The following is a 144179-nucleotide window of genomic DNA, read 5'->3' as shown; positions in this document are numbered from 1 at the left end:
TACAACTTATAATGATTTATTAAAACACATTTAGAATATTTGGACATTTTTTTATTGAAAGAGATAAAATATAATTGTGAGTTAGCTACTGAAGAAAATCATGTTATAAATTATATTGCATCAAATGGTTTAACTTTGAAGTAAGCAACCACATCCCATTTAGAGGGTTGGCATCCAGGGAAATTGGATTCAATATTTTTACATTTTCAATTCAATATATGCAATTTGTCATAGATAAAAAAAAAATGTAAATTTCAGAAAATGAAGAAATATATTAGTAATGTGCAATAGAATAATTAGAGGGCTAAAGTAGATAATCATCATCAATCTTTAGAGAAACCTCGCCTTTCTTCTAATAAATTCTTTAGGAATTATCCATTCCTAAATAAACCTAAAGAAGTTTGAAGATAAAGCTGAGACTTCACAAGAGAGAGAGTCCATACAATACAAAGTACAACCCCCCCCCCAGTAGAAAAGCAAATTACAAATAAATTAATTGTAAAATATTGAAAAAGACCTCAATACCAGACATCAACAGGTTAGTGGTGTTTTTTCTTTTATTGAGTAATGGATTAAACTTTTCCCCAACATCAAGATTTAAAGGCTTTCATGAGATTATAGCATTTTATGTGTCCATTTCTTTAGAGAAAGAGAGATTATTTGTGTCAATCAACCACCATGTACAATGCCTAGAAATGTACTCGTTGGATTCTCAGTTTACAAAGACCAACTTTCTAATCTCTGCTCATCATGTGACATTTAGGAAACTATCAGAAAATGTGATGTGCACAGTGAGACTTGAATATGGTGCAAAAAAATAACACAATCCTGAAACTTTGCGTATATTTAAATATTATTAAAAAGAAACAACAATCATAAACTTATATAAACAAATTGTTGTATTTTATATTCAAAACAACAAGAAGCAATTATGTACTTAACATTTTTTTTATTTATAGTTTATTTTGATACTTAATCTTATTTTCGTTAGTCTCACTAAATGTGCGATACAAGCAGAATTCTCATCCTCACCAAAAAAGTTAAATTGATGTGTACAAACATGAACTGAAGCTTTGCAATAATTATCCTTTTATTTATGTCCAAAAGAGAATTTCTGAACTAGTAAAATGTCTGTTCCCCTTGCGTGGAATGCCACAAGCAATATGGTGGTATTACAACGGCACTTTTGAAGCTTTCAGCGCTGCGTCTAATCGCTCCAAATTTAATTAATTTATTTCTATAAGTAAAATAGGGAGGAGGTTCCATGATGGCTTTAATCACATAACAGCAGCATTTTGGACAAGTGTCCAGAGCGCTCTCTTTAATTGTTTCAACAGCTCATAACCCAGTCGTGAGATTTAGTAACGCAGCAATAAAAATGTTATAAAAATTAGGCACAAGCGTATCTGAAGCTTGAAAAACATAAGTGTGAATAACACCCACGTGACACTACTCTTAGGGTTCGACTGTAAGTGAAAATAATAATTCCTAAAACAAATTGCTAAAACATCAAATAGGCTCTATAGTAAATCTATACTTATTCTTACATATAATACACAGAATACTAAAGTGGACTAAAATGGTCATCATGATTTTGTAGTACTATTGTACCATTTTAATGGAGAAATACAGTATCAGTTTTCAAACCTTGATCCCGCATATAAATAAGATGTGTATCCTACTTTACTAACCAAGGTCACTGCTGTGTTTTTGCTCAGTAAAACTTTTTATACTGATAAGTCTTTAGATATTATTTAGTTCTATTTAGAACTCTTTCTCTGTTTAGATAGAAAGTCCTGCTTTGGGAGTTCAGAACGCAGAGATTATGAAGAAAATTTCCTTTTAGCCTAATGTCTGTTTTAAATGCACGCACGTTGCAGGAAGACTAACTACCAATAAAACAACATTAACCATTTTATTAGTAGATTAGTTATGGTCAGCACATGTCCTTAAATATAGAAATCTAAAAATATCTAGCATTAGACATAAGAGAAATTGGTTCATAATTGATGAATAAATTATAAACTGGTAAACAGACATGAAGGGTCCTCATTTCCTGCAAATACCTAAACTGACAACTATGCTTCAAATATCACTGACATGCAGATAAAATCATGTGAACCAACTTAGGAACCAACTCACTACTTAGGATGTTAATTGTGACAAGAAGGTTTGTTTGTAAACTACACCTAAATATCGCATTAAAGGGTGGACAGAGAGCAGCAAGGACAATATTATAAAGCACAACAAACAGAAACGGAATATGTCCAAAAGCTGCCTGACCTGCATTGTTCAGGGACCAGGTGCATGGCATTATACATGCATTATACAAAAAAAAATGAATATAAATAAATAATGAATCTTCTGTTTGTATTTATGCGATGCAGTTATATTGTCATGTGCAGACATGTTTCCTTTCTACAAACCATAGCAACAAAACATATGTGTAAAATAATTGTGTAATGACAATACCTTAGCCACATTCTTTCTCTTCAGTCCATTCTTTCCATCTTTTCATTTCTGAAAGACTTTTATATGATGATCATTGTATAATGATAATTATTGCAAGAGTCAGACTTATTTAAAGTCAAATGTATTTTGTTAACTGCCCATAATAAAGTATTTCCCCAGTGTGCATAAAAGTAAGAAAGAGTCTCAGGTGACCCCAATCAGCAGCAGAACAGTACACACTCCTTTGTGACCAGACGACTTTCACAATTTCCCTATCTGCTGCTTAAACTCTGAATATTTTAACTTCTTTCTGTACTAAGGAGAATGACACATTGCTGTTTGTTAAATGGGTTTAAACTTCAGCCTTTGCGGTGCTGCACCATTTATGGTCTGTTATTTCCCAACTACACTACATCATTGTATCGAAAGGTGGTTACGGCCCCAATAATAAAGATTATGCCCACTCAGGATATCCTTTCATCTAACAAAGAGGACATACGCTATAATGTCTAAGACCCAGTATAATGTACATTTCCTGTGATGCACTAATGTATGAATATTTTTCCTGGTCTTAGTTGCACAATTTTGTGGATGTTGAGGAAGATTTCCAGGGCTAAAGAGGGAGAGAGGGTAGTATTTCAGTATTGGGTTCAATTTGGGAATTAACAGGACCTTTCCTTTCTCTGGTATTATTGTTCCCTAGGTTTAACTTGCATTTTTCTCAACATCAACTGTCCCTTTACATCCTCCTAAGATTGACTACTCATAGGAGCCAATTGTGCCAGGATGTAGATGGGGAAATAGGTGGTCCCATCCGCTAGGGCCAATCCATCCTAGATTAGACTAGGAAACTTTATTCTTCCACTGGGAACTTGACCCCAACACTCAGTTGTCCCAGTGGTTGTGAGAACTTGGGATTTTTGAATCTACAGGGGAACACACCACAAAATGTATGGATGTGATACAAAGAGAAATTGTCCCACAGGAATATGCTGAGGTGTTTGACAATGTAGGTAAATATGCTGATGGTGCAGCTGTACTGGAGGTTAGTGGTAACACCAGATAGGTGTTAAGTCATCTCTAGCCTGAGCCTGAGCCTATCTGTGTTCTGTTAAAGATTCTAGTTGGAAATTCCAGCAATCAGTGGACTGCTGAGTGTTGGAGGCAGACCAGTGATTTCTAAGACTGCTGATACTGACAGAGGTGAGGTAAGAAGGGGGTTATAAGAAACCCCTGGTGGGGGAGTCAAGGTTTTTGATTCATAACTGGCTTCCAACTACCATAGTCACTTGTAGTACTCAATACATACCATTATAATTGTGTTATTTTCAGTGGTAGTCAGCATATCGATGTTGACTACCCCGACAAGACTCACCCTGTTGTGAGTATTCCGAAGAAGCTGGTTCCCGACCCTGCCCGATGACGATTCCTCTTCACCCCGACAGCAGTCAACGACGATGAAGCAAGAAGGCAGCTGCAGCAGATGACGTCATTGAGCATGCTGACGGCGTTATCACTGCTGTTAAGGCGGTGAGGTAAGTATGCACCCATGTACAATGTAGTTTAGAAAGGATTATACATTGTACATGGGTGCATACATGTACATCAATATGCCGTACCACATCTGTTATTTTTTTATTTATTTTTTAAAATATATTTTTAATCAATTTTTGTCAAAGAGAAACTTTACAGCATATGCTATGATAATGCAACTCATAACAGTTTTAACATCAAGAGCTTATAATACAGGTAGGGTATAGAACTCGGAACCACTACAGAAGAAATGGTCCTCAAGTGTAGTCACATATGGGTAGACGTGAAAAAAAAGTATAATAGTTATGAGATATCCGGAGTACCATAACCACATCCGTTATTTTATGTTGAATTTGTGAGGTTCATGGTCAGTGTGTCATCATCATATTTGCCTTCTGTTCTTACAATTCTGCATTCATACCAGCCTATAGGATTATGTGGACAAGTGGTTTGTTGACAGTGCAAATTACTGGTTGATTTGGTTGCTATCTAAATGCATTTACAGACTCTTCATGCTTGGAATTTAAAGAACATGCATTATTAGGAAAATATAAATAAAAAAATAGTTTTTGAGTGCTGACTGAAACTTCTTTTTACATCAGAGCTGCTCAGTTCTTTTTGACTGAAAGTAATTTGACACTGTACTCTTAATTTCTTTAGCATACTATCACCATTGTGATAAATGCTTAGAATTGCTAAACACTTCCATTATGTATGTGATCTGTCAGACTATTGGTCAGAGCCAATGCATATTAGAGGGAGAAGCTCATAGCAATAGGTGCAAAAACACAATAGCATTCATGAAAGTCATGGTAACACAGAAGAACGAAACCATTTCTCAATTTCTAGATAAATATTACCTCAAAAATAGGAATCAGAGGAAAAAAATGTGATTTCTCTAAAAAGGCCAAAAATCAATAAGATCTGTCTGCTGTTTTCAACCCATGCATCTTATAAAGAACTTATATGATAGAGAAGCCTCACACATTGGTGTAGGAACACTCAGACTCTAGAGCTAAATGGAGACTACATTTGATAACATTGCTAAAATATGTGAATTAAGAAATAGTTCTGCAAGTCCTCCCTAAGCAACAGAACTTGTAGATTAGAAGTTTAAAATAATCATGATTCAGACTTCTCCAATGCGCTTTTCTTGTAGAAGGATATTTTTAAGCACAACTAATTGAAAGTAAGGATCACAGAAAGTAGACAGACACTTTACTTATAGATTTCAAACCAGAGGACCCATCCTACATGTCAGAATTTTTATTATCCCACACCCACCGCCCCAGGACTGTGGGAAGAGCCCTAGTGCTTTTCAACATAGGATTGGTGAAACATGGGGAGGGGAAGCCCATATTAGTTTGTGGACCCGATCTCCCTGGAGGATCCATCCCCATGCTTACCAATCTGAGGTTGGTTTGACATTATGGCATGGGGACCCCACCCCTACTATTGTGCCACCAGCCTGCCTGGCAAAGCCTAGTTATGAAGAAAACACGGATCAGAATAATGGACTTTTATAGCTTTGGTACCGCTCCTGAACTACCATTGGACTTTGATTTAAATGGTGCCTCTAAGTACAGGACTTTTGGGTGCTACTAGTGCCCACGTTAACCAGTGGTTCCATGTGGTTTAACACTGTACATGTGTTTTAAAGTTGTATCACAAATGTTGCTATATATTCTGAATATACAGTATGCCAATGTTCTGATATATTTCAAGGTTATTATTAAAACAGTTATGTACTTGACAATATGTATTTAATACTTGGCAAGTTAAGTCACATGTTGTAGTTTAAATGGTAAAATGTGCCGTTTACAATCTGCAAGTAAATATATTTACAGCGCATTGACTTTCCATGAGGAAGGCACCACTATATTAAATTATATCCTGTGCGTATTTATGCTAATTTTTGAACAAATTCTTAAAAGTGGGCAGCTGGAGTGTTCAATCTGGGATAAATGAGAACAATAGGTCCGGGTTAAACAACTAGCACATTTTCATAGTTATCCAAGAAGGTCTTTATATACTAGTACCCTGATTGATTTCCTAGGCACCTTCTCCACAGGGAGCCATTGGTCCCCAAAGAAAATGGTGAGGACGTTCAGGGTTAAGTGTTGTCATTTACTCACCTATCACAAGCTGGCTACAGCACCTAATCCACCCACCACAAGCTCCTGTGGGAATATTGAAGGAGATATAACCTATGTTTTTAACTGTTTGAGAGAGCAGTGGATTAGTGAGTAGCATTTGCTCTTCCGCCACATGTCTGTATTACCATCTATGAAATAAACTGTGTGATAAATCTGACTAGGTGACTTCAAAGAACCCAGTAAGACATGCGGTCCTCACATTAATGCTGGTATCTCCAACTTTAAGGTGGATCCCATGCTTTTTGTCCCACCAATTTTGCAAGTGTCAGCCTTCTATAGCAGCAGAGGGCTGGAAAAGATTTGCATGGGGGGCAGGCTGTCCTTCTATTTATTTATTTTTTTGTTTAATTATTAGCCTTACGGGAGCTGTCCCAACAGAGCAGTGAATAAATTAAGTGATGTCAATGAAGGTGAGGGACATTTAAAATGTATTCTAAAATAAATGTGTTATATTCAAATAAACACCCTCTATTGATTCTCAATGTAAAATTTGAAGATCAATGTGATTTAACCCTTAAAAAGCTGGTGCGTATTGGTGTAGCATATAGCGTCAAGCTGGTGATCATGTTAGTTGCAAGTGGTGATGTGAGAGAAACACTGATGGGAAGATAGGGTGACATGTGGAAGAAAAGCTGGTAAACACATCTGGTGGCATATGAGACAAAGCTGGTGAGTATATGGTTTGGCAAGTAAGATAAAATCTGTTGGAAATAAAGGGTGACATGTGAGAGAAAAGCTGGTGTGCATATGGGGTGTCATCTGAGAGAAAATCTGTCAGTCATTTAGGGTGGCATGTGAGAGAAATGCTGGTGGACATATGGGGTGATGTGAGAGAAAAGCTGGTATGCTGGTGTGACATGTGATAGAAAAACTGATGGGCATATAGGGTGGAATTTCAGAGCTAAGCTGGTGGGCATATTGCCTAGCATGTGAGATAATAACTTGTGTGTGTATATAGAGTGGCAAGTGAGATAATATTTGTCGGGGCATGAAGGGTGGAATGTATAAGAAAAGCTGGTGGGCATATGGGGAGGCATCTAAGAGAAAATCTGGTATTCATTTCTGGTGGCTGCTGTGTATATGTGTTGGCATGGGTGAAAAAAGCTATTGGGCAGAGGGTGACATGTGAAAGAAAAGCTGGTGCAGAGGGGGTGACATGTGAAAGCAAAGATGGTGCACAAGGGGTAACATGAGAAGAGCTCATGGGCAGGGGGTGACGTGTGAGAAAAGTAGATGTGCAGGGAGTGTCATGCGTGAAATGGTGATGATGATGATGATGCATGAGAAAAGGTGGTGCGCTGTCACACATCGCTCAGTTAACCATTCATTCTGGTCTCTGTTCATACCTGTTCCCTTGATTTTCACTGCCTGCATTCACTTGCTGGTCTGAACTGAGCATGTGCACACCTGGTCTTTTCAAAACTTTCTGCATTCACTTGATTGGCTAATTGCCTGTCAACCTCTATTTCAAGCACTGGCCTCCCTACTAAGGTGCCAAATCTTCAGGTCTCCTTACCTGTTAGGACGTCTCCTCCTCTGGCTCCTGTTTATTGCTTCTACCTCATTATTCGTTGGATTCAGCAACCACACTGCAGATCGCTGCGCATCACCTCTGAACCTGCTCCAGGGCTTCCAACTCATCAGGACCTTAGCGCTTCACCATCCTGTTGTCTGTTACTCTCCTGTGTACTTCTGTATCACCTCCACAGTCAAGACGTTGCTGCCATTCTGCAGATCGTTGCGTATCACCTCTGATCCTGCTCCAGGGCTTCCAGCTCATCAGGACCTCAGCGCTTCATCATCTTGCAGCCTTGCTCTTTTGTGCATACCTGACTCACCTTCTTCGCAGTCTAGACACTGCTGTCTCTCTACAGACCGCTGTGCCTCTCCTGCGATCCTACTCGAGGACCATCCTGTTTACCAGAACCTTGGTGCAGCAGCACCCCATAGACTATTGCTCTCTCTTGTTATCTAGAAATACCACTTTCCTGTTGGAGCCCCCTCAGCGCTCTGATATATCGACATTGCCAACTTTATCTCCTAACCATCTAGTCTCGCTCATCGCCCACCTAGAGGACCATGACCTGCGGTGGCATCTAATAAAATCTCTGGTGGACAGAGGGGTATGTGTGAGAACATTTGGTATGCCAGGCATCATATGTGTGTGAAACGCTAGTGCGCAGTGGGTGAAAGTGTGAAAAAAGACATTAACTTGACATTAACTTGAAATAGAGGGTAATGGCTTTAGAGGAAGTCTGAGGAAAAATTACTTTTTCATTATGGTAGTGGATAGGTGAATAGGCAGCCAACAGAGTAGTTGCTCTACTGTCTCTTTCTAGGTCACTGTGGCCCTAAACTATGATAAAGTTAAACTAAGCAAATGTAATAGTACAGTATGTGTGTATTCCAGTGATCACACAAACATGTGACAGCAAACTCACTGCATGATAGTGCTGTATCTGCAGCTAACCACAGGATGTGATGGAAAACCATATTTGTATTGCGCAAGGAACACATCCATTAAGGTTTCTGACTTTATCGTCCTAATTTCATTGCTTTTTGGAGATTGAGTGGTAGAGTTTTAATCGTTTTCTTACATTTTAGACGGTTTTGCTATATCTCTTCAATCGCAGTTGCACAGACAAAACAACAGAAACCATTGCACGTGCATTGCCCATCAATTAACACGATCCTGTATATAATCCATTTAAGACACACACACAAAAAAAATTGTCACTAAATAAGCTGCAATGCACATGTGGCAAAACCTGGACAAATCTAGATATTATATAAACATGGCGCGTGCACAGAAAAGAGATAGAACACATTTTCCACCCATCAAACATCAATAACATGTACATTTTTGCAGTTTTTCCTGTACATTTTTTAAATATTTTGGATATCAGAGAGAATGCTGATTTATAATTTCCTAATAGAATTTGCTTATTTATGTTTTGAATTCAGGACACCATATTTATTGTAGTTTGCCCTTTAAATAATATAGAGATTTTTGTCAGGTTGTACCGTTCATGTGCAGTAATGTTTTGTGACACCTTATTTATGTCTTATGTGGATTTTAATCAATATTGCTTTTTTGGATGGCTAGTAGCAAGTATAACTTTAACATACTTTATTTAAGAACATGGGGCCTGATTCATTAAGGATCTTAAATTAAGAAAATTCTTATTTCAGTCTCCTGGACAAAACCATGTTACAATGCAAGAGGTGCAAATGAGTTTTCTGTTTTGCACATCAGTTAAATACTGCCTGTTTTTTCATGTAGCACTCGTTTCTCTCCCGCCCGTATGGAATCGAAATCGAGGCAAAACTTCATTGTGACGTATTCGTATTTCAGCGCTCGGTTCTCGCGAGATTAGAAAAGCATAAACACCCGCCTCCACAGCAATCCATCGCCATTTGACAGAGGGAGAGAGCAGGGTTAGGTCACAGGCTGTATTAGAGCAGGGACAGAGCAATAATTGTACACCTTACTCTTTGTATTATTATTTCAATTCTAATCTATTCAATTCAATTATTATTATTAGCAATTGTTAGAGCAGGAAGAGAGGTGAATGGAAGAGGCTTTTTTTTTTCAATATTTAGCACAACAAGTGCTTTGGGGTGTCCCATATTCCCCAGTGTGAAACACTAATTTTTCTGGCTGTCAAAAGTGATATTTATCAGCAGTATCTATACAATATTTTGCACTACAAGTGCTTTGGAGTGTCCCATATTCCCCAGTGTGAAACACTAATTTTTCTGTCTGTCAAAAGTCATATTTAGCAGTAGTATCTATCTATACAACATTTTGCACTACAAGTGCTTTGGAGTGTCCCATATTCCCCAGTGTGAAACACTAATTTTTCTGGCTGTCAAAAGTCATATTTAGCAGCAGTATCTATCTATACAATATTTTGCATTGCAAGTGCTTTGGGCTCATTAAAATGGAATCAAAGCAGTCCACATATGAACAGAATCAGCAAGAAGGTGCTGGCACCAGTCCTGATGGTGGTGTTCCCAGTACGTCATCTGGTAAAGCCTATGTAAAAGTACATAGGCTTTTTAATTTAGGGAAAAAAACACACACCAAAATTTTTTTTACCGTATTGAAGCGAAAAAGAAGTGTAACTGAGGAAAAGTTAACTGCCAATAAAAAAAAAATTGCCAACATGCCATTCTACACACACAGTGGCAAAGAAAGAATGAGGCCTTCGCCTTTCTCTATTAGTGGCAGATCAAAAAATGTTACTGAGCCGTCTTCTTGTACGGTCACTCGTGACAAAGCAAGACCAAGTAATTTGGAGTCTAAAAGTGGTGCACAACTACTGTTATGCGTGAAAGCCGAGTTGCAAGAAAAGAGTAAGGCATTAGAGGATAATGTATGCTCTGAATCAGAAATTACACCAATCCCTGTGGAGAGTCCATCCAACAGTGGTATGTGTAATCGTGACCATTTTGATAGTGTACCCATAAAGAGGGCCCTTTCAGCATTCTGATGATGTGTGCCTGAACAGCCTGAGTGTAGCCGGTGATACACAAGTTGAGGATGACACTTTGGAATTAGAAGAGGATGGGGGGGAGATTTGGGTAGCCGACAACGGCGCTGATGATGATGCGGTTGATTGTGTAAGTCCTGCACCAGAGGCAGCAGTGTGGCACCAGGGCAGGTGAGGTTCTGGCACCAATTTGCACTTTACAAACACAAGCAGGGATGACGCAGGTGGCAGACCACAACAGTTTAACATCTGGGCTGGTTTGAAGGATTTTTCAAAAAAATGTGTGACCTTGCCCATAACTCCATCCAATCCGAGTATTAACATGCAAAGGATGGTGGAGGATTATTTTCAAGCTGTAATTATTATGGAAATGTCAGACAGTCCCTTTCCTTACTGGGAAGAAAAGCAGGCCATTTGGAAACCCATGTACAAACTTGCTTTGCAATACCTAAGCTGCCCACCCTCCAGTGTGTACTCTGAACGAGTATTCAGCACAGCCGGGAACCCAGTCAGTAATCGACGTAGGAGGTTACTTCCAAACAATGTGGAGAAAATGTGTCAGGATTTCCCAGGTATGACTACGGAGAGAGCGTAAGTGGTTAAAGTGGCTTTATTAAGAACACAAATAACAATCCACCACGGATTGTGGCACAGATATACCGAAATGGAAAGACAGAGCAACAGTTCAATGGGATCAACAATATAGAAGACTTAACAGAACTTGGTAATGCAGACTGGAGATGACAACTTGGTAATGCAGACTGGAGATGACAACTTGGTAATGCAGACTGGAGATGACAACTTGGTAATGCAGACTGGAGATGACAACTTGGTAATGCAGACTGGAGCTGACAACTTGGTAATGCAGACTGGAACAAACAACTTGGTAATGCAGACTGGAACAAACAACTTGGTAATGCAGACTGGAACAAAGCACATGGAAATGCTCACAGGAGTGACCTGATGATCTGGCCCAGACTGTTTGAAGCAGGCAGGATTATATGGCCTCATGCAGGTGATACAACTCCCAGTGATCAAGAAAAATAACCAAAGTAGCACAGTGGCCCCTTTGGTGGGCAGTGGTATTACAAGTAGAATGCATAACAAATCCAATAGTCACTGCAGACAGCAGCTGCAGAATGCAAATCGTGACAAAATGATGTTTATAAAAATGAACTACATCTTCCACGAGGAAGACCTTCACCATCAAAGACATCCAAGCACTGACTGTTCTCTAATGGCGGATTCAAGCGGCGATCAATTGATAGTCTGTGATGATGACGTACACACTGATGAGGGTGAGGATTAAGCTGAAGATGATGACGATAACATGTTTTTAAAACCTTCTATAAAAGTGTAGGGTGCAATCTACCCCCAAATAGGAAAGGGACTTGGGGCATTTCTATATCACGTACCGTCTTGAAAGGCTGCTGTTTTGGCAATTTCTCATTACTTATCCAAGAAACCGGTGGAGCACTAAATTTGGTTATTTTATGCCCAAAAACATTGATTTTTAAACAAAATTGCAAAACAAAACCAAACAAAACCAAAACCAAAACCAAAACACGCAAGGGCGGTTTGGCAAAACCAATGCACAACACTAATCCAGATCCAAAACCAAAACCAAAACACGGGGGTCAGTGAGCATGTTATATAAAATAAAATGACTCTTATAAGTATAATCATTAAAAATATGTATTCAAAAAATGTTTTTCTTACATTGAATACATAAATAAATTTGCTTTCAGAGCACACTGTTAATACAATGCGTTTTTCAAGTCTAATTAATTTCTTTATTCAAGCCTATCAGTCCTCCTCCAAACTCCCTTGTCCCGGCTTTCACCCCCAGTTAGTACCACCCTATTTGTGTCTCCCCCTTTTCTTTAGGATGTAAGCTCTCAGAAGTAGGGCCCTCTTTCCTTGTGTGCTCCTTCTACTATTCCATCACCCCCTGTACCTCTTGGCCTGCTTCCCTAGCCCTATTTTCTTAAGCTTCAGCCTACTTCTTGCTGATTTCTACCATCACTTTCACTCATTGTCCCAGAAATAATTTGATTTGCATTATCATGTTACCTGTGTGTATATATTTTTGTTCTTCATGTTTTGTTCTTTCTGTATCGTGTTGTGTCATGGCTCACTGTTTTCTGTATATGTCATGTACGGCGCTGCGGACCCATTGTGGCGTCTTATAAATTAAACATAATAATAAATAATAATAGTTAATTCAAGTTGAATACAAGTTCTGTGCTATCTAATGTCATGCATACGTTTAGTTTTTAAATTAAATACTACGCCGTGTCAATCATCACTATCAGTCAGCACTTACACCTGCTCTGTAGCGGATTCAAATGATACGGCTGAAACCAGGCATTCTTACGAGAAACATAGGACTTCAATCTGCCACATCTGCGTCGGAACAATCTTATTGCACATTACCTATGTTAGTCCAGCCCTTCACTCTCCCTTTCCATCTCTCAAGTCTTAAGTGTCATTTATGTTCAGACATGAATTGCATGCAGTTACGTTCATTGGTGCAATGTGCATTTCTGAGCATTTGCAGAACTATTTCACGCAAGAAACACTACACAAATGGGTTTACGTCGGAACATGAATCAGGCACAATGTGTCTAAGCACTGGCTGTACAGAGATTTGGGCAGAAATCACAGTCACTGTAAGAAAGACAAAAGTACCAATGGTTTGAAATTTTTTTATACATCCAAGATATCATAAAACCACTTTGCATAACAATTTTATTCCTCAGTGTGTGAAAATACAAATGCAGGTATCTACTGAGCTACTGTATATGCAACATTACAACTACCTGTTAGTATAAATGCAACTTTATTCAATGAAATATCCCAATCAGGTGACTGTTCATGGTATGACAATCACACCAGTGCTTCTAGGCACCATTTAGTAAGCACCGGAGCCCTGTTTGTGTAAAAGAGATAAACAAATGTAATTATATATTTATACAGGTGTACAATATATTAAAGCTGCCCCCAGCTTTTATATAGTATACAGCTTTGGAAAGAAAGTAACTGCATAGGAATTTGTATTTGCAATTCTGCAAATACATCTGATATGATCTGATATTGCTGATGTACATTTTAATCCTGTCAAGTTATGCTTATCTTTGGTATGATGAGCTTGAATTATTATTACTTTTTATTTATAAAGTGACACAAAGCTCTGCAGCATCCTACATGAAATTGCCAGTAGTATACAATACACAGACTGTAAGGATCCATAACACTTTACATAATACATCAAAAACAGCATAATGCAAAGAACAGACATCTAGGGGTAAATGTATCAATATGTGGGTTCTTCAACACCCGCGTGTTCAGCCTCTTCCGCGATTAAATTTCAAGCGGCGCTGCATTGTAAAGGGTTAACTTCCCAAAATGACGTCACTTGGAGCCCCCCCCCGTCACGCCCACCTCCTCTGCAGGCTCCCGGATTTCACCAACAGAAAGTTGGTAAGTATGTATTTAACAAATCACTCACAGATAACTTATCATTGCAGTTATTTAGGGTTCAGTAAGTTAGAGTTTTGATAATGTTTAATGTGAAATAGGCCTGGGCTCAAGAACACAGGGCCAGGGAAGCTGGCGCAGAGGTACAGAGGGTGAATTATTAGTAGAAGAATAATATGTGGAAAGATCCCTGATCATGGCAGCTTACATCCTAAAGGGAAGGATAAGACACATTTCAAGCTTGAAAAAACCAGAGGGGTCAAAATGCATTACTTTGACAGTATCCTGTGGTATATTGAGCCATGTGTGACCTTTCTGTAACATCTTAGAGCAAACAAGGAATCCTGGGACATTGACAGAAGATAATACGTCCCTTCAATTTTTTTTTTTTTTTTACCAAAGGACATCTGGTAAGGGAATTTGCCTAACCCTGGAAGGGAACTATTGTTTTTTTAGTGTTTTTGCTGTTATGTTATGTGTCTTATGTGAGTAATTTTTTTAATGAAATATTGGATATTTTAAAGAATAATGTACCAGGAGCTGTTTTCTTTCCATGTTGGTAAACTTTGCTTCCTCTATTATGATATATCCGTAAGAGTGGGTGTAAGAAAAACAGACGGTATATACTTCAAAGCAATTTACATGACAAGTTAAAGATATAAGTTTAGTAAGTACAAGCACTGGAGGGGGCAAACTAGCAGCAACATCTGATATGTAGTGGAGAGTATCTTGGAATCTGTCATCTTCACCTTCTTTTCATTATTAATTCTATGTGTGATGGTGAACAAGTGATTAGTTTTACTTTACTCAGCTATATTTTGCTCATTTGTGTTTGTTTATTTCCTATACTCATTCTAGGAGAAATTAAAGAGTTTCATGGAAGAAGCTATCATCATCATCATCATCATCATCAACATTTATTTATATAGCGCCAGCAGATTCCGTAGCGCTTTACAATTGGGAACAAACATTAATAAGACAATACTGGGTATAGATACAGACAGAGAGGTAAGAGAACCCTGCTCGCAAGCTTACAATCTATGAGACAATGGGAGTTAGAAACACAAGGGCATGTGCTACATCATATTGCACAATGGACCAGCCAGACTACAAAGGTAAAAGTATTGAGTGGGCTGTGTGTGGCAATGTTGGCCAGAGGGTTGTTGTCTTGTGTTAGCTGTGTAGAGGGTGGTAATAGGGTAATCTAAGGAATTAAGATGGTGGTTGTGGAATATCATAACCTTGTCTGAAGAGGTGGGTTTTCAGTGAACACTTGAAGGTTTGGAGACTAGAGGAAAGTCTTACTGTGCGAGGGAGGGAATTCCACAAAGTGGGTGCAGCCCAAAAAAAATCCTGTAACCGAGAATGGGAGGATGTGATGAGAGTGGAAGAGAGACGTAGATCTTGTGCAGAACGGAGGTGTCGAGTAGGGAGATATTTTGAGACAAGTGAGGAAATGTATGTTGGTGCAATTTTGTTGATGGCCTTATATGTCAATAGAAGAATTTTATATTGGATTCGTTGAAAAACAGGCAGCCAATGTAGAGACTGACAGAGTGGCTATGAAGAATTTCACAGAAGAAGTGGTGACTCTTACAGTTAGAGTTTTAGACTGCGTGCTCCAATTCACATATAAACGATTTTGCATTAGTTTATTTTGTTCTTAGTGGGGTTATACTGCGTATATTTGGGAGGTGGTACTTTTGTTCACTTGAGAATTGTTTAATATTATATAATTCTTAATTTCATGCGTGAATATTACATCTTTTTGTGCTGTTGGTGAAATAATTTTACTGTCCATGGTGCAGAAGGCTTGGCCAATATTTTCTGAACTGCTTCTTTAACTTCATTATTTCTCAAGCTGTATATCAAAGGATTTAACACAGGTGTCAAAACACCATAAATAAGAGAAATATACTTCAGGCTGGATGAAAAACATTTTGATTGTCCCATATACATGGTCATAATTGTCCCAAAAAACATAAAAACCACAATCAGGTGGGAAGCACATGTTGAAAAAGCTTTAGACCTTCCACCTGCTGAGTGGATTTTCAATATTGATCTAATGATACAAATATAAGACACTACAATAAAAACAAGAGGAGCCATTAGTGTAAATAAACTAACAACAAATATAGCTGTTTTATGATAGGTGACATCACCACATTCTAGCTCTAGAAGAGCCAACACCTCACAGACAAAGTGGTCCAAAATGTTTTCTCTACAGAACACAAGAGGTTTTATGGTGGGAATAGCAGATAAAATAAAACTTCCTGGCCACATAATGACTGTAATGATTTTACATGTCTTCCAATTCATATATATGGTATAATGTAAAGGGAAGCGTATTGCAATATAACGGTCATATGCCATCACTGCCAGTAGTAGACACTCAGTACTTCCTAGAGACAGACCAATCTTCATCTGTACCAGACACCCAATGATGGAAACTCTCCTTCTCTTAGCAAATACATCTAGCAACATTTTTGGAAGAGAACTAGATGAGAAAAACAAATCCAGGAAGGATAAATTGCAGAGAAAATAGTACATAGGTGTGTGCAGCTTAGGACTGATGATAATAATACAGATCAGAAGACTATTCCCTGTAATGGTCAGTGCATACATTAATAAGAACATAACAAAAAGCAATATTCTTGTCTGTAAGTCCTGAGAAAATCCAATCAGGATGAATTCTGTAAACATGGTCTGGTTTCCAAAATCCATGTTATAATTTACATTTGTAAGTTGCGTGTATGTAAAACATAGAATAGAACTTGTGTTTCTTTATGAAAAGGTATTCATGTGTTGTGTCAGTCTAACATGATGTAATAATTGATCCATACAATCGGCATACTCAAACTGTGAGTTATCCAAGAAGCTTCAGTGAAACTAACAATCTCAACTGGGTACTTTAGAGTTTATACATTATAGAATGTATTTCCTGCAATGATGTAGGTTTATTGTATATCAACCAGAAGATAACCTTTTATTCATTCAAGAATGATTTTAGACAAGGTGATATAAGATTGGTTAACTAGTAGAGAAAATCTCACAGGTCACACATCATATTCTATGGTCCTCAACTCACTATAATTTCACTAATCTTCATTACACCTTTACACTGAGATATGAGACCCGTACTGTTATGCCCAAGCACACAAAAATTCAACCATTACAAAAATAAATGCCTTGACAAAGACCCAAGTTGCACAGGGTTGAAAAGTGTTGGGTGGAGACCCGGAACAACAAGTGCCCAGATGTTATCACTGATTTACTGGTGACTGAGCTGCAGTCGTTTCATTTCTAGAGGCGCTTTGCACTTGGACATTTGGTACGGGTACTATTGTTAACAAGTGTGGGGAATCATATGCAAAATTAGTTCTTATCGTCTTTTTACTGCCATTAAATTATGTATGAAGGTAATGCACCAGATGGGTTGTTCTGTTGCTTCTTTTCATGACCATGTACACGGATTGGAGTCGGAAGGGGAGCGTGCCTTATACATGAGAAGGATATTAGGATTTTTTCCTGACAAGTGTGTGTTAGAGCTTCTTCATGTAAGCATATACCCAAAGGAGCAGAATTGAAGGCAGAACCACGGGTGCTTAACTGAAATTGGCTGTTTTCAACATCATTTATTTGAGAATTACTTAACATCATATAGTGGTGGTGGACTTTATACTCATTTGATGCTAAATGTAATTATGCCATTTGCGATTTGTGTTTTTTATGGGTTTAGAATCGGGTGGTGGGGGCTCTCGTTGGTGAGCTTACCTTGGACGTCTGTGCTTGACAGGGGTTTGTTAGGGATTAGTGCTGCCGTTACGGATTCTTCGGATGTTCCGTTTGCCGATCTCGTTGTTTGTCTTTTTGTTTTTGCCGTGGCGCAGCCTTTGGAGAGAGAAGAGGGAAGAGGAGAGAAAAGAAGAGAGAGATGGGGGGGAGAGAGAGAGGGGAGGGTGTGGGGGGGGCAGATATGGCGTGTGGAGAACACAGAATGGGCTGGTACAGTCAATATACTTTTGGGGCTTGAAGTGGTTTATAGCTCTTTTGCCGGTGTAAGTCTAAAGCTCTTTGCTCTGTTTACAGCCCTATTTGCACTGTATATTGTGGGGGTTAGGTACCTCCTGTGAGGGGTGTGGCTAATGATATGACTGGGGGGGGTTTAAGGAGCTCTTATATGGCTAGAGCTGATTATATAGGCAGTATGTATTGTGATGGCCTCTATTTTATGTGCTGTGATGCGTTGTAAAGTGTTTGAATAGGGCGCTAAAATGGACTATGTGTGGTGGTCAGTGGGGGTGGGGGGTGGTAATGTATAATGTGCGGGTGTGTAGCTTTTGCTTTTTGCTTGGAAAGCTCTTATAAGAGCAGTTTGATCGTTGTCAGGCGGTCTCTCTGTCCTGGAGTGCGGGCGCTGCAGTCAGAGGGTTTTTTGTAGCGTGTCCCGAGCGGTATTGTAGCTGTAGTAAAACGGGGATGCTGGTTCGCCTGTGTTTTTTATGGGTTCATGCATTCCACATGATGTGATTGAGAGAGAATATCCCTTCAGGAACTAAGGGTCATCTGCATAATCCTCTGAATAGATAAAAAAACGGGAGCACCACTTTGATTTTGGCATTACAAAAATAAAGTTAATGAACAAAAGCTTATAACAAAACGTTTCTGTGTTAACAAATAACACTTCTTTTTTTGCATTATTGCTAAACCATAACTATATATCCTATGTCAGTATACCAAATGCTTTCTTGTCACAATCTTGTCAATGTAGGTGTTTTTGTTACAGCAGGTTGTTAAACTTATTTTATCGGATTGTACTTATAGTGCACAGGCTACAATTATCTATGAGAGTAATTATGTCCACACCTACACTTAACTCTTACTGTCCACATGTCACACCCTTCTCTGTCTTCTTATACATTGTTGTGTTTCCCACTTCCCCCGTATCTACGTGAGATTCTAAGTAGGAATACACCAACCCGATGACAATTGAAGAAGCAAAAATTGAGAATGGAAAAATTGCAGAAAAAATAGTATATAGACGTGTGTTTTTCTGAGGACGGATGATAAAAACACATAACAAAATGGTCAGTGCATAAATTAGGAGTTCTTGTAACAAAAGGTTACTGCAATTTTTTTTATCAGATAGTACTGATAGTGCACAGGATATGGTCACTGGTGTTTAAGCTCTTTATCATATTTTCACCTCACATTCCCATTTCCACAAAACTTCAGTTATTCTGTGTTTGTAATTCACATGGGATTATGATTATAAGTTTATGCAATTGTCTTTTGCATTGTAAAGATGTTCCTGGAGAAGAGTGCCCCCACCATCGCTGTGCCCCTGCGGAGCAGGTAAGTAGCCTAAGCATTAGGTCGGGCACAAGGCCCGTGGCCACGGTCGGGCACAAGGCCCGTGGGGATGTGTATTAGGGGCACAAGGCCCAGGAGTTGGGCATTAGGCCCCTACTAGGTACTGGGCAAGTAGCACATAAAGTGTTTAAAGGGCACAAGGCCCTGTTAGTTAGATAGATAGGGTGTGCTCAGAGCCCCAGGTGCATAAGGGCACAAGGCCCTTAGTTAGGTAGTGGCCTAGAGGCCATAGGGCCTGGCAGGGGGCTGATAGCCCATAGACGGAGTAGGGCACAAGGCCCTAGTAGATAGCTAGGGAGGCCACAAGGCCTAAGTAGGCAGGGGCTAGTGCCCCTAGGTAGCAGGGCACAAGGCCCTAGTTAGTGGGCTCAGAGCCCTGAGTTTGAGAGGGGGCTAAGGCCCATAGCCAGAGCACAAGGCTCTGTATGTAGCTGGACAGAGGCCCATGGTGTGTAGGGCATAAGGCCCTGGTGGTGTATCAGAGGTGTGAGAGCCTTGTGAGTGTAGGGCATGGTCCTGTGTGAGCACACTAACGTTAGGAGGTACAGTAGAGCGGAGGCTCCTGTTGGTGCTGTAGCAACCTGCTGGCTGGCTAGCAGCTGTGTGCTCTGGTGAGTAGCGTGCAAAGTACTGTATTACTGTATTTATTCTGTCTGTGCGGCAAATATTGGCTGGATTACTGTATTTTTGAGTGTGCTGCATAATTGTTTCCAGGGGCAAGACGTCAGGCCCCCATTAAAGGTAGGCTCTTGTTTCCTGTGTTGTTCTGTACTAACCCGTACTGTGGGGACAAGTGTAGTTACCAACCTACACATAGTCAGGGAAGAACACACATAGTTTTCCCATCCCTTAGGTCCCTGGGGTCACGCTGGTATCCAGAGGGGGTGACTGAGTGAGTCAGTGGCAGTGCAGCACAGCTCAACGCAGTTCCAGGGGCGGCCCGTGGTTCTGGTCTAGGGTCCCCAAGCCTGAATTCCGTGCAGGTCTCCTGGCGGTTCCAGGTGTAAGGACACGTGTTCGACACCTGAGTACAGGCAGTCGGGCGGTTCAGTTTCTATCGGCTGTTCCGTGCGGCAGTCGGCCCGCGGGTTAGTGTGCTGTTCCAGTGAGCCTCAGTCGGGCCTGTGCAGCCGGTCCTTAGGGTTTGTGGGTGACCCCATAGTAATGAGACAGTCTCCTTGGTTAGACCTGGGTGAGGGGGTTAGGAACCGCCCTCCGCTTTAGTCCGTGAACACTGGCTGGTGTTCCCCGTAGTGGTTAATGAGCAGTTCCGTTAGTGCACCACACCTAGTTAGTCATAGTTGTTTGATTTAGTTGCGTTGCCAACCATTAGAGTGTTGTTAGGGTCGGGTCGCTGTTGTAGTTAGTTTAGCGTTGTGGATGCACATCTTAGTCTCACTGAGAGTGCAGAGGGAGGCTGTGTGTTCCTTGTCATCCGCAGGTGTCGGGGAGGTGCAGCAGAGCAGGACCGGAAGCGGGAGTGTCCCGGTGAGTATCACGCTCGATTCCCCCTTTCGGTTGGGCCCTCACCGAGTGGTGTGCGAGGTACTTGAGGTGGGACCGTTCCTGGTCTCAAGTGCCTGTAGTCCCCCGTGCCTTGGCGAGAGCAAAGTGAGGAGGTGGCAAGTGAGCTTGGACTGAGAGTGTCCTTGTTCATTGCCGTGTTCTCGGACAGCCCTTTCCTGGTAGGCACGGCCATAATCTCTGTCTCTTTCTTAGAGGGACGTGGTTGGAGATGACAAGGGTTGCGGCTGCTGATCTCCTGGAATCGAATCGCAGCTGGGAGAATGGAAGCGGACTGGAGGTTACCATCGTTTACAAGGTAAGTTCTTCTGTGTTGCATCTGTCCTGTTCCCCGCAGGCGCTACAGCATCATAGATTGTTCTAATGTCCTTCGATATGACATCATGCCTAATACAATCCTTGCTGTCTGCTACCACAAAGCCGGTCTTCTTGTCTGAATGTTGTTGGGAGCAAAATAAATCTGTGTTGTTTTTAGGTCAGAAAATGTATACAGCAAAATCGAGGGACATAGATTGTAAAGTTCAAATTTCAAAATGAATAATTACCTATGGAAGTAAATTATGTCCACACCTACTCTTAGGTGTCACTGTCCACATTTCAAACCCCTAGAGCTTCTCTGTCTCCTTATACATTGTTGTGTTTCCCACTTCCCCCGTATCTACGTGAGGTAGGAATACACCAATCCGCATACAACTGCAGTAGCAAAAATTGAAAAAGGATAAATTGCAAAGAAAATAGTATATAGACGTGTGTGTTTCTGAGGACTTTTATAACAACAAATATCAAAATGGTCAGTGGATAAATTAGTAAGAAAAAAAAAAGAAATCTGCAACTTTAAGAAAATTCAGTCAAGATGAATTAATTCAAGAATGTTTGGTTAATAAATTGCATGTTACAAATGTTTATACTAAAAGCAATAGGTGTGTTACTATTTTAAAAACAGTTTAGTGGCATCACTGCCCAATTTTATGGTATTAATAATTATATTTTTATTTATTATAATTTATTTTAATAGACCATTAATTGGGAGACAACAAAACTTATGGGCAAAAAGTGCAAACTGAGTTAAACATTATTAAAACAACTTATAATGAGAATAATTTATTAAAACACATATAGATTATTTGAACATTTATTATTAAAGGAGTCCAAATATAATTTTGAGTTAGTTGCTGTAGAAAATTATATTATAAATTATATGGCACCAAATGGGTTAACTTTGGAAAAAGCAATTACGTCCGATTTAGAGTCAGGTCATCTAACAGATTCCCATCCCTAACTCAATTATTGAACTAGCAGAATGGCTGTTCCCCTTGTGTAGATTGCCATAAGTGATAGGGTGGTATTACAATGGCACTTTTTAAACTTACAGCGCTGCGTCTAATCGCTCCAAACTGAATTATTTATACTATTTCTATGAGTAAAACAGAGAGGAGGTCACATGAGATCTTTAATTAATTGACATCAGCATTTTGAACAAGTGTCCAGAGCACTCTCTTAAATTGCTTCAACAGCTCATAAAAAGCCATGAGGTTTAATAATGCTGCAAAAAAATGTTATAAAAATTAGGCATAAGCGTATCTGAAGCTTGAAAAGTGTGAAAAGCACCCATGTGACCAGTTAGGGTCGGACTGTAAGTGAAAATAATAATTTCTAAAACAAATTGCTAAAACGTCATATAGGCTCTATTTTAAAAAAATATTCTTATTCTTAAATATAATCCACGGAATACTAAAATGGATTATAATTGTCACCATGAATTTTGTAGTACTATTGTACCATTTTAGTCCATTTTGTATTCCGTGGATTATCATCATCATCATCAACATTTGTTTATATAGCACCAGCAAATTCTGTAGAGCTTTACAATTGGGAACAAACATTAATAAAACAATATTGGGTAATACATACAGACAGAGAGGTAAGAGAACCCTGCTCGAAAGCTTACAATCTATGGGACAATGAGAGTTTGAACACAAGGGCATGTGCTACATCATATTGCACATTGGGTCAGCTAGAATGCAAAGGTAAAAGTATTGAGTGGGCTGTGTGATCAGTCACACAGTAATGTTGGTCAGAGGGTTGTTGTCTTGTGTTAGCTATTTAGTGGGTGGTAATAGCATAACTTATGGAGATTAAGAGGGTGGTAGAGGAATATCATAAGCTTGTCTGAAGAGACGGGTTTTTAGAGAACTCTTGAAGGTTTGAAGACTAGAGAAAAGTCTTATTGTGTGAGGCAGGGAATTCCATGAAGTGGGTACAGCGCGAAAAAAGTCCTCTGCATAGAGATGATACTGAAATCCATAGGAGCTTATTAGTTTTATTAGAAGTGGTGTAGATAGACAATAACAGAGGCCCTAGGACTGAGCCTTGTGGTACTCCAACCAATAAAGGAGGCGGAGCAGAGGTGGATCCAGAGAAATTAACACTGAAACAGCGACTAGATAGGTAGGATGTGAACCAGGATAGGACAGTGCCTTCAAGAATCTAGCGATTGTAGCGTTTGTAGGAGGAGAGAGTGGTCAACAGAGTCAAATGCAGCAGAAATATCCAGGAGAATTAGAAAAGAGTAATGGCCTTCAGTTTTTGCTGTGATCAAATCATTGACAACCTTTTTCAGCGCAGTCTCAGTATGTTGTTTGCTGTAAAAAAGTGTGTTAGGCAAGTGTAGGTAATTCTCTTGAGAGAGAGTTTGGGTTAAAATTTTGTTTTTCAAAATAGGAGTAATCACTACATGCTTGAATAGTGATGGAAAAATACCAGTAGAGAGAGAGAGAGAGAGAAATCACCGATTTTAGTTAGAGGGGAATGAGCACAGGAGACAGGGGCCTACCAATTTGTGAGGGTATTGGATCAAGAGGACAGGAGGTAGAGTAGGAAAATAAGAAGAGAGTAGAAACTTCCTCTTCATTTGTGGGATCAAATGAGGAGAAAGTGTCAAAGGGTGCTACACAGTAATAGTAATTGAGCTGATAGACTGTAGAGTGAGATGATACCATTTCAATTCTGATATTATCTATTTTGTCCTTGCAATAGGAAGCAAGATCCTGGGCACTGATGGTAGTCGGAGGGTTTGGTTTGGGAGGATTGAGAAGAGATTTAAATGTGTTAAAAAGGCGTTTGGGGTTAGAAGCCTGAGCATAGATCAGAGATTGGAAGTATGTTTGTTTTGCAGTGTCCAAAGCATTTATATAGGAGTGGTAGATAGCAGTATATGTGATAAAATCATTAGAGGTACAAGATTTCCGCCAGTTACGTTCTGCATTGCAAGAAAGTTTTCAGAGAGTTTGGGTTACTTTAGTGGGCCATGGTTGGCATCGAAGACGATGTGGAGTATGTATAGTTGCTGGAGCCACTTGATTAAGGGCAGTTGGTAGGGTATGGTGAAAATGAGGTACTGCCCTATCAGGGGAGGAAATGTAGAAATTGGGGAGAGAAGGTGTTGAAGAGAGGTGGAAAACTGTTGAAAATTAATAGAATTAATATTCCTGTGGGTGTGAGGAGGCTTGGAAGAGTTTGTCACTGGGAAGGGTAAAGAAGTGGGTGTGAGCGAGTAGCTAATAAGGTGATGATCCAAGAGGGGGAAAGGAGTGTTAAGGAAATGAGAAACTGGGCAGCACAGTGGCTAAGTGGTTAGCACGTCTGCCTCACTGGGGTTATGAATTTAATTCCCGCCCATGGCCTTATATGTGTGTAATTTGTATGTTCTCACTGTGTTTGCGTGGGTTTCCTCCAGGTGCTCCGGTTTCCTTCCACACTCCAAAAAAAGTAGGTGAATTGGCTGCTATCAAAATTGACCCTATTCTCTCTCTCTCTGTCTGTGTGTGTGTGTATGTTATGGAAATTAGACTGTAAGCTCCAATGGGGCAGGGACTGATGTGAAAGAGTTTTCTGTACAGCTCTGCGGAACTAGTGGCGCTTTATAAATAAATGGTGATGATGATGATGATGATAGTCTATAGAAAACAAGATAAAGACTGTGGCCATCCTGATGAGTAGAGGATTCAATCCACTTTGAGAGGTCAAGTGAGGAGGTTAGAGAGAGTAGTTTGGAAGCAGCATTGGAACGTGGATTAGAATTAGGGATGTTGAAATCACCCTTGATGATGGTGGGGATGTCAGAGGATAAGAAAGTGAGGGAGTCATGCAGAGCAGGGTTCAAGAAATTGTTGGTGTGTTCCAGGGGGCGATAGATGACAGCAACACGCATAGGGAATGGGTTAAAAATCCTAAAAGTATGTACTTCAAAAAATGTGAACATGAGTGATGGGACATTTGGTGGAACTGTGAATGTGCACTGTGGGGAGAGAAGTAGTCAAACCCCCCCTCCTTGTCTGCCTCTCGGTCTGGGGGTGTGGGTGAAATGGAGACCACCATGTAAAAAGGACTGCAGGTGAGGCAGTGTCTGATTGTGTGAGCCATGTTTCTGTTATTGCCAGAAGGTTGAGGTTGTTTGACAGGAAGAGGTCGTGTACGAAGATAAGTTTGTTACAAGCAGAGCGTGCATTCCGAAGCGTGCACATTTAAAGGACTTTGGAAGAGAGGGGAGGCAGGTGATGCTTTTGAGGTTTACTGGATTGCTGTAGTGTTCAGATATATGTGTGTGTGTGGGAGAAGTGAGGGGGACCTGGATTAGGTTAAATAATTCTTAACACAGTTCTGACACTGGTGCAAATAAGGTTGAACTAATTATCATTAGAAATAAAAATGCACATTCTTAATACAGTTCTGACACTGGTGCAAATAAGGTTGAACTAATTATCATTAGAAATAAAAATGCACTTTCTTAATACAGTTCTGACACTGGTACAAATAAATTTGAAGTAATTACCTGTTGTTGAAAGAGAGAAAGCAGAGATTACTCGCTTCTTATAGCCTGGTATAGAGGTAACTGATAACTAATAAGAAGTCCGGTATAACTCCAAATTATGCTATTTAATTTTTTTACACTTAGAACTATACACACAGCTATGAAGCCATCACATTATATGTAAGAATAAGTATATTTTTAATGGAGAAATACTGTATCAGTTTTCAAACCTTGGTTCTGAGTATATATAAGATGTGTTTTCTACTTTTCTAACCAAGGTCACTTCTGTGTTTTTACTCAGTAGCGTTTTCTCTACTAATAAGTATTTAGATATTATTTAGTTATTTTTATAACTCTTTCTCTGTTTCATAAGAAAGTCCTGCTTTGGGAGCTCAGAACATAAAGATTATGAATAAAATCTCCTTTTAGCCTAATGTCTGTTTTATATGTAAGCCACATTGCAGTAGGCAAACTACCAATAAAACATTGGCATAAACCATTTTACTAGAATAGTTGCTGTCGGCTCTTGTACTTAAATATACAAATCTAAGTATACCTAGCCATAGACATAAGAGAAATTGGTTCAAACTTGATGAATACATTATAAACTTGTAAGCAAACTTCAAGGGTCCTCATTTCCTGCGGGTACCTAAACTGACATCTATGCTTCAAATATCACTGACATGCAGGTAAAATGATGTGCACTAACCTCACTGTTTAGGAGGTTAAATGTGACAAGAAGGTTTGTTTGTAAACTACACCTAAATGCCCCATTTTAGGCTGGACATAAAGCAGTCTGGGCAATATCATTTAAAAACAGAAAAGAAATGGCCAATGGTCTGTCTGACCTGCATTGTTTAGGAGACTAGGCCCATGGTAATATAAATGCATATATAAATATATATGATATAAATAATCAATGAATTTGTATTTATGTGATGCAGTTATATTGCCATAGACAGACATGTTTCCTTTCTACAAACAATAGAAAACAAATGTGTGTAAAATAATTATGTAATGACAATACCTTAGCCACGTTCTTTCTCTTCAGTCCATTCTTTCTATCTTTTCATTTCTGAAAGACTTTTATATGATAATCATTGAATAATGATAATAATTGCAAGAGTCAGACTTATTTATAGTCAAATGCATTTTGCTAACTGCCCATAATAAAGTATTTCCCCAGTGTGCATAAAACAAAGGAAAAGTCCCAGGTGATCCCATTGAGCAACAAAACAGTATTCACTCCTTGGTGACCAGACAACCTTCAAAATTTTGCTATGTGCTGTTTAAACTGATAATATATTTTAACTGTTTTGTGTATTAATGTTAATGCAATATTGGTGTTTGTAAAGGATACTGATTTAAGTGGGTTTAAACTTCAGCCATTGTGGTGCTGCCCATTTCTTGTCTGTTATTAATAAAGATTATGCCCACTCAGAATACCCTTCCATCTAATACAGAGGACATACCCTATGATGCCTAATGCCCATGTTGGTAGCCCCAGTATAATGTACTTTTCCAGTGATGCACTAATGTTTGAGTATTTTCCTGGTCTTAGTTGCACAATTTTCTTGATGTTGAAGAAGATTACAGGGCTAAAGAGGGATATAGGGCATAACTGCAGTATTGGGGAATTAACAAGACCTTTCCTTTCTCTGGTACTTTTGTTCCCTTGGTTTACCTTGCATTTTTTCCCAACACCAACTATCCCTTCAAATCCTCTTAAGATTGACTACTCATAGGAGTCAATTGTAGCAGGATGTAGAGGGAGAGATAGGTGGTCCCATCCACTAGGGCCAATCAACTCTAGATTAAACTAGGCAATGGTATTCTTCCACTCGGAACTTGAGTTTAACACCCAGATGTCCCAGTGCTTGTGAGAACCTGAGATTTTGAATCTACAGGAGAACACACCAGAAAATGTATGAATGTGAAACAAAAAGAAGTTGTCCAACATGAATACAATGAGGTCTTTGACACTGTAGGCAAAATGGTGAGGGTACAGCTGAGTACACAAAGTGTGGGGGTTTGGTGACGTACAACTGAGTAGACAGAGTTTGTAGGCACTGTGTAGCGTGTACTAAGGTACATGAAGGTCTTGGCACTGGTTGGAAGGCGCTCAGTGAGGACCCAGGTTGCATACCAGTGTAGTTGGTTCCCTCTGTGAAAGCAGCAGTGTACTTAGCTGGTATAAGGACCGAAAACCTAGCAGATGCGGTTATGGGTGTGCTGCTGTCCGGAAACTGGATAGTCGAAGAAACATGAAGAGCTGCTGTACTTCCAGGTAGTCCTGGAGCTGGAGTATCGATGTTGGACATTGATACTCAGGCACTGAGGAGTGTACTGAGCAGGTTTATTTAGTGGCTGCTTGATTGATGATTCCCCACATATATCATCTGTACCGGAGGTTAGTGGTAACACCAGAGAGGTGTTATGTCATCTCTAGCATGGTGGCTAAATGGTTAGCACTTCTCAGCACTGGGGTCTTGAGTTCCATTCCAGACAATGGCCTTATCTGTGAGGAGTTTGTATGTTCTCCCTGCATTTTCTTTGTTTTCCCCCGGGTGCTCCGGTTTCCTCCCACACTCCTAAAAAAAACATACTGGTAGGTTAATTGGCTGCTAACAAATTGTCCCTAGTCTGTCTGTGTGTTAGGGAATTTAGACTGTAAGCTCCAATGGGGCAGGGACTGATGTCTGTGATTTATCTGTACAGCGCTGAAGAATTAGTGGCGCTATATAAATGATGATGATGATGAGGTTGAAGTTGAGCCCAACTAGGTTCTGTTAAAAATTTTAGTTGGGAAGTCCAGCAATCAGTGGACTGCTGAGTGTTGGAGGTAGATCAGTGATGTCTAGGACTGCTGATACTGACAGAGGTGAGATAAGAAGGAGGCTATAAGAGACCCATGGTGGGGGAGGCAAGGTTTGTGGATTCAGAACTGGCTTCCACCTACTATAGTCCCTTGTAGTCCTCTGTAGATATCATTACAATAGTGTTATTTTATGTCGGATTTGTGAGGTTCATGGTCAGTGTGTCATCATCATATCTGCCTTCTAGTCTTACAATTCTGTATTAACACAAGGTCAAGTGCTTTCTTGAGTGTGCAAATTACTGTTGGGTTTGGTTATCTAAATGCAATTTCAGACTGTTCGTGCTTGGAATTTAAAGAACATACTTTATTAAACAAAAAAATGTGAATGCTGTCTGCGAGTATTTTTTATATTAGCGCTGTTCAGTCCTTTTTGATGGAAATTAACTTATCACTGTACTCTTAATTTCTTTTAGCATACTATTACCATTGTGATAAATGTTAGAATTGCTAAACACTTCCATTATGTCTGTGAGCTGTCAGACTACTGATCAGAGCCAATGCATATTAGGGATGGCAGCTCGTAGTAAAAAATGCACAAACACACAGTAGCATTCATGAAACTCATCATAACAGAGAAGATAGAAACCATTTCTCACTTGCTAGATAAAGATTACCTCAAAAATAGGAATCGTAGGAAAAACTTGTGATTTTTTGGCATCTCTAAAAAGAACAAAATCAAAACTTTACCCAAGATCTGTCTGCTGTTTTCAACCTGTGCATCTTTTAAAAAACTTATATGATAGAGAGGCGTCACCCAGTAGTGCAGGAACACTCAGACTTTAGAGCTAAATGGAGACTACATTTGATAACATTGCTAAATTATATGTATCAAGAAATAGTTCTGCAAGTCCATCCTAAGCAACAAAACTTGCACATTAGGGAGTTAAAATAATCATAATTCAGGACTTCTCCAATACAATATACTTGCTTAAGGATATTTTTAAGCACAACTAAGTGACATTAAGGATCACAGAGAATGGACAGACATTTCATTTTACATTTCCTACCAGAGGACCCATCCTACACTTCTAAATTACTATTACCCCACATCCACCATCCCAGGAGTGTGGGAAGAGCCCAAGTACTTCTCAGCATGTGGCTGGTGAAACCTAGAAGGGGGGCATTTTCTTTGCGGACTCGATCTCCCTAGGTATTCCAGCCCCGTGCAGACCACCCTGTGGTTGGTTTAACATTATGGCACAGAAACCCCATGCTGCAGGTTTCTCTGCCAAAGGGCCACCAGCCACTGCTTACAAAGCCTGGTTGTAAGGGAACCAAGGATCAGGTTAATGGACTTTTATACTCCTGGTACAGCTCCTCCACTACCATTGGACTTTGATTTAAATGGTGCCTCTAAGCACAGGAATTTTGCACGCTACTAGTGGCAACGTTATCCAGTGGTTCAATGTGGTTTTATTATGTACATGTGTTTTATAGTTGTATCACGAATGTTGCTATATATTGCGAATATACAGTATGCCAATGTTGTGATATATTTCAATGTGATTATTAACACAGTTATGTACTTGACAATATGTATTTAATACTTGGCTAGTATAAGTCACATGTTGTAGATTAAATGGTAAAATATGTTGTTTACAATACGAATTGACTTTCTATGAGAAAGGCACCATTGTATTAATATTGCATACTGTGAATATTTATATTAATTGTTCTACAAGTTGACAAGTTATTCTTAAAAGTGGTCAGGTGGTGTGTTTAATCAGGGGTAAAAGAGAACAATAGGTCTGGGTTAAACAACTAGCATGTGCAGATATTATCAATCTTATCATGGTTAGCCAAGAAAGACATTGCATACTAGTACCCTCGATTAGATTCTGAGGCATTTTCTCCACAGTCAGTCAAAGGTCCCCAACCATGATAGGAGGAGGACCCTCAGGGTTAAGTCTTATCATTTTCCCACCTATCATAAGCTGACTACCACCCCTAATCCACCCGTCACTAGCACCACCACTGCGGGAATATTGAAGTGGGTATAACCTGTGTTTTTGACTGTTTGGGAGAGTAGTGAATTAGTGCATAGTAACTGTGCTTCCTTCACATCTGTATGCTGTGTTCATGAAGCAGTGACTAGCAACTGCACTTCCATCACATGTGTATGCTGTACGTGCAATAATCGCTTCTGTCCAGTGATTGTATATCCACATGTCTGTATTACTATCTACAAAATAAACTGCATGCAAAGTCTGTCTAGGTGATTTCAAAGAACCCACTAGGACATGCGGTCCTCACGCTAATGCTGTTATCTGTAAATTTAGGGGGGACACCATGCTTTTTGTCCCACCAATTTTGCAAGTGCCAGCCTAGGATAGCAACAGAGGGCTGGTTCTGATTTGTGATGGGGGCATGCAGTTTTTATTTTCATTATTTATTAAATTATTGGCCTTATGGGAGCCGCCCCCAGCAGAGCAGTAAATAAATTAAGTGATGTCACTGAAGGTGCGGGACATTTAAAATGGATTCTAATGCAAGTGTGTTGTATGCAAATGGACACCCACTGTTGATATTCAATGTAATATTAGTGACTCGATGTGATTTAAACCTTGCATGTGTGCAAAGCTGGTGCATATTAGTGTACCATATCAGAGAATATCTGGTGGTCATATGTTAGTTGCAGGGGGTAATGTGAGAGAAAAGCTGCTGGGCAGATTGGGTGACCTGGGGATGCAAAGCTGGTGAGCACATCTGGTGGCATGTGAGTAAACACTGGTGAGTTTATGGGGTATCAATGAGAAAAAAAACTATTGGAAATAAGGGTGACATGTTAGAGAAAAGCTGGTGTGCATATGGGGTGTCATCTGTGAGAAAATCTGGTAAGCATTTAAGGTAGCTTGTGAGAGAAAAACTGGTGGGCATATGGGGTATCATATGGAGGAAAAACTAGTGTACATATTGGGTGATAAGTGAGAGAAAATCTGTTGGGCATAAAGGTGGCATCTGTGTGAAAATCTGATGGCATTCGAGAGAAAATCTGGTAAGAATTTATGGTGGTTGGTGTGTATAAGTGGTGATATATGAAATAAAATCTGGTGCACAAGGGATAATGTGAGAAGAGCTGGTGTGCAGGGGGTGATGTGTGAGAAAAGCTTGTGTGCAGGGGAGTCATGTTTGAGAGAAGCTGGGGTACATGGGATGTCGTGTGACAAAAAGTGGCGCACCCCCTGTGCCTTTGTCAGGTGTGCTAAAAATTCATGTGCAGGGGCTGAAATGTGATAGAAAAGCTGGTGCGCAAGGGATGACGTAAGAAGAGCTGGTGTGCAGGGGGTGATATGTGTGAGAAAAGCTGGTGGACAGGGGGTGACATGTGTGAGAAAAGGTGGTGTGTAAGGGGTGTGATATGAGAGAAAATCTGGTGCGCAGGGTTTAACGTGTGAGAAAAGCTGGTGAGCAGGTTGATATTTGTGAGAAAATCTTATGCGCAGGGGTGACCTGTGAGAGTAAAATGTGGGCACAGAGCGTAACATGCATTAGGAAAGAGGGAGTGCAGGGTTGATATGTGAGACAAATGCTGGTGCTGCTGTAGTGTGTACCAAGCTTAAGACATTTTACACCCTAGGTGGTCAGTACGTTAGTTCATATATTTAGAATATGTCTTGATATCTGAGATTGTAATAAACCTAGTTTGAGTAAAATCTTTCCATCAATAATTTATATGGCTTTAGGGTTTCTTAGGCTGTATGGGAAAATGTTTTAATATACTTGAGGTTATTAGTGTTCTTTAGTTAGCCTATGGCATCCTTATAAGCCCTATTAAGTAGTAGTATTACTTTTCTAGTTACAGTATGTTAGTATCTTATTAGCCGCTCACTGTTGCAATTATTCAAATTTTTTATTATTTATTCTACTTCTTTATACCTGTAAGGGAAACTATGAATGCACTATCACTCATTCGTATATGTCATCAATTGGGATGATATAATAACTGTATAACAGTGCTTTATATGCCTTTAATATTTTTAGCCAACTTTTACTAATGTTTGTTTTTGTCAATGTAGTTCTCTTATTTTCATATTTACTAGCAATCTGTTAGTGTCACTGTTTATTATTTCATAGTGACTATGTTTGCTAGTTTTTTAATTCTGGCACAACAATATCTCTTAAAATTCTCTATGTTAATCATCTTTCAGTAATTAAATATATGTCTTATTTAGATTATTACTGTTACACAATTTATTTGTCTCCTAATCATTCCAGATTGGCAATGCTGATCAGTTGCTTATTAATATTGTGCTTTTTTAATTTTTAGCTTTCCCATTCACAGGTCCACTAGTATTATTTAGACATATGTTCTTTTATCTCTATGACATTTCCCTGAGTTTTTCCAAGATTAACTCATCATATTCCTCATATTTATGTCCAGTTAGAGATCGTAATCCTATATATATATTATTCTGTGCCATTTTCTTATGTTTTTTATGCATATTAAAATATCATGTGTATCTGTACTTACATAGGATTTATCCATTATTTATGACTATTAGTGCTAATTTTCCTTGATAAAGTATCTCAATTATTTGCATTATGTTTTTAGTGTTATGAATGAATTATGAATTATCATGTTTTTTATAAAACAAATTCAGTATTTATGTTGATTCCCGTAATGCCCTCAAATTCTATCTTTCCCTCAAACTGCTATATTTAAAAATCATTGTATATTCACTGTAAGAACCTTCTTCATCATCATCATCATCAGTTCCAGCAAATTCTGTAGTGCTTTACAATTAGATAATCATATCTTTCACTGTGTGAGTGATAAAATAAATTATATTATATTTACAACTAACTATTCATTATTAATACACATTATATTTAAAATCTTTATAACATTTATTGTTTATTATATAATTTTCTTTATGTCATATTTTATTATTTTTTTCTTATTAATAACCATGTGTAAGTGTGTTAAGTCATACATGTGGAGAACGATCAGTACATTAGTAACTATTGTTTCTAAAATGGGATGATAACTAAACTTCACTAACCCATATATATATATATATATATATATATATATATACACACACTAACACACATACACTAGATGTGGTTTTATACTTTGACAGGGCACTTCTGCCATATACTGTCTAATGTTTTATATATATATATATATATATATATATATATATATATATATATATATATATTCCTCAAACAGAGCTTCCAGAGCGCTGTATCCTGATTTGATTAGATTGAGATGCTTTAGCAGTCTTTTTATACAGCAGCCTGAGCCCATTTTTGTAGGATTATTTTATGGAATAAATTAGATTTATTCTAAAAAAAATAATTAAATCAATTTAGGCTTAGTTCATAACTAAAACTATTTCTGTATTTCACACAAAGATGGATCCATTCTTTGACTGAATTTCCAGCTGTTTGGAGTCGATTGTATTATAATGGCAGACTGCCAAATAATATGGATCATTCCTGAAGTGAAGGATGTCAATGTGGAAGTTTTAATCTCATTGTCATCCATCAGTGAAATTAATAGGACTACAGTATCAGATGGAGAAGCTATTTGAGCACAGGTTCTTCCTTCCACACCTTTCTCTATGTGTTTCTCTATTTCTCTAAATCTTCCTGTATTTCCTTAGTTGGTAAGAACAGAATAATTGAGTGAGGAGATATAGAACGTATATTTAAATTTTTTTGAACTTGGACTAATAAAAGATTTTAATAATAAAAGTTTTTCGTGCAAATGTTTGTAAATAAAATAGTATCTATTATTTCTTGGTGTCAAAATAACTGTCATGGCGCTGGCAGCTCCCAGGAAAATAAAACTTTCCTGGGGTAGCTATCAGAGACACATCACATCTGGCCAAGCCGCTTAGTCCTGAGGGAACTGATCTTGAGGTACAAGCTGAAGTCAAAGTATTGTAGAAGGTAGAACAGTGATGGAGGAAGCCAATGTCAAAGGTTTGGAGAATGCAGACTTCTGATGTACACTCAAACAAAATAGTTCTTCCAAGCACAAGCAGAGAATGCCAAAACAAAACTTTATCCTGAAAAAGTTTGGTAGAACTAAGAGACTTCTAAAAGTTACAAACAGGTGAAATATTTTTTTCTGTTTGTCTTCACCTTTTCACTAAAGAGCTGATTGCAAAATAAAGAATACTGTGCAGTAGTCCATGTGAGGTGACTATCTAGATTTATGTTCTTAGCAGAGTGCTGAGGAAATGAGAGTAGGTGTTTGTAACTGTCATTGTGAACTGTTTCTGACAGCTGTCATCTCGAGCTACTGTTGTGATTCCTCACAATACCAGGATGTTAGAACCTAAACTCACAGTATAATCCCAGTACCTAGGGGTTGATGGATCACATTGACAATAAGAGTAGAAAGAAGCAATGGTAGCTTTATTACAGAATAATTATAAACTATAAAACAACAGCAACTTTGTACAAAAACAAGGATTGGCCAGAACAAAACACCAAGTTCAAAAAGCTCCCACAGCATCCCAGAGTCGCAAAAAAGATATGATAGAATAACTTAATTGGATCAAGCTGAAGTCTCAGGCCAAGCTCTAGTTGAAAATGTACTACTGAGGCAATTGCAGGGGTAACGCGACAATGGTACACCACTGCACTGAGTGTGTACCATTTTTTGGGCCAAGCTCTTAGCTAATAATTATGCTGGACCAGTCTATGCAGTTGAGGCAGTTTCCAGGACAACCATTAAATCAATATGATTTGTAAGTGGTACTGAAGTGTTTTTAAGATCTTACAAAAATGTAGTAAGGTGTTGTGCCAAGCTGCAACAGGACTCCAGGCCAAGCTGTTCTGCACCAGTGGTCCTGATACAGTTACTATACGAACTCCAATATTGTTACACCAGCATGGTGAGAGTGTTTTGGCTTTGGTCAGGCTGTTGTTGTAGTTCCAAGTACCAGATTATATAGGCTTCGGTCAAGATGTCTCTGAAGACAGTGCTGCTAAGGCAGTTGCCGGAGCAACTCTGCTTTCATCTCTCACAGATCTTTCTTATCTTGCTTCCATGCCACATTGTTGACAGTGTCCATGCCAAGCTGTAGCAAACCCCTACCAAACTATAAGTAGAATATGGCTGGACTGTAACGATTTCCTGCTAAGCTGGTTTTACGCTTTCGATTCTCAATGATCTTCCAGTAGGTTCACCAGGCAGACAGATACAAGGGTGCAAGTATTATATTACTAAAGTTATCCTACAGCAAAATAATCATCATCCTATGTTACTCATGTACATTTTTTCATGCCAAAGAACATCATATTTATCCCTCATATGAAGACCTTTCATGGCAAGTTCCATGCTAATGGCTGAAGTTGGAATTCCTTCTAAAACTAAGCAATTGCTCCTTGAATTGCAACACTGATTACTAACTTACCAGTAGCGCTGTCTGTTTATTTAATTAAAATATCATATGGACATATGACAAAAAAACATACGACACATTTAACATATGACAAAAGAGAAGATCAATTACAAACATACGCATTGGGTAATCCCATTTTCAGACATTTCCTGATATCCAAATACCGGATGTCATACATCCCCCGTGCTGGAACGCACGCTGTATCTTCCACCTCACATTTGATCCACGGAGCCGTTTTCTTCTACACCTACAATCCCTACACATCAATCGGGCACATCTAGAGTGCACACGGTGAGCTGTATTAGCTAACTCATGCTACATATTGGTTGAAGCAATAGATACAGTTATTTACATATCGATCTATTAGGTTCATTAGGGCACCTGTTCCTTTGAGTTTAGTGTGCATAAGAGATTTATTAATGTGTTTTTTTGTGTTGCATGTTGCTATTTTTTAACATTATTATTATTATTATTAATTTTTATTTATAGGGCGCCACAAAGTATCCGTAGCGCCGTACAAGGACAAACAATGGCACAGTAAAAGGTGAAACAGCACAGTACAAGTAACAGTAAGTACTATAACTCTGGGGGCTCAGGCACAGCATGAAAGAGAGGGAGGGGAAAAGTGAGTATAGGCAGGTAACTATGGCCCAAGAGGGTGGGCACGGATGACAGGTTAAGATTCACTGAGGGGAGCGGAGAGAAGCGAGAGGAGATAGAGGGCAGAGGGACTAAGAGGAGGTGAGCTGAGTAGCTGGATAGCGCAGTTAAAAGTGATGGAAACAGGAGGTAGGAGAGCCCTGCTCAAAGGAGCGAACAATCTAAAGGGAGGGGAAGACTGACAGACACATGGATGAGATGGAGAGACGGGAGAAACGGAGACGGAGTCGAGGAAGGGGGAGAAGGGAAGAAGGGATGAGAAAGAGAGGTAGCCGACCGGTGGGAGTTTAGGCAGTTAATATGCTTTGGTATGGAGCTACACTGGTCATATACGATATCATGCTGAGTTGATTAGTTCTGGATAAGTCAATATTGTATAAATTTGTTTTTCTGAATGTTTATATTTATATTCTATTAAATAAGTTTTACTTGTAATGCTTTTAAATAAATAACTTTTTTTTTTAGCTTTAACATTTAGTGACTTTCTGAATCAATATTAGCACAGCCAGCTTTAGGCTAGTTAGTTGTTATAAAGCATCACTGCACACCTCACTTAATCCTGTATCTTCACTTACTTCGAGATACTGTGGAATTTAGGGCAAATATATTCTTCACATTAAGATCAACACCTCGAAACTTCGAAACATCAAAAACTTTTGAAACATCAAAACTTCGCCCGCGCTGCCCCTCTCCACTGGAACAAGCTCCCTCCCTCCATCAGAACTTCCCCTAATCTGTCCAGCTTCAAACGGGCCCTAAAAACCCACCTTTTTCTTAAAGCCTTTCTGTCTCCCACTTAACTTCCTACCTTATCTTCTGCCTCTGTCCCCCTACTCTCCCTCTCTTCCCTGCGTCTCTCTGTCTGTCCACCCCTCCCCTTAGATTTTACGCTCCTCTGAGCAGGGCCATCTCTCCTCCTGTTTCCACCACTTCTAACTCTGCTCTCCAGCTACTTAGCCCTCCTCCTCGAGAGTCCTCCATCCCACGTCCACTCTCGCTCCCTCCTCCCCCCTGAGGGTCTCCCTGTCTTCCGCGCCCTCCTTCTTGGGCCCCGTTGTTTGCGGATCCTCCCTCCCCCTTCCCCGCCCTCTCTAGCTGTGCATTGAGCGTACTGAGTTGCTGTGTTTACTGTACTGTGCTGTCTCCCATTGTATTGTGATTTTGTTTGTCTCTGTACGGCGCTGCGGATGCCTTGTGGCGCCTTATAAATAAATATTAATAATAATAATAATAATAATAACCTCAAGTATTGTTTTGGATATCACTTCTTAAAGATTCAATGAACAAGGTTTCCTTGAGACAAATACAATATATTAAGTTTGTTCCCATTCAAGACATTTGATCTACTACTGTGGACTTCTCATTTACAACTAACAGGACAAATACATCTACTATTGTGGATCCTCCTTTTTTCAGTCCAAATGTACACACAAAGAACAATTCATTTAGAACCACTTTGCTATCCATCGTATGCAACTCCATCCATCATAAAAGACTTGCACAGGACTTCCTGAAGGTCATTTCCATGCAGACTGCTCTGGATAATACGGTACCTTTTGATTCACGATCAAATTGGGTTTATTTGAAACAATTAGTACTATTATTAACGTATATTTGTACATATATTATATATCTTCCCTGATTTATGCTTTTTATCTTGATCTTAGTTGGTTTTAGAGTTACATATAGTGTATTATCTACCGGGCATTATTTGTGTAAATATGTCAATCGGTATTTGATCATCACTAATACACCCATTATCCATATATCCGGACCAATTATCAATTCACCCTTGGTCATTTAGTAGTCCTCTATATACTGAGATTTGAATACTATCAACATCTTTTTTACTGTTGAATCATATGGTATGAGCACAGATATTGTGCCAAACCTATACAGTTGTTATCAAGGAGGGAAACATAGCTAATTTCTGCAGCTTTACTAGTTAAGGTGGAATATGACATTTTTGAGTGCAGTGCAGCCAAATAAGTCAACTCCCACTTATTGAAATTAATTAATAATGAAATATTAAAATACAGAAAGAATCAGTGAAAGTTAAGTATATATATTGTGTTTAAAATATTGTATTCAAACAACAAATAGAAACTCCTTTGGTTAGTAAGACACCATTTTAATCCCTACTGTCTATTATACATTGTAAAGTTATGTTGTATCTTTAGGGATATCTCAGAGCTCTTCATAGTTTTGATAATTTTATTGCTGTGCAAAAAGATTAGTTCTTTTTATTAAATATTTATACCATCTAAAATAATAAGAAGTAATCTTGTTAACAACAATAAAATGGTCAAAAATATGAACCATGACTCAAATGTATTTATTCATGATGTATTATTTCCCCCATGTACATGACAATAAAATAAGTCCCAGGTGATTGCAAAGAGCAGCAGAACAGTATTCAGACATTTATTACCAGGCATTTCACAATTTTGCTAAGTGCTGGTTAAACTGAGAATATATTTTTAACTACTTTGAGTATCATGGTAAATGTTATATTGCATTTGTGTGAAGAATAGGACATTAAGTGTGAGACTTTGTAGTGTTGCAGTATTTCTTGTCCAGTTTCTTCCCAGATACAGGTCATTATTGTGATAAAACTGGGAACCATTAATAAAGGTTAAGCTCCACTCTGAATACCCTATCTTCTGATATAGGGGACATCCACTATGATTTCTAATGCCCATGTGGGTAGTCCCAGTATAATGCACACTGCCTGTTCTGTAATACACTAATGTATGACTATTATGTCTAGTCTTAGTGACACAAATGTCTGGATCTGTGGATGTGGAATATTCTTTTTCGGGCTAAAGAGAGAAGAAGGGCCAAATAAGGGCCATTTTTCAGTACAAGGTTAAGTTGGGGAATTAACAGGACCAATATTTCTCTGGTACTATCTATCTACTGTAGCCTTAAGGGTACCTGCATTGTTTCCCAAGGCCAAAAGAGTCGATCTTAGCAGGATGCCAAGTGGGGAGCGCTTGTATCTACTTGGGCCAGGTATCATCTCCCTAGGGTACTAGAACCAACATCCAGAAGGCCCAAATGTGAAATAAAAAGGGATTATATTAACACCTAGCTGGGGGAAGCAAGATTTTTTTATTTTAGAAGGTGCTCCCTACTACCATAGTCCTGTTTACTCATTAGTAGTCTCAACTCCTGGCTATCGTTACAAGTGTTTTACTTTATGTTGGATTTGTGAGGTTTCTTCTCACTGTGCCTGTGTCACTTTTGCCTGAAGGGTCGATAAGAAAAGAACATGAAGATTTTTCTTCTTGTTGCTTTGTTGAACGTTCAAATTACTGTTAGATTTTGCTTGTTATACAAATGCATTTAGCATTGTAACACGGTAGACAGAAACCTTTCAACAACTACTGGAGAATGATTACCTACCACCCATGAGCCCCAGTGCTATCAGCAGGAGGTATTATCCTAGAGGTGGGTTGCATTTTGTAGTGGGCCTTCTACTCTTGAAGTCCCACTATGACTGCCTGCTGTCGGTTTCCCTGTTATATTGGGACCAGGTCAGCTTGTAATATCCTGATGTTGGTTGCTACTTTTGTAATGAGACCTCACTCTATTCATCCCCCTGCATTAGCCGCAAATATGATGCAAGCAGCTCAACATACACTAATAGGAATGCAACTTTACAGCCTGGAGTTTACGTGCACATTTGGGCTGCAAAATTGCTTTCAAATCTAAATGAGTCCCACAATTGAAGCTTTTGCCTACAAGAAGTAATGTGTCCATACACTCGTGTCTGCAGCTGTATCTTTAATTCCAGTGCATAAATGCATTTATTGCAAAAATACGTCTTTCATCATCATAATGAATTCAGAAACTTACATCAGGCAAAGATATAACTCCTAAAAGGTGTTTCTGAAGGATAAATGTAAGTGAAAGCCATCTCTAAGGGACGTGATTGATTTTCCATGTACAAGTATATGCAACTATAAAATCCCTCAATGCATAATATGGATGCAAATTGTGCAAATGCACAGTGCAACAAATATAATGCAATTCACACTTTTCCATAGTGCAAATGGGCTTACGTCCAAATCTAAACCAAGCACATAGTGCCTAAGTTTGAGTTAGGACAAACCAATGCAAGTTATAATGCAAGGGGTACAAATTGACTTATTTTTTTGAACGCAAGGAAAATACTGGCTGTTTCTTCATGTAGCACACAAATACTTGATAGCTTTATTTTTACACTGAATTTAAAGCTGATCTATGATGTGCCGTTTCCCAACTATAAATCTGTCACTACATTTTAAATTTACCTCCCCCTCTAATACAATATGGTTTTGCCAAGGTGCTAAATTTGCTCAGTTTCTTTGCTTTGCTCTTAACTCAAAATCAGGATGATAGAGATGTCTACAGAAAGTAGTTGTTTTCAAACTTAAACTAAGGTAAGGTCAGGGTAACCAGCACTAAGTAGGATTTATCAAACAAATAAATTTGAAGCAACCATAGAAAATAAAAATGATTTACTTAGATTTCAGTTTAAAAACAGCTCCCAGTCATAGCCTAGGTATAGTCCATTCTCTGTTACATCACTTCTGGACGGGATTCCAATATTCTTCTGTGTGTGAGAAGAGGGCCAATAGAGAAATTAGTGAATGTGATGTTATATTACTGGGTACTAAGCTTGTTCCACAGTCCACATCTGAATTTCTGATGAACAATGGACTTTGCAGTGATTTTTATTACCCTGTTTTTCCTCCACATACCCAAACACTTGCAATTTTTGTACTAATCAGGCATGAATATCACAATTGTCTTACCTTAATTTTTTAGCATTTTTTTTTTTACCAAATGAGAAGGGCACCAGGCATTAAACAAAATAAAGGTTAAGCCTGCTTGACATCCCCTCTACCCTATACTTTTATTGCATGTTGTGTCAGATATTTTCATGTTACGTTATGCTAAAAGAACAACTGTCATTCATGCTTATCAGAGCATCTAGCAGACTGGAGGCATCAGATGGTATATGACATTTACAGGACTTCCTCCACTAAGCCATATTGTGCTGAAAATGTCGATAGACACTTCTTATATTGTTTCAAACAATAGCTTGAATGACAAAGACCATGCCGACGGTCTGATGCTCTCTAAAACTTAACAAACTCTCCTTAAATTCTAACAATTGGTACTAACTTAATAATAACACTGTATGTTTACTCAGTCAAAACAACATATGTAAATCCTTATGATATGACAAAAATACAGAGAAAATAAAGGTAAAATTAATAATAATAATAATAATAATAATAATAATAATAATAATAATAATACAACAGTCACAAATAATAATTTACAAACCTTATTAGCTTGTCGTTCATTTCTTTAGCTGACAACAAATTTGCTCTGTAAAATATTTACATTTCTGCTATAAAATGGCCTAAGGATGTTCCAGTCATGTTGACAGAAATTGTTTGTAGTTCATAAATTATTTATTTATTTTCCTACCTTGAGGGTTAATTTTTCATGCTATATGTGAATATAAAAATTTTTCTTTCTGTAGGTGATATATTTATAATGTGTGCGATTTTGAATCTTTTTTCAATACTTTCTGAACTGCTTCTTTGACTTCATTATTTCTCAAGCTGTAAATCAAAGGATTTAGCACAGGTGTCATAACACCATAGATAAGAGAAATATACTTCAGTTTGAATGAAAAATTATTTGTTTGCCCCATATACATGGTCATACTGGTCCCATAAAACATAAACACCACAATAAGGTGGGAAGCACATGTTGAAAAAGCTTTAGATCTTCCATCTGCTGAGTTAATTTTTAATATAGATAAAATAATACAAACATAAGACATCACAATGAAAATAAACGGAGCTAATAGTGTAAACAAACTTCCGACAAATAAAGCAGTTTTATGATAGCTGACGTCACCACACGCCAGCTCTAGAAGAGCCAATATCTCACAGACAAAGTGGTCCAATATATTTATTCTACAGAACACAAGAGGCTTGAAGTTGGGAATAGTTGATGAAATTAAATTTCCTGACCACATAATGACTGTAATGGTTTTACATGTCCTCCAATTCATATATATGGTATAATGTAAAGGGAAACATATTGCAATATAACGATCATATGCCATCACTGCCAGTAGTATACACTCAGTACCTCCAAGAAACAGACTAGTGTTCATCTGTGCCAGACACCCAACGATTGAAATTCTCCTTGTCTTAGAAAATACATCCAGTAGCATTTTTGGAAGAGAGCTCGATGAGTAGAGCAAATCAAGGAAGGATAAATTGCAGAGGAAGTAGTACATAGGTGTGTGCAGCTGAGGACTGATGATAATAATGCAGATTAGAAGACTGTTCCCTATAATGGTCAGTAAATAAATTAGTAAGAACATAACAAACAGTACTATCCTAGTCTGCAAACCCTGAGAGAATCCAGTCAAGAACAATTCTCTGAACAAAGTTTGATTTTCAAGGTCCAGGTTATAATTTACATTTTCCCACATACCTGTAGAACACACAGTAAACGTTGTTTTACTTGATTAATACTTTTGAAAATATAATTTCAGCGCACTTTAATTTAAGTAGAAATATAAGCTGCCATTTTGACGTTGATTTTTTTTATTTAATGTCACTCATATTTTATTGCTGTTTAGCAAAAAAAAATAACAATTGATTGATACAATTTAAAGTTATTGGTTTGGAAACCACAATGAAATTAATAAACATTACAGGGGACTTCAGGTGATCACTCGCTACAGGTCTGGTGTCAGTGCGGATTACTAGTGATGATAGTCGCGTATGCATTTTATGTACAGTAAATAAATACATTAATAACACCCTAATAAATGTATTTTATGGGGGAAAAAGAAAAATACTTTTTTTCATTATTTTATCTTGTGAGTATGTTGTATCTTAATGAGTATATTAATAACAGGTGACATTTACTTTGTGTTATTTTGGAAGTTTATATTCCACATATGTATTGTATGTATCCTGCAGTGTACTGTCTGTTAGAGCAGAGTGGTCCTTGACCTGTATTCATCTACAGATATATATGTTGACATCCACTCCTTGTTGAATACGGACATACGTATGCCCAATTTCTGTTTCTTTTTTTAAAAAAATGCACAATTCATTCATATTGTGTGCCAAAATGAATCAGGTCCCCAGATTGCATTGTTCTGAATAAGCTACACACAAATTCAACCATTACAAAAGCATAGTCAATGAACAAGAACTTATAACACTTCTACCTAGTCAGTTCCTTTTTGCATTATACTGTAGCTCCAGCATGATTATTAATCCTCTGACAGTTTACCATTTTTTTTCTTGTCATTCATTTGGCAACATTCTTGGTATAAAAGTTTACTAAACTCTATAGGCCTAAGTCATTAAGGGACATATCTCTGTTTTTTTTGTGTATCGTATGCAATTTCCTTCTGCGTATGCCCAGAATTAGAACAATAAAACGTCAATTAAAGCAAAAACCGGTGCGCATGCCAACGTAAGTGACAGTTACGCTGGCCTACGATTTTGAACTGGGTGGGGAAGGGGCGTGTGCCCGTACTCGATGCACAATGTGGCCGTGCCAGACTCAAGTGAATGCAGCCGCGTCGGAATGAAGCTCTGCATGTGTGAAAGTTTATTTTTATCTGCTGTATCTCTTGCACCAGCAAAGGGTCTAGTCTAAGTCCTGGGTCAGTATTGTATGCATGCTATAACATGTGCTTGCCATCAGGAGCAACTGTAAAAATGCATCTTATGTACAGCAGACATTAAGGACAGCCTAACCCTAATGTTTTTCAATGGGAAAAATATATATATAAAAAAAATCTTTTTTTTTATAGAGTTTCCATTTCTAATCATAAATGACTATATTATTGACAGGTAACATTAATTGATTTTTTTTTCTGTGCTTTCTTTTGAAATTTCATATTCCACATATGTATTGTATGCATCCTGCAGTGTCTTGTCTAGTAGAACAGAGTGAACCTACACCCATAGTCAACACCACATGTATCTTGAGATCCGCACCTTGCTGACTCCGGGAGTATGCAGAGTATGCAGAGCCGATTCACGTGCCGTTGCGAACAACTGCACGATGCTCTTAGTATGCGTGCAGTAATGTCTTAGGCCCTAAATGTCAGAGTGCTTATAATGCATATGTAACCGTCACTGGTCACTGTAAGCCTGTAGATCTTTATCATATTTTAACCTCATTTACTCATTTCCATATAACAATTTCTCTGTGTTTATAATTTACATGTGATTGTGAGTTCTTGTGATTTAATTTTGAATCATAGGCCATTTATTACCATTCAATGCAGTTCTATTAATGATGTAGTATATTGGCCTGATGGTCACTAGAGTTCTAAGAGCAAGGAAACAGAAAAACAGAAAAATCTGGATATCCCAAAGATAATGCCTAATACAAACCTTGCTTTCCACTACCACAAAACTTGTCAGCTTTTCTAAATATTGCATGAAGCACATACCAAGTGTCTTGTTTTTAGATCAAAAAATGTTTTGCAGCAAAATTAAGGAGCAACATTCACTGATTATCATATTCAAGGTTAGTAATTGTTTGCTAATTATGGCCACAACAACTATTAGCTGTCACTTACACATTTCACAATCCTGAAGGTTCTCTATCTGTTTCTTTAGCTGATCCCTCATACTCTGTTGTGTTTACTCACTTACCACATATTTAAGTGAAGTTCTAAATAGGATAACACAAATAAGCTGACAATTGTAGCAGCACAAATTGAGAAAGGAAAAATTGCAAAGAAAATATTACATCTGTGAACTGATAAAAAAAGACGTTTAAAGTTAATAAATTCAAAAACCCTTCTCCTTGTAACAGAATATTACATATTTTTTATAATCACTGAACATTATTCCAGCACAGGGTGTGCTCCCAGGAGAACTTTTTAGTTCTCCTTGCTTTAGTTCTTCTAACTATATTTATATCCATAAAAGAGTTATCCTTAAATTGAGGCTATCAAGGACAGATAATTTAAAAACTCAATCTTTACACTTACATATAAAATTTAACCAAAATACTTGTTAAAATTCAATGAAAATATGAAAAAAGATAAATTATGATAAAGTCATGAAAGTAAATGAATGATTTATAATTCCTCACAGTGTCATGGACATGGCAGCCACAGTCACATGACACATGATGTAAGTGAGCAGAGGGGCTTTGGAACGCCCCACTTAGCTCTGTCCGCTCAATGCAAAATTCTTCCCCTCCTCCTCCCTGTCTGCCTTCCCATGACATGATGATCAGATGCATAGTTAAAAGCTACTCAACTTGCAATTTTTTTTATTTTTTTTTACGAATACATTTTTTTATTGGTTTTTAAAGTTTTTCAAAAGGGGTACAGAAGAAAAAAAAGAAGGAAAGGGTACATAAAGGGGATGGAACACAAACACAATGCACTTGAAAACATACAGAATCAAAATCAAATGTATCTGACTATTCGTTGTATACATTAGGCTTGACTAATACCTTACACACCAACAAACAAAGGTTCATTCACCAGCGTCATTAGACGGCGAGGGTAGAGAACGTGATGTATTTCCCTCCCCATCTGTCACATAATTGTGCCAGGCTCTCCACTTAATCAGCGGGGACGATGTTGACGTGGAATGTGGGACACCCAGGGTTTCCATTTCGAAATTGAAATTGATTTTGGAGATCACCTTGGCCAGGGTAGGGGGGAGAGGCTGCTTCCAAGCCTGAGCTATAGCTGCTTTGGTTGCTATCAATATATGGCCTGTCACGTATCTATCCCAACTGGGAAGAGTAGGGGGATAGTATTGCAATAAAGCTAACTCTGGTGTGGGGAGGACCGAGTGACAAAGGACTGAGCTTATCAATTGAAAGGCCTTATTCCATATAGAAAAAGAAATTGAGAGCGCAAAAACTGTAAACCAATAGTAATATTGATAGGTAATTTATTTTGTATTTAACTACACAGAAATATAAAAAATATATAAAATGAATAAAACATTGGTTCGTATCAAATATAACAACAGACTGACATCAATTGCAATCAGCATTCATATTGAGTCAAAAACACATATGGAGTATTCATAATTGGATTCGTAGCAGGTGAAGTAATTGATTAGATGGTTAATACACATGCAGATATATACCCATAAAAAGGCAAAGCTACAAATGCAGAGTATTGATCAAAATATATTGAGCTTAGTCTCGGAAGGTGTTTGTATATAAACACAAAGGCAGGAGAGATAAATCCTCAATTTGCAGTAACTGCGATCCAGCAATTTATTGAAGTATCACAAATATACCACGGATTGTTCAAATAAGCACAGCTTGTGCGCACCTCCTTTATATTATACAGATGTAATCTCTCTGTGAGAGAAGAGGAATAAAAAGTCTTGAGTACTTATCGTGTTATCAGATGGACGGATCACTCAAAGGTGTATCTCCGACATTAGTTGGATAAATGTGTTTGTCCTTCCAGGTCACAAAAAAGCTCATTCACCCCGGGGTAAAGTAATCGCTCTGCTGTAACAATCACCGGCTAGAAGCCAATAGATGGCTGACGCGTTTCTCGGCACACTGGCCGTTTCATCATATTCATTTTATATATTTTTTATATTTGTGTGTATTTAAATACAAAATAAATTACCTATCAATATTACTATTGGTTTACAGTTTTTGCGCTCTCAATTTCTTTTTCTATGTATGTTACCTTGATATCCAGGTCCCAGAGCCTGTATTGGAGAGCTGCAACTGGCCATAGTTATATATGACTTATTATTAGCTAGTTATATAGGTTTTTTAGAGCGCCCACTGTTTACTTATATTATTCCATATAGGCCTTACTACAGGGCATGACCAAAATATATGGAAAATATCACCACGCTCAGAACAATTACGCCAACATAGTGGAGATATGGAAGGCCAGATTTTATGAAGTTTGTCTGGGGTAACATACATTCTATTCAATAATTTTACCAGCATCTCAGTATGGTTAAGGCACTTGGAAATTTTAAAGGAGTTGGCGAAAATATGTTCCCAGTCTTTTTCTGACAAATCTAACTGAAGGTCTGATTCCCATTGGATCTGAGGTTTAGACTTAGGAGCGATATCCAGACTCAATAAGGTTTTATACCAGAGGGTAATACTGGCTCTACTACTACCTTTAGTTAATGGGGAGTAATACCTGGCTAAGGGGGGGCCTATTGCCAGAATACTCAATGGTAGGGAAGTTAATAGATATCTGATTTGGAGGTATTTCTAAAAGTCGCCTTTGGGTCAACTTGCTATTTAAAGAAAAAATTAATATCTTATGCAGGATTGCTGCTTTATTCCTGCAATACATATTCTAACTGATTTTTTTTTACTATTAAATAGCTCCCTAATATAATGGTGGTAGATTGTTGGTAATTAGTTTCTTATCTTTCACATAGTATCTCATGTATGTTCTCCAATGTTGCCACCTCTGCATAATCACTGTTTAAATAGCAATCACTATTTATTGCAAATAAACTTTCCAAAACAGTTTACTGAAATAGTTTCCTAATTCCAGTGTAATCTCTTCCACAATAGTAGATGAAAGTTCAAAATGTTCTGTACTAAAGACAACTTTGTAACATGTAATTTAATCTCTTCACTTGCAAGCAGCCATCTCACTCTAATTAGGCTGATCACTGAGAGCTAGTTGTCAAACCTCCATACCTCTGATAAAACCACCAAATACTGAAATTGGGTGGAGAAACGCGTCAGGGAGATCTGACATTCTGACTGACAGATTATTTCCCATGCAGCCCTGTGGTTTAAATAGCAGGCTCATTACTGGACTACAGTTTCTTTATATGGCTTTCTGGAGTAATACTAGTAGTTTGTATGATCTAGATGATCAGCATTACAGTTTGTTGTGTAGTCTGTGCTATTATTGCCCTAATTTGAAGGATTTTGCTTAGAGCTAAAAGCACCTTCTAGGATCGTCTTTTCATCAACATTGGATTGTCTAATAACTGTTGGAACATCTTATAGCCGCTTAAACACCATGAATTTGATTATACAAAGATGTGGACTATCTAATCATAACTAATTTTCTTGTGGCCGATTGATATATGTTCTAGTGGATTATTTCCCAACATGAGGCCTTATTACATTAATACACCTATGTTACAAATTTATGATTGGTGCAATATGTTGTATTAAATAGGGCAATCCAAAATGCAGGTCACCTTGAAGCGGGAGATGGATATCCACAGTTTGATCAAAATGTGCACAAAGAACCTCATGTTTATTGTAGTTGTTATATTACAGAGTTTATATTACTGCAGAGTTTAACATATATCTGTCTTTAATTATGTATAAATATTTACTTAGTGCTTAAAGAGTGTGCCTGCATTTTGGATTGTGTATTGTACTTTCAGTCACAGCAGTTTAGCACCTTTAATATATTTGGAAATTAGGGTGTGTGGACCATTCCCCCTTGAAATTTTGTATTGATTGGAATGGCAAATTATTCTTAAGTCAGATATATTCAGTGATTCATTTTAATTTATTTGAATGCATTTATATTATTTGTGTGCAGCGCTTCCTTTCTATTATCTATTGTTTATTAGTGCCAAATCATGGCACCAAATAGAACAATGTTGATTTCCCACCTTAATCATTCAGAGACTCCAGAGATGTTTCCCTTCAATGTGTACTGGATGCTAAATAGGGAAGTATGTGTATCTCCCAAAAAGAACTGTATGTTGGTGAACATAAACAGTATTATGGTGCCTGGTAATATGTCAATGGGCTAGATTTACTAAGCTGCGGGTTTGAAAAAGTGGGGATGTTGCCTATAGCAACCAATCAGATTCTAGCTGTCATTTTGTAGAAAGCCCTAAATAAATGTAAGATACAATCTGATTGGTTGCCATAGGCAACATCCCCACTTTTTCAAACCCGCAGCTTAGTAAATCTAGCCCAATGTGTTTAAAACCACCTCGGTGTGTTTCCAAATGCAAACCTTTTTAATGTAATATTCTTTACTTTAAAAAGAACCTCTCCTAATCTCTGCTGACCATGTGATGTTCGGAAATTAATCAGAAAATATTATTTTCAAAGTGACCCATGCAATTGTGACTTCGGCATTGAAAATCTTAATTTTTGGAAAAGTCTATTTAAGACTTAATTTATGACTTTGAAAAGAACATATCTCAAATGTAATTCAAGAAAGGCAAATAACAGAATCCTGAAAGCGGTATATTTAAATATAAAATATTACAATTGTAATCTCCAAAGCATTGTGTTTAAGTTTCAATAAAATAAGAAGCAGACACATACTTAAAAATATATATTTTTAATTGTAAGTTGTGCTTTTATACCTTATTCTGCATAGGTTCTCAGAACATTTGCTTTACAAGTAGAATCTTCATTATCACCAAAATATAAAAATTGATGTCTGTAAACATGAATTTAAAAGTTTGTTTTGGTGACTGCATTATTACAACAATTATCCTTTTATCCACCTCCAAAAGTAATTTTTCTTTTTTAAACATATATAGAATGTCTGTTCAGCACCTTTTCCATTGTGTAGAATGACACAGGCATTAGCATGGTGTCACATGGACTTTTTAAAGGATAGCATCTAGTCGCACCAGATTGAAATAATTTTTATGAGCAAAACGTCTAGGATGTCACATGAGCATTGTAATCACTGAGCGGTTTTTAAAGTGCTGAAAGCAACATTTTGGTTAAGTGTCCAGAACACTTGATGAAAACTCCTATCAATTGAAATTCATTATATTTGAGCAGACTGTCACACAGAGTATTGTACTAGCTAATAATAATCTGCGAGATTTAATATGCGCAAATAGAAACACTTTAAAAATTAGATATCATCATATCTTAAGCTGGAAAACGTTATTTGAAAAAAGCGCCCTTGTGACTCTATCTGTAGGGTGAGACCAGCAATGAAAATAACAAGTTTTGTAACAAATTGTTAACATGTCATATAGGGATTATTTTATTTAAATGTTATTTGCAGCATATCCTCTCTCTCTCTCTCTAATATATATATATATATATATAAAGAGAGAGAGAGTCAGGATATCCTGAGGCTGGGTATGAGCGACTTATATATCCAACTTTACTAACTGAATTTTGTTTCTCAATAAAACTTTATTAGTTTTTTTTTTTTTATTATTTTCATTTTTCTATTTCAGAAGTTTGTCTTGTTTTTTTGAAATTCGTAACAAGTCTGTTTTATATGCATTGCAGGAAGACTAACTACCAATAAAACAGCAAAAACCATTTTACTGATAGAATAGTTGCTGTCAGTGCTTGTCCTTAAATATACAAATCTAAATATATCTAGCAATAGACATAAGAGAAATTGGTTCATACTCGATGGATACATTATAAACTTGTAACCAGACATCAATTGTCCACATTTCCTCCCAGTCCCTACACTCACAGCTACGCTCTGAATATCACTGTCATGCAGGTAAACCCAAGTGCACTCAGCTCATTGCTTAGGAGGTTAAAATCTGACAACAAGGTTTGTTTGTAAACTACATATAAATACCCCATTATAGGCTGGACGGACAGCAGCAATATCATTAATAAACAAAGTAGAGAATAAATATATCCACACTCTGCCTGACCTGCATTATTTAAGGGACCAGGTACCTGCCAATATAAATGCATCTGAATACACATAGACAACAACTGTTTCACCTGTATGTTTACGCAATACTAATATAAATGTACAGACAGTACCTTAAGCATGCTTTTTCTCTTCAGTCCATTCTTCCTTTGACTTCTAAAAGACTTTTATAAGTGATTTTAGATGGAATGAAATACTCTGAAGAGATTAATCATTGCAAGACTCAGAGTTATTCTTAGTCAAATTTATTAACTATGTATTATTTCCCCCATGTACATGACATTAAGCAAAGGTCCCCAGATGACACAGAGGAGCAACAGATCATTATTCAGTCATTTGTTACCAGAAAACATTTCACAATTTTGCTAGATGCTGATTAAACTGAGAATAACTTTTAAACTACTTTTGTACCCAAGTAAATGTTATATCACATTTGTGCGAAGAACAGAGATTATGATTGAGCCTTTTTGGTGCTGCACCGTTCCATGTTTAGTTGTCTCCCAGCTATATTACTTCATTGTAACAAAAGAATGGTAATAGGACCATTAATAAAGGTTAATCTACACTCGGGATAACTTTCTTCTGATATAGGGGACATCCACTATGATTTCTAATGCCCATGTGGGTAGTCCCAGTATAATGCACATTGCCTGTTCTGTGATGCACTAATGTATGACTACTGTGACGGTCTAAGGGACACAATTGTCCGGATATGAGGATGGGGAAGATGGTTTCTGATGGTTTTCTTATTCAAGGAGAGACTCTCCTTAAAAAAGACCTACCATTTATTTGACGTTTTGTGGGTATAAAATGTTATGAAGGAGAATAGCTGCATCTTTTAATAGAGCGTCCGTAGAAACTGCTATACTACTTTCGCACCAGGTAATATTTGGAAAGCAAAGAATTGATGAACTTCCTCACAGAACCTTAAATATATAAGAAAATTTGTTTTGTGAAGAAACCTGCTCATTTGGTAATAATGTTATATAATTGGTAATTTCCCTTTTAATATCAATAACACATGATACAGGGGGTGCTAGCCCAAGAGAAAAAATTAAAGTCACAATATGAAAAGAAATAAAGATTTCTTATAGTGGGGACACTTCACATTAGTATTTGATTCATTGTTTATTAAATCCAGAATTCTTTATTTCAATAATTATAATAATCATTCAACTCCCACATATTGAAATTAATTAATGATGAAACAATAAAATTCAGAAAGAATCAGTGAAAGTTAAGAAAGAAGAATGTATTGTGTTTAAAATATTGTATTCAAACAACAGATAGAAACTCCTTTGGTTACTATGAGACAAGAATATGAACATTTTTCTTTTTGTTGCTTTGTTGAACGTTCCAATTACTGTTGGACCTTGTTTGCTATATGGATGCATTTAACAAACACTTAATGGACAGTTGTTCAGTTTTATTAAAATATTCTATTAAGTTTTTAAGTGCATTTTGGATAACTGTTCATTCAGCTCTACTTCTAGTTGTTTGACAATTCCCTAGATTTGCTACAACCCCCATTAAGTTTCTGCTGTTTCAGACTACTGGTTATAACTAGAGATGCTCAGGCTCGGTTCCTGAACACACCTGAACTTAACATATCCAAGTACTGAGCCGAGTCGGTACTTTCGTGCTTTTTCAGAATCGAAAACGAGGCAAAACGTCATTGTTACGTTGTTGGATCTCAATAGTTTTTAAATCTATAAATACCGCGTTCAGCGGCGATTTGAAAGAGGGACACAGAAGGGGTAGCACAGTCTTTAGAGCAGTTGGGCAGCAACATAGATATAATTGAAAGAGGAGGGGGTAGCAGTGTTCAACAAAGTCTACAGTGACATTCAGGAGAGCTCCATTGCTAATTCTCATTGATGAAAAATAAAAATACTAGTGCTGGCAGGCATGGTATAATTCTGCAGTCACCTTCTACTGTGTTATATAGCTAACACACAAAGAGGAGAACTCCATTGCTTCATTGCTAAGAGTCATTGCTGAAATACAAATACTAGGGCAGGTAGTCTTTTCTTTGAATTTGCAGTCAAATTGTACGGTGTTATAGAGGTTACATACAAAGAGGAGAGCTCCATTGCTCCATTGCTAAGAGTCATTGCTGAAATACAAATACTAGGGCAGGTAGTCTTTTCTTCTGAATTTGCAGTCAAATTGTACTGTGTTATAGAAGTTACATACAAAGAGGAGAGCTCCATTGCAAAATTGCTAATTGTTATTGCTGAAATAGAAATTATAGGGCTGGCAGGCTTGATCTTAATTTGCAGCTACATTTTACTGTGCCATAGCTCACTCAGAAACAGGAGAGGTGGCAAGGTTCAGTCCTGAAACAGAAATTGTAATAATAGGGCTGTCAGTGTTCTTAAAAGTCTCCAGTGATATTCTACTGTGCCATAGCTCATACAGAAGCAGAAGGGGTGACATTGTTGTTGTCACTTTCCAGTCTCAGTCATGATGATACTAATCCCTCTACCTCATGTGCTAAAGCCTATGTTCAAGTGCATAGTGGTTTTAAGTCAGGGAAACAAAAAAGTAAATAAAAAGCTTGTAGCTTTTTCAAGAAAATAAACCCTCTCTAATAAAGCTGAAAGGTTACTGTAGAAAAACATAAAATTGCCAAGATGCCATTCTACCCAAAATATCACCAAGCTTACCAGCATTAGGGAGATTTTTCTCTTAGCTAGATTTCAGCACCTGCAATCTACACTGTCATCATATTTACCCTCATTATTGTGAACATCTTCCTCAAACAATACTAATTCATCCCCGCCAGAATCCACCATAACAGAAGTCTGGATACTTTGATGTACTTGCCGATAAAGGCCTCATGGAAATTGTAGTTCATTTTATGGCAGAGCTGTCACGATTTTTGGGCAATTCTTTTACACCAGCGTAAATGTCAAAATGTTGTGCTGATTCATTTGCATCACCACTGGGTGTCCTGGGAAAGCTTAGTTTTTTCCTAGAAGCAGTTGGCAGAGAAACTGAAGGAGGAGATGAGGTGTCATGTACCACTTGAGCTGTCAGCCTACTGACCAGGCGCTCATTGCATCTCTTGTGACCTGGGACAGTGGGAAATAAAGACATAGGGCCTGATTCAGTAAGGATCTTAATTTAAGAAACTTCTTATTTCAGTCTCCTGGACAAAACCATGTTACAATGCAAGGGGTGCAAATTAGTATTCTGTTTTGAACATAAGTTAAATACTGACCATTTTTTCATGTAGCACACAAATACAGCTCCATGTAGCTCCACTCTGAGCCACACTCACTCCTCTTGTTTCAGCTGTGCCCTCTTCCCTTTAGAATTAGAATGTAAGCTCTCTAATGAGCAGGGTCCTCCATACCCTTTGTTTTCATGTCTCCATTCATTTTGTCTGCCTTGTCTGTTCTTGTTTTACATATGTCTTGTTTTATGTATGTCCTTGTCTTCCCTACTGTACGGTGCTGTGGAGTACTGTGGTGCCTTACAAATCTATGATAATAATAATAATAATAATAATAATAATAATAATAATAATATGCCTCTTAGTGAAGCAGATGATACACAGCCTCAGAAAAATGTGACGTACTTGGGTACATGCTGCTGCTGGTGAAGGCGAATCACCAACTCAGTTGGCTGTCACAGTCATATAAACTTTAGTTTGCCCAGTTCCTCTTGTCCACATATCTGTGGTTAAGTGTACAGTGGGTAGAATGGCATTTTGTAGCCCAATAATTACAATTTTATGAAACTTCTGGTAGAGGTGAGGAATAGTTTTTCAAGTAAAATAGTTTGTCATAGAATTTGGTAATGGGGACACAAGACCTCAAGTAATTGTCTAACAGCAGCTGCAATAATAGTGGATATTGGATGCAGATCTAATACTAGCATAGTCGCCATGGCGTCTGTGATCCGCTTTGCGACTGGGTGACAGCTTTCAATCTTGCTAAGGATTGTTTAACAGTCAATTGTTGTAAACTACTAGTAGTCTTCTTCTTAATCTGCTTCTGGGTTGAAGATCCACCCCCAGCAGCAGGAGCAGCAGCAGTGGGCCTAAAGCACAAGAATTCTTCTGAGGAGTCCTGGATAGGGGAGGTGTCATCTCACATTAGCAACTTGGATGTAGGACCAACTCCAATCACGTGTGAGGATATTGATGATGAAGGTGTTGGGCATGTAGATTGCAGGTTCTCGGATCTAGCTGAGAGAAGGGAGGTAGCTGATGCTGGACTGCTTGTTGTTATTTTTAAGCATAAGTTTCTGATTTTCACAAAAGCTTTCCATGAACGAGCTTCAAATGACGTAACATGAATGAGGTTCCATTTCCAAGCTGGATAAGGTCTCTACCTCTACTGACTGTGGCTTTACAATGCTACAAATGGCTAGACAACTGTTGTCAGGATTTGGGTAAAAACAATTCAACACATAAGAGGTGGATTTTTGGTCTTATGCCCAGGCATAACAATGGCCTTTTTCTTATCACTGGCAAGAACTGCTGCAGTCTTTGTTTGAAAGTGTATGAAAATAATATTGTGACCTGTGAGGTGGTCACAATTGACTGCAACTGACTTGAAATTAGTGTTATTGAGGTTAATAATAATGTAGGAACAAAAAAAGAGCAAAATTATGTGATTTTAGCATATTTTAGCAATTTTTCTAAAAAATACAGATCCAAAACCAAAACACACGAGGGCGGTTTTACCAAAACACGAAGCTAATCCAGATCCAAAACCAAAACCACTATACGGGGGTCAGTAAGCATCTCTAGTTATAACCAATGCATGCTGAGCTGGAAGCTCAAATTAATAGCTGCAAAAACACAGTGGCATCCATGGAGGCATGGTAATGACAGTAAACAGAAACCTTTCAACAACTACTGGGTAATGATTACCCACCACCAATGAACCCCAACGCTAATAGCAGGGGGCTGGTTTATCCTAGGGGTGGCTTGCATTTTGTAGTGGGCCTTATTCTCCTGAAGTCTCACTATGACAGGTGGACTGCATGCTGTTATTTTCCTTGTTATATTGGGACCAGATCAGCTTGTAATATCCTGATGCTGGTTGCTACTTTTGTGAGGAGACCTCACTCTATTCCTCCCCCTGCATCAGTAGATGATACGAACAGCTTAACATACACCAATAAGAATGCAACTTTGCAGCATGTACTTTATTTTTGGGCCACAAACTTGCTTTCAAATCTAAATGAGTCCCACAATTGCAGCTTTAGTTTCTATACACACTTGTCTGCAGCTGTGAGCTCCCTCTATCTTTAAAAATGGTGCATAAATGCATTTATTGCAAAAATACGGCTAAGTTAAAATCGGAAGACATCTCTAAGGGTCATGATTTACTTTCCATGTGCAACAATATGCAACTATAAAATCCCTCAATACAAAATACAGATGCAAAATGTGCAAATGAGCAGTGCAACAAACTTTATGCAAATCACACTTTTACATGGCGCAAATGGGCTTACGTCCAACTCTAAACCAAGCACATTGTATTTACACAGGAAGAGTTTATCTAGACGTTTCATCCTCATAATGTTTCATATAAAAGAGAGGCCTATAATCCCATGGCTGAGATGTCTACAGAAATAGTTTTCATACTATTCTAATACCTGTTGCATTTACAGTAACGTGTTCATTTTCACCTCTAACAGCATTAATTAATCATCACGATGCAATTAACCTTTCGATTTAAAGACAAAATATCTATCACATTGGCCAAGTGTTACAAAATTTAATTTTACAAATGTGCGAGGTACATAGTTTGAATATCCATAATCATACTACCCACAATGCTCCATAAATTAGGATTTTCATTATTTGGTGTCTGGTGTTCCTAACCCCCAAACCTTTTTTCCTTAACTGATTCTGTTCAGTACTACTAGCAATATTTCCATGCTAATGTGTGGCTTATGGAATTGTGTGTTTTTATTACAGGGTTAATTCTACCTATTATACATAACCCTTGTCTGCCCAGGGGCAACCAGACATATACCTGGTGTTCATGCAGGAAATTTGCTCCAATAGGCATTTTGCATCCTGTTAAATTTGTACTTTTTTTTTACAAATTTACTTTGATCTCCCCACCTTTCATAAAATTCCACTGAGCATACAATTTGAGACCCCCAATATAGTTCTCATTTCACTACTGTTCACATATGCACTGTCCTTCCTCCCTGGTGGTTGCCTCTATATAATAAGGGATGAATTCATCTCCTCTTTGGTGATGATGCCTTGTACTCCTGGTGTACTCCACATGCAACAGTGTATCTGGTTAATACTGCTGACATAGGTTTAAATCTGTTGATGGAACAACTTGCTCTCCCACTGGTAGTCAGCATTGAGGTCCATCAACGAATATAAGATACATCAGATAAACTGTAGAAAGAAATATACAGAGGGTGAACAGGACTTAGTATTATAACTACTTCAGCAGACTGCTTCTTGTGATATTATTTCTCATGTCTTCATACATTTACCCATTACCCCATTCCTCCCATTTCATAGACCTCTCTTATACTCCACTTGACATACTGCTATAGATAGCTAGCCTGCCTAGTATTTCTCCTTTGATAATGTGTGTAGCTGATTCGTGAGTTGTAGTGTTTATTTTAGCTTTCCATTCTGATTCATTTTGGCCCTACTACTCCTGCTGTCATTTTTCCAGTAAGGCTGTGATAATTTCACACATTAGAGGACAGTGTATACCCAAAATAGCGGTTTTCCATTGGGGTATAGTTCTTCTGTGCCTGGGTCAGTTGCTTGTACCAGAATTCATATTGGAGTTGCCTGAAATAACTTATTTTCTCCATAATCTCCAGGAAAATACATTATTCATTTCAGAGATACCTAATTAAAATGAATTTCCCAATCCTTGATACAGAAGAATTGCATTTTGTCTGCAATAAAAGCTGCTTACTGTTCCCTATGTAAACACAGTCTTTTTGCTTGTGATATTGTAAATAGAGTATGGGATTAGGCCAAAATGGGGGAACATGCTCCCAAAATTTCCATGATCCTCAGAAATTTCTCAATCTCTTTCTTGTTTTGGGTTTGACAATCCATAGATTATTTTATATCTCTTGCTCAGGGATAAATTATGAAGGCCGTGCCCACATCACTCCCAGTAATTTTACCTCCTAAGTAACTATTGTGGTATATTGTTTTGTAGTAGTGTAGAGACCCTCCTCTCCTTCTGTTCTCCACCACCTTAACTATGCTCTCCAGCTCCTTGTCTCTTCCGTGAGGTCCTTCTGCCCCTCTTCCCCACTCGCTTCCCCGATGGGGGCCCTCACCTTTCATCTAGCTGTACCTTGAGCTTCTGAGTTACGGTGCTTCTTGCTAACTGTACCGTGCTGTCTCACCCTGTACTGTATTTCTGTCTGTCCCTGTACGGAGCTACGGATACCTAGTGGCGCCTTATAAATAAAAATTAATAATAATCTAATATATAAATGTCTAGTGGCGTCTGTGTGTGTGTGGAAAAAATAAAACCGAGCTGCAGCGCCACCTGCTGGGCAGAGTTATACACTGACCTACTAAATTCTTAGTGTGTGTGGGGAAAAAAATTCAAAAAGGGCTGAAATTTGGTAGGGCTCAAACTTATTTTTGTGAGGTAATTTTACCTCATGAACACACATGTGTAGAGGCGTGCGTTAGTGTGTGTGTGTGTGTGTGTGTGTGGAAAAAACTATTTTCTCAGAAAGGGCTCATCCAATTGACCTGAAATTTGGTATACTGACATTATTTGACAAAAAAATTAGAATAGTCAAGTCAGTTAACTTCCATCATCCCCCCTTTCCCCCGTGGGAGGGGTAGTAAAGGCTAAATTTACGAGTTGAGGGGTCAAACTCATTTTCGTGAGGTAAAATTACCTCATGAACACACATTAAAAAGGCCGCTTGCGTCGGGAAGTAACGCTCTTCCCCTGAGGAGGCCTGGGCTAGGCCCAAATGCATGACAAGAACCTTTTTAAGACCTTTAAGTAGCTTGATTTGACTAGAATGAATGAGTATCATGCACGGGTTAACTTGTAATTAATAATAGTAAATATCTATTTCTATCATTTAAATAATGTAGTTTAGTAATTGATATAAAGATAACTGGTAAGAATTCATTGTGTAAATTGTAATTTTTTTTTTAGTAGTGTCTCTCCTTGTGTGGCTAGCCAGCGTGAAGTTGGTATAGTTGGGCCAGATAAATCCAGTATCTTCACAACATTCAAGCCTAATATGTTTTCTAGAAGGGTGAAGATTTCAATATTAGTCTGGAAGATGGGCCACCTGCTATAAACAATGGATCACTCAGGAGTATTTTGCGTGTGTAATACGTCTACTCAACACTTCCACTAGAATATTTTGTCACTGGTGACAGAATGGGTTCTCATGAAGCAATGTACTCTTGGCTCCTGAGTCCATCGGACATATTATATAGTTGGGATATGGTTTTGTGTTGCCAACTCACACACCATACAGTGACTTTTACATATGGCCATCTATCCCAAGAATATATTGTAAATATATTTTTAAGTAATTTTAAGACTGTCTCATAGTTAAATTTGAAATAATCTTTTTCAGTTTGTGTATCTCCTGAATTATAGAGTGTAATTTAGACCCACATCCTCAGCATTCTCTCCTTTCAGTGTGGTTGCTTGTTCGTGACTGTAGGTTCAGTAAACCTGATGGCTCAAAAACTGAAACTTGCATGGTTTCAGGACTCTTATACGGTAGGCTGCTTGATATGTAGGTTAAGCCTATAATTGTATCTACTTTTGCTGTATTCTGTGGCCACTAGGCCACTGTGCAGGGCAGCACAGTGGCCTAGTGGTTAGCACTTCTGCCTCACAGCACTGGGGTCATGAGTTTGATTCCTGACCATGGCCTTATCTGTGTGGAGTTTGTATGTTCTGCCTGTGTTTGTGTGGGTTTCCTCCTGGTGCTCCAGTTTCCTCCCACACTCCAAAAACATACTGGTAGGTTAATTGGCTGCTATCAAAATTGACCCTAGTCTCTCCCTGTCTGTCTCCCTCTCTGTCTGTTTGTCTCCCTCTCTGTCTGTCTGTATCTCTCTCTGTCTGTCTGTCTGTCTGTCTTCCTCTCTGTCTGTCTGTGTGTGAGTGTCTATATTAGGGAATTTAGACTGTAAGCTCCAATGGGGCAGGGACTGATGTGAGTGAGTTCTCTGTACAGCGCTGCGGAATTAGTGGCGCTATATAAATTGATGATGATGATGATGTATTCGCTCCTGCTGCTACTTATCCTGATAGGCTGGTATTGTGTTGCTCACTTATGCTATGGGATACCAACGTCATGATGTGAAAGCATATAACTGGTTGCTGATTGCCAGCTGTCACATCATACACAGTATAAAGGTGATTAAGTAGATATTATAATGCTAGCAATGATTTATAAAATGTCAGATTCTGGGCAGCATAGTGTTTAGCATCGTTGCCTCACATCAATGTGGTTATAAGTTTTAAGCTTAAATTCTATCAGGGCCTGTGTGGAGTTTGTATGTTCTCGCTGTGTTAGAATGGGTTTCCTCTTGGTGCTTCGGTGTTCTCCCACAGTCCAAAAACACATTGTGTGTGGTGGGGAAATAGATTATAAGATCCACTGGGGCAGTGACTGATGTAAATGATTACAATTATTCTCTATAAAATAACTGATAATAAAAATAAAATTCTAATTCTGGTGTAAATGTTCTGACCATGCAATATGAAACAAACAAGTCTTTGTTAGTAAGTTATTACCTTTAACACTTTTTAGCTACTGTCACTGTCAAACCCACTGTGTTTACCCATCTTCATACTTGGAATCTATTCTAGGGGACCGGGAGGAAGCCTGTGTTCTGTTTAATCTGATTGCTACAATGCAATCTAATCTGAACAGCAAGTGAGAAGGTATTTCTTAGTCTTATGTAGCCATGTGCAATCTGGACAGAGGGGCACTTGCCCCCCAATCCAGTCCCATTCTGAGCTATCTTGGGCTGGTTCACTGGGCCCCCTGAATTTTTTTCCAATTAAAATAGGCTGCTTGCTTGAGTTTTGCCCCCTTCCCCCTCCCAGGCTAAAATTTGCCAGCCGTCCCTTGTAACTGCATGATTTAATAGATGGGTCCAATCCATTTACTCATATCACTACAGCATAATTTAGAATTCTCTTGCAGGAGGGGGAAGGTTTTCTGATCTTGTATAGTTTTACCAGGTAGTCCACAGCCTGCTAAAAGACTATAACACCATTGACAGTCCTGAGGAAGAGGAAGATAAATGATTATTGTCTATTCTCCCCCTTGCCCCCCCCCCCCCCCATTTGTCTGTTTTTTCAATAAAGCTTTGGACTTGTGTCTTTGAAACTCTTGTGTTGTTTAAGTGAAGCATGGTTAGTGCAGTACTTGATGTATAGTGTAGGATGTCATATTTTGTTCCTTGTGTCTTGTATTGTACTAAAAAGTATAAATGATTATCTTTCACGATGTATTGTGCTTTCAGCTGCACTGCAACGCAGTAAACTTGAATGTAATATATTGTATGTTTTTTGTACCTTTATACAAATAAATATAGTTCCATCAGGCACTGCTTTAATTTGATAGTTTACTGTACTGTGAATAGAAATTTGTGATCTGTTTACTCCTCTCAATGAGAGCATGAGAACATGACGCATACTTACAGATCTACAAAGCAACTATATTTTTTAAATAATTAACTATTGAAATATTTTACTTAACATCCCACACTGTACCGAATCTTTATCATGAGTTTGCTATTTCCATTCATGTCTTTCACATGTTGTATAGAAATGACATTCATTTGTATTACAGCGGACACACAGACACTGCTGTTGTAATTCAAATTTCTGAATCAGCATGGAGATTGAGCAAAGAGTATCCCATCCATTCTGCAGCCCTCAAGTTGAATCTTGCTTTACTTCAACATCTTTAAATTGAGGAAACTAGGGCTCGATGCTTCTGCATCCACCAGAGAGATTCCAATGATCTTTCATGTCTGCAGTTGTGAAGTACATAAAACATTATTAGGATGCAATCCTAACATTAGACAAGAAATGGCAGAAGCGCTCTATCAAAGAGTAAAACGAAATCTGGGGGTAAATATATCAAGCTGAGAGTTTTCCGGCGGGTTTGAAAAGTGCATGATAACTAGAATCTGATCTGATTTTCACACCCACCAGAAAACTCTCAGCTTGATACATTTATCCCCTAGTGTTTGAGTATATACATCTAAATAAATATATATATATATATATATATATATATATATATATATATATATATATATATATATACAAGGTTAATACAACAGGATAATGTACATTATACGTAAGGTTCTGCAAAGTTCGGTTATCTAGTTTCTCTGTCTTAATTTATCTTCTTACCTTGGGACCGCAAACTTTAATTATCTCTTTTCACCAAAAGCAAGAAATAAGATAAGGAAATGATTGCTATTTCAAGGTTATGTCTAATTTACAAATACAGAGATACTGAAATTGTGCGGTACCAAGGTACAGAGATTGCATTAACCCAAATTATGATCAGAGACAATGTACAGAATTATCAACTATGCCAACAGTTAAAACTTTGCCTATCATACCTGCTGCTGGAGAAGGCAATATTTACTGTAAAACAACTGCTGCACATGAATGGCAATATAAATTCCTACTGAAAGGTGGAGGAAAAGGGCTATATTTTGCAACTGTAGTGGGTACTTACTCAGAAGTAATGCTAGTTCAACAGAGCTGTTATATATAAGAAACTATATAAATATATTGCTAATACAAGAGTATAATGTACATTATGCCTAAGTGTGAGGATACCGGGTTTAACGTAACCTTCTGCACCGCACAGAGCTGGCCTAACCGGTACCTATGCAAGGTTCAAAAACACCCAGGCAAATATCCGAAATAAAGCAAATAAGGTTATTTAACAAAATGGTAGCACCTAACAGCTATAAACACATTTAAATAATAACTTGCAACAAATTACATTACAGTCTGGCACAGACAACACACAGGGTATAATGAAAACACCTCACCAGTATCCTTGTCACTCTCAGGGACTGCTATCTATCAATCCAAGCTTATCCCCCTTTCTCCATCAAGGCTACCAGCAAAGGTAGTGGTTTTCAGTCATAGTCACTCTGTTTTCGGTGGACACACAGCTCCCTAAGACCTGGAAAGGTATTTCAGGGCAATGGCAGTACTCCAGGGACTGATTGTCCCTTTCCTGGCAGGTGCAGAGATCTATATCTCAATGCCAGCCTGACTTCAGCTATCACTTGGTAGTGAATGCCAATTTGCTGTCCTCTAGAGCTCTCTTTTAAGCCCAAAAATTACCTCATCGGCAATTCCAGGACCTGCCTGGTTAGTCTTTTTCTGTGTTTACCTTTTCACAGGTAAACATAAAGACAAAGGGATAGCAGATGAGTCACTCCTGTTCTGTGGCTATACAGCAGAGTTGGTTTAAACAGGAGAGATCATCATCCAGACACATTTACATTTAAATACACAATGAAGTCCTTTGTAGTTAAACTTAGAGCTCACAGCTAAACAAAGACAAGAGACCCCCTGGTGTGTTGCACATTCATACAGGACTGGTGGACAATGATCCTTCTGCCTAGACTCAAACAATGGATCAGTCTGCAAGATAACAACACGTGCTGGCAGACATTTTAGCTACTTTCAAAATAGAATATAGAAGTCTAAATATGACTGAGAAATATGGGGAACCAGAGGGCTAGAAAAAGTATATGTTTTTATAGTCAGTAGTTTGTGAGAAACGAGGTGCAGACAGGTTGAGGCGATATTAATACCTCGTTTCCCCACACTAAGAATCTGAAAATATGCAATTATCTAGTCTCTCTGTCTTACTTTGCGACCGCAAACTTTCATTATCTCTTTAATTCTAAATTAGACTTAACCTTCTGGGGTACCTCTTTGGTAAGTTGGCTCTCAATTTAAAAACACATATGTATGGCCCAAATATATGGGACTCTCATTGTTTAGAGTAGGACCATCCTATTAGCAAAAGCGCCTTGGCGTGGCAGGATGGCTTAAACATACATTTGCAAATGTGTGCAACAAAGACTTTTGCATTTTTATCTACAGTAGAAATGGCAGATCTGTTGCTGGCTATAGCAGTGTGCTGGGGGAAAAAATGTTGTGTGTATGTTCCTTGCAGGATAACCCCACCCTTTCAAGCACCTGATATGGCCTATAAATTGATTTGAGCAGCTTCCACTTTTGTATTTGTCTGAGAGGCATGTTAGTGTCAGTAGCTGAGAGGGGGTACTGGCACTGAATTGCTGTTTGGAGGCTTCTGGGGTACCTCTTTGGTAAGTTGGCTCTCAATTTAAAAACACATATGTATGGCCCAAATATATGGGACTCTCATTGTTTAGAGTAGGACCATCCTATTAGCAAAAGCGCCTTGGCGTGGCAGGATGGCTTAAACATACATTTGCAAATGTGTGCAACAAAGACTTTTGCATTTTTATCTACAGTAGAAATGGCAGATCTGTTGCTGGCTATAGCAGTGTGCTGGGGGAAAAAATGTTGTGTGTATGTTCCTTGCAGGATAACCCCACCCTTTCAAGCACCTGATATGGCCTATAAATTGATTTGAGCAGCTTCCACTTTTGTATTTGTCTGAGAGGCATGTTAGTGTCAGTAGCTGAGAGGGGGTACTGGCACTGAATTGCTGTTTGGAGGCTTCTGGGGTACCTCTTTGGTAAGTTGGCTCTCAATTTAAAAACACATATGTATGGCCCAAATGTATGGGACTCTCATTGTTTAGAGTAGGACCATCCTATTAGCAAAAGCGCCTTGGCGTGGCAGGATGGCTTAAACATACATTTGCAAATGTGTGCAACAAAGACTTTTGCATTTTTATCTACAGTAGAAATGGCAGATCTGTTGCTGGCTATAGCAGTGTGCTGGGGGAAAAAATGTTGTGTGTATGTTCCTTGCAGGATAACCCCACCCTTTCAAGCACCTGATATGGCCTATAAATTGATTTGAGCAGCTTCCACTTTTGTATTAACCTTGAACTAGCAATGATTCTCTTACCTTATTTCTTACATTTCATAAAGCTACAATAAAATTACTGTATAAAAACTGTATATTAAAACATTGTCAATTGTCACATAAGTCTTATGTTCCATATAAATCTAATGTCATTTTAATAACAAATTACAATATATCTTTATTATTTTTGTCACATGTCACCTTTTCATGTATAACATTTGTGAGAAAGATAAGAAAATATAATAAATACAAATAAAACTTTCATCAGTAAAGATTACATATCTGTTCTTTCAACAAAATATTAATTTGCTCAAAAACACCAGCATTTTTGCCCATTGTCACAGGTTCTGTCCTGTAAAATTAGTGTCTCTATGAGTTAGAATTTCCAAATGCATCCTATGGATTTTTAGTAATTCTAAGGTAGTCTCTTGCCTAGGGCCGCTGCTAGGGTCCACGGCGCCCTAGGCATTTTTAAAAAAGCGGTGCCCCCCCCCGCAAAAAACCCTCACCACCGCCGCCTCTCTGCTTCGTCCCCTCCCCTCCACTCACTGACACTAGTAAGTGGAGGGGAGGAGACGGAGCAGAGAGGCGGCGGTGGTGACAAAATAGCCTCTTCCCCCCTCCCCGGGCATCTGAATGCTGTGCGGCGGCCGTGACAGGTATGGTCAGCGGTCGCCGCACAGTTTTAAAGTATTTTAGAATTCTGTGGCGCCCTCCAGGCGCCCTCCAGAGCCTCCCGGGCCTGCTCTTGCCTTAAATGAACATCAGGTTGAGCTGGAATCACTTCTGAATAAGTACCCACTACAGTTGCAAAATATAGCCTTTTTCCTCCACTTTTCAGTAGGAATTTATATTGCCATTCCTGAGCAGCTGTTGTCTTACAGTAAATATGGCCTTGTCCAGCAGCAGGTATGGTAGGGGAAGTTTCAACTGTTGGCATAGTTGATAATTCTTAACATTGTCTCTGATCATAATTTGGGTTAATGTAATCTCGTTACTTCTAGCTTCCTGAAAGGTAGTCTCAGCTCCTCTGTAGCCTAATACCCAACATTCTATCATCATCACTTCCACATCTGCTCTCTGTTTACCTTAGTCACTTCATCTGATGAATTGTTAAGCAAGTTGCTGGTTTGTACATTAACATGTCCTAAACGGATATTCTGGTTATGGGCAGTAGACCATTTCTCCGCCCACATATCAGTTCTTCCCCAAATGGGTTTGTTATTAATTGTCCAGTTTTCATATTTCCTAGGGCAAAAACTCAGATACAAGCAGTAATAGTGTTTTTTTGTGCCATTCTGGTACATGCACCTATTAAATCCCGTCTGACCCATTCAGCAATTGGTCAGTTCTCACAGTTAATACTTTCCTTTGGTTTTGCTTGTGAATTGCTTTAGGCTGACTGGCTGAGAAGGCAGTGTTATGTTATGTACTCTGGGCTCCATTTTTCATTACCATTCACAATAGGCTTTTCTAGGGAAATAAAGAAAGCTTTTATTCCAAATATAAAAAATAATATAATTTTTTTGTCTTTTGTTTGCTTATTTTGATTCACTAACTAGTATATCTGCGGTGATTATGTTACCCTTTCCCATTGCTATATGTGCTTGTAGCTTGTATGACGCCCGCCCCCCCCTCTTAAGCCTTCAACATATACGGTAGGTATTTATTTGCATTAGACATATTTATTTCAGTTACAGTATCTTTTTTTTTTATAAAGTATTTTAATTTATTTTTTAATTTATTTTAATGACAGATAACACATACATTTTATATCTAACTAACTAAACCTAATTCAACTGACTAAGACATAATGAGGAGAACTTGCTTATGCAACAGGACATAAAAGCTATAAGCAGTCAAAGTCACCTAGTTTGAAAAGATAAAATTTCATACATATAGATAAATGCAACAGATTTGTAACTTAATAGTAATCAGCATGGTGACATCGCAGAAAGGCATTACAGTGCTCCACAGTCTCTCTGTCTCTCTGTCCCTCACTCTCTCTCTCCTTGCTGCTCCTAGCAGCTTGCCCAACTCTCAGCTAGCGTGGTGGGGCTCTGAGTATAAGTCTCCCCACTCCTGTGGCAGCACCAATTTACCCAGAACTGGAAAAGTATCTCCCAATATAGTGAGGTAATGACAATTCCCAAGGTTTAGCAGCAGCCGGGGTCTGCAAGTAGAGATCAGAAACGTTACTCCAGTCAGCCTTGCACCTTCTAGCAAAATCTTGCGTCTTTCCTTTTTGAACATTGGTGGGTGCTGGACCAGGGGGTTAGAGTGGGAATGGAGATGAGATGTCCTTCCACAGTGGCTCCCCTGCTGTTTCCTTGCCAAAATGTCTGTGCCAATCCTGTGGAAGACAATGGATAATAAATTGCCTTCCACACCTCCAAATCTTGGATATTACCCAGTCCCTCTTGGAATTAACCTCTTGCATGCTTTTGTGATGTCAGGGCTTCCAGCTGTTCAGCACTTCCTGTCCCTTCTTTCTCTCTCCCCCAACTGTCAGCAAAAAGTTCTTACTCTGGCCGCTGGGCCAAATTTAAGAACTGGGCCTATGTTGACAGTTCATTGAACCCTGTTGGTTGTCTGACCACTGGGAGATGTTATCCTGGCAGTGTGGCCCATTCCCGTCACAAAGGGTGGGGTATGAGTGTGCGAACATCTGAATTCCGACAAGAGTTAGAACATCATGCAAATTGCGACTGATGTAATTGGAGACATAGAGGAAATTAGATGTGTTGAAAAACTGACAGAGAAGAGTTCAGAGAAAGAAACATACCGCAGTGAGATTTACATCACTTGTAAGGGCGACAGTTACATTGATGCTATTAAGGGGGCAATGCGAGGACCCGTCGGCTGTATAATGTGCAACCCTTCCTAAAAAATATTATACAGCCGCCGGTTCCCTGCATTACCCCCTAATAGCATCAATGTAAGCGTTGCCCCAGAAAGTTACCGCTATATCCTTAGCTCCGACACCACATGCAGCCCTCCTTCATTTATACCCTGGACAATTGCCCAAACATTAAAGATATATTTGAGGTCATGTCTTTGTGACCACTAGAGCGGAAATTACACAACTTTGGAAACAGCCGTTCCCCCCTACCCTTCACAAAATTATTATGAAGATTCATTTTAGTTTTCAAATAGAGACATTAGATGCTCCTTATTCAATGTCACCGTCCTCCCCAATTGTTAAGTGGGTGTCTTGGCACGAATTCACAACTGATGGTGAATTTTCTAGATTAATCAACCCCATAAAAACTCACAACCTTATCAGTCTGGCCCTGCCAGATCTACTCCCAAACCCGAGCAAATGATTAATATAGTGTTTATTTTCCCACACTGTTGGATTATTGTTGATCTTTGCTAATATGGTGTATAGTTTGATATACAATGTTGTGTCTGCTTCCCACTATCCCACTATTATAATATTCGCTATAATGACTACGACAGGTCACAAAGCTATCATCATAAAACATACAGTGCTGGCAGTCAAAAGGCTAAATTACTAGAAATAGTTATATTAATGTCACAATACCTTTGATTCAGTGTGGCAAAAAATGACGGTACTTCTAGACACCAATTAGACAAACACCAGGGGGTAAATGTATCAATATGCGGGTTCTTCAACACCCGCGTGTTCAGCCTCTTCCGCGATTAAATTTCAAGCGGCGCTGCATTGTAAAGGGAAGTTAACCCTTTACAATGCAGCGCCGCTTGAAATTTAATCGCGGAAGAGGCTGAACACGCGGGTGTTGAAGAACCCGCATATTGATACATTTACCCCAGATCTATATTTATGTTAAGCAGAAAAGCTTCATCTGTAGATTTAACAATCTACGTGCGTATTTGAGGCTTACCCGGGTTGTCAGTGGAAAATGTAGGTGCACAGAATGTAAAAGCTGCCAACGGGCATCTTTAGAAAGTCAGTGGCTACATTGAAATGTATGTTTACAATTGTACACATGAAATAATAAAAGCAATAAAAACTATTAATAATAACAGTTTCTCCCTCCGAATGTTTAATAAAGTATTAGTTACTATCTCTTAAATATATTTGCTACCTTATATCACTACCTTAATTTGAAGCTGCAATTATAATGTTGCAAATATTTAATCCACTACAGCTATCCAATATCTTCTATAACTTAAATAGTCATCATCTGATATTATTGTAAACAATAGCTTGAATGACAAAGATCATGCTGACGGCTGAATGCTCTCTAATACTTAGCCAGCTCTCCTGAAATTGTAACACTTGATACTAACTGTTTACTAAGTCAAAACAACATATGTAATTACTTAATATATGAAATAAAATAAAATTAAATTAAAACAAAAATAAAGGGAAAATAAAGGTAAACATAATAATAATAAATAATAATAATAATAATAATAATAATAATAATGCTACAATCCCAAATAATAATTTACAAAAACCTTTATTGGCTTGTCGTTTATTTTTTGAGTTGACAACAGATTTACTCTTCCAAATATTTACATTCCTGCCATGAAATGGACTGAGGATGATGCAGTCATGTTGATGGAAATTGTTTGCAGTTCATAAATAATTGACTTATATTCCAACCTTGAGGAAGAATTCATCTTGCTGTTATGTGAATATTACATTGTTTTTGTTGGTGATATAATTATAATGTGTGTGATTTTGAATACTTGGCCAATACTTTCTGAAATGCTTCTTTAACCTCATTATTTCTCAAGCTGTAAATCAAAGGATTTAAGACAGGTGTCATAACACCATAAATAAGAGAAATATACTTAAGGTTGGATGAAAAATGTTTTGTTTGCCCCATATACATGGTCATACTTGTCCCATAAAACATAAACACCACGATAAGGTGGGAAGCACATGTTGAAAAAGCTTTAGATCTTCCATCTGCTGAGTGGATTTTTAATATTGATAAAATAATACAAACATAAGACACCATAATGAAAACAATTGGAGCTAACAGAGTAAATAAACTTCCGACAACTATAGTTGTTTTATGAAAGGTGACATCACCACACGCCAGCTCTCGAAGAGCCAATATCTCACAGACAAAGTGATCTAATATGTTTTCTCTGCAGAACACAAGAGGTTTTAAGGAGGGAGTAGATGCTATAATGAAACTTCCTGACCACATAATGACTGTAATGATTTTACATGTCTTCCTATTCATATATATGGTGTAATGTAATGGGAAGCATATTGCAATATAACGATCATATGCCATCACTGCCAGTAGTATACACTCAGTACCTCCAAGATAAAGACCAGTGTTCATCTGTGCCAGACACCCAATTCTGGAAATCCTCCTCCTTTTAGAAAATACATCTAGCAACATTTTTGGAAGAGAGCTTGAGGAGTAAAGCAAATCAAGGAAGGATAAATTACAGAGAAAGTAGTACATAGGTGTGTGCATCTGAGGACTGAGGATAATAATACATATCAGTAAACCATTCCCTAAAATGGTCAGTGAATATATTAGTAAGAACATAACAAACAGTAATATTCGAGCCTGCAAACCCTGAGAAAATTCAGTTAGGATGAATTCTTTGAACAAAGTTTGATTTCCAAGGTCCATGTTATATTTTACATTTGGAAGCCCATATACCTATAAAACACACAGTAGAAGTTGTCTTACTTAAGTAAAACTTTTCAAAATATAATATGAATGGCTAAAAAAAGCAAATGAAAAAAATATATCTTATATCTTTACTTAAATTGAAGTCATTCATATGTTGTGCCAGTTTAATACAAAAAGAAGCCAAAAAACCCTAAATTGTATCAATCAATTGTTAAATTTTGGAATGGAAGCCACAGTGAAATTTACAAACTTTATATGTGACATAAAATTGCTTAACTAATACAGAAAATATCATAGGTTATGCACCATATAATATGGTCTTCAAACCACTGTAATTTCAGTAATCATTTAATGCACCTTTATATTGAGAAATGAGACCAGGGGACTGATTTAGTAAGACATGTAAATACCGATACGTGTCATATGTTGCGCAACATTGCTCTTTGAATGCCCAGAAACAAATCATACACCAGAGAACGCAGCAACATCTTCCCGTGCAAAGGACCCTTACTACAGCCTATGATTTAATGGACGGAATGGGGAGGGGACTGGGCATATGCACATAGTTAATGTACAGTAATGACATACCAAGCTCGGGAGCACACAAGCATCGTTTGATTCAAGCATTGGGCATCTCAAAGGTATGTGTTTTTCAGTCGTATCACTTACACCATTCACAAGTCTGGTGCAAGTGCTGATTACTAGTGATGACGGTTGTGTATACAGCTATAACATGTGTTTGTAACCAGGAGCAACTTGAAAAATGAATTTTATGTACAGTAGACATACATCATAATAAAGGTATTTTATGGAGGAAAAAAGTAAAAATATTTTTAATATTTTTTTTGTTTTGTTATTAATATATATATTAATAACAGTTGACATTAATTCAATAGTTTTTTTTTTCTGTGCTCTCTTTTGGGACTTTATATTCCACATATGTATTGGACGTATTCTGAAGTTTATTGTCTGTTAGAGCAGAGTGGACCTAGATCCATATTCATCAACAGACGTACCTTTACATTAACGCCTTATTGAAAACGAACATGCCCATGCCCAACATCAATGCATTATTAAAAAAAATAAAACAATGGGCCTGAATCATTAAGGAAATTTACCTAGTCTATGTCAACATATAAAACTTCTTTTTGCTTCATTGCTCAACCATGATTATTAATCCTCCGCTAGTTTTTTTTCTTGTCATGAGTGTGGCAAGATTCTTGGTATAATAGGTTAGTAAACTCTATGGGCCTGTGTCATTGAGGAGAGAAAGGCAAAAAAGGAAAAAATGGATTACATTTGATTCTGGACAAACCATGTTGCAATGCAAGGGCTGCAAATTAGTTTATTATTTTGCACATAAGATAATTTTTTTTCATGCAGCACACAAATACTTGATAGCTTTATTTTTACACTGAAATTTAAAGTTGATCTAGGACATATCCTACCCCAACTATAAATCTTTCCCCACGTTTTAAATTTACCTCCCCCTCCAATGCAACATGGATTTGCCAAGCTGCAAAGTTACTCAATTTGTTTTGCTTGGCTTTCCTCAATGACTTAGGCCCTGTATATCAGTGCATAGTGCATAGTTCCCAAATTTTCTCAGTTCGAAGCACCCTTAGAGTCTCCATAATTTTTCCATGGCACCCCTAAGCCAAAATAATTACTGTGTAGTCACATTTTTTAAGTAGTTGGGTCAAAATAATGTAAGATGTATTTAGACCCATTCACCATCACATTGTGCCCCTTCATCATACCACTGCGCCCCTTCACCATATTACAATGTGCCCATTCATCAAATCACTGTGTCCCGTCCCCTTCACTATATATATATAGTGATATATATATATATATATATATATATATATATATATATATATATATATAGTGATATATATATATATATATATCACCATCTCACACTCTGTTCCCCTTCATCATCTCACTCTCTGTCCCCCTTCACTAAATCACTCTGTGTCCCCCTCACTAATTCACTGTGTCCCCTTCACTATATCAATCTGTGTTTCCCTTCATCAAATCACTGTATCTCCTTCACGATATCACTCTGTGCCCCCCCCAATGCTATTCCCTCTCCGTTCCTTTACTTACCTTCTTTCCTATCTTTCTTTTGTGTTCCTTCTTGATGTTCCTCTCTGCTGCTGCTCCTCACTGACACTGTCGGACATAATGATGTCACGGTGGACAGTCAGTGAGTACAGTAAGAAAGATGATCTGGCTTTGGATTAGTAAGTTTTTTTTTTCTTGCAAGGGCTGCCGCAGCCCCCCTGTGACAGCGCCGTGGCCCCACATGGAGCCGCCAAGTGCAAACGTTTGGAACCGCTGGCATAGTGCTTATAGTGTATAAGTAACCGTAACTGGTGACTGTTAGACTGTAGAGGGGCCTGAGTCATTAAGGAGAGCAAAGCATAAAAAAGGAGTAACATTTGCACCTGGGCAAAACCATGTTGCATTGGAGGGGAGGTACAAATTTGAAATGTGGGGACATATTTATAGTTGAGGTAGAACATGTCCTAGATCAACTTTAAATTTCAGTGTAATTATAAAGCTAGCAAGTATTTGTGTGCTAGATGAAAAAACTGCCAGTATTTAACTTATGTGCAAAATAATAAACTCATTTACACCCCTTGAATTGCAACATGGTTTGTCCCAGAGAACATTTACTCCTTTTTTGCCCTAATGACTCAGGCCCTAGATCTTTATCATATTATCACCTAATTTGCTCATTTACAGGTAACAAGAGTTTCTCTGTTTGTAGTTTACATGTGATTGTGAGATCTTGTGATTTGATTTTGCATCATAGGCCATTAATTACCATTCAATACATTTCTATTAATGATATAGTATATTGGTCTGATGGTCACTAGAGTGAGCTTGTCCTATTCTGAGTGCAAGGAAACAGAAAAACAGAAATATCTGGATATCCCAAAGATGCAAACCTAATGCAAACCCTGCTTTCCACTGCCACAAAACTTATCATCTTTTCAATATATAGTATGATGCAAAGACTTATGTGTCTTGTTTTTAGACAAGAAAATATGTTGCAGCAAAATAAAGGAACAAGGGTACCATATTTGAGGTTAGTAATTGTTTATTAATTATGTCCACAATAACTATGAGCTGCAACACATTTCACACTCGTGGAGTTTCTGTCTCTTTAGCTGATCCCTCATACCTTGTTATGTTTATTCACTTACCCCATATCTAAGTGAAGTTCTAAGCAGGATACCACAGATCAGCTGACAATTGTAGTAGCACAAATTGAGAAAGGGAAAATTGTAAAGAAAAGAAAACATAGATGTGTTGATCTGGGAATTGGTGAAAAAAGATGTTCAAAGTTCATAAATTCAAAAACTCTTCTCCCTGTAACAGAATATTACATATTCTTTATAATCACCAAACATTATTCCAGCACAGGGTGTGCTCCCAGGAGAACTAAAAAACAAAAGTTATATCCAGAAAAGAGTTGTCCTTAAAATGAGCCTCTCAAGGACAGATAATTTAAAAATCCAATATTTTCACTTACATATTAAATTTAACCAAAATCCTTGTTAAATTCCAATGGAAATATGAAAAAAGATAAATTGTGATAAAGTGATGAAAGTAAATTAATGATTTATAATTTCTCACAGTGTCATGGACATGGCAGCCACAGTCACATGACATATGATGTAAGTGAGCAGCTCTGTCTGCACTGCCTAATGCAAAATCCTCCCCCTCCCTGTCTGCTTTCCTCTGTAATGATTAGATGCATGGTTAAAAGATACTCAACTTGCTATTTAAAAATAAATAAATATATATCTTATGTAGAATTGCTGCATTAATCCTTCAATATATATTACAACTGATTTGTTTTTATTATCAAGTAGTTCCCTAATATAATGGTGATAGATTGTTAATCATTAGTTTCTTATCATTCCCATTATGTATGTTCTCCAATGTTGTCACCTCTGCATAATCACTGTTTAGATAGTAAGATTACCATTTATTGCAAATAAAGTTACCAAAAACAGTTTACTGAAATTATTTCCTAATTCCAGTTTAATCTCTTCCACAATAGTAGATGAAAGCTCAAATCATTCTGTACTAAAGACAATTTTGTAACATGTAAATCTATCTCTTTGCTTGCAAGCAGCCATCTCACTCTAATTAGGCTGATCACTGACAACTGGTTGTCAAACCTCCATACCTCTGATAAAACTGAGAAATACTGACAATTGGGTAGAGAAACGCGTCAGTCCGCTGTGGTTCTGACTGACAGATTATTGCCCATGCTTCACACCTACATCAATAGTTTCAGTTTTTTAAATAGCAGGCTCATTACTGGACTACAGACAGTTTTTTGACTTTCCGAGTATTACTAATATTTTGTATGATCTAGATGATCAGCATTGCAGTTTGTTGTGCTGTGCTATTATTGCCCTAATATGGAGGGTTCTGTTTAGAGCTAAAAGCACCTTCTAAGATTGTCTCTTCATCAGCATTGAGTTGTCTAATCACTGTTTGAACATCTTATAGCCGGCTAATAAACCGTAAATTTGTGATTATACAAAGGTGTGGACTTCTAATCGATAACTAATTTTCTTGTGGTCGATTGATATCTGATCTAGAGGATTATTTCCCAACGTGAGGCCTTATTACTTCGATAAACCTATGTTACAAATTTATGCTTGGTGCAATATGTTGTATTAATTAGGACATTCCAAAATGCAGTTTCCCTGGAATGGTCTCGCTGATATACCACTCCATTCTATCACCCCATGAAGTGTCTTTGGAGTGGTTTGAGTCAGCTTGGAAAACGGAAATCCAATGCACTTATGACCAGGAGGAATGGTCCCGGCTCAGACGGCCGATCTCTACTCTGTCCATAAATACTTCAATAAGAAAGAACGCATACAATATATATGCAAGGTGGTACTTGGTAACCAGCAAGCTACCCAAAATTTACATTGGTACATCAGATCTTTGCTGGAGGGCTTGTGGAAGTGTGGGGACTTTCTTCTACATATGGTGGCAGTGTCCCCTGATAAACAACCTTTAGCTCCAGGTATCTGTGCTTCTTACCCACATCCTTAATTTTTAGTTCACCCCTGACCCTATGGTCATGTTACTCTGCTCCTCAATCAAAAACCCTCTCTAAACATAGCAATATATTGGTACAACATGTTTTTGCTGCCACCTGCATGCAGATAGCCAGAGATTGGAAATCCTCCCGCCCACCTGACCTCCATGCTGTCATTTCTCGGGTTTGGTATATAGCATCTATGGAGCATCTAGCAAGCCTCCTTCAAAACTGAGTAACTAAATTCCACAAGGTTTGGGACCCTTGGTATGCTTACAACCAGAACCCACTTCCAAGCACCCAGTAGATTCCTTATCTCACACCTTTTAACTTGATGCTGAAGGGGGGTGGTGCAGATCTCGCCACTCTTCTGCCTGATTCTAACCTCTTCACCTCTCTTTTCTCTTATTTTACCCCATTGCGTGCACCCAGCTTCCCCATTTCTCTTTCTTTTAATCCCTTTTGTTTGTCTTCCCATACAATGGAAAATTCCAACAACTTATATCTTTCTAAGAAATCCTTTAATGGAACCTATAGGGTACCTTGGTTCAATTACAACATCTACTAGCTGGAACGTGCAAATTTTGATTATTAATATCTTTTTCGCTTCTGCCTGTACTCTTATAGTTGTATACTTGATCAGTTGATACTCTGTTACAATATTTATATAAAACCAGAGTGCAGTGTATAGTTAATCCCTTTTACTTTTTTGTACCTTCATTTTTACTGTTGTTGTGGAAAATAAAAAACGATTTAAAAATTCAGGCCACCTTGAAGTGGTGGATGAACACCCACAGTTTGATCAAAATGTGCACTAAGAACCTCATGTTTAATTCTAGTTGTTTTATTACAGAGTTTATATTACTGCAGTTTAGCATATATCTGTCTTTAATTATGTATATTTATGGTCGTACCTCTTAGTGCATCTGCATTTTGGATTGTGTATTGTGCAGTGTAGCACCTTCAATATATTTGAAAATTAGGGTGAGAGAACCATCCCATTTGAAATTTTGTATTAATTAAGACAGTGATTAATTTTTAAATCAGATATGTTCAGTGATTAACTCATTTTAATACATTTATATTATCTGTTTACAGCACTTCCTTCCTATTTTATACTATTTATTAGTGCCATATCATGGAACCTAATAGAACAATGTTGATTTCCCAACTTGATCATTCAGAGACTCCAGAGTATGTGGAAATTCAATAAAGAACTGTATGTTGGTGAACATAAACAGTATTATGGTACCGGGTAAAATGTCAATGTGTTTAAAACTAGGGATGTGCACGGGCGACTTTTGAGGTCTCGTGTTTTGTGTTTTGGATCCGGATTTTCTCGATGTTTTGGGTTCAGATTTGTTTCGCAAAACACCTGCCAAAAGGTTTTGGTCCGGATTTAAGGTTTTGGATTCGGATTTTTTTTGAAAAAAACATAAAAAGTTAAAAAATCAAGTTTTTGGGCTTATTTTCACTCCTACGCTATTATTGACCTCAATAACAATAAATAACAAGCATTTCCACTAATTTACCGTGTATTCTGAACACCTCACAATATAGTTATTAGTCCAAAACGTTGCAACGAGGTATCTTTCTGGACTGCGCAGTGGAGTGGTCCCCACAATATAATAAGAAAACCATCAACTGGTCTTAATCGCATCAAAACATGTACCTGGACTGCGTAGAGGAGTGGGTCACCACAATATAAATTAAAAACTATGAACTTGTATGATTCGCACCAATAATGTACCTGGACTGCGTAGAGGAGTGGGTCACCACAATATAAATTAAAAACCCTGAACTTGTATGATTCACACCAATAAATGTACCTGGACTGCGTAGAGGAGTGGGTCACCACAATATATATAATAAGAAAACCATCAACTGGTATGAATCGCACCGAATAATGTACCTGGACTGCGTAGAGGAGTGGGTCACCACAATATAAATTAAAAACCCTGAACTTGTATGATTCGCACCAATAATGTACCTGGACTGCGTAGAGGAGTGGGTCACCACAATATAAATTAAAAACCCTGAACTTGTATGATTCGCACCAATAATGTACCTGGACTGCGTAGAGGAGTGGGTCACCACAATATAAATTAAAAACCCTGAACTTGTATGATTCGCACCAATAATGTACCTGGACTGCGTAGAGGAGTGGGTCACCACAATATAAATTAAAAACCCTGAACTTGTATGATTCGCACCAATAATGTACCTGGACTGCGTAGAGGAGTGGGTCACCACAATATATATAATAAGAAAACCATCAACTGGTATGAATCTCACCGAATAATGTACCTGGACTGCGTAGAGGAGTGGGTCACCACAATATAAATTAAAAACCCTGAACTTGTATGATTCGCACCAATAATGTACCTGGACTGCGTAGAGGAGTGGGTCACCACAATATAAATTAAAAACCCTGAACTTGTATGATTCGCACCAATAATGTACCTGGACTGCGTAGAGGAGTGGGTCACCACAATATATATAATAAGAAAACCATCAACTGGTATGAATCTCACCGAATAATGTACCTGGACTGCGTAGAGGAGTGGGTCACCACAATATAAATTAAAAACCCTGAACTTGTATGATTCGCACCAATAATGTACCTGGACTGCGTAGAGGAGTGGGTCACCACAATATAAATTAAAAACCCTGAACTTGTATGATTCGCACCAATAATGTACCTGGACTGCGTAGAGGAGTGGGTCACCATAATATAAATTAAAACCCTGAACTTGTATGATTCGCACCAATAATGTACCTGGACTGCATAGAGGAGTGGGTCACCACAATATATATAATAAGAAAACCATCAACTGGTATGAATCTCACCGAATAATGTACCTGGACTGCGTAGAGGAGTGGGTCACCACAATATTATTAAAAAACCCTACACAGGTCTGAATTCCACCCAAAAAGTTTATGGACTGCGTAGTGTAGTGTTCCCCACAATATTATTTAAAATTTTTGCAGCAACAGTCAACGTTGTTTAATATCTGATACACCTCTATCTGGACTGCATAGTGGAGTGGCCCCGGTACCCAATTTGGTACCGGGGCCACAATACCTCCTCCAACCATGGTACAGACCATTCGTCATTGAGATCCCATCAAGTATGTTAAAGACAGACAGGGTCAAAGTGTTATTGGTTGACTTTGTAAACCAAAAAACTGTCCCTGTTGCACATAGTCGTGCAATGAAGACTGACTTTTTCATTTAAAGGCACCATCTTTCAAGTGTAGTGTTTGTAAGTCATATTATACTTTTGGTAATATTGTTTTTTTTTGTTCCTCTTTATGGTAACTACTAATAGAATTAAAGTATTAAATAGAATTAAAGTATTAAATAGAGTGGTATAGAGTGGTAGTGTGGTATAGAGTGGTCCCCACAATATAATAATAAAACCCTCAACTGGTCTGAATTCCACCAAACAAGTATCTGGACTGCGTAGTGGGGTGGCCCCGGTACCCAATTTGATATCGGGGCCACAATACCTCCTCCAATTTCCAAGTGTAGTGTTTATAACATCTTAACACTACACTAATTCTAGCACGTCAAAACCTCTTGTTTTAAATAATGACAGGGCATTTAACTTTTGATTTAATTTATTGAATTTGTTGGCATTTTCTTTTACTTTTTGAACATGGCAAACGACTGTTGAATGGTCACATAATGCCAAAAAAAAAGTTGCAAGATGGAATTGTCCTTGGGCCCTCCCACCTACCCTTATGTTGTTGAAATAGGACATGCACACTTTAACAAACCAATCATTTCAGCGACAGGGCCTACCAAACAACTGTGGCTGAAATGATTGGTTTGTTTGGGCCCCCACACCAATAAAACAATTCATCTCTCCCTGTACAAACTAAACAGGCTCTACTGAGGAAAGATGTCGTCCTCATCCTCAACCTCTGATTCCTCTCCCCCTACAGTGTGTACTTCCTCCTCATCACACATTATCAATTCGTCCCCGCTGGACTCCACAACCACAGTCCCTCTGTACTGTCTGGAGGGCAGTGCTGTACTTCATTGAGGAATTGATTATTCATTTTTATAAACATCATTTTTTCAATGTTGTGAGGAAGCAACCTCCTTCGCCGCTCACTGACCAGGTTCCCCGCTGCACTAAAAACTCTTTCCGAGTACACACTGGAGGGGGGACAACTCAGTTAAAAAATAGAGCCAGTTTGTACAGGGGCTTCCAAACTGCCTTTTGGAGTTCTACCACGTCACTACCTCTAGTTAATTTAGATTGCAAGGCTTGTAAATATAAATACTTTGAAGATAAAAAAAAGCAGGCTGCACAGACTGTGGAGCTAGAAAGTGAAATTAAATGGACCACGTTACTTTGGTGGCTATCTATGCCCCCCCGCCCTACACTTGTAGTTGAATATAAATAAAGCAGCCTGCATAGACTGTAGAACTAAAAATTCAAATATACAAAGAAATGGACAAAGGCAGTTTGGTATCTGTCTGCATCAGATCCCCTTTCCACTAGGAGTAAAACAGAAAACTTTTCAGCCATTATATAATCTAGAATATAAATAGAAATTGAGAAAGGCAATTTGGTATCTGTCTGCATCATAATCATCAACATCCTCCTCAGCGCCAGCTACATCAATATCCTCCTCCCAGTGTACAACATTCACACCTTCATTAGTCAAATCTGTAACTGGACTGTGGGTGATCCTTCCAGCATATGCAGAGGGCGTGCTGCAAATGCTGGATGGAGTCACCTCTTCCCGTACAGTGATGGGAGGGTTCACAACCAACAACACCCTTTGACTCGCCTTGGGGATTTGTGATGTCATCTGTTTAGAAGGCAGAGTTCTTTGCTGTTTTGTTGTTGTTGCTGACAGCATAACTCTCTTAAATTTTTTGTAGGGGGGGGGAGGAGGGCTTAGATCCTTGGGTGAAGCTGGACCACTAGTCATGAACACGGGCCAGGGCCTAAGCCGTTCCTTGCCACTACGTGTCGTAAATGGCATATTGCCAACTTTACGTTTCTCCTCAGATGATTTTAAGTTTCTCTTTTTGCTATTTTTTGAGAACTTGGGCTTTTTGGATTTTACATGCCCTGTACTAGGAGATTGGGCATCGGGCTTGCCAGACGACGTTGATGGCATTTCATCGTCTATGTCATGACTAGTGGCAGCAGCTTCAGCATTAGGAGGAAGTGGGTCTTGATCTTTCCCTACTTTATCCTCCAAATTTTGGTTTTCCATTATATGTAGCACAAGAGAGCGTACCCCAAAGCCACACACACTCGGCAAAGCCTTTAAAAATTATATGCGGCACAGGAGAGTACCACTGGACTTATACTGCTGAATCAGTGAACTTTGTAATAGCAGTACCACTGGACTTATACACTGCTGAATCAGTGAACTTTGTAATAGCAGTACCACTGGACTTATACACTGCTGAATCAGGGAACTGTGTAATAGCAGTACCACTGGACTTCTACACTGCTGAATCAGTGAACTTTGTAATAGCCGTACCACTGAACTTATACACTGCTGAATCAGTGAACTTTGTAATAGCAGTACCACTTAACTTTTACTGCTGAATGTGTAAACTTGGTAATATTGCAGTACCAATGGGCTTATATACTGCTGGATTGGCTTTGCAAATTTGGTTATAATTATTTTATTTATTTATTTTTTATTTAAATTTTTTTATAACTTTTTTTTTATTTTTTAAAAACTTGGGAATAATGGGGAAATAACTATGCCCTTAGAAGCACAGAGCACAGGACACAGCACCACTGGACTGAACAGGACACAGCGCAGGACCCAGCAGCACTACTGAACTCAGCAGGACAGAGCACAGGACACAGCACCACTGGACTGATACTGCAGAATGTGTGAACTTTGTAATATTGCAGAACCACTGGACTTTTACTGCTGAATGTGTGAACTTGGTAATATTGCAGTACCAATGGGCTTATACTGCAGGATTGGTTGTGCAAATTTTGTTGTAATTAAAAAAAAATGTAATTAGTTTTTTGTATTTTTTTTAAATAACTTTTTTTTATTTTTTTAAACACTTTGGAATATTGGGGAAATAACTATGCCCTTAGAAGCACAGAGCACAGGACACAGCACCACTGGACTGAACAGGACACAGCACAGGACCCAGCAGCACCACTGACCTCAGAAGGACAGAGCACAGGACACAGCACCACTGGACTGAGCACAGCACAGCACAGCACAGCACAGAACTTAACTGAACAGCACAGAACTTAACTGAACAGCACGAGATATAGCAGGACAGAGGACCACCTAACACACCCTCCCTCTACCCTAATCAATGCCCGAGTGAAGATGGCGGCGACTAGCGGGGAATTTATAGGATCCGAGTATCGCGAGATCCGACAACGGGATTATGAGTCAGAGCCTCACTTTCAGATTTGAATTTGGCGCCAATACCCGGATCTGTCTCGGATCCGACTCGGATCGGCAACGTTCGGGTGGGCTCGGATTTCATAAATCCGAGTGCGCTCATCTCTATTTAAAACCACCTAGGCTTGTTTCTAAATGCAAACCTTTTTCATGAGATATTCTTTTCTTTAAAAAAGACCCTCTCCTAATCTCTGCAGATGACGTGATTTTTGGAAATCAGTCAGAAAATATAATTTTCAAAGTGACCCATGCAATTGTGACTTCGGCATTGAAAATCTTCAATTTTGGCAAAGTCTCTTTAACACTTAAATTATGACTTTGAAAAGAACAAATCTCCATCTTACAAATGTAAATCGAAACCAGAAAATAAGAGAATCCTGGAACCAGTATATTTAAATATAAAATATTATAAATGTAATCTCCAAAGCATTGTGTTTAATTTTCAATAAAATAAGAAGCAAATACGTACTTAGAAAAATATATTTTTAATTGTAAGTTTTGATTTTGTACCTTATTCTGCATAGGTTCTCAGAACATTTGCTATAAAAGTAAAATCTTCATTATCACCAAAAAATAAAAATTGATGTCTATAACCATGAATTTAGAAGTTTGTTTTGGTGACTGCATTATTACAACAATTATCCTTTTATTCACCCCCAAAAGTAATCTTCCTTTTTTAAACTTAGATAGAATGTCAGCTTGCAAGCAGGGCCCTCTTACCTCTCTGTCAGTATGCATTACCCAGTATTGTTTTATTAATGTGTTTTGCCAATTGCAAAGCGCTACGGAATTTTCTGGCGCTATATAAATAAATGTTAATGATGGTGATGAATGTTTGTTCAGCACCATTTCCGTTGTATAGAATGACACAGGCATTAGAGTGATGTCACATTGACGTTTTAAAAGATAGCGTCTAGTCGCTCCTGATTGAAATAAATAATTTTTTTTGAGCAACAAAGGGAGGATGTCACATGAGCACCTTAATCGTTGAGAGTTTTTTAAAATGCTGAAAGCAGCATTTTGGATAAGTGTCCAGAACCCTTGATGAAAACTCATATCAATTGAAATTTATTATATTTGAGCAGACTGTCACACAGAGTATTGTACTTGCTAATAATAGTCTGAGAGATTTAATATGCGGCAATAGAAACACTTTAAAAATTAGGCATCATCAAATCTTATGCTGGAAAATGTTAATGTGAAAAGTGCCCGTGTGACACTACTACCCGCCAATGAAAATTAGAAGTTTTGTTACAAATTGTTAACATGCCATAGAGTCATTATTATATTTAAATGTGATTTTCAGCATAACTCTCTCTCTCTCTATAGAGTATATAGAGTCAGGATATTTTTAGTGGATGAATACTGAATCACTTTTAAAACCCTGAGGCTATGAATGAACGACTTATTTATCCAACTTTACTAACTGAATTATTTTTCTCAATAAAACTTTATTAGAAATTTTTTTTAATTTTTCTATTTCAGAAGTTTGTCTAGTGTTTGGAAATCTGTAAAATGTGGACTATTAAGATATTTCCCTTTTACATTTATGTCTTTTTTATATGCAAACAATTGCAGGAAGACTAACTACCAATAAAACAGCAAAAAACATTGTATTAATTCTATAGTTGCTGTCAGCGCTTGTCCTTAAATGTACAAATCTAAATATATCTTGCAATAGACATTCGAGAAATTGGTTAATAGCCTGATGAAAACATTTTACTTGTAACCAGACATCAATGGTCCCCATATCCTTCCAGTTCCTACACTCTATTCTCTGAATATCACTGTCATGCTGATAAACCCATGTGCACTCAGCTGACTGCTTAGGAGGCTAAAATGTGACAACATGGTTGGTTTGTAAACTACATATAAATTCCCTTTATAGGATGGGCGGACAGCAGCAATATCATTAATAAACAAAATAGAGAAGAAATATATCCACACTCTGCCTGACCTGCATTGTTTAAGGGACCAGATGCCTGGCAATATAAATGCATCTGAATACACATAGACAACAACTGATTCACCTGTATGTTTATGCAATACTAATATAAATGTACAGACAATACCTTAAGCATGCTCTATCTCTTCTTCTCTTCAGTCCATTCTTCCTTTCCTTTGATTTCTAAAAGACTTTTATAAGTGATTTTAGATGGAATGAAATACTCTGAAGAGATTAATCATTGCAAGACCCAGAGTTATTTTTAGTCACATACATTTATTAACTATGTATTATTTCCCCCTTGTAGATGACATTTAGCAAAGGTCCCCAGATGACACAGAGGAGCAACAGATCATTATTCAGCCATTTGTTACCAGAAAACATTTCACAATTTCACTAGTTGCTAGTTAAACTGAGAATATATTTGTAACTACTTTTTGTACCAATGTAAGTGTTATATCACATTTGTGTGAAGAACAGAGATTACGGCTGAGCCTTTGTGGTACTGCACTGTTCCATGTCTAGTTTTTTCCCAGCTATATTACTTCATTGTGACAAAAGATTGGTACTAGGAACCATTAATAAAGTTTAAGCTCCACTCGGGATAACTTTCTTCTGATATGGGACATCCACTATGAGTTCTAATGCCCATGTGGGTAGTCCCAGTATAATGCAGATTGCCTGTTCTGTGATGCCCTAATGTATGACTACTATGATGATCTTAGCGACACAATTGTCCGGATATGAGGATATGGAAGATGGTTTCCGGGGCTAAAGAGGGAAGAAGGGCCATTTTCCAGTAGCAGTTTAAGTTGGGGAATTAACAGGATCCATCCTTTCTCCAGTACTAACTGACTACTGTTCCCTAATTGTTCCGTGCATAGTTTCTCATAGGAGCCAACCTTAGCAAGATACCAAACGGGGAGCAAAAGGGTTCCATCCACTCAGCCAATCCACCCTAGATAAGCGGAGACAATGGCATTCTTTCCCTGAGGAACTAAACACCAACACCATGAAGGACCATTGGGTGAGGTAAGAAGGGGGTATAAGAGCTTCAAGCTGGGGAAGGAAAGGTTGTTGCTTTAAAAGTGGCTATCTATGACCATAGTCCCATTTAGTCCTCTGTGGTGTCAACCTCTGGGTATCATTGGAAGCGTATTATTTTATGTGTGATTTGTGAGGTTCATGCTCACTGTGACTGCATCACATTTTCCTCATGTTCTTTCACTGTTGCATTCACACGAGCCTGAAGAATTGCTGAGACAAGTTAACACTGCCACTCTCGAGAATAACTTGTCTCTTCTTATGGTTTGCTCAATTTTCAATCTACTGTAGGATTTTGGTTGCAATCTGGATGAATGTACAGATCCGTCATGTACAGAATTTGATGCACAGGTGTTCGGTTTTATTTACATATTTTAATGAGTTTTTGATTGCTTTATGTGAGAAATGTTCATCCTACTGTTGCTCAGTTTTATTTGACAGTTTTGAATTTAGAGCTGTACTTCTCAGTTCTTTAGCATAGTATTACGGTTGTTTTATAAATCTCCTCCATTGAGTCTGTGTAGTTTTAGACAACCGGCTAGAAACAATGCATGATTGAGCTGGAGACTTATACTAATAGACTTATTCTAAATACAGTAAAAATACAGATGCTTCCATAAAGCATGGTGATGCAGAAGGCCTAAAACCATTCAGCAATTACTGTGCGAGTGTACACCTGTATTCAACAAGGGATGTTTCTTCAGATCCACTTGCAGTTAAATACACACGTGAGTAACCCTGAATTACATTTGTTTCTAAAAAAAACTCACAATCCGTTCAATTCGCATGCCTTAGTGAATCAGGCCCACAGATTCCAGAGCAGAATTAGTACCACTTTTGCTAACATTTTGTGGCTAAAGAAGAATTTCTGTAAACTTAACATGAGCAACTTTAAAATAATCATCCTACAGGACTTCTCCAATGCACTTTCATCGACGATCCTACTGGCCCTTAGGCATCTTTATCAGTACAACTAAGTGAAACTAGCAGTAATGATGTATGAACAGACACATCTTCTATATTGTCCCAGACCAGCCTCCTCACATGCGCATTTCCTACCAGAGAACACATATGAGTTTGCTAAGATAACAACTGTTCATTTGCATGTAATCAGTACCAGGGTAATGCCACTCATGTCAATCATTCCTTGTGTTTTGGATACAAAGTGGGAATTACCCCTCACAGGCACCTGACAGCTTTATTTGTTATTCCCTGATGGCATTGGGTAAGGATATCCCCAAATGTAACACCACCAAATATATATAAATATATATGGGTTAGACATAATAGTTCATTCAGTACTGCTATGCTGTGATGTTGCAGATATATGTGGGTGTATGTACCTGTATTCATTTATTTGAGGGGACATTGACCTGTTTACACACCAACACTGTGGGGAACTTGGTCACAGTGAGGACACAACAAAGAGTTCCCCACAAAACTTGTCAATACTAGTCAAAGCAGACACGCTTGCTGATGTACCTGGCATCAAAATCTGGCATGTCCCTGTGAGAGACTATTGTCAGAACAAAAGTGTGTGTTTTCCTAATGTGGAGGGGACAGTGTGTACCACTGGATGTCAGTGGAACAGTAGCGTTCGAACACATGTGTGCCGGTAGTGAAGGAGATTGCAGCTTTCCCACCCTTTTACACATGTGTGGAACATGTCTCAAATCTTACCTTTCACTAAAGATGTAAAAAAGATGCATGTGTATCTCAATGAGAAATAGCAAGCGCACCAAAGCAATTTATCCACCGAGCCTACGCTTAACAACTGGGCATTGCTTGCAAATGTCACCATGGCACAGGTGATCTTGTTCAGTTGAAGAAGGAAAGGTGAAGTTTTCGAGATGTTGTTGACTACCTTCTCTTCAAGAGAGACTTCGAATCTCTACGAAGATGTTGCCCTAGTGCTTTTTGAGCTTGCGAAAAATCTCTGCTCGCACTTAACATAGATTGAAATCCAGGGAAAATTAGGGAGAAAAGTTCCAATCCTACTGACACCAACAATGCAAAGTGGAACAAAACTTATTGCAAAGAAGCCTGAAGAATGTGGAGTGGCTACCTCAAATATCTATATGTTTGCCAGACCTGTTGTGTTCTCATATTTCAGAGGGTCAGATTGCATATGCCTGCTTGCCTGGGAGTGTAGGGCTAAATATCCCTATTCTATTTTTTTTTTAGGCTTTTTACCCTTCTCATCAACCCATATATGGCAACAACCAGCAATCCTTCTTCATATATATGCTGGTATATTTCATCTATAATCTTTTCAATACCTAAATTATACCTCCACGTGTGTCTATTAAGTATTTAGGTATTGTGCCATGATCACCTACTCCTTCTCAAATATATTATCATAGAAAATTTGCATAGTTGATTTTCTCATTTAAGCCTATTGGCATCATAATATCCAGCATAGTAATTCAGTGGTAAGATCACTCCCTCTAATTCCTAAGGAATATTTTTCCATGTCAAAGGTCACAATATCTGTTATATAACCTCCGTGTTTGCTTTTAAAGTGTCTGGCAACTGTTATTTCCATTAATTTTCAGGATCTAGGGCACATAAGAAAATAATTATGATGAGATCAGAATTTGAATTTCCAAAAGTAGATGAACCCAAAGTACCAACATTCTATATGTTGCCAAAGGTACACAACAATGAGAAGACACCACCAGGAAGGTCCATCATATCAGGTATTGGGGGATTAATGGAACAGGCAAGTGTGTTTATTGATTGAAATGACACAAAAAAGAATCTACGAGTTAAAGCGTTTTAATTATTTGCAAAAAACGTATGCTTTCATAAAATTATTTCATTATTACACCTAAAGGGACTGATAGTGCCTCCAACACAGAACCCTTATGCTTTTCTTTTTTTTGCATAGGAGAAATGTACTTACATTAAAGGAAAAAATTATAAACTTACATCTATGCTACGAATATCACTGTGATGCACATGAAATCATGTGCACTTACCTCATTGCTTAGGAGGCTAACATGTGACAACAAGGTTAGTTTGTAAACTATACCTAAATATTCCATTATAGGCTGGATGGACAGCAGTCAGGACAATATCATTAATAAACAAAATAGATGCCTGCACTCTAGCTGGGCTGCACTCTTTAGAGGACCATGTGTATGGCAATAGAAATGCATATTTGAAAATATATGAATACAAATAGGCAATAACAGTTCTATCTATATTTATATGAGGCACTAAATTTTCCATGCAACTGGTCATAGAAACAAAGAATTTGACAGCAGATAAGAATCACTTGGCCCATCTAGTCTGCCCAGTTTTTAACCTATGGTAACCTAAAACACTATTTTATCCTTAGTTCTTTGTAAGGATATCCTCATATCTGAGGATGTTTAAATTGCTCTACTCTATTAGCCTCAACCACCTCTGATGGGAGGCTAATCCAAATTTCCACTACCCTTTCTGTGAAGTAGTTTTTCCTCAAATTTCCTCTGAACCTACTACCCTCCAGTGTCAGTACATGTCCTCGTGTTCTAAAATGTATCTTCCTTTGAAGAATGTTTCCCTCCTGTATCTTATTAAACCTGTTCTCTTCTCTGCTCCAAACTATACATATTAAGGTAATTTAGTTTTTCCAGGTAAGTTTTGTGCTGTAGGCCATGGACCACTTTTGTTGCCCTTCTTTGTACAATGTCTAATGTATTTATATCCTTCTGGAGATATGTCTTCCAGAATTGAGCAAAGTATGATGAGGCCGTACCAATGACCTATACAGTGGTATTATTAATTCTTTCTTTTTGCTACTGATTCTTCTCCCTATGCAATCAAGCATCTGACTTGCCTTTCTCATTGCTTTGTTACATTGTTAACCTGACTTTAAGTCATCTGAAATAGTGAAACCTAGATCCCTTTCCTCCTCAGTAGTTCCCATTATACTATATTTAGGCTTTGGGTTTTTGAGACCCAAGTGCATGATTTTGCATTTTTTGGTATTAAACTGTAGTTGCCACTGTCTTGACCATTCCTTTAGTCTACCTAGATCATCAAACATTTATTTTAGCCCTCCTGGTGTGTCTACCCTCTTACATATGTTTGTGCTATCTGCAAAAAGGCATACTTTCCCTTCAATACCATTTGCAATGTCTACAATAAATATATCAAAAGCACTGATCCAAGTACAGGTTCTTGGGGTACTCCAATGGTAACCTTTCCCTCTAGTGAATGTACTCCATTTACTATAACTCTCTGTTTTCTACCCTGCAACCAATATCTTATTCATTCAACCATCTTTGAATCCAGTCTCAAGCTTTCAAGTTTATTTAGCAGTCTGTGATGTGGGACAGTGACAGAAGCCTTACTAAAACCTAGATAAGCTACATCTACGGCCCCCCCTTGATCTATTACTTTAATTACCCAGTCAAAAAAGTCAATAAGATTTATTTGACGTGATCTCCCCCCAGTAAATCCTGCTGTTTGGGTTCCTGTAAGTTACTGGACTTGAGATATTTTACAACTCTTAATTTTAAGAGTGTTTCTATCAATTTCCTACCACTGGTGTAAGGCTCACTGGTCTGTAATTGCTTGCCTCTTCCTTGCTTCCACATTTGTACAGTGGGACAACATTCACTCTTTTCCAGTCCTCTGGAATTACTCCTGTAGCTAGTGACTTATTGAATAAATCTGTTAATGGTGTTTACCAGCACCCCATTTAAGCTCTTTTGCTATCCTTGGATGTATCCCATCTGGCCCCATTGGTTTATCCACTTTTAGCTTTGAGAGCTCTGTTTGGACCTTCTCCTCTGTAAATGTACTTGTATCTATCTCATTTTTAGGAATATACTTGCAACTTAACTGTGGTCCCTTCACCTCTTTTTCTGTAGTGAATACTGAGAAAAAATAATTATTAAGATGATCTGCTATTATCTTGTCTCCCTTAACAAGACCCTCACTCTCTGTCTTTAGTCTTATTATTCCTCGTTTTGTTTTTCTTCTTTCACTTACATACCTAAAAAAAAGTATTACCCCTTTACCTACTGAATGGACCATTTTCACTTCAGCTTGTGTCTTTGCACATCTGACTACCTTCTTAGCCTCCTTCTGTCTAGCAAGATACACCTCTTTTTCTTCACTATTTTGAGTCTGCTTATATTCCCTAAAAGCCATCTTTGTTTTCTTTCACAATACTTGCTACTTCTTTTGCAAAGCACACTGGCTTGATTTTCCTTGTGCTTTTCTTAACCTTTTTGATACCATGCTTTAATTATTGCACTTTTTAATTTTTTCCAGCACTCCTTTCAAGTTCTTCTACTCTGCCAAAGAGTCATTTACACATTTTCCTATCTCTACAAAGTCTAAAATCTAACACCTTTTTTTTGTGCGGTATGAGTCGGTCTCTGTCTTTATACTAAACCATACTGCTTGATGATCACTGGATCCTAGATTCTCACCCACATTTACATCAGATATTCTGTCACCATTTGTAAGAATTAAGTCTATTGCGTCTTTGCGAGTGGGATCTCTCACCATTTGCATGAGGGATGCTCTCTGCAATGAGTTCAGAATGACCCTACTTCTAGTGGAACTTGCAAAAGACCCCCTCCCAGTTCACATCATGTAGTTTAAAGTTTCCCATGATTATTACCTCTTCTTACCTTTATTGATGTCCTGCAATAAATTCCTGTCCAGTTCTTCTTCCTGACCTGGTGGGCTATAGATCACCCCTGTATAAGGAATAGCCTTGTCCCCCATTTCTATGGTCTCCCAAAGAGATTTATGCTTTTTTTTCACATACATTTCTTCCCCTCCTCCGATTCTTTCCACTCTGTCCTTTCTAAATAAAATATATCCTAGTATAGCTAGTCCCCAATCAGGTGTAATAGCCGCAAGATCCAGATCATCCCTTGTCATTAAAGCATTTAGTTCTGGAATTGTATTTCCTAAGCTTCTAGCATTAGCACACATAAGAGTTTTGTTTGCACATCTTCTGTTCCTAACTTCTATATTTATCTCTCTCTCTCTATGTTTAGTTTATTTTGATCTGCATTGTGTTCTGTTGCTTTGGATATGTTTTCTATACTATTAACCTGCTGAAAGGATACATCTTGGTTTGGGGAGCAGATTGTTTTATTCCTGTTTAGTTCACTGCCCCCCTCTGGTAGTTTAAATAGTTCCTGATGAAGCTTTCAAACTGTTCACTTAGTATTCTGGTTCCCTTTGAAGATGGGTGCAGGCCGTCACTTTTGTATAGACCCCTATATTGCCAGATGGCATGATTTTAGCTACACATTAAATTTTCTTATACAGTGAGTTCTATCTTCACCTCTGTGCACTGGTAATACTGCTGAAAACGTTACTGTGGCTGCCACCTGTTTTAGAGCAGTCCCTAACATTCTAAATTCATCTTTTACTACCATGACTTCAGCATTATCCAGATCGTTTGTCCCTAGGTGGACAATAACATCCACCACCCCATCTGTTCTTGCTGCTTTCACAATTCTTCACATGATATCTTTATTCCTTGGAGCTGTGGCTCCAGGTAAGCACCATACTTGCTTCTCTACTTCAGTAGCTTTTCCCAGATGTATGCCTCTTATATTGGAATCCCTCAAGAGAAGTGCAGTCCTTTTTGGAGATTTTATTTTCCTGTTCCTATAGCTAGTAGAAGTATCCATATCCTCATGATCTGTGTTACCTATATTATCTGTACATTCCAGCCCTGCAAGAGCAGAATATGAGTTTTGCAATGGCACAGTTTGTGTAATGTGTCTGTGTCCCTCTGGATATTTTCAACTTTCAGAGCTTACAGTAGTCCAGGCAGAAGGTCTTCTGGGGACTCTCTAAGGCAGTGGTGGTCTCAAGGATACAGACATCCTACATACCTTAGCCTGCAGATTGGCTATTGCCTCCCGCAACAAAGAAAATTGCCTACAGATCGGACAGTAGTTGTGTTTCCCGCAAAACAAATTCATTACAACTTCTGCACTAGTCCAAACATTGTATCACATGCTAAATGTAGCGTCAATATTCATGCACCTGTTTCTGTATTCTAACTCACATTTCACTTAAGTTTGCAAGCTGTTTCACTTTAAGATGCAAGCTTCTACAATGAGCAAGCTCCAATTAGTTTTTTGCCTATTAATATAGAATCTCAGACATCTGATTACAATAGATCCAGACCCTCCTCCTAGTTTCTCTTCACACCTAGTTTTGAACACCTAGAAAGAATGCACAGCACAGAAACAACACAAAAAGATTCAAACTGAGATACATATACAGTAGATAGATAGGATATTGTGGTCCGTCTTAAAATAAAAGGCGTACATAGGACACTGGTGTTATCTTTTGCCCACTTTGTAAACTACATCAAACTTTCTAATAAATTTCTGATGCTCTGATACCATCTTGCGGTCACTCCACATAATGCACCATCTCTAATTTTCATCTAGGAAGGCAACACCACCTTGTGTCCATTCTGCATTGTATTCAACCTTCTACCAGAAATATAATGCCATCTTGTGACTAATATATATATATTACGTTTTCTGTTTCAAAATAACATCTGCCATTGGAGACCAACTTATATACTGCGGTGATCAGAATCCAATCTCAGAGTGTTGTGGACATCATCTGACCAACTCTAAATGGTTTTGAAAGTAGGCTATAAAAGCAATTGGTCTTATAAGATCTCCTTCAAGCAAGGCGATAAAAATGCTGTAAAACCATCCTTTGGTCTGGTGTGTGGACCTCCCACCATTGGAACATTACCTGTATACCAATTTCATTTTAGCCATCTTCACTCTATCTCCACATCGTACAAAAATGCCCAAGAATGAAAAGATCAACTCACAATCTTTATTCAAGTATCTAACTTTGAGCCATCCCAATCCATCTAGGAGGGCATCTTTAACCTAAGACAATGGCAGTTTGGACTCTGTTCTTGAGGGTCCCACTGCTCACTCTACCAAAGCGAACATTGCTACTATTCTTTCTGAAATGAAGAACATCAAAGAAAATATTAAGAAGGAGGTCACTAAGGCCACATCCAATATGCACTCAAAACTAGCGGATCTCGGCACCCGGGTTGACACACTAGAGAGATCACAGGAAGAGATTATTCAATTTCAACAATCAGCCGAAGAAGAATTTGCATACATATGTAACAGCCTCCTGTCTCTAACGAACAAACAGGAGGACGCTGAAAACAGAGGCCAGCGCAACAACCTCAGAATCAGAAACATCCCAGAAACCATTGAAGGGCCCCAGATTGAGGGCTTTCTCTTTCACCTCTACTGTATGCTGGCTCCCTTCATATCCGATTATCCATTTATCCTTGATAGAGTGCATCGGACATTTCACTCCTGCTCTCAAGATCCTAACACACCGAGAGACATCATCCTTCGTCTACACCACTATAAGGCGAAAGAACAAATTCTTCTAGAGGCAAGGCGACATTCTGAGATTCTAATGGACGGCTTTAAGATACTTGTCTTCCAAGATTTAGCTCCCAACACCTTAACTAAATGAAGAGAACTCAAAGAAGTGACCCAAACCCTTTGTGAAAATAACATCATATATAGGTGGGGATTCCCTTTCTCCCTCTAAGTTCAAAAAGAGTGTTGGGTGCTGTTGGCTAAATCTTTCGATGATGCCCGGTCAGTTCTGCAGAAATTGAATCTCCAACTACCTACTTCTCCATATCCACCAAGACCATCTGAAGAAGGAGCCACACATTTGCCTCAAATTGCGCCAAGATCAGTCTGGCGCTCACTCTCATCCAAATCAAGCAACCCTCCCATCAGCTGAACAATTCTTAGTTACCCATGTTTACTCTTCTTAGAAACTCATGGGTTTTTTTTTTGCAAGGTTTCAGACAAGCACTAAATGCTTTGGAATTACTAGACTCCTAAAGACTCCAGTGAAAACACATTAGCTCTCCAGTGCAATCTCCTCTATATTACTGCATGCATTGCCTCTATTGTGCTCTTGTCTGTTCCTTTTTGTCTCCTGTTCTGCAGGTACTGGAGCCCCTTGCCAACATGTAAACTTTCTGACCTTCAACCTACGTGTCTACCTGACCAAGTGTCCTGCTACTTGTTATTTGTTTATACTCAACTACAGCTAAGTTCTCTGCTGTACTTTATTGTTCTCAGCATGTATTATGACTTACAAAGATTGGTATTGTGTTTTATTATACCATAATTATTGTTTTGCACTAATATTCCACCTCATAAATATGGTTTTGTTCACTGTTTTGGTCCTACCACACACCTTGGACCATTGCTCTCCACACACACCTTTAACAACCTAGTGGTTGCCAGGGCCACATCAGCCCTTCTGGTCATTAAGGCCAGCCTCGAACACTTTTGGCTAACTAGCCGTCCACCTACCTGGGTCCGATTCCTCAGGCTGTCCGATTCCTCCACATTGATGATCCTAGCCCTCAAATCCTCACCCCACTACAGCCCCCACCACCACCACCCCCTGACGCCGACCTCTTGGGCTCCAGGTGGCCCAAAACTCTCATGTCTATCTCAGTTCTGTATAGTATCCCTATCTATCTCTTATGGAAATTAAAATCTTCACTCTAAATGTAAAGGGACTGAACTGTCCACATAAGAGGACTATCCTGTTTCAACCTATCCGACAACTAAAAGGTGACATAGTGTTTCTACAGGAAACCCATTTCTCTGGTATTCGCCAACCTGAACTCACATCTAAAGACTACCCATGTTCTTATTTCGCCTGTGACCCAATACTCAAAAGAATGGAGTTGCAATCCTCTTTGCAAAACAACTTCTATGTAAACCGTCTAAGGAGATTAGAGACCCAGAGGGGCACTATGTACTCCTTGTAGGGGAACTTGATAATATCCCTTATACTATCATTGATGTGTATGCCCCCAACTCAAATCAGTCCCATTTTCTCCAAACCATAGGCGACCTACTATCTCTACATTACAGGTGTTGAGTGGTTTTGGCAGCAGACTTTAATGCCACACTAGATAACCATCTGGACAGATCCCAACCTCCACCTAAATCTATCCTTCAGAGTGTTGCCGTCAACTCCAAAGCTTTAAGAGCACTTCTTTCCTTGCACCTCTTGTTGGATGCATGGAGGGTTGAGGAACCCACTGCTAGAAATTACTTTTTTCTTCTCCCCGGTTTACTGTGAGTACACCCACCTGGACGTGGTCTTTCTGTGTGTTGTGGGCACTTAGTCTGGGCTACGGCAGTTTACCTGGCGTCTAAATGACAGGACCCTACTTAATCCTTACCTAAAATTACAAATTGCCACTGAAATCCAAAACTATTATTCTACAAATGCCGGCCAACCGATTTCTCCTATTCTTCTCTGGGACATCCATAAAGCTGTGATTCATTGTAGCCTCATAAGAGTGGCCTCCTACGCTAAAAAAAATGAGGACTTAGAAATTTATTGAGGTCTCAGAACGAGTTGCCAGCTTGGAAGCTATCCACAAATTCACAGGTCTGCCAAAGGACTATAATAATTTAGTGGCGGCTAGAAGTGAGCTTAATCTTTTGCTTTCTATCAAAACTGAAAACACACTTAAATGTCTGAATCAGACCTTTTATGAAAAAGGCGATAAAGCAGATAGATTGCTGGCATCCAGGCTGAGGGCCAAAATATCTCGTAGTAACATAGCTGAGATCAAGTCACATTCAGGTGTCACTATACAGGATTGTAACCAAATTTCTGAGGCGTTCCGGAAATTCTACAGTAAACTTTATAACATTTCACCCAATGTTTTCAATAATGTGCTAAATGGTGGGTCCTTCTCCAAAGAAGCTCTTGAAGATAGAATTATTGTTATTCCTTAAGAGAGCAAGATTCATTCAGATTGTGCCAACTACAGACCCATCTCACTCCTGAACACAGATGTTAAAATATATGAGAAAGCTCTTGAGGAGTACTCTTACTGAGGTGTTACCTCACCTGATTCATAAAGATCAAGTCGGCGTTATACCAGGCAGACAAGCACGTGATAATACTAGATGCACCATCGATCATATATACTGTATTAACACCTAAAATACCCCGGCCATTGTGCTCTCTCAGGATGCAGAGAAGGCCTTTGACCAAATAATAGGGATGTCCACTATTACCGTTGATTTTTGCTCTTGTGATAGAGCCCCTGTCCGCGAGGATATGTCTTTCCCTTGATATTAAATGTGTTGTGGTCAGGTCTGGCAAATATAAACTTAGCTTATTTGCGCATTATATCCTCCTTACGTTGACCTCACCTCATTCCTCCATCCCAAACTTATTCAATGTCTTCGCTACCTATGGCTCTCTCTCGGGGTACAAAGTTAATTTCTTCAAGAGAGTCCCTTGCAATTCATTTGCCTCCTCTTACCCTGGATCTCCTTAAGAGTAATTTTCATTTCTCCTGGCAACACTCCAAAATTCTTGGGAGTCTATATTACCTTCAATTAGGATACTCTGCACTCAGCAAACTTCCCACATTTCATTAACACAATTAAGCTGGATCTGATCAGATGGCAAAAAATGATTATTTCCTAGTTGGCCAGGATTGTCTCCCTCAAAAAGAATATACTACCTCATTTACTCTACTTATTTCAAACATTTCCCTTGATAGTACACAAATCTGCTCTACTACAATTGCATCACTGGTTTTTCCAACTTGCCTGTTGCCATCAAACCCTCATGTACTAGCTTTGTAACCTTACGCATAGCTATGCCTAATGGAGGCAGACGCTTTCTGGACATTAACCTCTATTATAGTGCTACCCATCTGGGCCAGGCTGTGGCATTATTCTCATGAGGACTTGGCCCATGATGGATAGACTTGGAATCCTCCTTTTGCAAGGTGTTATTCTTGGGCTCGACATTGGGGATGCCGACGTGTGATCAGCCTAGAGCTATGAGACTTCATCTTGTCACCTCCTTTACTTTTCACATATGGGACTATTGTAGACTACACTTTCAGACCACCACAGTACCCTCTCCCATAGTGACTCTCTGGGATAATCCCCAGTGCAATGTCACTCTCATTTTCAATTTTGGCACACGAGGGGTATCAGGCTAATTAGAGATGTACTTGAATCTGGTCATTGTATTCCTCTGCTGTCCCTAAAAGAAAAATCTGATTTCCCGTCTGTCAGCCCTTTCTCGTACCTCCAGGTAAGACATTATGTTGAGTCCCTTTAAAAACCTCACGTTACGAGAGAGTTGACCTCACTGGAAACTATTTGTGTCAGATACCTATTTCAGAGAGGTTTTATTTCTCACTTATATAATCTTCTTGTCACCACCAGACAGACCAATTGGCCAAGGTACAAAAGACAAATAACACCAATCTGCGCTGCTAAATATGAATAATAAAGATGTGCAATGCAGCTCAAGATAAAGACAAAGGGTGTCTCTCCCTTAATTCAATAGAAGTACCAATGAAAATCTTGCCGCAAAGCACACTAATAAAGTACACACAATATCAAAACAGAAAAGTATAAATGACTATAAATTTATATGTAAAAAGATAATGTTTAAAAACAGTCAGTGCACTGATATAAATACATGCAAAAATTGCACATAAAAGTAAATCAAAACCTTTAAAGGAAAAACAACACATAAATAACAAAAAATAATTATCTAAGCTAAATTAGGTTGACATGTATATAAACAGCAACCGTTGTGTAACATGTACCCTCACATATAGTTCCAGTGGGTAAAAATGCCTATAATCATTAGTTATGTCAAATGAATGACAGTCCAGATAAAGCTCCTAGTTGAATAATGTATTATTTATAGTCATAATCATAGTAATAAATTTATAGTCATTTATACTTTTCTGTTTTGACATTCTGTGTACTTTATTAGTGAAGCTATGCGCCAAGATTTTTATTGGTATACACCAATTGCCCTGCTCATGAACTTAAGTGGGAATCTGATTTGGGTCACAGATGAGGACACCTGGTCAACAATTAGAGAGCGAATGAAAAAAATATCTATCTGCTCTCATGTGAAAGAAAAGGCTTACAAAATCTATTTTAGGTGGTACCTGGTCCCAATTAGGCTGAAAACAATAAACGGGACCACATTTGATCTTTGTTGGCTGGGGTGCAGTGAACGGGGATCCTTCCTTCACATCTGGTGGTCCTGCCCAAAGATTGCTCTGTTTTGGGATGACGTGGCGGCTTTACTCAATGATATTACACAGTTTTAGATCTCTAAATGTCCCTGGTCCTTCCTTTTAGGCTCTTCATTAGAGGCTCTTGATAAACACGCAGAGAAGTAGTACATTCAAATCATTAACACAACCAGGGACCCAGTGGCTAAGAACTGGAAAAAACTACAACCCCCTTCCAGACAACACTTCCTTAATAATATTTTGCTCTTTTTTATCAATGGAAAACGTTTTGGCATATTTGAACAATAAATCCCATAAATTCTCCCAAATCTGGTTTATATATAATAGTCCATCCAGTTCCCATGATAACAACACTATTTCTAAGGATACTTCATCCCCCTTCTTATAACTTGCAATATCTGATGTTTTATGTTGATTTTGCATCCCTCAAATAGAGGAACATTGGTCGCCAGGAGTCCCATGTAAGGACTGTTCTCCTACCCCCTTCCCTCTCATCCCACTTCCTCCCTTCCCCTTTACATTATAGAAAATTAGACTTCACACTTCTACATATCAATCAGTGGTTTTGTATTATTACTCTTGCATATTGGGACATCCAAGTGTATTTATATTTTGCATGTCTTCTTGTTGTTCTTTTTAAACGTACTTCTGTGTAATGACTCGGGCTGTCACACAGTCCCTGCCAGTCAAATATAATATCACCTATCCTTGCCTATTTTGCCTCGAACTATGTATGTACACATTGTGTGATGGTACTTTATAAATAAAGTCATTAAAAAATAAAAATAAAGGTTAAGCCTGCTTGACATTCCCTCTACCCTATACATTTATTGCATGTTGTGTCAAGTATTTCAATGTTACGTTTGCACAATTTTTTAAACAGCCTGGTGGGTCTTCAAAATTGCGCAGATCAACATTTCCCCTAAAGGAACAACTGTCATTCATGCTTATCAGAACGTCTGGTAGATTGGAGGCATCAGATGGTAGAAGACGTTGCAGGACTTCCTCCACTATGGGTCAGCCATATTGTGCTGGAAATGTCGATAGCCACATCTTATATTGTTTCAAACAATAGCTTGAAAGACAATGACCATGCAGACAGTCTGATGCTCTCTTAAACTTAGCAAATTCTCCTTAAATTCTAACACTTGATACTAACTTAATAATAACACTGTATGTTTGCTCAGCCAAAACAACATATGTAAATCCTATCATATGACAAAAATACAGAGAAAATAAAGTTAAATTATTATTAATAATAATAATAATAATACAACACTCACAAATAATAAACTTATTAGCTTGCCGTTCATTTCTTTAGTTGACAACAAATTTGCTATATCAAATATTTACATTTCTGCTATAAAATGGCCTACGGATGTTGCAGTTATGTTGGCAGAAATTGTTTGTAGTTCATAAATAATTGTCTTATTTTTCATACCTTGAGGGTTAATTTTTCATGCTATATGTGAATATTACATTTTTTCTTTCTGTAGGTGATATAATTATAATATTTGTGATTTTGAATCCTTGGTCAATACTTTCTGAAATGCTTCTTTAACTTCATTATTTCTCAAGCTGTAAATTAAAGGATTTAGCACAGGTGTTGTAACACCATAAATAAGAGAAATATATTTCCGGTTGGATGAAAAATATTTTGCTTGTCCCATATACATGGTCATACTGGTCCCATAAAACATAAACACCACAATCAGGTGGGAAGCACATGTTGAAAAAGCTTTAGATCTTCCACCTGCTGAGTTGATTTTTATTATCGATAAAATAATACAAACATAAGACACCACAATGAAAACAATCGGAGCTAAGAGTGTAAACAAACTTCCGACAAATAAAGCTGTTTTATGATAGGTGACGTCACCACACGCCAGCTCTAGAAGAGCCAATATCTCACAAACAAAGTGGTCCAATATGTTTATTCTACAGAACACAAGAGGCTTGAAGTTGGGAATAGTTGATGCAATGAAACTTCCTGTCCAGATAATGACTGTGATGATTTTACATGTCTTCCAATTCATATATGTGGTATAATGTAAAGGAAAGCATATTGCAATATAACGATCATATGCCATCACTGCCAGTAGTAGACACTCAGTAGTTCCTAGAAACAGACCAGTGGTCATCTGTGCCAGACACCCAATGATAGAGATACTCGTTCTTTTAGAAAATGCATCTAACAACATTTTTGGAAGAGAGCTCGATGAGTACAACAAATCATGGAAGGATAAATTGCAGAGGAAGTAGTACATAGGTGTGTGCAGCTGAGGACTGATGATAATAATGCAGATCAGAAGACTGTTCCCTACAATGGCCAGTGTATATATCAGTAAGAACATAACAAACAGTACTATCCTAGTCTGCAAACCCTGAGAAAATCCAATCAAGATGAATTCTTTGAACAAACTTTGATTTCTAAGGTCCATGTTATAATTTACATTTGTCCACATACCTGTAGAGCACACCGAAAAATTTGTTTTACTTGCTTAAAACTTTTGAAAATATATACTACAGCCTATGGTTTTTTGGGCAGAATGGGGAGGGGACTGGGTGTATGGATGTAGTCAAGTAAGGGAGTGCCAAGCTTGAGCCCACGCATTAATGTCTGATTAAAGCTTTGGGCATCTCAAAGGTTTGTGTTTTTCAGTTGATTACCAGGTTTGGTGTCAGCACCGATTACTAGTGATGATGGTCACGTATTGCACCCTAATTTATTAAGGAAAAAAAAGAAAAATACTTTTTTTTCACTATTTTTATCTTTTGCCATTAATGACTATATTAGTAACTGGTGACATTTACTGTGTGTTCTATCGGAACTTTATATTCCACATAAGTATTGTACATATCCTGAAGTGTACTGTCTGTTAGAGCAGAGTGGTCCTTGGCCTGTATTCATCAACAGACGTATCTTTACATCCGCTCCTTGTTGAACACGGACATGTGTATGCCAGATTTATGTGTGTTTTTTAGAGAAAATGCACAATACATTTGTTTCGTGTGCCAAAATGAATCAAGCCCCAAGATTGCATTGTTCTGACTAAGCTACACACAAATTCAACCATTACAAAAGCATAGTCAATGAGCAAGAGCTTATAACATTTTTACATAGTCTGAGTCAAAACACAACAGTTCTATTTGCATTTTAGCTCCACCATGAGTATTAATCCTCTGTCACTTTACCAATTGTTTTCTTGCCCTGACTTTGGCAAGATTGAAGTTCTTGGTATAATATATTACTAAAAACTATATGTCAGAGTGCTTATAATGCATAAGTAACCGTCACTGGTGACTGTAAGCCTGTAGATCTTTATCATATTTTCACCTCCTTTATTCCACATGACAACAGTCTCTCTGTGATTATAATTTAAATGTGATTATGAACGTTGGTAGTCATGTTCCTGAACATGACTATCACGACAACACATACCCCGACATAATGAGTGTGAAGCTGGGGACCCCGACATGTTGTGAAATTCCATTGTTGAAAAAAAATGACTTTGAATCACTGCGGCTGAGTAAGAAGCCGGCCGCGAAGAATCACATGAGTTTTAACGCCTCTTAAGGGTTCAACGGAAGGAGGCTGCGCCTGTAGAATGTAGTTAAGAAGACTTCTATAATATACAGGCGCAGCCTCCTTCCCTTAAGAGCACAGTGTCTCAGTGATTAGCACTTCTGCCTCACAGCACTGAGGTCATGAATTCGATTCCCGACCATGGCCTTATCTGTGTGGAGTTTGTATCTTCCCTCCGTGCTTGCGTGGGTTTCCTCCAGGTGCTCCGGTTTCCTCCCACAATCCAAAAACATACTGGTAGGTTAATTGGCTGCTATCAAAATTGACCCTAGTCTGTGTTTCTGTCTGTATATGTGTATGTTAGGGAATTTATACTGTAAGTCCCAATGGGGCAGGGACTGATGTGAATGTGTTCTCTGTACAGCGCTGCGGAATTAGTGGCGCTATATAAATAACTGAAGATGATGATGATGAATAATACTGCCAGCGTTAAAACTCACGTGATTCTGTGCGGCCGGCTTCTTACACAGCCGCAGTGATTCAAAGTAATTTTTTTCAACAATCGAAACTCACAGCATGTCGGGGTCCCCAGCTTCACACTCAATATGTCGGGGGTAAGTGTTGTCACTGAAATCAGCAGCGCACTTACGTACCCCACACATTGTGAGATCTTGTGATTTAATTTTGCATCATGGGCCGTTCATTACCATTCAATACAGTTCTGTTAGATATATAGTACATTGCCCTGATGGTCACTAGAGTTCTGAGAGTAAGGAAATAGAAAAACAAAAAAACTTGGATATCCCACCGATAATGCCTTATAAAATCTTGCTTTCCACTACCACAAAACCTGTTCTCTTTTCTAAGGCTGGGTACACACTACAGGTTTTTCAGATAAATTATCAGGGCAATTACACAATAAACAACAGTTCAGCATGATATCTATTAGTGTGCTTGCTCCATCGATGAACCATTATCATTCCAAAGCACATCATATAATTTCATTTTATATTATAAACGGACTAAAAATCTCGTTAAATGACGGAACAATATTGTTCCAATTCTGCAGTGTGTAGAATGTCTCACCACCAGCTCTGTAGGCAGATCTCCATAGAGTTTACAGATTCACGATCTCTTCAGCCGATGGTTATGACAGATGAGGATCACAGATCTGAAGGTAAATAATGTAAAATATTTATAGCATTAAAGATATTGCATTGGGAGAAATTTTCTGTAGTGTGTACCTAGACTAAATGTTGTATGAAGCAAATACTAATGTGTCTTGTATTTAGATAAGAAAATGTTTTGCAGTAAAATAAAGGAACAACATTCATAGAGTATCATATTCAAGGTTAGTTAGTTTAGGTAGCACAAAGTAAACTTCCAGCTCGATTAATCAGATAAAGTGAATGGATGCTTCCGTTCTTCTGTTTACAAAAATAATTTATATACAAGTCTCACTACTTTGATATTATGTTCTCTTAATTTATATTTCGACCTAACCATTAAGAGATTTTTCACTGAATACAGAACAGCTCAAAATGCAACAAGCTTTTGCCACTTTCAAGATTAGGCCAATAGAACAATGTTGGATTCCCACCTTGATCGTGCAGATACTCCAGAGATGTTTCCCTTCAATATGTACTGGTTAATAAATAGAGTATGTGGAAATTCAATAAAATGTATGTTGATGGAAATACACAGTATTATGGCATCGGGTAAAATATCAATGTGCTTAAAACAGTCTCAGCATGTTTCCAAATGCACACATTTTAATGTAATAGTCTTTACTTTAAAAAAGGCCCCTTTCCTAATCTCTGCTGAACATGTAATGTTTGGGAACCAATCAGAAAACAGAGCGGATGTCAGATGAGCGCTTTAATCCTTCAGCATTTTTTAAAATGCTGAAAGCAGCATTTTGGATAAGTGTCCAGAACGCTGGGTTAAAACTTCCCTTAAATAGAAAATCATTATATTTGAGCAGACTGTCACACAGAGTATTGTACCAGTTCATAATAATCTGTGAGATTTAATATACTTCAATAGAAACACTTTAAAAATGATATATCATTGTATCTTAAGATGGAAAACGTTAGTGTGAAAAGTGATCGTGTGACACTACCGGTAGTGTGAGACCGTAAATGAAAATAAAAAATAAGAATTTTTACAACAAATTGTTAACATGTCATATGGACATTTTTATATTTTAATGCGATTATAACTTCTGTTTATATAGAGAGAGAGAATAGGAATATTTTTAGTGGAGAAATAACGTATCAGTTTTAAAACCCTGAGGTTAGGAGTGACTTGTGTAATCAATTTATTTATTGACTGAATGTGCTTCTTTCTTTTTTAGAACAGTTTTTTTTTTTTTGTTTTTTTTAATAAGTTTGTCTAGTTTTTGGTAAATTCAGAAAATGTGGATTATGAAGAAAGTTCCCTTTTACCCTTATGTCTGCAAACACATTGCAGGAAGACTAACTGACAATAAAACAGCATAAACCATATTACTAATAGAATAGTTGTTTTCAGCAATTATCCATGAATAAAAAAATATAAATATATCATAAATAGACATTTTACTTGTAACCAGACATCAAGGGTCATCATTTCCTGCAAGTACTGACACTCACAGCTACGCTCTGAATATCACTGTCATGCAGGTAAACCCCATGTGCACTCACCTCACTGCTTAGGAGGCTAAAATGTGACCACATGGTTGGTTTGTAAACTACACATAAATACCCCTTTTTAAACAGGTTGGACAACAGCCAGGACAATATCATTAATAAACAAAATAGAAAAGAAATATGTCCACACTCTGTCTGACCTGCATTGTTTAAGGGACCAGGTACCTGGCAATATAAATGCATCTATAAATGTAAATGAATACATATAGACAACAACTGTTTCACCTATATGTGCATGCATTAAGCAATGACAATATAAATGCATAGACAATACCTTAAGTATGATCTATCCCATCAGTCCATTCTTTTTTTTGTTTGATTGCTAAAAGACTTTTATAACTGATTTTAGATGGAATTGAATACTCTGAAGAGCTTAATCATAGCAATACTCAGAGGATTTTTTAGTCAAATGCATTTATTCACTATGAATTATTTCCCCCTTGTACATGACATTAATAAAAAATTCCCCCGATGACCCAAGGAGCAACAGATCATTATGCAGTGCTGGTTAAACTGAGAATAGCTTTGCAAATACTTTTTGTAACCAAGTAAATGTTTTATTGCATTTGTGTGAAGAACGGAGCCATTGTGGTGATGCACCATTCCTTGTCCAATTTGTTCCCAGATGTAGTACATCATTGTCACAAATCTGGGCATAATAAATAAAGGTTAAGCCTCACTTGGGTTCTTTCTTCTGATATAGGGGACATACTCTATGATTTCTAATGCCTATGTGGGTAGTCCCATCATAATGCACATTGCCTGTTCTGGGATGCACTAATATATAACTACTATGTCTAGTCTTAGATGCACAATTGTCTGGATCTGTGTATGTGGAAGATGGTTTCCAGAGCTAAAGAGGGAAAAAGGGCCATTTTCCAGTAACAAGTTAAGTTGGGTAAGTAACGGGACCCATCCTTTCTCCAGTACTATCTGACTATTGTTCCTTAAGTTTTCCTTGCAGTGTTTCTCATAGGAGCCAATCTTAGCAGGATGCCAAATGGAGTTCCATCCACTCAAGCCAATCCACCCTAGATAAGACTAGAAAATGGTATTCTTTCCTTGGGGAACTAAATGCCAACACCCAGAAGGCCCAAGGGCAAGGTTAGAAGGAGATAAAGGAGTTCCAAGCTGTGGGAGGCAAGGTTGTTGCTTTAAAAGTGGCTCCCTACCACCGTAAACCCATTTAGTCCTTGGTAATCTTGACCCCTGGGTATCATTACAAGCGTATTATTTTATGCTGAATTTGCCAAGTTTACTGTGTCTGTATCACACTTGCCTCTAGTTCTCCCACTAATGCATTCATATGAGCCTGAAGGATAGCTGAGACAAGTTAACGCTGCCACTCAGGCCCTGAAGGTCAGGCATGGCTTTTTTTAATTGCATATGTCTGTTTGCCTGAGAGTGTGGGGCTAAAAATCTGCAAATGCTATCTTCCATGAATTTTGAAAGCATGTTGCCACTCTTTCAAAGGTCCTCAATCTAAACAGCAGAGAATTGGATCAATTGACAGACTTCCTTGGTCATGACTTCATGGTACATCAGCAGCATTTGCGTCACCCAGAAAGTACCCTCCAACTTGCCAAGATCAGCAAACTTGTAATGGCTCTTTAGAGTGGTAGATTGACTGAATTTAAAGGTAAGAATTAGAAAGAGATGGACATTGATCTAGCTGGTAAGTTGGAAACCTTGTATCTGATGTGTGGTTTTGACTTTTACCTTGGTTATTTACATATATGTTTCTTTTTAGAACCGCTCCTGCTACAGAGTGACTGTTTGTATTATGAGCAATCCCCTGTAACATTGAGACAAGTGGTTGTGCATTTGTTCGACCCTTCTCCATCAAAAGGAAGACAGTGTATGTTCCAGGCAGTATGGGACCAATGCCCATCTAAGGCTTCCACAGGTTGGTGCAGCACACAGTTTTGCCTCTCTGTTTTTTGCAGATTTGTAATAGATATCTCTGCTTCCTTTAAGGTTGTAGAGAATTGCAGAGAAAAACCTGGGACAGAGATGAGATCCAAACTGTGGAGAAGCCCACAATCAAGTTTATCCAGACTTGCCAGGTGCCCGGAAAACATGATTGCTTCACATGCATCATGGTTGAATTAAACAGAAATAAAATTTGTTGAAACTATGACTGTGACCTGCATGGGTAGAAGTCGGTGTATGTGGGTGAATGGATGTCCTAAGATGGGCAAAATATATGAAACTTTCCCCACTATGCAGTTCATGTTAATACTTTGATAAAAGTCAAACTGAAAATCTCAAATGGTAATTCTGGTGACAAACAGCCTCTACACATACCCATATGATTGCCTGGTGTGTGTGTGTGTGTGTGTGTGTGTGTGTGTGTGTGTGTGTGTGTGTGTGTGTGTGTGTGTGTGTGTGTGTGTGTGGTGAAGATTGTAAGCTCCACTGGGGCTGGGATTGATGCAAATATTTGAAATTATTATCTTTAATGTGCTGCATAATATAGAGGTTATATAAATAACTGTTAATAAAAATAAAATGATAATTCTGGTATATCATTAAATTACGTGGAAAAGGTTAAAATATGCAACAATTCCTACATGGAGCATACAGTACATTGTCCTATGATACTGCCCTTGTTCTAAGCTGTTTAACATTGATCTTGTAGGGCCTGAGTCATTAAGGCATGTATCTCTGTTTTTTGTGTATCATATGCAATTCCCTTCTGCACATGCCCAGAACGAGGACACTCAGCCATCAACGAAAGAATCTCTGCTGCATATGCCAATGCAAATGGCATTTACTATTGTCTACGATTTCGGGGAGTGACCAGGCTGGAGATGGGGCGTGTGCCCATAGTGAATGTGCAATAATAGTGTACTAAATTCAAGCAAATGCAGCCACATTGGAATGAAACTCTGCGTGTCTGAAAGTCCCTTGTTTTTCTGCCGTAAAATGCACAGTAGACATTAAGGACAACCTTATAAATGTTTTGAGATTTAATATTCCACATACGTATCGTACGCAACCTGCATTGTCTGGTCTAGTACAGCAGAGTGAACCTACACCCACACGTATCTTGAGATCCGTTCTTTGCTGACTACGGGAGTATGCAGAGCTGATGTACGTGCTGTTGAGAACAAATGTATGATGTGTTCAGTATGCGGGCCGTAATGACTCATGTCCATAATGGCTGTCCTGTATGATTTATAATGAAAATTACTACTTGAGCACACATTATGTTATTATTTATGTTTTTCACTGTATTTCTTATACTTCAGGGAAGCAACAGGAATAGTTGAAGCTCTTAGCAAAGAAATTGATCAGGTCACAGCGAGACAAAAAAAAGTATTTGTTATTAAATGTGATTTAAACCGGTAATGTATGCTATAATGTTTAACCTTTAACATTTGGACTCACTGTCATTGTCAAACCCTGGTGTGTTTAGGCATCTCCATTTTGGACTCCATTCTACTGTACTGGAGAGGTAGAATGTGTTCTATTAATCTTATTTTTACAGAGCAATCTAAACTGCACAGTAATTGGAGACACATTTTTCATTCTTATGTTGCCCTATTGGTCAGAGCTTCTGTTGAATGTTAACTACATTGTTAATAAAGGGTTTAAATCTGTTCACTCATCTCACTACAGCACAATGTAAAATTCCCTTGCAAGTGGAGAGATGCTTTCTGATCCCCTACAACTTCATCTCAATGACAGAACATGTTTCATTAGTAGGGATCAGAAAATAATGAAATCTTAAAATTTTTCTTTATTGCAATATTTTAATTAATATTCAATATTGCACTGAGCTGCTAGAGTCTTTTAATGAGTATTTCAATGTACAAAATATAGAATGATCCACATTCAGTCAATAAAATTTTATTAGGGCCCAAAATAAACTTTACACTGTAGATTGCATTAGTACTCTAAGTATAAACTATAAAACTACATCTAGTGTTTGTGTGTGACTGTGTGTGTGTGTGTGTGTGTGTGTGTGTGTATAGATATACTATAAAAAATAGAGGGGCTTATAGTGTGGTATTAATATAGGCACCAATGTAAAAATCCAAATAAGTACTATGTAGTTTATATAAATATATGTGGGCTTATCTGTAAGCTCTTTTACAAATGGAATTACAGGCGTTTGTACAAAGATGTATAAAATTGCTTCATAACACGTTGTCCTCTAAACAAACACAGACCCCCAAAGCAGCCACACATTTGTGAAAATTTAAATACATTTTATTATATAACACATAATAATAACCCTGACGATGGATATTCGCAATTCAAGTTTATCTGAACATGCTAGTCAGGTTGTTGTATTCGGTTTTGTTCCCTGTTCTACCAAGTCTGCATGACAGGAGAATTGAAGCCTTTTCGCCCACACCAATGAGTCATCAAAGAGACTCCTCACTCTACGTGTTTCATTACAGGAACTTCATCATCCCTCCAAAAATTGGATTTTATATTGGTGCCTATATTAATTATGCACTAATGGTGTCTTCCCTTTGTGCTTTTCTCTGATTGTTTAGGTAGGTCCGGGACAGGTTGTGGACTTCTGCGAAGGAGGAGCAGCTGTATTGGATTTCATGGACTGATCAATTGCATTTTAGAAGCACTTATTATTATTATTATTATCGTTTATTTGTTAGGTGCCACAAGGTTTCCGCAGCGTCGTACACGGCACAAACAGTAGACTATACAGGGTAAAACAATACAGAACAATAAACACAAAGTACCAGAACTTCAGAAACTCCAGGCAGGCAAATACTGTAAAGACAGAGCGGAAGAACAGGTGTGGAGACAGGAGGGGAGAGGGGCCCTGCTCATACGAACTTACATCCTAAGGGAGGGTAAACAAAATCAGGCACAAGAGGGAGCCAGTGAAGTAAAGGGGAGAGAAGAGGAGCCAGGGATATGGGAGAAACAGAAGAGGTGAGAGGTTAAGTGGATGGTTGGTAGGCCTTAAGGAACAGGTGAGTTTTAAGTGCCCGCTTGAAGGAGCACAGATTGGGTGAGAGACGGATGGAGCGAGGGAGGTCGTTCCAGTGAAAGGGGGCAGCTCGGGAGAAGTCTTGGATTCTAGAGTGGGAAGAGGTGATCAGAGTGGAGCAGAGGCGGCGATCATTGGCCGAGCGCAGGGATTATATATGGTGGGTTATGGTGGGGTCTTCTTGTTTTACATATAAAAAAAATCTTTACAATACAAGAAATAACACAATACGATAATACAATTACCACAATACAAAAGGGAATAAGGGAAAGGAGAAAGAACTTCTGCAGAGATCATCTGACATTATTTTAGGGAGTGACATAGTCTTGTGAAATAACTGCTCAGAATGAATTATATTCAAATAACTTATCTAATCAAATTATATAATTATTTTCATAATTATACATATGAGCAGTGGGTGCTTCCCCTATAGAATATATTACCAGAAAAAAAGAGAGAAAGGGATTCTCATATCTTGGGGCACTCCTCTATTCGTAAAATTAAATACTGAGTACTGTTCAAAGCCAATCTTTATTATTATTGGTTATAATATAAAATAGTTGTACACATACAGTATGTCATAATAGGCAAAATAAAACTTTAAAAACATTAAGATAGTAAGGGGTCTATGCCGTACAGCTAAATATGCATCGCTGCACATACTCTGGGAGCCCTGGCGAAGTGACCCCTCTCCTGCGGTATTTTTTTCATCATTACCGGCAACTTAGGGCTGCCGGGTACAGGAGGATATGCTGTTCGCATGCGCACAGCATTTCCACAGTGCTGGGTTCTGCGAAGCTGAAGAGGCTTCAGCAGAATCCAATAGGAAATGACAGGTAGCGCCATCCTGAGAGATGGCATTACCTGTCTGTGCAATGCGAAGGTTATCAAAGCTTCATGCATTGCAGAACATCGCAGTCCCCATAGTAATCTATGGGGACTGCGATGCTGCACGGTACTAGCCTAAACGGAGGAGATTTATATGAACTCTCCACCGTTAGGAAATTAATACATAGCAAACTTACTTAAAAGTTGCAGACACAGCCTTTTCCGCATCTTTTAAGTAAGTTTTTATTTGATGCATGGTCCCTTAAGTGTGAAAAAGGAATGAATACAGTGGAAAAAAAGTAAAAAAAAATGTATTTAAACAACAAAAAAAATCCTTAAATTATATAGTAATTCTTGTAATCAATTAGCTTTATACTGATATTAGTCAAATATCTCATATAATTACTAAGAAATACCAGATCAATTTTTACAGTAAACTTTTTATGTTTTTATTGCCATTCTTAAATTTTCATTGAAATCCTAAATTAAAATGTGGCACACAACAGAATGTAATTGAAATTAATTAATATGTAATTTATATGTTACAAGAATAATACACAATATTTGTGTTGCACTTGACAATGTTTTTGTGTATGAGGTAATTGTTTTATTTAATTGTAAAATTAAATAATGAGTACTGCTAAAAGTCAATATTTATTATTATTGCTTATAATAGAAAATAGATGTACATATATGTAATAATAATCGAAATATAAATTTAAAACCATTAAGATAGTAAGTAAAATAAAACAATTAAAATAAGTAAAATAAAATGAAATGTTGTATTTAAACAAGATTGCAGAATTTATCTAATAGTCTGAAGATAATAATTTGTCTAGTAGATATTTCCTATGTATAAAAATCTTTATATGTAGGAAATATCTACTAGACAAATCTTGTGTGATATTCTTGCAACCTATAAATTACATTTCAGTTAATTTTAATTACATTCTGTTGTGTGCCACCTTTTAATTTAGGATTTCAATGAAAATATAAGAAATTGCAATAAAAACATAAAACGTTTACAGTAAAGATTGATCAGTGAAAGAGACAATTAATGTCTAAGCTAATTTGTATGATTCCATGTGTCCATCAAATCAATGCAGCAGTAAATTTGGCAGTCACAGTATAATTTCATCCTCTCATTTTGTGACAAAGAGATCTGTAAAAGGAAAAAAACTGTTATCAGCACTATGATTATCATGTAAAACAATAGCATCACGATTATCCAGACTTTTATTCCTGCTTGTACAATTTTCACTAAATTTTGATTGTATGAGGACTAAGCCATACATCATCATCATCAACATTTATTTATATAGCACCAACAAATTCCGCAGCACTTTACAATTGGGAACAAGCATTAATAAGACAATACATAACGGATGAACCAACAGTGTTTAATTATTAGGTGATAAGTCCTCCCACAATGGACCTTAACTCACAGGAGACTTAGATACAAGCAGTACTAGTACCTATGGTAACACTGATTCACATTTAAGGTCCTGCACGTGGTTGTGCTACTATTTGGGGGTCTATTCCTTCATTTCTTGAAAGTACAACTTCCATTTCATCTGTTTTGGGACAAACTGGGGAATGCAGCAAGTTTTTCCTGATAGCAATTGCCAATTGGTCAGTTCTCGCTGTCACTGGTTGTGTTTTCAAACTACTTCAGGCTATCAATGGGGTGTACACTGGAATCAATTGTTAATTACCACTCACAACAGGTTTTCTTAAAAAGCAAAGAAAATGTTTACTCCAAAAATGAAAATTCTCTTACATTTTTGTCTCTAGTTCCCTGTTATGAGACAATTCACTAACTAATATATCTTCAGGGAATATGATACCATTCCATTGGCATTTGTGCTTTTAGCATGTATGGCAGTGTATGGTATCCACCAAATTCTTTTACATGGTTATAAATATAAATAGGGAGCAAGGCGAAAGTGCCAAGACATTATATGTCTGATATTGAAGAGTACTACTACAACTTTCAGAAGATTCATGTACATCACTGAAAGATCATGTTAAGACTTTTCCATTATTGGACGATTGTGGAAGGATCAACAAATTGGTTTCCCCTGTTCTACACCATCATTGTATGTCTAAATAACTTTTCCATCATTAGAACTCTATGGAAGGATTTGTTTATTGCCTTTACCTTGTCGCCTATTTATTTTTTAGATTCCGTTTGTATTAGGTTTGGTGGAGCCCTTACGTAGGTGTGTGCTGATTACCTTATCGTGCTTGAGCAAGGTTAGATTATTGTGTTTGAACTTCTACATGGATAGCTGGAAAAAATTAAATATGATTTGCAAATCTGTTGTAAAAGACATTTATTTCAGTTTCAGTATTTAATAAAATAATGGGTAGCAAAGGCTGGTATAAGGGTCCCTGTTGTATAAATGGAGAGAGAAGGGTGGGCTCCATTCATAAGGTCCATTGTCTTCCAAATTACCTGCATAAGTGCTGATTAATCAGGAGTTGCACATGCTTGGTGCTGGTAAAAAGCTGCAAGGCAGGTCAATCAGTCTCAAAACCTGGGCAGGAGGTCAGATGGCTCCTGAGAGATACTGCAATTTGTGCCTGATCAGGAAATACTGTTGTTTGTATATGTGCAGGACTTACTTGTAGGCGGTACCTCTAACCCGATGATATAACTATATATATATATATATATATATATATATATATATATATATATATATATATATGTGTGTGTGATGAGGTAATAATTAACCAAAACCCTATATTACTAATTCAATAGAATGAACTGATGAATTAGAATTTTATGTGTCTGTGCTTTTAAGAGAACGGACAAGCACATGTTGCACAAATACAGGCAAGCTGGGAAGGTGTTTTTTTGGCAAAGATAATTAATGTTTTGGGCAATTCTGTGAAAAGTGATGCGAAAATGACAAAAAGGTCATAAAATGTGTTTTCCAGAGACTGATACTTTTAATGTCAAACCCTAGACATAATGAGGGATACAATTCTCTTATAAGATTAAAGTGAAAAATAAGACAGTTAAAATGTTATTTATTGTTAGTTGTTAATAAGCGATATGAGCAGTCAAAACTGTATAAAATTCAGAAAGCAGAAAGAAATGATACAGTCATCGCACTTGTGTATATATACAGCACTTGTATTCTCATGTTTCAGCTCTCTCTGAATATCTGAATGTTCTTTTTTATATCCTGATATTTTCTGCATGTGTTACTAAATGTGATCATCTTGAATATAATGTTGCATGTAGAATGTTTACCCCATGTGTGATCACTACATGCATATTGTCCATTGTAACTTGAGAATATAAGACCTGATTCATTAAGGATCTTAACTTGTGAAGCTTCTTATTTCAGTCTCCTGGACAAAACCATGTTACAATACAAGGGGTGCAAATTAGTATTCTATTTTGCACATAAGTTAAATACTGACTGTTTTTTTCATGTCATTACCGTTAATTTCAGAACGGCAGGGAGAGAGAGATGGTTAAAGAAAAAACAAAAATAGAGTTTTCAGATTTAGTAGAAAGCTCATCATTGATTGGTCTAAGTTGTATTTGTATATATGTCAGAAACAGTTGTTGAATATCAGAAAAGATTGCTAGAAAATATGCTCGTTTTAAAAATGTGGAAGATGTCTGTGTGTGTATGTTTGGGAACTTATACTGTAAGCTCCAATGTGGCAGGGACTGATGTGAATGAATTCTCTGTACAGCGCTGCAGAATTAGTGGTGCTATATAAATAACTGAGGCTGATGATACTTTTGGCACATCGGGGTTGCAATCCACGCTCAGTGTGAACCGAATCTCCGATCATAAAACACGTTGTGTGTGTTTAAACTTTGAGAGTTCTTTGCTGTTTGATTTAAAATAATTATTTGAAATAAAACTTGTGTTTTATGTTTGTGTTATCAGAAAGTAGTTGCATTGAAAAATAGCATTTGCTATGAAAATATAATCTGTGTAGCGTTACACAGTGGGATCTTTAACTGCATCAGTCTTTAGTTTGTATTTTTCCCCATTTATAAAGATGTCTCTTCTCCCGTCTCTTGTCCTATGGAATGAGGTGGATGTTCCAAGAGGAGGAGCCGAACACAGTTTTTTGTTTTTTTGTACCACAGAATTGACAGATGACTGGACCCACCCTACATTTTGATGCAGATCTATTTATTACAGTCATACATTTGTGAAGCATTTTTTTAATACTAATAAGAACTATTCACAATATTTTCTTTTTTCTGTTACCTACAGGGAGTTCACTCTCTACAAGATTTCATAGACAGTTCTAATTATTTGTTATAATGTTTGCAGCATCATTTGCCAACTTTCTGTATCCACAAATTGTTCTGTCCAGAACATGTGAATGATTATTTGCTGTGAAGATACTAAACAACTGTTGTGTTTTCTTGCAGAACTATCCAAGAAGGAGACAATTTAATTATGTACTGACAAATTTAAATTGTTTGACACCTGCACAGAGACATTTAGATTTTCCTAAAGGAACACAACACCCTCTAGCTCAGAATAAAAATAAAAATAATTAAAAAAGCAATACGTTTATTTCTTGGATTGTCACAACTCTGTAGTCAGTGGATACCAGGATTTTCAGCCATAGCTATATGCCAGGAAAAAGTTGAATGCACTCCTGAATCCATTGAGGCATTTGAAGAGATTAAAAGACTCTTGGGGGTAAATGTATCAAGCTGAGAGTTTTCCTGCTGGTTTGAAAAACCAATCAGATTCTAGCTATCATTTTTTTAGTACATTATACAAAATGACAGCTAGAATCTGATTGGTTGCTAAAGGCAACATCTCCACTTTGCAAACCCACTGGAAAGCTCTCAGCTTGATACATTTACCCCTTAACCTCTACCCCGGCATTAGGCATTCACAATTATAAAAAATCTTTTCTGTTGTACTGAAGATGCAAACACTGTTTAGGATATTTAGTAGATAATTAACGTACAATTAGATAGGTAGCAAAAGCATTACCTTCATGTTTAAGTTCTACAGCTGCAGTAGCTACTCTTGTGGAAAAGACACAGGATATTGTGTTGCAGTGTGGGTTGCATTTGTTTGTCACTTGTGTTGTTGTTAAAACTCCTGAATAGTACACAGACTAGACATGTGTCTGCGGCAAGGTTTATACAATGGGAAATGGAAATTAAAATAAATTACATTACTCCTTCTAACATTACAATACACAAATGATAGAATCTCAATCCTGCTTCATTATTGCCCTCTGAAAACTCACAGGATGAGAAAGACAATGAGCATGATTGTATTAAGTACATGTGTAAGTTTTTCTGTATGACCAGACATTTCTGAGACTACATTGGAAAATCCAGATTAAATTTTCTTTAGTGATGAATATGTTTCATAGATAAACACATGATGGTTCACTAGTGACAGGATATGCAGTCACTATACAAGATGAGGTAATTAAAGCTAAGTCATTAGGCTTACACTCAGCTCAGGTAACCAAACTTCCGGTCACAGACTCAGTTGATGATTTTTCATGACATTGTTGTAGATACTCAAATGTATTTTGCGATACTGTCAGTAAAAAGCTACAGTAAATTAAATTAATACATGGAAAATGAAACATTGTCATAAAACAGAGGATGAAATTTGGGTAGATGTAGGAAAAAAAATCAGTAGCACTAAAAATTTTGTACAGAAAGTGCTCATGGGATAGTATGCATGGGAGCAGATAATATGACTAGGATTGTAATATTTTGTTAATATGCCCAGAAATTACTACAGTTGCTAAGTCTCAATGTGAATCATGTATAATTTGTCTTGAAAACAATGAAGGAAAGACAGTATAATCAGGCATTTGGTTAGTATAACCTTTTCAGAGGTTACAAATTGGTTTACTCATTTTATTTCATTGAAAAACATAAGAGGGTTACAGTATGTGCTAGTTTGTATTGATATGTGTTGGTGGGATGAGGCCTGGTAAACTGCCACAGACACAGTGCAATTTACTGCTAAGAAGATTTTGCAAGAATTTGTATGTAGTTTACCCAGAGTCAGAGAGTGAACTAATTACACAGAAAAGGTGTTTAAATTAAGTATGATATGATGTGTAAGTATGATCTGATTCTATATCATTCTCATGCTTCAGAGAAAGTTGAAATAGTAAATGGAGTAATTAAAGAATAACCCATCTTATAAAGAAACAGGAATGGTACTTACTTTAGTGCATCATAATATTAGTATTGCATCTAAACCCCTTCTCAATCTCTCTCCATATGAAATGTTATTCAGACTTCAGCCAAGATACGTTATTAATCCACAGACTGATTTGAAACTGCATCAGGATCTAACTGCTCAATATGTCATACAGTTGTCTAAGCAGTTGCAGAAGCTTCAGAAGGTCCAGAAGAACACTTAAAGAAGGATATTCAACAAGAAGCAGCTCTTGGGCCTGCACACAAAATACAACCTAGAGACTACGTTATGGTAAGAAATTTTATTAACGACTGATACTGCTGTAAAGGTTGCAGAGAAAGACACTTGGATCCAGAATTCCCATTGCAAACAGGTCAAAGACCCAAGCTTAAAGGAACCAAAGAATTCAGAACTGAACACAGATAAAGAGACTGAGTTAAATCTAAAAGAACTCTTCAATCAAGATGGAAGTGATTATGTATAATAAACTACATGGTTATCGACTTTTGACAAAACGAACCTTCAACTTTGTTGCCTGTCTTATAGGAACAATGATTTTTGTAATACCAACAGGTTATTTATATATTTTGGAAAGGAATTGAGGAGAAGGTGGGAAAGTGATAGCCCACCTGATATATTAGATGAGGATGATTTTAATAAGACCATTTCTGCTTCTTTTGTATAAAGGAAAACAAGGAAATTCAGAAATTGTAAAGGATTACCACAAATTCCAAAATATATTTGTGAGTATTGTGGCACTCCACCAGAAGAAAGGTGTATAAGATGGTGTTCTGATAATAATGAGTATTACAAGAAAGAATATCCAGTTGACCAATTGCATGTTATGCTAGGTGAAGTGTTAGGAGTTACAAATTGTTGGGTGTTTACTAAAACTCCTTCATTGAGTAAAAATATGGCAATTATTATTATTATTATCATTTATTTATTAGGCGCCACAAGGTATCTGCAGCGCCGCACACAGTACTAACAGTAGACTATACAGGGTGAAACCATACAGAACAATGAACAAAAAGTACCAATACTTCAGAAACTCCGGCCAGTCATATGCAGTAAAGACGGAGCGGAAGAACAGGTATGGAGACAGGAGGGGAGGGGGCCCTGCTCATACGAGCTTACATCCTAAGGGAGGGTAAACAGACCAGGCACAAGAGGAGCCAGTTGAGGCAAGAGGAGAGAAGGGAGGACGAGCTAAAGGGAGGAGATGGGGGTTAAGTAGATGGTTGGTAGGCTTTGAGGAAGAGGTGAGTTTTGAGTGCACATTTGAAGGAGCACAGAAAAGGAGAGAGACGGATGGAACGAGGGAGGTTGTTCCAGAGAAGGGGGGCTGCACGGGAAAAGTCTTGGATTCTGGAGTGGGAAGAGGTGATAAGAGTGGAGAAGAGGCGGCGGTCGTTGGCTGAGCGCAGGGGGCGGGCAGGAGTGTAAATGGAGAGGAGGTTAGAGATATAAGGGGCAGTAGAGTTAGAGAGAGCCTTGTACGTGGTGGTGAGGAGTTTGTAAAGGATTCTGTAGGAGAAGGGGAACCAGTGTAAGGCAAGGAAGAGAGGGGAGGCAGAGGAGGAGCGGCGTGACAGGAAGATGAGTCTTGCGGCCGCATTGAGTATAGAGCAGAGGGGGGAGAGACGGGAGTGGGGGAGGCCAGTGAGGAGGAGGTTACAATAATCGAGGCGGGAGATGATGAGTGCATGGATGATAGTTTTGGCGGCATCCTGAGAGAGAAAAAGATGGATGCGGGCGATGTTGCGTAGTTGGAAGCGACAGGCTTGGGCAAGGGAATGAATGTGGGGGGCAAAAGAGAGAGAGGAGTCGAGGGTGACACCCAGGCAGCGAAGTTGGGTTACAGAAGAGATGGTGGTGTTATTGATGACAATAGAGAGGTCATGGTGGGATGGGAGTCTGGGCGGAGGAAAGACAATGAGTTCAGTTTTAGAGATATTGATTTTGAGAAAGCGTTTGGACATCCAGGAGGAGATGGCGGAGAGGCAGTCGGATACCCGAGCGAGGAGGGTGAAGGAAAGATCAGGAGAGGAGATATAGAGTTGAATGACGTCAGTATAAAGGTGATACTGAAGACCGAAGGAGGAGATGAGAGCACCAAGGGAGGAAGTGTAGAGCGAAAAGAGTAGAGGGCCAAGAACAGAGCCCTACGGGACTCCTACGGGGAGAGGGTAGGGGGAGGTGGAAGAACCAGACGTGGATACAGAGAAGGAGCGATTAGCGAGGTATGAGGCGAACCAGGCATGGACAGAACCAGAGAGGCCGAGAGAGAGAAGAGTTTGCAGCAGGAGGGGGTGGTCCACAGTGTTAAAAGCTGCAGAGAGGTCAAGGAGGATGAGAACGGAGAAGTGACTCTTGGATTTGGCTGATAGGAGATCATTAGTAACCTTGGCCAGGGCAGTTTCGGTAGAATGGAGGGGGCGGTAGCCAGATTGGAGAGGGTCAAGGAGGGAATTATCCGTGAGGTGCCTGTTTAGGGGGCTGCAGACAATTCGCTCAAGTCATTTGGAGACATAGGGGAGAAGAGAGATACGGCGATAATTAGCAAGAGAGGTGGGGTCAAGATTGGGTTTTTTGAGGCTAGGAGAGATAAGAGCGTGTTTAAAAGAAGTGGGTACTACACCAGAGGAGAGTGATAGGTGTGCTAGGTAAGAGCAGGCAGTAGGAGATAGGCGTTCAGCAGTGCGAGAGCATCTTTGGAGGAAGCGGGTAAGTTTTGAGTGCCAGGGTTGGGGAATAATGCAGTGTTGGCGGATAGAAGAGGCCGGGGCAACAGCGTCCAGGGCAGTGGTGAGGGAGTGATTGTAGAGAGAGGAGGCCTGGTCGGGAAAGGCCAGGGAGGGGAGAGGTGAAAGGAGAGTTTCGAGAGAGGAGGAGAAGGAGGTGGGGTCAATAGCATCCAGGTTACGTCTAGTGAGGGTGGCTTTGGGCGAGGCAGGAGCAGGGGAGAAGGACAGAGTGAAGGAGAGGAGGTGGTGGTCAGATAGTGGGAAGGGAGAGTTGGAGAAGTCAGAGAGATCACAGAGATGAGAGAAGAATGTTGGCAATGGCAATGTTACCAGTTCCAGTATCTTAAGAAGAATTGACACACATTAGTCCTGATATAAAATGTCAAGAGCAAGCTTGTGATCTTAGCGATTGTGGTCGAACTGTTGAAAGTATATATAATTTGACTAAACCTCCAGTTATAATTTTAGTACCACACGTAATTGAATTCCATTTTTTTAATAAAACAATGGATAAAACAATGGATGAGGTTAAAACGATAAAACCTCAAGTAAGGACAGCATCAGGTATATACACTGCGGCCTTGGATCAATAAGCACTTCAAGAGAAGAGTTAATTTAAAGTGGAAGAGTTAATTTAAAGTGTAATATAGTAGTCACAATGTCAAAGCCAAATGTAACGGACCTTGTATTTTTAATGTAGACAGAGATTTAGAAATAACAGAAAATGAGAAAGCTAAGCTAAAGCTAGAACTTGAAACAGATGCAACTGAGTTTGAAAGGTATGTCAGCAAAATATGTACACAATGCACTATGTATTATTATAATCAACTTTTTAGTTATATTGTACCAAGACCAGACTCAGACGAAGTAGATAATACACCACATACAAGATGTCATTTGCGTATGCTAATCTCAACCATGGTGTTAAAATATTATGTTGCATTTATTATATATATGCAAAATATGCATTACAAAATACCAATTAGTTCTGAAGAATTATATTATCTAGGAAGAGTGGTTCCTCAGTTTTATACAATCCTGCATGATGAGTTGAAAAAGATATTGTTAATAAAAATATGTTTCGCTCATTAACAAGTCAGTAAAACTTAAAGTTGGTATAAGTATTGGTAATATGTTTACTTGTGGGAATTTTGGGATTTATGAATAATCAATATGAAATTGAACATTTAGTTTGAATTATTAGTATTGTGACTAGAATTTATGATAAAACATATCATTATTACAGGTATTTAAAAATTAACTTTTACAACATCGAGTAGTTTTGGACTATTTTAACGTTAATAAAAATATGTTTTGTTAATTAACAATTCAGCAAGTGGCAAGTTGGTACAAGTTTTGGTAATATGTTGACTCATGGACATGTTGGATTTATGAATAATCAATATGAAATTGAATGTTTAGTTTAATTTATTGATAATATGACTGGAATTTATGATGACTTTTTTGTTATGTAGGACATAATTTACAGGTATTTTTGCAAAATCGATTAGTCCTGGACTAATGGCTCAAGCAGGGGGATAAAATGTAATACTTGAGACTGAACTTGACGTCCATTATTTATTACCTAACCAACAACTCTGATTCAGAAGCTGAAATTACAAGTTATATAAACAACGCTCACAATATAAAAGAAGGATTTTGACAACAAAAATTATGGGAAAGACTTTGAAAATGATTGATTATGATCATGGTTAAATCTAAGCATTATTACTGCTGTTAAAGGGGATTGGCCCTTTAACAGCAGGAATAATACTGTCGCTTTCAGCATTGACATCAATGTTTTGCGCCGGACACTCGGTGTGTGTAATTTATAGCAGGTCGGTGTTTACTACAGTCATCCCACTGAGGAGGTCGGCAATGCACGGTTTGGGATCACGCTGGAGGGGTAAGTAGTGTCGGTGTGGTGGTAGTCGGGAAAGAGACTACCACCGCCTCATATACCCCCAATATTTTTCTAACATGCTGCCTCATGTTCCCACCAGCTTTATCACATGCCAACCCATATGCATACTAGCTTTAGCCTTACATACTTCCCTTCTCACATCCTTCACACATGCTCACCAGCTTTCTCACGGGCCACCCCATATGTCCAACAACATTTCTCACACATGCCACTAAACATGCCCAATAGCTTTTCTGTCATGTGCCCTACCATATGCGCACCAGCTTTTCATTCACATGCTATCATGTATGCCCACAACCTTTTCTAATGTGCCACATTGTATGCCCATTTATTCTCTCACATTCCACTCTATAGTGTAACTGTGTGTATATGGATCCCTGTACAGTGTTGTTTTGAATATAGACCATTGTATAATGTCACTGCATGCAAACAGACTCCAGAACAGTGCCATGGGGTGTATATGTACCCATGTACAGTGTCCCTATGTGCATAAGGACTCCTATATATTGTTAGTATGTGCATATGGATCCCTGTACAGTGTCCCTGTGTGCATACAGACCTTTGTACAGTGTCACTGTGTGAATACAGACTAAAAATGTCCAGGCTGGGTTTCCGACCTGAACACTGCAGCACCTGAGTTTTGGATACTCTAAGTACCGCCCTCCACGGAGATCCAGGGACATTTCACAGACATACAGAAGGGGTAGCAGGGTTCTTGGCAGTCTCCAGTGCAGTTGGGTAGTGTCATTAAAGATAGAGAAAGAGGAGAACTGGCAGTGTTCTTAAAAGTCTCCAGTGACATTGCACTGTACCATAGCTCACACAGAAGAAACAGGAGAGGTAGCAGTGTTCAGTACTGAAAAAGAAATAATAGGGCTGGAAGTGTCCTTAAAAGTCTCCAGTGACATTGCTCAGTGCCATTGCTCATACAGAAACAGAAGGGGTGGCAGTGTCGTTGTTACTCTTCAGTCACATGGCTCTCTGCCATTGCTCATACATAAACAGGAGGGGTGGTCCTTCACACATGTCCCTGTGTGCATACGGACCCCTGTATGGTGTCCCTGTGTGCATACAGACCACAGTACATTGTCCCTGTGTGCATACAGACCTCTGTACGGTGTCCCTGTGTGAATACAGACTAGAGATGCTCGGGCTCGGTTTCCGATTTGAACACTGCAGCTCCTGAAAAAAAAATCTGAAAGTGGCCTCACGTGGACAAGACCTAATCAATTTGTAGGCAGGACCAACTGAAAAGTAAGCAGGGTTAGCATACCATTGTCGGTGGTAGATAAGGCTAATGCCACATGGTAGGTGAAGTCACAGCAATGCAAGGAGGAGTTTGTCACAATAGGCATCTAGATCTTGTAAGCTCTAGTGAGCAGGGCCGTCTTCCCTCCTGTTCCCATTACCTATACATTTTTTCCCAGGGGCTGTGTTGAGTTGTAGTGTTATTTGTTTACTGTATTGTTATACCATGTACTTTCTTGCTGTTTGCTTTCTATATGGTGCTGCAGACCTCATGTGGCGCCCTCTAAATAAAGATTAATAGTAATAAATATAACAATAATAGGCAGACGTAACACACAAGTAGGCAAAGTAGGAGGTGAGTAACATGGAAGGTAGAAACACAGCAACCTTCCTACCACCAGCTCAAGTACTTTAAACCAGGTCCAGATAAAATTGCTGCAACAGATCATGAGATCAAGGGAAAAAATATTTGGCATGTTGCAGGTATTTTCTTACCGTATCGCTTTGTATATATAATATATTTTAAGTCAACTGCCCTGAGTATACTTTAGTAGATTTTGCACAATTTGCCAATGCACACAATTTATAGCCTTACTTATCTGCAGTCAAATGGACAGATTGAGAAAACTGACAAGCAGAGGAGATCACTTCATAGCCATCGAGGAATACAGAAATACACCTGACCACACTCTATGATACCAATTACAACTAACATTGATTCTATCATTCACATCCCACGATGCCATAAACACACTCACACGCACGGCCATACACGCACACACAGGCCACACATGCACAGGCCACGCACACACATGCACACACAGGTCATACACACACAAGACACACACACACAGACAAAAGCCACACACATAGGGGCCACACACACAGGCCACATGCACACGCACAAAAAGGCCACATGCACACGCACAAAAAGGCCACACACACACAAAGACCTGACACATACACAAAGGCCACACACACACACAAAGGCTACACTTACACAAAGGCCACACACACAAAAATGCCACACACACACATAAAATGGCCACACGCATACAAAAATGCCACACACACACAAACACACACACGCGCAAAAAGGCCATACACAAAAAAGACCACACACACAAAAAGGCCACACACACACACACACACACAAAAAGAAACCAAAGTGTAACTCTGGAGTCATCAAGGCGCCTAAGATAGCTTACCGTGTGTGTTACAACAATCACGCGATTGTGAATTAAAAAGCATATATATTTATGGTGAAAAACATTCATACAAACAAATACATCAGTGCACTGATAAAAGACATGACAAAATGCAGTATAGATCAACATTATTTACACCAATATTGAAACCTGAATGGCAAGTCAGTGAGCCTAAAAGAGTCCAAGTAACTTGGGCATGTAGCCAGAATAAAGCAATTGACACACACACACACACACACACACACACACTTCGATGCAATACACATACACAACAGTCATATAACACCCCTACCCTCCGGTCCCTTGTACTTACCTGCTGACATCCATGAATGAAAGTTTAATTAAAGTATTTCTCATCTTATAGCAGCACTCCGACAGGGCAGTCCGAGTAGGCCAACCTCCAGGCTTACTCTGCCCCTCCGTGAGCCCTGTCCCCTCCAGTCGGGCTAATAAGCAACAAAAAAAAGCCAAAGTTAATTGAAAAAAAGTGACTGCAGTCTTGTGGCTCCCGATGACAGGAGGTGTCTATTAGCACCATCCACCAGAGGGGCCAGGGAGACATCAATAAATGCAGATCCGCAGGCTTGATGAGGGAGCTGACAGCCTGGAGCTGTCAACCTTTGGCACCGTTCGGACTATTAATCTTTCTAATGAGAGCAGTGCCAGGGCTAATAAAACTACAGAGTGCACCCCCTCAGTCCCAAAACACCAACCAACTCCCTTATTCCTGGCAAATTTGGCTCTCCTCCCCCAGAAAAAAATTCCTTAGCAAGAGAGCCAGCCATATTTGTACTCGCAAGTGAAGCCACTCTGAGTACACCCAGCACACACCTCTATTTGACATGAGCAACGTTATGAAATTCTGTGAAATCCCCTGTCTTTAAAATGGGGCATATTTTACCGAAACATAAAAAAACTATTAGTTTCTCAAAGTTGTCACTGATCAAATGCACTCCTCAGCCCTAATAGCTTTCTAAAAAAAAATACCCCAAGTCTTAAAACCTCCTGTACAGGGAGTTACGCTCTCCCCAAAAAAAATCAGAAAAACGGTGACTTTTGCAAAACAGGAAGTGGAAAAAACGGTGAGATTTTGAACTTCAGATTATTCCTACTTTGTCATTTTTTATTCTTTTTCTCTGAAATTTGGCATGCACCACCTATGGACAGTTCTTCTTTCGCATGGCAAGCTTAATAAATTTAATACTTTTTAAAATGTAGCCCCTCAAGCACCATGCTCCCCCTCTCACAGATTTAACATGGCGGAATGCCATATATATATTTATATATTTTATATATATATATATATATATATATATATATATATATATTATACCAGTGCTTCTAGACACCAATTAGCCAGTTAGACAAACACCAGGGGGTAAATGTATTAACCTCCGGATTGTTGAACTCCCGTGAGTTCGCCTTCTTTGGCGCTTAAATCTAAAGCGGCGCTGCCCTAAATTTAAGCGCTGAAGACGGCGAACTCGCGGGAGTTCAACAATCCGGAGGTTAATACATTTACCCCCAGAAGTCTGTTTGTATAACTACACAAGCTCCATCTGTAGACGTAACAGTCTATTTGTGGCTTATTCTGGTTGACCAAAAAATGTAGGTGCACAGAATGTAACAGCTGCCATATTCACTTTGGAAAGTAAGTAGCTGCATAGAAATTTATCTTAACATGTCTGATCGTGTAATAATAAAAGCAATAAATACTACTAATAACATCATTTGTAAATAAAGTATCTATTATTTCTTGAACATATTTGCTATATTATATCACTACGTTAATTTGAAGCAGTGATTACAATGTTGCAAATGCTTTGACCACTACAATTATCCAACATCTTTGATGGCACAAAATGGCACTCAGCTGATATAGCTGTTTTATCTCTAAAAAGATCATGTTTATCTATCATATGAAATGCTTAAATGGCTAAGTCCATGCTGGTGGCTAATGTAGGGATGCTCTCTAATGATAAGCAAGTGAATTGCAATACTTGATACTAACTAAACATTAGCACTGTCTGTCTCCTCAGTTAAGGTAATTTATAGTATCCCATAACATAGAACAAAAGAAAACAGCAAATTAAAACACAGGGCAATGAAATAATAATACCAACAATAACAGTAATAATAATAATAATAATAATAATAATAAATAATAATAATAATACAACAACCTCAAATAATAATTTACAATCCTTATTAGATTGTCATTTGTTTATTGAGTTGACAACAATTTGCTCTTTACAATTCTCCTATATAATGCTGCATAATGGGCAGAGAATGTTGCAGTCATGTTGACAGTTGTAAATTATTTGTAGTTTATAAATAACTTACTTTCCTTGAGGACTAATTCTGCATATGGTTATGAATATTACATAGTTTCTTAGTGGTGGTGAAATAGTTATACTATCCATCATGCCGAATATTTGGTCAATATTTTCTTAAATGCTTCTTTCACGTCATTATTTCTCAAACTGTATATCAAAGGATTTAACCCAGGTGTCATAATACTATAAATAAGAGCAATATACTTCAGGCTGGATGAACGTTTTGTTTGTCCCATATACGTGGTCATACTGGTCCCATAAAACATAAACACCACAATCAGGTGGGAAGCACATGTTGAAAAAGCTCTAGATCTTCCACCTGTTGAGTGGATTTTTAATACTGATATAATGATACGGATATAAGACACCACAATAAAAAAAAGTGGAACTAATAGCATAAATAAACTTTCGATAAATAAAGTTGTTTTATGAAATGTGACATCACCACATGCTAGCTCTAGAAGGGCCAATATCTCACAAGCAAAATGGTCCATTCTGTTTTGCTTACAGAACACAAGAGGCTTTGAGATAGTGGGAACAGTTGCTGTAACGAAACTTCCTGACCACATAATGACTGTAATGATTTTACATGTTTTCCAATTCATATATATAGTATAATGTAAAGGGAAGCATATTGCAATATAACGATCATATGCCATCACTGCCAGTAGTAGACATTCAGTAGTTCCTAGAAACAGACCAGTGTTCATTTGTACCAAACACCCAGTGATGGAAATTCTCCTTCTCTTAGAAAATACATCTAGTAATAATTTTGGAATAGAGCATGATGAGTAGAACAAATCGAGGAAGGATAAATTGCAGAGAAAATAGTACATAGGCGTGTGCATCTGAGGACTGATGATGACAACATATAGCAGAAGACTATTCTCCAAAATGGTCAGTGAATACATTAAACAGAACATAACAAATAGTAATACCATAGTCTGAAAGTCCTGAGAAAATCCAGCCAGGATTAACTCATTAAACAAGGTTTGGTTTCCAAGGTCCATGTTACAACTTACATTTGGAAGTCACATACCTGTAAAGGACACAATAGAAGTACTGTTGCTTAATTAAAACTTCTAAAAATATAATTTATTTGTGTGCTCTAAAATGTAAGTAAAAATATGATGTAAAGTTTTATTTGTTTGATGTTTTCTAAAGTCATTTATGTTTTGTGCCAAATTAATAAAAATAACAATTGATCGATGCTGTGGGCAAATTCCCGATGTTGTATAACCTGGAACCCGCAGTGAAAGTAGTAAACTCTACAGGTGACTTTAGTCTTTATGCATTTTAGATCAATATTGTATAAACATTTTATAATTTAGTACTTTCTTTACTGAAATAAAGTAGATGTATTCTGTAACCACCAAAAGATAGCTTTTTATTCAAGAAACATTTTAGACCATGTGCTATGTTTGTTTAACTAGCACATAAAATGATACACCATATACTATGGTCATTCCATTGTAGCTAATCATTCACTATACATTTACATTGAAATATGAGACAAAGGGGTAGATTTATAAAATCTTTTAAAAAGAAAAAGTAGAGGATTTGCCACAGCAATCAAACAGATTATAGCTGTCCTTTAATACATTCTAGAAAATGATAGCTACAATCTGACTTTTGGCATTTTCATGATGGGTCTATCAAGACTTTTACAATTTAGATTATTTGATAAATCTACCCAAAGAGTGTATTATTTTGACTAAGGGTTCTGTTTATCAAACAAATAAAACCTCTAAATCTGGTGAAAATTAAATTTTGCACCGGATTTTAGTCTTCTCCTTATTTGAGAAGCCCGGCTTGCTGGTGATAGCGTTCGATGACAATCGCTGTTAATGGGTCTGTCCAGCAAAACTTCCCAATAGAAAGCATTACAAAAATATAATCAATGAGCAAGAACTTATAACATCTTTACCTATTCTGTTTCAATAGATCATAGTTCTTTTTTGCATTATTGCTCAGTCATGACTATAATTTCTATTTCAGTTTACCAAATTTTTTTGGGCATGAGTTTGTCAATGTAAGAGTTATTTGCATAATTGGTTATTAACCTCTTTTGTCAGAAAGTACATAGTGGTTGACGTATATAGGCTACCACCACTGGTTTTGATAAACCTTTTTAGATATTTACCATATCTTCAACTCATGTTTTCATTTTTTAATTTACAAGTAAAAGACCATTCATTCTACATCCTATTGCCTGCTCTAATACAGTGCCATTAATGATGCAATTCATTGGCCTAATTGTCGCTAGTGTATGTCTACCTTATAGATACCCCAAAAATGATTGCCAAATACAATCCTTAGACTATACCTGTAGTCTTTTCTAAGTATGATATGAAGCAAAAACAATTGTGTATTGGTTTTAGATGAGTAAATGTTTTGCAGCCCCTCATTTAAGATCTGCTTCCACCAGCAGTACAAGATGGTTTTGCCAAGATGCAAAATTGTACCTTCTAGCTGTATTGACTCCAAAATCTAAAGGTGACCCATATGTCTATTTACTAAGGTATTTCTTATTATGAGTATGTCAGTGGTATAATAAGCTAATAAATGATCAGTCAACCTCAGACCTAGATTCTCAGGTCATGTCCTCAATTTCATGAGATTTAAAGACCTGGTACATGTTCAGACATATGTCCATTATCATAGAGCATCTTTCGTGAAATAGATCTGCGCATGCCCAGAAACAGACATTATGCCAATGAATGCAATTCATGTCCTCAAGCAACTGAAACTTAGGACTGTCTACAACATGAGAGGCGGAATGTGGCATGGACGGGGCGGACCAACATAGGCCATGTACAGTAAGGGCGTGCCAACACAGATGCAGCCAACGCAGAAGTACTGTGTTTCTGATAAGTACACTTGTGTATCATTTGCACCCTCTACAGGACAGGTGTAAATGGCGACTGATAGTAATGACTGATATGACATAGTCTTTGAAATAAAAATTAGAGTCTCAGTAGCTATCACAGAACAACTGACTGCAACTACAATATACTATAAAAATGCACTGGATGTACAGTACACATTGAAATCTTTTTAAAGTAATTAATATAAAAAATAAAAAATATCAATTTTATTTTTTAAATAAATATGTATGTAAGTTATTATAATGCTAACTGTTGCTATTGTAAATTTAAATAAAACTTTTACGTGCCCTATGATCTTTTATTATACTTTTGCGTTTTTGTCTACATACAGAAAGTAACATTTTGACAAAGCGCAATTCCACCCAGATTTAAAACAAAACGTATATTCACATATGATTGGATTCAAATACAGCCAGAACTATACTCAAGTTGCATGCAACTTTGTATATAAATCAGGCCCAAAGTTTTTCAAAAGTAATTTGCAAGGCACAAAGCAGCTGAGACGCGGCACAAAATCCTCTGCGACACCTCTATTTGTTGGAATGTATTTAGAATTCTGTCATAAATGTAGGGAGCTCTATGGTGGCATTTGCAGAGTAGTAAATGTTAGCACTGGTTGGTGGGAAGAGCTGGGAAGAGTGAGGGGCATTCCTTGCAGTATTTTTGGTCGTAGGTCCATTTCCACTCTGCTACAAGGCTTGAATTTACCGTCTCTCAGCTGGTAGAGTATGTCCAATTTTGGGTTTAAATTCATAGTATAAAAATCCATTTTTTAATAACAGGTAAATACCAAATGACACAGAATTAGTTAAGCAGTTACAGAAATATGAAACAGAAAATAAATACCTTGTCAGTGAAGTTAAAAAGAGAAGTGATTGGAAAGAGTTTAACCATGTTGCAGTTATATATTGAATTGGCCTATCCCTAATAATCTCTACAGAACAGGAAAACACTAATTACATTTATAACAGCTATATGAGAACCATGAGCTTGTACCCTTAAGTGTTGAAACCACAATTTTCTCAAAGTTAAATTTGTAAGCAATTAAAGCTTTACACACACTCCCTAGTAAACATTCTCTGTGCCACGTGTTAAATTCAGCTTTGTCTACAGCACTAACAAGAATTGACGGTACTTAACACATTGTGCTGCAGGGAAGCTTTGAGAACATGCTTTGAAAAAAAACGTGGAAAAGTAAGGACCAAGAACAAGGATTTGTTATGTCTTTTAAAAGGTTTAACAAACCATGTCTACAGAGTCTTAATCTGAAGTATCAAACAGAGTACTTCTTTATGTGACATTCATACATGTCCAATAAAAGTTTTGTGATAACAAGTACTTAAAATGAATATAAATGTATATTTCTATAGACAATACCTTAAACATGTTCTCTCTCATCAGCCCATTCTTTCCACCTTTTTCATTTCTGAAAGACTTTTATATGTGAAATTAGAGAAAGAAAATCCTCTTAAGAGATTAATTATTACTAGAGACTTATTTTCAATCACATGCATTTACTTAATTGTCTACTATGAATTATTTCCTCCTGTACATAAAATTAAAATAGAATCCCCAGTTGACCGCAAGCCACAACAGAACAGCATTAACCCATGTGTAACCTGTAACAAGATGGTTCTGACATGGACCAACTTAGCCATCTGCCACTTTGAACATTTATTCTTTATGATGCGTATTTGAACGGTTTGGTTTGACATAATATCATTTATTTTTATTTTATGAACCTGTTTTGGCCCGGTACCTGAATTGGTTGAAGTTTTTTCGAAATTTCTTGAGTGATGGCTACTTTTGTCCCAATTAAGAAAAATCTGGTGGCAAATTCTTTTTGGTGCAACGATTTCTGAGTAACAGATTGGGCAGTTTCTTACTCAATGGGCCAATAGATTGTCATTTTGGAAAAAAAGCCACTTATACAAGAAAACATGAATTTTTTTCGAATAAACTCCTAATTATAACATATATAGATTGGTATAGATATAGATTAGTATGGAGAATTAACAGTATGTTATTAGTAGCAATCAGTAGTAAATGTAAGTTTTCATTAATGGGCTTCATATTTTTCAAAACGTTTTGGATGCAAACTCAGATTGGACTTTTTACAAATAAAGGGGTGTTTCTATGGCAAGCTTTACAATTTTAATCTTATTACCCAGAATTCTTCCAACTAAATGAAGATTTGTAATTGGTTAATGTCTATGACCTTTTTCAATGTCACTATTAACCGGTTGATCTGTCAATAACAGTGCATGAGTGACTTCATCTCTGAATTCCAGCTGAGGTATAGGCTGGGTTATTTCACTTTTTGCTACCAAAACATGTAATTTCCAAACATTCACCAACATATTTGAAAGAGTATTGTTGAAAAGTGGCCACCACCACTTTGTTGAGCGAATACCAGTTTGGTAATTGCCTAAAGCGTTATCGTGAAGGTCAACGCCTTCCATGTTGGTATTATTATCCTTGATCAGCAATGGAACATTGATGTTGACATGTTATTTTTTGCCCACAATCATAACGTCTGGCTGTGACTGGTGGTTGAACAGTTGAATGATTTCTCAACACCATGACATTTGCATTATATTTTCATCTGACCAAAACAAGCTCCTTTACACTGTTGAACAAACTAACTTTAACGCCTTGCAATTGACTGTGAAGAAATTATCAAAATAAACACGGACATGATGGCGATTCTACATATGGAAGTAAAGTGAGAACAACATTAGCTCCAAGCCCAACGGATTTGTCATGTGGTGTAGAAGCACCGCCATACAATAATGTTTGGTACAAGTTACAAGTAATCTCTTGAGATTTTATGGTTTGAGTTAAAGTTGAGCATTTTCCTGAATGGCTTATTGGTTACTGTACTCACTCATCATTTCAACATTGTCGTCATTGAGGAAAAGGGAAAACATGCGAAACTGTGATTTCCCACCGGCAATAAAACAATATAAACAGCTATATTATGATCATGGGTTTATTAGCTCACAAGTTTGTGGTTCACTTAACATACCCAATCGCTTTGACATATTTTGAAGTGGGATTCTTCATTACTGACTGGCTCTTTAGAATATTTGAAGCCACGCTTTCACCATGTTGCATTTCCATATTCGGCTAAAGATTTGAATTTTTTGGCAGGTGGCTCAGGCTCATCAATATTTGAATCTACTAAATCATTGTTTGCATCATCTGCCCCTGCAATTCCACTGTGCCAGCAATATCCATTGTAAATGGCACATTATCATCAAAACCCTCATCTAATATATAAAAAAGAAAATTTGTCCTTCTGTCCTTCTTTCTATACAAATCTACATTTTTCAAGTGAAGATCATGAAATTTTGCATACGGGTGTATTAAAACATGACGGAGGCAACTAAAAAAATTTAAAATTGAAATTCATTACGGGGTGGGGGTGGCGAGGGGGGTAACACCTAAAAATCATCGAAAACGACCATAACTCTGGAATGTCTGGAACAATTTACACCAAACCTGGTACACATATGACTTACAGTCTGACAACAAATATTGTGGGGGCAAGACACCCCTAGCACTCCTAAGGGTGGGGGTGGCGAGGGGGGTAACACCTAAAAATCATAGAAAACGACCATAACTCTGGAATGTCTAGAACAATTTACACCAAACCTGGTACACATATGACTTACAGTCTGACAACAGATATTGTGGGGGCAAAACACCCCTAGCACTCCTAAGGGTGGGGTGGCGAGGGGGGTAACACCTAAAAATCATCGAAAACGACCATAACTCTGGAATGTCTGGAACAATTTACACCAAACCTGGTACACATATGACTTACAGTCTGACAACAAATATTGTGGGGGCAAGACACCCCTAGCACTCCTAAAAGTGGGGGTGGCGAGGGGGGTAACACCTAAAAATCATCAAAAACGACCATAACTCTTGAATGTCTGGAACAATTTACACCAAACCTGGTACACATATGACTTACAGTCTGACAACAAATATTGTAGGGGCAAGACACCCCTAGCACTCCAAAGGGTGGGGGTGGCGAGGGGGGTAACACCTAAAAATCATCGAAAAAGACCATAACTCTGGAATGTCTGGAACAATTTACACCAAACCTGGTACACATATGACTTACAGTCTGACAACAAATATTGTAGGGGCAAGACACCCCTAGCACTCCTAAGGGTGGGGGTGGCGAGGGGGGTAACACCTAAAAATCATCGAAAACGACCATAACTCTGGAATGTCTGGAACAATTTACACCAAGCCTGCTACACATATGACTTACAGTCTGACAACAAATATTGTGGGGGCAACACACCCCTAGCACTCCTAAGGGTGGGGGTGGCGAGGGGGGTAACACCTAAAAATCATCGAAAACGACCATAACTCTGGAATGTCTGGAACAATTTACAACAAACCTGGTACACATATGACTTACAGTCTGACAACAAATATTGTAGGGGCAAGACACCCCTAGCACTCCTAAGGGTGGGGGTGGCGAGGGGGGTAACACCTAAAAATCATCCAAAACGACCATAACTCTGGAATGTCTGGAACAATTTACAACAAACCTGGTACACATATGACTTACAGTCTGACAACAAATATTGTAGGGGCAAGACACCCCTAGCACTCCTAAGGGTGGGGGTGGCAAGGGAGGTAACACCTAAAAATCATCAAAAACGACCATAACTCTGGAATGTCTGGAACAATTTATTCCAAACCTGGTACACATATGACTTACAGTCTGACAACAAATATTGTAGGGGCAAGACACCCCTAGCACTCCTAAGGGTGGGGGTGGCGAGGGGGGTAACACCTAAAAAGAGAAAATTTGTCCTTCTGTCCTTCTGTCTGTCTATCTATACAAATCCACATTTTTCAAGCGAAGATCATGAAATTTTGCATACGAGTGTATTAAAACATGACGGAGGCAACTAAAAAAATTTAAAATTGAAATTCATTACGGGGTGGGGGTGGCGAGGGGGGTAACACCTAAAAATCATCGAAAACGACCATAACTCTGGAATGTCTGGAACAATTTACACCAAACCTGGTACACATATGACTTACAGTCTGACAACAAATATTTTGGGGCAACACACCCCTAGCACTCCTAAGGGTGGGGGTGGCGAGGGGGGTAACAACTAAAAATCATCGAAAACGACCATAACTCTGGAATGTCTGGAACAATTTACACCAAACCTGGTACACATATGACTTACAGTCTGACAACAAATATTGTAGGGGCAAGACACCCCTAGCACTCCTACGGGTGGGGGTGGCGAGGGGGGTAACACCTAAAAATCATCAAAAACGACCATAACTCTGGAATGTCTGGAACAATTTACACCAAACCTGGTACACATATGACTTACAGTCTGACAACAAATATTGTGGGGGCAACACACCCCTATCACTCCTAAGGGTGGGGGTGGCGAGAGGGGTAACACCTAAAAATCATCGAAAACGACCATAACTCTGGAATGTCTGAAATAATTTACACCAAACCTGGTACACATATGACTTACAGTCTGACAACAAATATTGTAGGGGCAAGACACCCCTAGCACTCCTAAGGGTGGGGGTGGCGAGGGGGGTAACACCTAAAAAGAGAAAATTTGTCCTTCTGTCCTTCTGTCTGTCTTTCTATACAAATCCACATTTTTCAAGCGAAGATCATGAAATTTTGCATACGAGTGTATTAAAACATGACGGAGGCAACTAAAAAAATTTAAAATTGAAATTCATTACGGGGTGGGGGTGGCGAGGGGGGTAACACCTAAAAATCATCGAAAACGACCATAACTCTGGAATGTCTGGAACAATTTACACCAAACCTGGTACACATATGACTTACAGTCTGACAACAAATATTTTGGGGCAACACACCCCTAGCACTCCTAAGGGTGGGGGTGGCGAGGGGGGTAACACCTAAAAATCATCGAAAACGACCATAACTCTGGAATGTCTGGAACAATTTACACCAAACCTGGTACACATATGACTTACAGTCTGACAACAAATATTGTAGGGGCAAGACACCCCTAGCACTCCTACGGGTGGGGGTGGCGAGGGGGGTAACACCTAAAAATCATCAAAAACGACCATAACTCTGGAATGTCTGGAACAATTTACACCAAACCTGGTACACATATGACTTACAGTCTGACAACAAATATTGTGGGGGCAACACACCCCTATCACTCCTAAGGGTGGGGGTGGCGAGAGGGGTAACACCTAAAAATCATCGAAAACGACCATAACTCTGGAATGTCTGAAATAATTTACACCAAACCTGGTACACATATGACTTACAGTCTGACAACAAATATTGTAGGGGCAAGACACCCCTAGCACTCCTAAGGGTGGTGGTGGCGAGGGGGGTAACACCTAAAAATCATCGAAAACGACCATAACTCTGGAATGTCTGGAACAATTTACACCAAACCTGGTACACATATGACTTACAGTCTGACAACAAATATTGTAGGGGCAAGACACCCCTAGCACTCCTAAGGCTGGGGTTGGCGAGGGGGGTAACAACTAAAAATCATCGAAAACGACCATAACTCTGGAATTTCTGGAACAATGTCTTGGAAGAAGTTCCAAAAAAAAGGGGAAATATATTTTTTCCTGGATGCACCCGTAGGAACAGGTAAGACGTTTCTCATCAAGTTGTTACTTGCTAAAATTCGAGTACATTCCAAGATAGCTATTGCTGTGGCCTCTTCTGGAATTGCTGCAACTTTGCTCCCTGGTGGAAGAACAGCACATTCAGCTTTCAAGTTACCGCTTAATCTGGCCCGAAGTGAAACTTACGTCTGCAATATCACTAAACGAACAGAAAAAACTCAGATTCTGCAGCAATGTCAGGTCATTGTATGGGATGAATGCACCATGTCACACAAAAATGCTTTACAAGCCCTCAATCAAACACTTCAGTTTTTAAGAGGCAATGATTTACTAATGGGTGGAGTCACTGTTGTATTGGCTGGAGATTTTCGACAAACATTGCCGGTCATTCCAAAAGGAACAATGGCGGATGAAATTAATGCATGCCTTAAATCATCACATCTTTGCAGGCATGTTCGCACTTTGCGACTAACCACAAATATGAGAGTTTCTCTGCATGGCAACACAATGGACGGTCAGTTTGCTGATCATTTCTTAAATATTGGGAATGCTTTAATGCCGCTTCATCCAGTAACTGGTCTCTTCAAACTCAGAGAAACACTTTGTAACACAGTTGCGTCTTAAAATTCTTTAAATCCCGGGCAACGCCGGGTATTCTGCTAGTCATCAATATATTCATAATCACTATCTTTGTCAACTTCTGGAGGCACATACACCACATTTACTTCATACGATACGTGAACCCCATTGACCACCTTATCTTCTTTAGCATAAGAAGAGAGGATTGCCATTGTCAATGCTCTTTGGCGCCTTATTGTCTACAATACAAAGAAACAAATAGCGAAAATTTACCATATGCTACGCGCCATATCAAATTTACAGGCATTTTTTTAAAACAAAAAATCTAAATATATAACATAAATATAATAGCTCTATTGCTTGATCATACAAGGTAAAATACTAGACAGACACTGTGATAATTATGTAGTATATCTAATTACTGATTGTTATTTTCTGTTGAATTCATGTATGACCATATGAATATTTTATGTAACCTTGAAATGTAATCTCAACATGTGCTTTGCTAGATGACATCAGTTTGAACTTATGCAAGTGTCATCAATCTCTTGAAACTAGCCAGGCCCGGGAGAGATAAGGGTCTTGGAGGAATTTGAAGACCAAAGTTGTAAACCATCTAGCCTGAGTAAAAGGAGCAGAGGTGAGAACTCAAGGCCCTGTGACTATTCCGATCTCAGGACATTCCTAGCTCACTTCGGAAACCCTGTGACATTTGGGAGATCAATCTATCTTTATTCACAGCTAAACTCCAAAGGTAGGTGGTGAGGGCTATGTGGAAAAAAGGGTTTAAAATCTTCTTCTTTAGACATCAGATTGTGCATTTTCATAAGGTATCTATCAACACTGAAATGTCTCATTTTCCTCAATTGTGTTCCCTCACATATCAGGTCTTAACTAGTAAGTAATAACTCTGATTTGATTTCCTATTTTATTTTCTGAAACTAATTTGTGTAACATATTGTATGTCTTGTTATTAACTAAGGTGACGCCAGTCACAGCCAGCTATACAGATTACTGTATCTGGGACAGGCTTGGCGTTCGTGACAAACTTGTGGCAGATTGGTGGGATTGATAATATTTTTCTTTTATCATAAAAATTTAAGTGAATTAGTGGTGTGCGATTCTAGAGAGAGTCCGCATCATAGAGAGGACTTGCCAACAGTTTAAAATGGACCCCAGTGAGTGGGCCAGCTATTTAACCCCTGGACTGAGAAGAAAAGCTTTGGAAACGTTTACAGACATTCCCTGGGAACTGGATGGCGAATATGTCGCAATTAAGAAAGCCTGGCTACTTTGTTTCAACATAATTCCTGAGGCTTACAGGTAGAAAGTCTGAGGCTCAAGGCGCAGACCCTCTGATTCCTATGCCGGACTGTTTTCATCTATGATGCATCAATGGATTGAGGGATTGCAGGTACTGGACTATGATACGCTAAAGGATCTTATTCTCCAGGAGCAGTTCCTCACACTGTGCCCAGCTGAGGTTAGGGAATGGGTTGTGGATCGTGAGCCTAAGACAGCGCAAGTGGCTGCTAGCCTGGCCGACAAGTACACAGCTACCAGGGCTCCTGTAGCGAAGAAGAGTTGGGGAGCACCAGGGCAAACTATGTCTAAAGAGAGGCAACCTGGAGGATCACCCCGAGTTTCCCGTCAGCCAAACCAGTTGTTGCTGCACCTTTTGGCGGGGTGGGGGGGGGCTGTTTTGGCAACTGGCCGCAGGTGTTTTACATGTGATGAAGAGGGGCACATCAGTGTCAATTGCATGTGCCGGCCATCCTGTGTGCAGGAGGACACCAAGAACTCCCCCAAAGACAATCTGCAAGAGCTTAAGGTAGGACACTAAGTTGCACTAAGGTTGTTAGACTCTGGCGCAGACCTGACACTTGTACATCCAGCTCTAGTGAGCCCAATCTCAGTACATTCACAAACCAGGCTCTAGTATGTAGCTCCAAACTTGCATATATACTTAGATAAATTACCATCCACAAATCAGGACTAAGGGGACTGGCTGTTGGGACTATTATCTGTGTATTCCAATGAACCACACAAGTTGGCATAATTCCATTGCTTTTTGGAGTTTCAGTGAAAGAGTTTCTTCCTCCTAAATTTTAAATTGTGTATAATTGTAAAAAACCTTAATCGGAGATGTTAAACTGTAAGGTTTTTTTGTCTAATTTATTTTTTCTAAGAGCCTGACACTCCAACCACACTCAACATTATCACAATTACCAAACATATTATCCATTTCTTGTGGTTACCTTGAGCTCTCTTTGCTTTACCAAATATTTAAATTTAAGTTACAAAATGGCTTGAGAATGCTGCAGTTCATGTTGTTAGATAAAAAAAATATTTACAGATCACACAAAATTGCCTTTTTTTTGCTACCTTGAGCACTAGTTCTTCATACCGTATGGGAATAATATATCTAATAGCCGTTATTGAAATAATAGTACAATCCTTGATGCGGAATACTTGGTTAAAGTTTTCTGAAATGCTTTTTTTACTTCACTATTTCTCAAGCTGTATATCAAAGGATTTAACACAGGTGTCATAACCCCATACATTATTGAAATATACTTCATGTTGGATGAAAAACTTTTTGTTTGCCCCATATACATGGTCATACTTGCCCCATAAAACATAAACACCACTATCAGGTGGGAAGCACATGTTGGATAAAGCTCTAGATCTTCCACCTGCTGAGTGGATTTTTAATATTGATATAATGATACAAATATAAGACACCACAATAAAAACAACAGGTGTTAAAAGTGTAAATAAACTGACAACAAATATAGCTGTTTTATGATAGGTGACATCACCACATACTAGCTCTAGAAGAGCCAACACCTCACTGACAAAATGGTCCAATATGATTTCTCTACAGAACACAAGAGGCTTCAAGGTGGGAATAGCTGATAAAATGAAACTTCCTGACCACATAATGACTGTAATGATTTTACATGTCTTCCAGTTCATATTTATGGTGTAATGTAAAGGAAAACGTATTGCAATATAACGATCATATGCCATCACTGCCAGTAGTATACACTCGGTACTTCCTAGAGACAGACCAATCTTCATTTGTACCAGACACCCAATGATGGAAATTGTCCTTCTCTTAGAAAATAAATCTAGTAACACTTTCGGAAGAGAGCTCGATGAGTAGAGCAAATCAAGTAGCGATAAATTGCAAAGAAAATAGTACATAGGTGTGTGCATCTGAGGACTGATGATAATAATACCTATAAGAAAACTGTTCCCAATTTTGGTCAGTGTATACATTAGGAAGAAGAAGACAAAAAGTAGAACACAAGTCTGCAAATTCTGGGGAAATCCAATCACGATGATTTCTGCCACGAAGGTTTTGTTCCCAATTTCCATGTTACAAATCGCTATCAGAATTACACATCTCTGTAATAACAACAGTAGTAGTGTTACTCTTAAAAATATTAGTCCATCACATTGCCCAAAGTTTTTGTTATTTAAATAAGCTCAATTTTATTAGATTGTTTCTACCTATTGTGGTATTTAAAAATATATATGTACATTTTTGAGGCTTCTGTGTCCTATGCCTTTCACCATCCAGTAGCCAACAGTGTAGTAGCCAAGGAGGCAGCAGTGCAGCAATAGGCAAATTGAAGAGGGGCAATGTGTTTTTTTGTTCGAGCCGATGCGTTTCGTCCTTAGTTGGTGGACTTCTTTCATCCACCATTTGGCACAACATCCAGACAACGGACAAGAGACTCTCCAGACTCCTCATCTCTCAGTTGATACAAGCACAGGACAAATGCACTCCATCAGAGGAACCTCCAACAGACCATAACTTATAGAATAAGAAGCAATGAACCCTTCATCAGGCAGCAACCATCACTACAGACCTTTTAAACACAAGCACAATGATCCAGAAAACCCTATATTCTATATATTTTTTGTATATTGTAATTTGCCTCTGTCGCATTTCGGGAGCGGAGTTCCTGCTCGCTACATGTGCACATGTTAGGAGGGTTCTAAAGTTTACCTCAGTACAAGGGCTCTGCATTACAGGCACTTAATTAAGACAGCACACAAGCAAGGTTGCCTAAGCTACACCAGTATTTTTTGAGGGAGGAAGCCTCACCATAACTAGAGGCCTGGTATGAGTTTCTGTTGGAGATATGATTTCTAGTAAGGATGAATGTAGCATTTTTCTCCACTGTTATATACCGGATGCCTTACCACAACAAAGTGGCGACTAGATCCACATCTCCTCTCTTTATATGAGAGCATATGCTAGCGTAGTCACTGGTGTTGGTCTGGGAAAATCTGTTTCTCTGCAGTTGGACAGGAACTAACCCTTTCATCCAAGTTTGCAGTCAGCTCACACTCATATGGTTTCTCCAAGCTGCTGGGTCTAGGCATCTCTATAGCTCCTCCCCATAAGTACTTCCCTCTGGGAATAAAAGGACTTCCAGCCATGTGGCCAAACACTGCTATCTTGGATATTTCTCAGATAACTTTGCATCCTTTCCTCACCCTGATGAGCGACTGACAAAAATCTCCAAGAGGTATATTTTCTAAACCGTGGGTTTAAAAAAGTGGAGATGTTGCCTACAGCAAACAAACATATTCTATCTGTCATTTTTTTTAGAATGTACTAAATAAATAAAACTAGAATCTGATAGGTTGCTATAGGCAACATTTACACTTTTTCAAACCCGCTGTTTAGTAAATATACCCCTTAGTCTCTGAACAAAAGAGCTGCTGCACTCCTGGGATATGTCAATAAAAGGGAGAAGGTAGTGAATGATTGCACTATTGCTTATATGATGCCCTTCAAGCACACTCCCTAAGCAGTTGTTGTAAATATTCTAGAGGATTAAACAGTTAGCACATTATTCATCAATGTCACACAATTTTCAGAAACATCAAAGCAGGTCCTACAACCAGGGTAACATTTTGCGGAAACAGAAAGGCACCTACTGATTGAGAATGTAGGACCATGCCAAATGGGGTTGGGACTCCATCAACTTAGTCCTTGCTGCAAATGCCTGGGTTCCCCCGTTTCATCACAGCCACTAACATGTAAAAGAGTGAAAAGAAGTAAATCAGACTTATGGGCAAGAAGGGTAAATAAAATGAAATATAATATTTTTCTCTGACACTTAAAAAAGTAAAACAAAAATATTCAGATAATAGGAGAGTTTATTATTGAAATAAACAAAGATGACTGGGAGATAGATTCTCTAGAAGTTCATATTGTAATTTATATGAAAGCAAATGGACTAACTTTGTAAAACAGTTGCATCTGATTTAGAGGGTGAGAATCCATTGAGGACTGGCGCCACCAATTCTCAAAAATTTGTTGTAGATAAAAGGAAATGTACACTGGAAAGAGATTGTAAAGACTGAGAAACATGTTATGGGTGTGGAATCATTACAAGTTTGTAAAGCAGATGATAATTTTGGATCCTTCAAAAATAGAAAAAAGGAACGAGGAAGTTATAGTATAAAACAATAAACTTATAACAACCTCTCTAAATATTGTTATGTAAATTGTTGTGCACCATTGATGTATATATACCCACACAGACAATATATATAGTATATATATAGTACATTGCCAATGCAAATGCTTAATAAGTTTACTGGTGTTTCATTTATAGCTTCACTTGACCTGTCATCAGAACTCTGTATAATACAGGGAAGCACTAGTTACATTTGTAGCAAGTGTATGAGAAATAAGTGCACTAAAATCCACATAGAACTTGCATTTTTAAATCATGGTAAATGCTTTTTCAAGCAGCAACTTTCTCATATATATTTCTTTAAAAATAGCAAATTAAGTATATTTTAAGCATGCTACTGTTAGTCATTTTTCTTAGTTGTCCTTCTAGAAATCATTATCTCCTTTTCAAAATTTCACTGGAGGGCAGACAAGTATGACTGTCACAGGCGTAAAGCTCTCAGCATGTCATGTGATGGCAGAGGGGGAATAAGTGGGGGGGTGGGATGTCACAGTGCAGATAGCTCAGAAGGGTGCTCTAAAGTCTCTGCTGTGACTGTGGTTGTGTGGTTGTAAATCATTAACAGCAGCCTGAAAATAGGGTAATGCCAAGATTCTTCTTACAACCTGCCACAGTGATTTATGTAAAAAAATTTTTTAGCACTGATAGTAAAGAAATAATGGAAGCAAATGGACCTGTCACAAAAACGTCCTGACAATTGCGTGCTTTCCTTCATGTCAAATTCAATGTTTCCTACAACATTCACAAGAATTTATGCTTGGTGCATAACACATTTTGCTACATGGAGGCTTTGTGAATAGGCTTTGAACACAGTAGTAAAAGTGGGAATAAAGTGGAAGGTGTTATCGTCACTTTTAACAGTTGCCGTTTTCAAAATCTGTATGTACAGATCAAACATCTGAACAATCACAAGGTTTCTATAGATAGTACATGAAATTCAGAACATATGGATTATGATTAATATTTTTATATATATATATATATATATATATATATATATATATATATATATACATATTAGTGGCAGCATACTCCACTGTGCTTTCCATAATTGAGCAGACTCGGTAATAAAACAAGTCTCGGAATTACATACTGACAGAGGTAAGAAGGTTCTGTTTGCAAGCTTGCAATCTATAGGACAATAGGAGTTTGACAAATTAGGACAAGTAAAGCATGTTTGTGGTGATTATGTAGTATATCTAATGACTAATTGTTATTTTCTGTTGAATTTATATATAACACAATATTTTATGTAAACTTTCAAATTGTATTTTGTTACCTGACCTGAGTCTGACCTAGGCAAGTGTCAATAGTCTTTTGAAACTAGTCAGGCCCAGAGACAGATCTCTGAGTAGTTTGTCTATGCAGAGGAGTTAGGCTTAGCCAAGTAGAAAGATCAGAGGTGAGAGATTCTCTGAGGTGCCAAAACATATAACTTAGTGATAGATAATTTACTTTGTGGAAAACTCATTTTGGGCATTCATCTAACTTGTGTGAAAAATAAAATTCCTAAGGTGGGGAGTTAAGAACCCAACAAGAAATGGTTTCAAATTTCCATGTTTCAGACATCAGTATGTTCATTTCTTAGAGGAGGTCTATCACAACTGAAATGTGCCATTCTTCTCAATGTGTACTCCTCACATGCCAATTCCTAAAATTGTAAGTAAGGACTCTGGTTTTATTTCTTATTATATTTTCTTAAACTCATTTGTGCAATTTATTGTATGTCTGTTTATTACCTTTTTGTAAATAAGCCTTGGAAACATTTTTCAGGTTAAACATATTTTATCTAGCATACTCTCCGTGATTCTTTGTGAACTTACGAAGCCCATGGAGGCTCATTCTACATATGTATCTGATTTAAACATTAACAAGTGGTTCGGGAGAACATATGGACACCATAATAAATCCTTTGTGGTGGCAGAAAAGGTGTATTCATTGTTAATTATCTAAGATAACACCAGTTACGGCCAGCTGTTCAAATTGCTGCATCTGGGACATGCTGGGCGTTCTTGACAATGTTACATATTGGTTCAGCCAGATTGCTGTGGGAAAAAGTGCTTAATGGCTGTAGTACATAGTTGTCTACTCTCCCGGAATGTCAAGAAGACTTCCGGAATTCACGGGAGAGTAGACTGACCTCCCGGAGTTGCGGTGCTATGATCTGAATGGAAACTGCGCATGCTCAATGGGTGATGTCACCGTCGTGGTGACTAGCACCCGATCTATCCCCCCAGAAGACGACAGCCATCGCGGAGCATCGAGCTTCGCCCTGGA

General features: G+C 38.2%; 2 protein-coding genes across 2 annotated transcripts; both read right to left on the bottom strand.

Moving 5' to 3' along the window:
* Positions 1-15874: 15874 nt before the first annotated feature.
* On the bottom strand, positions 15875-16840 carry LOC142142557 (olfactory receptor 13C9-like). Its single transcript, XM_075200437.1, has one exon. The coding sequence runs from the start codon at positions 16838-16840 to the stop codon at positions 15875-15877; it is 966 nt and encodes a 321-aa protein (XP_075056538.1).
* Positions 16841-42276: 25436 nt separating this feature from the next.
* LOC142142556 (olfactory receptor 2K2-like) lies at positions 42277-91247 on the bottom strand. The gene is made up of 3 exons (XM_075200436.1): positions 91151-91247; positions 90197-90385; positions 42277-43238 (listed from the first exon to the last, which is right to left on the bottom strand). The coding sequence occupies exons 1-3, from the start codon at positions 91245-91247 to the stop codon at positions 42277-42279; spliced, it is 1248 nt and encodes a 415-aa protein (XP_075056537.1).
* Between the last annotated feature and the right edge of the window lie 52932 nt (positions 91248-144179).

The sequence above is a fragment of the Mixophyes fleayi genome, chromosome 3 (genome assembly GCF_038048845.1).
Source record: "Mixophyes fleayi isolate aMixFle1 chromosome 3, aMixFle1.hap1, whole genome shotgun sequence".
Classification (NCBI taxonomy): Eukaryota; Metazoa; Chordata; class Amphibia; order Anura; family Limnodynastidae; genus Mixophyes; species Mixophyes fleayi.
Note: the sequence above shows the minus strand (reverse complement) of the source record. Positions and strands in the feature narration are given on the sequence as shown.

What these genes read in the sequence shown, in the direction of transcription:
- LOC142142556 (XM_075200436.1), bottom strand. Translation starts at nt 91,247, where the DNA reads ATGGGGGACAAGGCTATTCCTTATACAGGGGTGATCTATAGCCCACCA. An exon ending in ATTGCAGGACATCAATAAAG is followed by an intron (nt 90,386 to 91,150) that starts GTAAGAAGAGGT and finishes ATTTTTTCTCAG; the next exon opens with TATTCACTACAGAAAAAGAG. An exon ending in AGAGCTTAAATGGGGTGCTG is followed by an intron (nt 43,239 to 90,196) that starts GTAAACACCATT and finishes TGTGTTCTACAG; the next exon opens with GTATGTGGGAAAATGTAAAT.
- LOC142142557 (XM_075200437.1), bottom strand. Translation starts at nt 16,840, where the DNA reads ATGGATTTTGGAAACCAGACCATGTTTACAGAATTCATCCTGATTGGA.